This window comes from Chiroxiphia lanceolata, chromosome 1 (genome assembly GCF_009829145.1).
Source record: "Chiroxiphia lanceolata isolate bChiLan1 chromosome 1, bChiLan1.pri, whole genome shotgun sequence".
NCBI classification, from domain to species: Eukaryota; Metazoa; Chordata; class Aves; order Passeriformes; family Pipridae; genus Chiroxiphia; species Chiroxiphia lanceolata.
The window spans coordinates 122,924,238-123,043,999 of NC_045637.1; the positions used below are offsets into that span (position 1 = coordinate 122,924,238).

The window sequence follows — 119,762 nt, forward strand, 5'->3', positions numbered from 1 at the left end:
AATACTGTGTGCAGTTTTGGTCACTGCAATATAAGAAAGGTATTAAGCTGTTAGAGAGCGTCCAAAGGAGGGCAATGACAATGGTGAGGGGCCTTGAGGGGAAGCTGTATGAGGAGCGGCTGAGGGCACTTGGTCTGTTCAGTCTGGAGAAGAGGAGACTGAGGGGAGATCTCATCACAATCTACAACTTCCTTGTGGGTGGAAGAGGAGGGGCAGACACTGATCTCTTCTCTGTGGTGACCAGTGACAGGACCAGAGGGAATGACCTGAAGTTGTGTCAGGGGAGGTTTTAGGTAGGATATTAGAAAAAGGTTCTTCCCCCAGAGGGTGGGTGGGCACTGGAAGAGGCTCCCCAGGGAAGTGGTCACAGCACTGGACAGAGTTCAAGAAGTGTTTGGACAATATTCCCAGGCACATGGTGTGACTCTTGGGAATGGGTGCAGGGCTAAGGGTTGGACCCACCCTTGTGGGTCCTTTTCAACTTGGCATATTCTGTGATTCTGTGAAATAGTATAAGCACAGTCAAGGCAGTGAAAAACATAAGCCTTGGCAGGTTCCAGTCAATAAACTAGTTGTAAGTGCATTGCAGGAGAATCAAGAAGGAATAAGGGATTAAGTTAATACAAACTGAGCAAATATCTGAAAAAAAATTTAAATAAAAATAGGCATTAGTAGTATAAGGATGACACTGAAGAGTTGCGTGAATTCTCCTGACTGAATAAAAAAGGCCAAAATATTGCACAAAAATAAATTAATTTAAATTCATTACTCTGATTAAAAATACCATAGAATCTTGGGGGGAAAATATAAATATTTCAAAATAATGATTTAGATAACAGCATTTATGTTCCAGGATTTATATTCATGGCTTTTCTCTTTAAATACAAAATCATATGTAAAAATGGTGCTTACTGTCAGCCTAGAAGGAGCCAGTACTTCTTAGATCAAACATTCAGATTAAGTACTTTCTTATTTTATCTGAGGATTAAATTTGGCACATTCGAATTTTCCAATAGGCTACAAACTCGGTCAAGTACCTCTGGGGCCACATGTTATAAGACTGGAACATCAACATGATTAATTTTGCAGTGTATGTATCTCACAGGTAGATCCATGCCAGGTGACAAATAGGAAATGCTTTACATATTTCCTTTCCTACAAACTATGTTTCAGGTCCAATCTGTCAGTCCTCCTTCCATGAAAAATTCCCTAAGGGTTCACTGTTTTACCTGCAGATGCATAGCTGGAATTACTAATAGCATCAATAAAAATAAGAATTTTATAAACTTCGTGATTTTCATTTTCATTTGTCTTCCCAAACAGCAATTAATGTTCACATAAAGAAACTCTGCTTTCTCCCCATTGTTAGGTTCCAGAAAGACTTACCCTGGCAGAACTAACCTTAGGCATAGCAATGTTGTTTCCCTTACAGATTTCTGTCATGGTCACACTAAAACAAGGTTTGTTCCAGTAGCCCAGAAAAGAAATGCTTTTCAATGTCCCATGGCAAGCAACTGCTGCATGACACAAAACAGCAGGTGGATTTTAGAGCACACCTTGGCCCATATGAAAAACACTGTATGTGTAAGTAGGTAGTGTTAATTTTAAAACAATGTTGGGTTCAGCAGAGAGGATCAAAAAACCAAATATTCCTAAATTTGAGGCGAATTGGGTTGCCAAGCAATTATCACAACAAGCAATTATCACAAAACCTTCATACTGCCACTAAATCTATTGGTGAAGCAAGACGCAGTCTGCGTTTTTTAAAAACATAGATGACAGTAAAAAAAGAAAAGTAATTTTCAGATATTTTCCAGACCTGTAAACATTGGGGTTTATTCTTATTTCAGTGAGATAACATGGCTTCTTTGACTGTTTGAGTGTTAAATTTGAGTATTAAATTTGATCAATAAAAATCTCACCGGATGTAAAACAAAAATACTCTACAAACTCTGCTACTGTTTCGTTTTGGCATATGGTCATGTTGCTGTGTTCTGATATAACTGCAAACATTAAAAAAAATAAAAACAGTTCTCTCTGGATATTAATTTTGTAAAGATTTGTTGTATTTCCAGATGCAAGCAAAGAGATGGCTATGGTTGTTCAAAATAATCAAAGTGTGAATGAATTTTCTAATTTACCAGGTTAGAAGGATTTGACATTATGCCGTTTTGCACAAGGAATGACACCTGATTTTGAAGGGAAATGCATTTTTTTTAAATACATCACTTAACAACTGATCAAAGGTTCTTAACGTGTCTTTCAAAATACGCCTCCTGTTTGGCTAGAATACAGACATCATCTTATAAGAATGTATTTATGATACTTTCTCATTTTAGCAGTATTTGCAATTATCTATTCTCTCCTGTATTACATGAGGGAAACAACTTTCCCTCACTACACTGGTGGTGGCATTGGTTCACATGAGCAGTCCCAGCTCCTGCAAAAGCAGCATCTGATTTCTCCCAGAAAACTCTCAGTGTTGCCATATGATGAATAAATATGTTTGAAGGTAGAGAAAAGTTACCTACAAGTTCTCCCTGGGGCAAAATAAGGCAGAACATTTCATTTTGTCAGGCTGCAGCTCTCAAGTCCCTCTACACATAAAGATCTCACTTAAGGCTTATGAAGCAACAATGAGATGGCATGAGAGACAGAAATCTCCCAGGATACAGTCATTCACTTCCACATGGATTGTTAATGAATCACAGAATCACAGAACTGCATGGGTTAGAAGGGACTTTTGAAGATCACCTAGTCCTACCCCAAATGAAGGGTCATTCAAAGAAAGTATCTGTAGAAATAGGACAGAAATTCTTTCCAAACCTCCAGAATCAATGTAGTGGTAGTTTCAATTTAATCTCTCATCAAAGCAAAATGAATACAGAAAATTGGTCACACTCATTGTCTCAAGATCTCTATCATCATGTCCACCATTTATATGTCAGGAGGCTTCAAAACCAGAGATTCTGTGCTTATCATTAAGTGATGTATTCAGGTTTCATTTAACAGACTACGAGGTCTTAGTAAAGTATCAGGATTATTATTGCAGCTGTAGAATTGAGCAAAAGCAAAATATTATCACTTGTATTACCGCAGCATGCAGAGACCCCACCCTCAATAGAGTCCCATTGTGCTGCGTAGATCCAATCTTTGCAGGCACAGCCTGAGCCATACATCACACCAACAGTGCCAAAGGGATTTTGAAGCACAGTTAGAAGTAGTGTCCTAAATTCTATGTTCTTGTGAAAACCTCTTTCTACAGAGTGGGAGAAAGCAACATTTTTTTACAGCTCTCCTTACTTGCAGAACAGTTTGAGTGAAGAGCAGACCAGATCATCATCATCATCTCCCACCTGGTGTTTGAGCCCACCACGACACACAATGACAGCAGCAGTTGCAGCACCACAGCTAAGTAGTGCCCAACAAAGGTAGAGACAATACTTCATCCAAGTCTCCCCAGTACCTGGGAAGAAAACCCGGGAAGAATATGGCAGCAGAGAACAGTACAGCTGAGCTGCAGTTTTGATAGCAAATGCCACAATGGTCCCAATGTTTAATCTCACTTGCAGGGTAGAGATCCTTAATTGACTTCAGGAAATTCAAAGGATGCCTGTGACAGGAATTCAGCACAGCCTCCAGCCCAGTGAGCAGATGGGGCTTGGGCTGCCAGTTGTGCTCATTTTTAAGTGGTAAATTTTCATTATTTAGATCTTTATTACTTTAGTTTCTAAGGAACTTAGAAACAAATTTTTCCAGCCAGTTCCTTATTCAACTTTAAGATCAGCTTCTATTTCATGACTGCTGTTTCTATTGAATTGCTGTCCACAGCATTATATTTTGTTTTTTTTCTTGAGCGGTTACCATTAATTTAGATCCCATCATTCACATGGGTAATTCACATCATAGATTTGTCCTGCCTTTATCCAAAATTAATCTTCATCTACCATAAACTTTAAATGTCACTGTGATGCCCAAATCACTCAGTCCTTGTTAGATCTCTAGAATTTCTCATATCCTTTTGTAAATTCTACCTAAATAATATTATACCCTGCTCAAAATAATGATACATCATCACTTACGCTCTCCTAAATTATAAGAATACAAGGCATCAGCTTTAGTACAGACTATTGAAGCCTTGCTCATTCTCACTCGCTGAACAGCTCAGCTGTTTTTGTGTTTAGTCCTATTCTTTCACCATTGAATAGTCCATAGAGCCCACTCCAGTTGAGATCCGATGACCACCCAGGATGCTCTTGTTCAGTGACAGCAGACTCCGGATGAGGCAGAACGCCCCCTGCACACTGGAGCTCTGCAGAGAGATTCCTGCATGCTGTCAATACGTGTCATTTGGGATAGCTGTTAAGCCAGCTGAGTAAAATCTGGTCATCTGTCTGTGAGGAGCAGCACTGAACAATATGAAGTAACCAGATGTGCTATTTGATCGTAAGGAAACCATCCCTTCCTTTCACACTCAGTTCAGAAGTAAACTGTGACTACTCTTCATCTTAAGTTCTGTAAATCTTTGATTTCATTCACAGGAAGCACTGGGATTTAGCTTAGCTTTAGAAACAAAAATTAATAATGGGTGGGTTTTTCCTGATTTTACATTCACAAACACTCATATGACAAGTGATTCCTCTCAGCACTGGACTACGAGGCACTCCAAGCTCTCCTTCATTTTATTGTAGAGCTGCTTTCATTTCAAGAGAGCACTCTATCAATGAGTTGGTTGTAAATTACCAACCTGTAGCCCAAAAAGTTGCTTTACAAACCCCTTGCATTGCCAGCTCTTCTTCTCTCTCTGTTTGAAACAGTATTATTTCCTGTAGAAGCAGAGGAGAAATGGACACTGATAAAGAGTTCTTCGTAGAACAATGTCTTAACAGTTATTGAAAACAATTTGCAATGAATTGTATATACTCAAGCATATTATCAGGTGGGAGACCAACGACAACAGCATTCCTGCCCTTGCTAACAGTACAGAAGCCATTGATGGTTCTAATCCCACAAAACTGTTTTTGTTCCTTTAGGATTTAGTTGTCTTTGTACAAAGAGAGAAATTTCTTCTGTCTTTCATCCCATTCTGTCCACTGAGAGCTGAATTCAAAAGAAAGCATACTGAGACACCCGGTTTTGAATGTTGGAGGTTCCTTTGTTTTCAGCATCAATTAAGGTCAGCCACTCCATTCCGTCATTGACTGGCTCCCATTCCATTTGGCTAATACATTCCACTTAGCATCACACACAACAATCAGACATATTCTTAATACTAGGAAGTTGCAGAAGAACAAAAGGCATGTGTGTGCTATCTAAGATTTCCATGGAGTGAATTACACTGGATGAATTATTCGGAATTATTCGGAAAAAGAAATTGTTTACTATTCTCTCACAACAGATGCTCCAGACAAAGAAAAGAAGCTGGTGCAGCCTCTGACTGAGCCATAGCTTTTCACAGCTGAACGTGGTTGTGCAAATTAGCTGGTAAACTTTATGGAAGAACCCAGAAAGAAGCAATTAGAATTACAGTGATGGTTTGAGAATCTGTAGTTTGTAATCAACCAAAATTGTGCAGTTTTCCATATTCTTTGCTGATAATGCAAATGCAACCTTTGAAGGAAACTGCTCTGTATGTAGCACATCCTGAAAGCAAGAAAAAACACTTTAGTCCAAGCAAATATCTTCAAGGACAGTAGGCTGTATATGTCTTGGCCAAGTCATATATGGGCATTGCACAGATTGTGAACAAACTCTACAAATATGTGTTTTGGTCACTGGCACAAGCTGCGGGGCAGAAGAAGGTCCTGAGAGCAAAACAATGACCATGAGAAAACATGGAATGATTTGAGACCAGGGACTAAAGAACCCTACAAAAAGACTACCATCTGAAGTTGAGTAGTTAGAAGACTAGTGTCAGAATGGATTGTCTAGGAAAAATGTAAAATTTTAGGCAATGTGATCATTTCAGGCAGTGGATCATATTTGCCAGCTCACAGTTATGTAGAGGGGGTCCTGTACCCTACCAAAGTGTCATGGAGTAAGGGAATGTGTGAATACCTTATAGATCTCTTACAGATTCTTCTGTTCTATTTTCTTGTGTTGCACCAGACAAGGGCAAGAGAAATCATTACTGAGCTTGTCTCATTTCATACCTACTGAAAAACTAAAGTTTTACGTGAATTTTGGCTTTGTGCAACATTTTTGTTTAAATGCAAGATGGAAAAAATTAGCATGTTCTTACACCGCGTCTTGGAATACAATTACATTTAACTGTAATTTTCAGTACTTTTTAATAATTAGGGTATACTTCCTTTTATATGCATGGAAGATCAGTTCTTAATGTTACACTGACGTTAAGCAGGTAAGTGGCTTCCCATCAGAGGAAGCATTCCCACCCTTCATCCTCTTATCCTCGGGCACATTTTTCTGGCACAGTTTCTTGTGAAAGTCAGCAGATTACAAGACTTAATCCAAGGCAAAGTGAATGAACAAATAGATGGTTGATGGTGATATGGTTAGTGGAACCAATCCTTTGTATCATCTCAGCATGACATGTAACTACACATAATGTGACACTGCACCTCAATATTAGCTGGTACTACTGCAGGATTACTCACTTGAAAAGCTGATCAAGGCTGCTGAAGTTCAGAATCTGCCCAATAAAATATGCTGCAGAATTTGGAGACTGGAAGTTCATGCAAATACAATATAAGTTGTGCGGCAAACAGGTTAGGATTTCCAAACAACTCCAGTAGAAAAAAGTATACGGAGATCTTGGACTCTCAGACCAGTCTCCACTGTATCATTTTAGGCATGTAAAAAGTTTTGACCTCTGCCAGCTCCAGGGTCCATTCTGAAGCAATTAACATTTCACTTCTACTACTTATCTCACAGGGATGAGGATAGATTGAATTAGTGTTGTCACTTCCTTTGAAACCTATTGCTCAGCACAATGCATAATTACTCTACAAGTAATTATTATACAAAAGTAGTCTATTTTTCCATAGTAAATAGCTTTCTAGGTTATTAAATTAATCAGCAGAGCTTTTCAAGACTCCACCTTACAGCATGTAGAGGTTCACTTTGCTTTATTATAAATCAGTGTAATCCAAATTCCTGTTCTCCTTACACCAGGGACAGATCATACTAAAATATTGACGTGTCCTCCCAAGATTTAGAGTTTGTTTGCTTTTTTTGCTTTTTACATGATTGTTCTAAACTGCAATGTCTTGGTTTGTTTTAGGTCCTATTTATTAATTTTTATAAGGCTTGTTCAGCTGCCCAGAGTACCAGTTGGAAACTTACAAAGTGAAGTGAGCATTCAGCTACACTATATGGCACTGGGATACAAGGTTCATTGATCCCTGAAGCAAATTAAATACAAATAATTGCTTTCTTATTCACATTCACTGGTGCGAGCTTTTTCTCCTCCATGTCTTGATATGTGCTTTTGGATACAACAGAATTTGCACAGCATTTATATGTGTCATTGCTTTGGCAAAGAAAGAATATTTGCTATTGAAGTACATTGCCAATGCTCTGAAAAACTGGCTAGTGACTAAAACTTTTTCTTATTTTTGAGATACCTTCATTAGTAGTGTTTAAAGAGAAGTCACAATAGGCAGCATATAACCACAATTCCAGCTGTGTGACGTAGATCAGAGAAATATTCATAAATAAAATTTTTCTGTGATCTGGGCCTCCAAAGATTAGAGGCATGTCAGCATAAACAGCAAAGACTAAGCTGGCAAACAGTAAGCACTTTATATTCATATCTAATTTTGCTTCTTATATCCTACTACATATAGTTTAGAGATTCCCTTAGAAACACAGATACTGTGTTTATTGGGATAGGTTTAAGACAATCTCTATGTCTTTCTCTCCCATTCTTGCACTGGCTACAAAAGAAAGCGAAAAATTATAGAATATGTCCAACAATTAAGGTACTTTGGTGGTTCTACGACTTTCAGAGGCAGGCCACTGCTGCTTCCTACCCCAGGACAGGTGTGCTCTCTGGAGAAGTTTTTTGGTTACATCTTTCTTGTTCTTTCAATTAAAACAGATACCTCCTATTAAAACTGCCCCTGCAACGTGGGGCTAATAAGTACTGAAGCTAATAAGCACTTTTACTACAAATCTTTCCCTGTTCACCCACATTTCAGACAAGCTTGCTACTGTTTACAGTGACTGGACATTAAGATATCAAATGTCAGTAAGGGAAATAATCATGTCCTTTCCCATGATCTTTAAGCTCTTTTCATTAACATATCTGTTGTGCTCATTCTGCATCTCTCTTATTCTCTACCCCGCTTCTTCTGTTACAGCCTGCAGAACACAGCATTACAAATCATGCATCTTGGGGAACAATAATTTTGTAATCACCTTACTGCATTCAGAACATTAATTTTCCTGAGAGTTTAATTTAAAAGCTAAACATGACACAACAGGTGTCAAAATTGGATTTAGATGATTAAATCAAATAAACAAAACCTAATTCCCCCACCATATTTTGCTCTTAAAAATCAGTTGGTTTAGGGTGACTCCATCACACTGACAACACAGAGATTTGTCTTCTACATCACTCAATACTTTTCATGAAGAAATAGAAATGGAAATTAAAATTTTGGTTACCTTACATCTGATTTAAGTCAACTAACACAGTTGTGAAAACATTTATTTATGAATAAATATTGCAAAAAATAATGTAAAAATCAATGTTTTCTAAGAATTCTTGGATCTCGATGTCCATTATGTTTGTTAGCTCCAGGATGCAGAGTGTAAAACTTTAAAAATATGCAATTAAACAATGTAAGCATGTCTTTTACCTCAATTACAAAAGATCCAGAGGAAATATCCTAAGAGACGCAGGGAGTCTGCCGAGGGAGTGGATGAAGCTAAACTAGGGTACAGGAAACTTAGACACGAGTTTTGGCCAGGATCAAAGTTTAACCTTTTCCTCTTTTGTTTGAGACCAGTAGTTCCCAAGCAAGGAGGCGAATTCACAACATGGGAGGTACACAAGGAGGAATCAGTGGTGCCAGTGACTCAGAGGAAGGCAGGCTCAAGAGATAGATTGTATCACACAGCTTCTCTGAATCCATCCTCCCCCAGCTGAGAGAGGACCAGCATTGCCACGGGAGGCACACAGGATCCCAGGAGCTCTTTAGGATCCCCTAAAGAGTTCCTGGATGCTCTAAGTGTTGTTAACACCAAGCATGTGTGGGCAGGGAATTGCCCACTCCCCCTTATCAGCACAATGCACACTGGCACATCTCCCAACAAGAATGTGTGATTCCCATCACAGTCATGATTATACTTTCCCCAGGTACTGGGGAGTGATCCTCCCCATGTGCAACCATTGTAAAGTTATGCCAATGCAGTGGTTGCCTCACAGGTAGCCATATCCGATATAGCCATGTTTTCTTATGACCTTCTCTTCTGGTTTTATGCACGTAATTTAATGGAAAAATCTTAAATCCCAGCCATACATTTCCCTACATTTTCCTTACAACCTCCCATCCTGGGCTGGGCCCATCTGAAACAACTTCTGTACTGAAGAGAAGCCTTTCAGCCTTTCTGTACTGAAGAGAAGCCTTTCAGCCTTTCTGTACTGAAGAGAAGCCTTTCCCGCTGCTCCAAGCAATGCAGACAACACTCTTGTTTCTGCTACTGCTCTGAACAGATGCTTTTCCCATATCCAATTATCACCTTGCATGACCAGGAGCCACATAAAACTTCCATATCTTCTGGCAGCATCCTCCAGCCCCCCAACATCATTGTTGGTATTTTGTTCAGATTATACTGCACATAATGAGCTCAGTGAAAGCCATGAGGTGCTGGTTCCTTCTCAGCACTGTTCGTCCCACAGCTGTGGGACACCATTCTCCTCTTCACCGACTTTCTAACTGGTCTCACATAACCCCCAATGACTAAAGGAATAAGAAGAGAGAACCTCTCAATGTCCCATAAGGCAGCTACACTGCTCACATCAACTGTCTGCACATCATGAGAAGAGGAGGAACCACCACCTCCTGCACTCCACAGGGCAACACAGATCATTGATTACGATACCAAGTGCAGACCAATGAGCAGAGTGCAGGAAATCTAAGGACTTAAAAAAAGAGTACTGATGGCCAGGTAGCCAGATTGTCTGTGTCAAGCACTCTTGGCCCAAGTACTGCTCTCCTTACAGTATTCAGGAACCTCTTGCACTGGTTCTTTTCTCTCACATATGGAAAATAAGACAGTCTTAAGCAATAATGGGTGTACTAAGATCTGGTCACATATCATTATATCTTCCCATCACTTAACCACAGCCTCACTGCAAAATGGGCCCTATATAAGCAGAATGCTTATTTGGTTCATCCCTATAAGTGTACAGGGCTATTTCCACAAGAGGTGCCAGCTCACCTGGAGCTCAAGCAAATTCATCAGCAAAGCAATGTGAACTTACTTTACGATAACGAAACTTTCATCCTGGAAGTGAGCAGAGACAGCAGGAGGTACCAGGCCTTCAACACCTGAATCTGTTCTGTTGTGACAGAAACTGCGACAGAAACTATGACAGAAACTGGAAGATATTTTATAATGTGGGATCACAAAAAAATATGTGAACTTCAGAATCAGTTAGTCTAAGCAGGAGGATTTTATCTCTGGTTTTCTCTATGCCTCCCTTTCTCCACCTTCTTTGCTGTAGATCATGTGCAAATTTCTGTGGAAGAGATCCATGAAGAGGAAATTTAGGGGCCAACATAAAGGATAAAAGAGGACACAAAATTATGATGATGCCCTACTAAACCACCCAGAGAGGTCAAAGTGAGAAGAACAACTTTATCCTTTGAGGCTGCTTGTAACCGCAGGAAGCTCCATTAACTCCTGATGGTTCACTGTAAAACATTAGCCCTTGTGCTGAGGGATAGATGCAGAGCTGGCTCCTGCCAGGAGAGAAAACAGCCGTTCTGTGACAACAGCCACAGTGCAATAACCATGGCACTGCCACTGGGTCACAGAGATGCTCACATTAATCAGCAGAATTTACAGTCACCTGGGAGTGCAGCAGTTGCAGAGTCTGGCACAAAAGCCAGAGTTAATATAAAAGAACTGTTACAAGCTGCAAAACACTCTGTCCCTTGCAAGAATTAATCTCTGACTATTCACATATGCTGGATACAGCATCGTTACTTATCCTGGGTTTGGAGCTCAGAACTGCTGGGACTGGCTGCTAAGGTCTTCATAACTAACTCACCAAGACCACTCATTACAAATCCTTTGGTTTAAATCTAAGACATAAAAAAAGACTGTAACAGCAGCTTTTAGGAAAAGCATCACACAGGCTTCAGCCTGTAGCTGTGACAGTTCACAACATACGATTAAACAAATTCTCATTCTGGGAGAACTTAAACTGTCATAAATTGAACCACGACCAAAAATTCACTGAAACAACTTCAGGTCCCTCTATTTTCATAAAGCTTGTCTTCCAATATTTCTGTTTAAAAACTGAACACATAAAAAAATTTTAGAACAAGCTGCACAAACAGGATCATCTAATTTACCTCAATTTGTAATGATATTGAGTAACAACAATTTCACAGATATCTGTGTTACTGAATGTTTGTAAAGCTCTATAGGAGATGCAAGCATACCCAGATAAAGTTCCTTGCAACCAGTTCCTTCAAACACATCATCTGCTGGACCCAGGAGAACACTGGGGCAGCTGTGGTAAAAAAAAACCCTCAAAGTACACAAATACCTGAAGATTGTTCTCATGATCACATTTTAATCACTCCTCTAGTATTTTTCCCTCATAACAAAGCTCTAAAATCATCAAACTGTCTTGTTTGTAGGCCACAAAAGCAAGACACACTGCTTTTTTACTGGTGAATTTTAACTGCAAATTCTATATAGACTAGCGCTGTCTGTCTTCTCAGTAGGTTATTGGTCATGTACCCCTTTTCAAACATTTATTGACAATCTTTTTCTCCATATACAGGCACAACAACTAAAACAGCACTTCAGAAATTAAAAATTGATTTTAGCTCCAAAAATCTGACTGTGCAGGAAAAAAAAAAAAAAAAGAGCAAAAACAAAATCCCTATCTCTAAAGGCTGCTTTAAACATCAAAAGCATTTGAAGCTTTTTTTGCTGGGTTGTTTTCACATTGCTTACGTGTCTTCATATTTCTTGGGATGACGACAGTCACTTTTTGATATACGATTTGTCTCACACTGACTGCTGGGGCTGGCTGCTAAGGTCTGCATAACTAACTCCCTGAAACCTCTCATTACAAAACCTCTGGTTTAAATCTAAGACATCAAAGGAAATGAGTTAGGCAGATGCAAGATAGACACAAGCCGTAGCTTACGAGAAAAATATTTTTAATAGTCTTGTTCGGAATAAAGTTCATTATCTTCTAAACCTCAGATGGCATTGGCACAAAGCATAACAGGGTTACAACAGACTTAGTTCCATGTTTTTAACTGGATTCAGTAAGGGATGGGGGGTAGAGAAAAATTTGAGTTAGTTTTAACTCATGTATTTATACTGCCTGTATATTCCCATTATGATAATATGCAAAATGGATTGGTTGGGCTATAAAGATTGTTTAAATTACATTTTATGACATAGTAATAATGAAAAATGCCCATCAGAAATATGTTTGGTTTAGAATTCAAACAACCTTAGAAGCAGGATTTAATTAGCTATTTTTCATTTTTTATTTAAAAGGAAGCTCGGAGTGATACGTGCACTTATTAGCCAGGGAGTGTGGTTATTAACCACTCTGGCCTTATACAGCTCCAGCCTAGGAGTCTCCAGACCCCAGCTCCATGTGAGTCCCCACCATCCTGCAGCAAAGGCTCCCCACACAGTGAGGTTGTCCCAGCTGCACACAACCAAATCTCCTATGCTTCCATGCTCCCAGTGCCTCCATGCCCTGCTTGACAGACAGTCACTGACTTCATTACTTAACAAAAACCGGGATGACAAAAATTTTCAAACATCCAATAATTTTGAGGGTCCGCATTTTCTGGGTGCCAGTAAAGGGTTTCAGATTGAGCAACCAAAACTGAGTGCACCCAAAATTACTGGATGCTGTTCCAAATGACAGTCTTACATATCTGGATGCAAATACTGCAATACTTTTGAGTCCTCTGACCTGCCCCCATTTCCCAAGCCCTAATCCCACCCCCCCTCCCCCAGGTTTTTACAAAACCTGGTACTTCCAGGTGTTTCTGCCGGCCACTGGGCAGGAACCAGCAGCCACAGGAAGAGGCACTGCCTTGGCTGCTGGGTGCTACCTGCTGCCACAGCTCAGAAGGGACACTGAGATAGAAGCACGCAGGCATTCCCTCCTACCTGTAGCTAAAGAACAGTTTTCCCCTTGCAAAACCTCACCTTTATGAGCAACAAATCTTTACCCATAAATATTAATTTCGACTAATGGTTTATTTCAAGTTAGTTATTACTTTGCCTTAGAACATTTGTTTTCCTTTTCTTTCCAGAGAAAATGCTTCAGGAACGATGATGTCAATTGAGGAATTATGGGTTGTATGTGCTCCAGATGATGACAACAAGACAATTATTCTTTCCTCACAGGCATTTCGTGGAAGATACCTCTCTCTCTGAGGACTGTGTGAAATTTTGTTACTATGAGGAAGATGCCCTAATGACAAAAGGCAATCAACAATACTAATATTACAAGATTAAGGGCACTTTTGTTTCTTTTCATCAAGCCTCCTTCAAGTCCTATTGTTCAAAAAAGCCTGTAAGAAATTCACATCTCTCTCCCACAAGAACTAGTCAACAATTATTCTGCTTCCAAGAGAAATTTATTTTGAGTCAATGTTTTTTAAATCTATCTGTACACCAGGCTTACTCATGCATTAAGGATGATTTTCAGTGTTCAATAGCAACTCCTGAAACAAGGAGCAATTAGAAACATCTGATTTCATGATGCATATTCCTTCCAGCAAACTGAACCACTGTTTCCAAAAGGAAAATGCAAAGGCTCTCTGTCTTTGATGCAGTTATTAAGTGTACAGCAGAAACAGATAAATTTCAAAAGCTGAAACACAACAATAACTTGGCTCACAATGAAAGTTGTCAAATGAGTGAATTTAGTTGTACAATAAATAAACAGAATATTCTGTAGAATAAACAGAAACATTAACTCAGTTCAGCCTAACCAAGGAAAAAAGGGCCCACATTACAAGCAACAGCACCCAGCTAACAGCACAGGTCAGGAAGTCCTAGCTTTGCCCTGAGTTTCTTGCCTAAACTCAGACAAGCTCTGCAATTACTTTGCTCCTGTCCTGAAAACCCATAGTGGGGTCCATCCCACAGACAGAGCTTACAAATTTACCAGATAAGTTCTGGGTAGTGTGAAACGATGTAAAGAGCTGCTGTTATTTAAGACTGAACATAAGAAGTTAATAGTACCTTTTAGAGGCACTAGAAATTAAGATTAAGTGTTTAATATTAAAATATATAAGTGTTACACTGATGCAGGGACTTAGCCATGCTAGAGTGCTGCTGCTGCGAGGCCATCTTCTGCCCCTGACCCCCTCCTGCAACCTGTGGCCTGAGCACAAGAGAAAAGGCAGAAGCGCCCAGGTACGTGGGAGTCCAAACAGTACCCTCTGATATGGATCTAAACATAGGAGATGCCCAGTCTTGATGACAGAAAAGCAATTTGGTTTACCTTTTTCTTTTGCAGACAGCAATCAGAGCACAGCTTACCATAGTTTATCAATGATCAGAAATTATAGGTAATTCATAAATGGCTTCTATACCTAGCAAGAATATAAGTGTTAAATAGCACTTTTCCCCGTGTTCCAGCTGGAAATAGTTAAAAAATAAGCAAAAGAGGTTTCAATGATATCCATTCTTTTCTACATACTGGTTAATGGATTCTGACACTATAATTCCTTAGACATAGTCTGTAACTAATAGTTATAAAAATACAGCTTTTCTCAGTCAAATTACACAGCACAGATGAAAGAGAGTTAATCCACAAGGCCACAGATATTACACTGCACTTTACATTGAAACCATGAAAGATGGCCCAGCTAGAAACAGTGAAAAATCAAACAGCATGGCTTGTTGATCCATTCTTTCTGCTTGCTACAACCAGGAAAAAGATGCACATGGGGCAAAGGAGATAATCTCTGGTAGGGGTCTTAGAAAAGCAGTTCTTACAACTTTACCTTTTGAGCTCTGCCACACAAACAGACGCAGAAATATCATGGCACAAAATATATCTACTATTTCTATTTTCTCCTCTTGGTTTTCTTTTGTGATTTCATTTAATTTCTGCCTTCTTCAGATGCAGACAATTGGCCCTGTGGACACATCAAGGCAGGTAATGTCCATAGTCTGTCTTGCCGTAGCAAGGGCAAGTTTTCTCAAGGGGTGAATGTCAGCATAATTCATCAGCAAGCAAACAAATTACACTAATGGGCAAGGACTAAATACAATGTGTACCTCCTTCTCACCATCACTAAGGGAAGGAGCCAAAGCAAGATAAAATGAAAGCAGGTCGCAGCCTGCAGTGCTAAAATAAATATAATATTTTAAAATACAGAGAGAAAGAGAGGAAAAAAGAGAAAGATACTTCAGAAACTAAATTGGAAATAGTATAATCTTTACAGAGCATCCTGAACTGAGATATGCTCCATCTAAATACAAGAGGGGAGTATTAAGCTTCCTAAAGTTGGTCTGTAAATGCTAAATAGCTCCATCAGCAGGCTGTAATTCTGCCATAGTCACTGCAGTGAGAGTCACAAGGGTAAACATCTTCATTGGCTGGAAAATAAGAGCCTTCTCAAAGCCTCATGTGATGTGGCTACTGAGAGCATTTATGGAGTGGACCCAAGAATCCCAGAGAGCTTTTCCATTCCTGCATCCTGGGAGAGCCCAGTGCTCAACTGTTCTAGACATGTAGCTCCATGTTTTTGCACGTTTAGACTAACAGCATCCAAAATGAACCAAGACTTTCCCTACAGGACAAAGACAGAGTCCTCTATACAGGTGAGCGGTGCTGCAGCTTCCCAGCATCAGCAAGGGGAGAGTCACCCATCACTCCACAGTGAGCACCATCTGCCTTTTCTACCGGGATTTGCTGCTATTTCACCATATTCTTTATGTGCTTTGCCCACTACCTATTGAAAGAGGCAGAAGGGACTGTTCTTCCACCCAAATAAAATCTCACGTTCTACAACTAAAACATGTTAACATCTCCCAGAATTCTTCTTGCTTCTGCTGCTTCATACGCCACTGATTGGCTTACTGCCTGAGCATTCCACAGCACTTTAGCAAATTCACCACTGAGTTAGGGAACCTGAAATATCTCCAGAGAGGACTGGGATGGAAGTATTAAATGATTGGGTTTAAGATGCATTGTAGTATGTAGCAGAAGCCCCAAGTCTACTGAGTTATATCTTCGTGAGGTCACAGCACTGCCACCATGTGACAGCAGCAGAATAATGACATCAACAATGAGGTCATGATCTCCTAGTGATTTTTTCTGTCTCCCATACATAGACGTGGCCCTTTCCCACTAGTCTTCAGCCACTGTACGCCCACTGTATGCCATTGTATGCACAACAACTCACTCTTCTGACAAGTTCCACATAAAGGGACTAAACAGCATTGTTAACCACTGAAAACAATAAATTTGTACGGTAAGTTTTTTCTCACAGTATCACTCTGTTGCTGTCTCACTTAAACTGCAGACTCTTCAGAGCTGAACCAGACAACATTTTCTATCTTATTCAGCACACTGTGGGCACCAGTAGGGATGTTTAAAGGCTGTTGCAGTGTTCAACCAGATAGCAGCCACAGAAATTAAAGGGAGTTGTGCAGCTGAATCCTTTAGTCATTCATTTATGCTTCCCCTTCCTCACAAATCAAAGGACAGGAAAGCAATTTAATCAGAAATAACCACAGAATTAGCAGTACAATTCAGCTCCTTACACTCTGTTCTCATTGCTTTTGATAAGTAAAGTCACCAAACAACCAAACAGCAAAAGAAAAAAAAAAATGAAAAATTAAAAGCTCCACTAGTATTACAGTGCTGCAGATTTTGTGAAGTCCTGTTCTAGCCTGAAATGGAATATTCTTCTATCTCTTCTTCTAGTTCAGTGCAGTCCAGCTAAATAACTGGATTTTCAACTTATTAAGGATCTGACACTAGTTGTATTACTGCAAAGCTCAGAAATTGCAAACTGTACTTAAATATTTGTTTTATACAAATATGCAGTGCAATCACAATTGTGTGGCTGGATCTCCCTTATCCAGCATTCTCTTCTGATCTGATATGTAAATAAGGTTTCTAAAGGACATGGCCAGGAGGGCACTGCAATAACTTAGTAAAAGTGTAATGAAAACAGATAATGGCAACAAAAAGAAAAAAAGGAAGCCAACGATAAAGCATATAGTAATTAACACATGAAGCATTACTGAAATTGCCTTAGGAAACTGACCTTCTCTATGGCCCTCCCATCTCAGAAAAAATGCAATCAGAAGAGAATCCATCCCATAAGAACAAATAAATATTTAGGAGCACAGAAGCCTGTAATGAAGAGTTGGATAAATTAAAATTATTAAAATAATAATTAATGAGTGTATAGACAAAAGATGTGTGAAAACAGCAAGTGTCATAAAATCAGCCCTTTACCCTCACTGAAAACATAAACATAGGCATATACAAATAAACTAATAAAGACCAACGTATTCTATGGGAGTGTCAGAATGTTTCCCATGGGATTATCTTGGGGAAGATGCTGCCAGAAGATACCATAAAGGCTAAATATCTTTAAAAGAATGTGACAGTTTTCACCCTAGGCCTTTCTGCAGACCAGCTTGGAACCAGGAAGGAAGTAGGGAAGTGACGAAGGAAGTATTCCATGCTATTCCTTTACGTAACCTGAGGTATAAATAAAGCCGACCGGAGAGACCTCGCTCTCTTCTCTTCCAGCGAGGTTTGGGAACGGTAGGTCCCTGTCTCGGTCTTGCTTATCTGGAGCTGAGGCCTACAGCGGCTGCTGTTGTCCACCACGTGTGAGGGGAGAGCGCTGAACTGCGTCCAGCCATCCTGCTTTTCTCAAGGGAAGTGGTGAGATTTTTAATAGTTCTTTATTTTGTTAGTTACTGGGTTTCTCAGTTGTGCATACCTGTTTTCTTTCTGTCCCTTTTTGCCCCTTTTTGCCATTTTCCCTTCCTCTCTCCCCTTTCTTGGGAGTTGTACATAATATCCTTACTGTATATAACTGTATATATGTAAAAATACATATATTTTGGTATAATTCAGTTGGTTTTGGTTTCTCTCAGTTTCTATAATTTTTTTCCCTTTCCTTTCTTTGCTGAAAGGGAAGGGAGGGGAAGGGCTTTTGCTGAGCATTGGAGATTTTGGCAGGAAGCCAGCTCAGACCTGCTCAGGATTCCCAAAAGACACCATTTTCACAGAAGAGCAGAAACCTTTAAGTAATATTTGGTATGCTAAAATATAGATGAGAGATTTAAAAAAAAAAATATTTTTGTGAATAAACCAAAGAATAATTCCACTGGATTAGAAGGCAACTTCCCCTCTAGGAAGATTATTCCATAGTGTCTATCAGTGGGACAACCTTTCCCCTTTAGCGCCTGCCAGCGGTCTCAGCCAACGAAAGAGCTGGTCTGAATCCCTCAATTTTTCAGCAAGTCTTACTAACTGCCTCTGACAATTGTACTCCTGGGTATGAAAAAGTAGGAACCTGCATCAGAGATTACACCAACGAGACGGAAACAACAGGCAAAACAATATATACTTTGCAAGAGGCTTGCGAAGAGGCTTGTGCAGTGCTTTGGGCTGTCAATACCAGCCTATCCAGCCACGAGGTCTGGCTCCAGTGCACGTGACATCTCTGGCAAAAATCACTAAGAGCACTGATCACTCCTAAAGCAGCTTTGTGCTGTCCTCTCACTCTCAAATGCTGCTCCACACTCCCTGGGAGTAAGTATCCATTACACCCAACCCTGTAGAGCCCTCTCCTGCAATTATCCTATTACACCTAGCACACTTAAAAACTAATTAATGTTCCTCTGCACTAAGATGCCATAATTAAACTCTTTCTCTTTTCATTTAAGACTGAATTTAAATGAGGGTTTGATGGCACTGCAGTACAGTAACGCTCACAAAGGCAATCCTGACCTGAGACCTTTGTGATGGTTTATGGCCGAGTAATTGCCAAGGGCTTCCTAGAACATCAAAACTTTGACCTTCAACAATTTACATTTATAATCACCCCAGCTTTCCGCAATATTGGCCGAAACACATGCATGGGTGATGATACAGATCTCCTCAAAGAGAAAATAAAAGTCTTCAGGATTATTTTCTCCCAAATTGAGCTTCTCTATCTTTCTCTCACACACACCGAGCAGCGACCCAGCCTTTGTGACTGACAGTGGAGAAGAATGAGATGGCATTTCCTGACCTTTAAGAAGCATTTGCTGATTAGCACTAACTGCACCATTTCACTCATCTTGTTACTTAGTAGTTTAGCTATAAAGTAAAAAAAAAAAAAAAGGTTAACTTCACTGTATTTTGCTCCTTATGAAATACCATAAACACTCTCCTGTTCTCAGTGCTGTGACTATATGACTTGAAAAAAAGGAGGGAAGCCCTAGTTTGCAGTTTGCATTCAGCTCCCACTGGAGAGAGGAGGTCTGGAAATACCTGAATCAGATTAATGTACATACATTAGTGAAGTGGATTTATTAAGCTACACTTAAAGAAATAAAGATCAGAGTTTCATCAGAATGGACAGTGTGCTCAGAACATGGGACTGCAGTTTACGTGCAAGCCCTAAGACATCTCTGACTGACCTAGTATAGGTGCTGATCACACTGTGGCCAGAGCAAAGTGAAGATCCTCCAGTCTTCTTGTCTGGGCAGCCAAGGGAATGGTGCTTAATGGAAGGCATTTTGCCTTCTCTCCCCAGCTCTTCTCTCTCATGTGTATGTCTGGATTCTAAAAGGAATAATTAGGGTTTGTAAGAGTTTGGCTTGATCAGAATATTTATCTTCTTTCTCTTTCTGGTGGCTATTACCACCAGTAATTATAAACGTACACTAGCAAGATAACCCTATTACTAGTTATGATATTAGGGCCATTAATTGCAATTTTTCCATATTTTTACACCTTGATTACTCCACATCATGCAGCTTCTTTAGTATAGACAGAATCCTGTCTTTTACTTATGTCATAAATTTTACATATATATACATCTATACACACACACCACCCTTTTTATTTTTTTTTTACATATGTCACTCATTGATATGTTTTATATATCTACTGTTGTATTTTAATCAAGCAGCATGCCAGGAAAACCAGCTTTGTTGGAGGTTTCAAAGTATGTTGTAGAAAATTAAGAAATAAGGTTCAACTCCCAAGGAGTGGGCTGGAATCCTTGGGAGTAGCATTAACCAGTACTTCTGCTCAGAATCTCTCACAATGAGAGTATCCTCTTGCAGTTAAACACGTGTTGGATACTCATACTAGATTTGCAATAGGAAACCCAAACCAATAACAAATCTGGGGATTGGAGTTACTTTTAAAATCTTTTAAAATCTCTGATGTTCATGCTAATAAGTCTCTATTGCCATTCCTAACAATGCCATTCCTACCCTGTATTCACATTTTCAATGAAAACAAATTGTAATGAAAATTATAACTGAGCAAGGGTGCAGAGTCACACTGTCCTCGAGGAGCTAAAACCTGCTCTGGCTGTAGCCCTGTCAGAACAGACCCATACACTCTGCCCGCCTCCCTAAGCCGACACCCAGGGAGATGCACGTGCGGGACTATGCTAGTCTTCAAAACCAACTGGCCTCCTCCCTGAGGTTGTTGACAAAATACCAACAAATAAGCACCATTTGTGAAGGCCATTTCAGTGATTATTTAGTGGTTCATTAGCTAACAGATTGATCCAATGAGGATTTCTCTTCTATATTTGTAACAAAATCAGATCTATGGATTCTTCCTCGTCTCAGTATGACTGTTTCCTTCCTCTAAAAATATATTAACTATCTTCCTCCACCTTCACACCTTCATCCCAGATCACCAGATCACCAGAAATTGTTCCTAGTCAGATGCACCTAACAATACTCCATTCACAATATTTCCATTTGCTTTTGTGTTAACAAAATGGTTGACATCATCAACATTATTTTCAATCAAATTAACAAAGAAAGAAATCAAGTCTTTTCACTAACTGTTCAGTGGATGACTACTGCATGTATGGTTTAATACCTATGTTCACCTATGCTGTGCAGGTTTGTTGCCTCTTACGTGTACTATTAGTGTTGGACTTGACAGTGTTAGGTTTATGCTTGGACTCGATGGTCTTAAAGGTCTTTTCCAATCAAAATTAGTCTAGGATTCTATTACTGATTAATTAGGTGTGCAAGATTTTGTTACTTCTTACACAAATCAGTAGAAACTTGGAACCTAAATCAATATGGAGTTAAGGGAGAAATTATATTCCTACTTCATGGTCACATGGACTGGAAGGTGAACAAAAAACGAGATTAACAACCTTAAAGACAAGCTAGAGGTACAGTAAGTAGCACAGGTTTCAGATCAGTACCCAGTCCATCGCCTCTGACTTGTGACACCTCTCCTAGTGCAGCACTCTAGAAACACAGCTGATGGGAGGGAATCAGAGGAGCGCTCTACAAACATAATGAGGGAAAACTAACAGAGAAGGCAGCAAGGAACACAGACATATACCCTGTGGAAAGGAAGGGAAATCTAAAGTTTATTCTCACCACTGTGACTTACAAACCATAACCAAGGAACACACCAAGGCAACATATCTTTGTAGTGTCACCAGCCTCCAAGAAGCATGAAAGCCTAGATAACAGGTCTCACCTCACTCCTTGGTCAGCTACCACAACCCACTAGACACCACAGCACCACAGCAAGCTAACATGAAGGTTCTGAGAAGTTACTGAATTTAAAAAGAGAATTAAAGTTCCTGTTTTTCCATTCCTTGATTTCTTATGAAGACAAAGCATTCCAACTTAATTCTGCATTTATTTCAACCATGTATGGGGACTTGTTTTTGTATTTAAACAGCAATGAAGTAATTGTAACCAGTAATATCCTGAGATGAAACTCTTGCATCACACTTCTCTCCTTGATCTCCCAGCTTAGCTCAGCCTGATGGCTTTTCTCCAGCATTAATTTTTTTTCCCTCCTTTTTTCTCATTTCCTTCATGTTCTCTGTGCACCAAACTATAAATTATTATTTTGAAATAGGCTGCATTACTTTTGCAATACAGCTTCATCCAACAACTGTCCTCAAAATCACGAGGAACTCATTAAAAAATGCACTTTTCACCCAGAGCAAACATACTGTAGTCTGCTTCATTTGATGACTCTAAGTTTTCCAAGTGAGATCTGTAAACTGATCATCTGCTCTGCAGAGTTTCAGCAGGAGCAGAAAGCATTTAAATCTCCTGAAATTAGACTTATTTGATTAAATGCCCTATTCATGCTTCAAGTATTTTAAATTTCTCTTTTTTGGAAAAACAAAACACATATGGCTTGGGGGTTTTTTATTTTATTTTTTACAATTTAGCTATATTACTTCTAACTATCTGTTCTACATAAATATTTATATAAGGATCTTTATCTTCTTCCACTCAAAAGAAAAAAAAAAAGTAAAAAGATGACCTGCCCCTTGTACCAAGTCAGTTCTTACTTTCACTGTCAAGGGAACTTGCCTTGTCATACTATTTTTCAGCACATCCCTTTTGTTCCAAATTTTCAAGACCTGAATAAAAATGAGAAGCTATTATGCAGTACAAAATAAAAAGAGATTGCTCTGTAAATTTTCCTAGAAATTACAATGTTTTATGCAAATCAGCGCATTTTAGCCAAAAGATCTGTTCTTCAGCTTCAGCGTATATAATTTGATTCCACATCAGCTTGTGGGCATTTTTCAGATTAATCTCCCATAATCTTTTGGCCACATTATTTTAATGTACAATAAAAATCACAGTAAAGCTTCAGTGCAGTCTAAGCTGTCCCATGAGGTCATGGCTCTCCCTGAAGAGCATAATCCAGATCTAATTTCAGAAGGAGTGAGGTAGGATTTACATTTCTGAACATACACATGACAGATCTGTGTCTACTCAAGTAAAATCCTACAGATTCTTCCAGCAGTGTTTTCTCCCAGTTCTGCTAAAACATCCTTATCACTAAGATACATATGCAATCTGAAGGAAAGTTTAGGGTTTGCGATATTTTATTTGTTTCTTTTTTAAACATATATTATGTATTCAAACCATTGCACAGTTCTAATGCCTCAGTGGGAAGTTTTTTCTATTCTTTTTTGTCTTCTACACCTTTCTGGAACTTCTTAAGGAGAACACTTCCTCTGCTGGATTAAGGACTGATGCAGTTACTGTCTCAAGAGTGCTCCCTGTTTACATGCATTACCGTGAAAGATAACATCCCTTAAGAGAGACAAGACTTCAAGCTATGAATCTGATGCTCTTTAAAGCAGACAGTATCATGCCTCTGATAAACAGCTTGATTTTAACGACTTCTGTGAAGATCAGATTTAAAGAATAACACAGCAAACCATGAGCATATCAACAACAAATACAACAGTGCCAGTAGAACACTTACCTAACACTGCTTTTCTCAGCTGTCACATTTCATAGCATTCATACCATACATATGCTTTCCTCCAGGCTCAGATATATCCCCCACTACTTCCAGCTCCACATCACAGTAGCTTTTGTTTCAGAGGAAAGTACTGGGTGAGGCAGTCAAACTTTTGTCCTTGTTTGATTGTAAAGGTCTGAAACCTTTTAATTTTCCATTTCTTAACTATAAACTGATGAAGTGTTTTTACAAGGCCAAATTGAACTACAGTTCATAGATTATGGTAAATTTGATCTTCATTCTGTCACTGAACTCTCAAAAATTAATTTTCTTATCTCTAAACGACAGAAATATAAATTAAACAGATTGTGGAGCATTTATCTTATGTCAAGATATACTAGCGGTCTGAGCAACACTCTTTCTTCTTTTGGTACTAACACACACAGAGAAATCTGTTGACCTGGTATTTAGAGCATTCTTCCTTTTCTACCCACGAGTTGCAGCATTCCTTGGAGACTCTATTTGTCATTATAATTGAAAAGTGATTTACAATATTCTGGAAAAAAGTGCCTGTGCAAAATCTACAATGTATTGATCCAATAAATATATGTTTATTACACAAAAGTAAAAATTTTACTTATCTGTCTTTATTTAGTTTTAATCAAGACTTTTTCAGGAGGCTTAATGAAGCTTCTGTAAAACTCTTTTGGCACCTTCTCTTTCACAGAAGTTTTACATCACAATACAGTAAAATACAGCTGAAAATGCTGTATTTTATTAGGACTAGAAGTTCAAAGTTATGATTAGGTATAAGCTTCCAGGAGATAGTCTGAGCAGAATGTTAAGCACCTTCATTAACAACTTCCAGTACAACACATAAAGACATACAAAAGTGGATGACAGCACAACTGTGCAGGCACATCACTACTGGAAAGAGAAATTATTGCAAGTAAAAATACAGAACTCCAGGCACTTAGACAAATTACACATGAAATACCCACCCGCTACATTTTTGCATGCATGGACATATCTCCATATAATGCGCTTGAAAAAGTCTTTCCGCTAAAGCTTTCCATTAGGTTTGCTACCAGAGAGCTGCAACATGACTACACTGCAGCCAGCTGCTCACAGAGATGCAATCACTCCAACACTGATGGTTTAACCAATATCTCTAAGGCAGGAAGGTACTTCTTGATAATCTAGACCAACTTCCCACTCAAAGCAGCATCAGCTGCAGCAAGATACTCAGAACTGTGCGTCAGATTTTGAGTATCTTTAAGGACCTCCTCAGCCTCCCTGGAAGAACTGTTCCAGCACTGACCACATTTACAGTAAAAAAGGTTTCTCTTATGTTTCAGTGGAAACTCAGTGGATTTCCTGTATTTCAAATTGCGCCTGTTGTTTCTTGTCCTGTCACAAGACAGGTATTTACACACATTGATGAGATCCCTCCCCCGAATCTTCTGTTCTCCAGGCTGAACTGTCCTAGCTCTCTCAGCCTCACCTCATGTCAAGTGCTCCAATCCTCTCAACATCTTTGTAGCCCTTTGCAGGACTCCCAGCGTCTTCTACAAGCTGCTTGTTCACTCATGTAGATCTCCTACCACCTTTGCTTGATTTCCTGCTTGTCAGAATGGACCACTCTTAAGTTTGGAGGTGATCCTTGAAAAAGCAATCAGCTCTCCTGGACTGTATCACATCGATTACTAGTGCCAGTATTAGTCCAGATACATCTGCTCCCCTGACCAAATCACATAAAACACTGGTAGCAAGGACTGGACTGCTGTAAATGCTCTGCTGGGAAGAGGTATCAAACTAAAGATCCAGCCCACTGGGGCCATCAGCCCATTGTTGGAAAAAAGTCATTAACCTTTAGGAGTCCTGAGCTATTCTGAGAAAACTGATAGTATAGCTGATGTGAAACATTACGCAGATATAACGAAATTCACACAACAGGGTACATTTGAAGCCCAGATAACCTAAAACAAATCATGTATGATGTGAGGCTACCCATTATTGACATAAAAGCCATAATTTCTGAATTGTTTGACATATCCCTGTACCTTAACTGTTCATTTTCACACTCCACACAGCACTAGTTGGACTGATGGCTAGGTTTGCTATAAAGACAGCTACACCATGTCAGGCAAGAAGCCTCTTTATCCCTATATCTTCTCAGCAGCAGCAGAAGAATGTGAGAATATTCTGTACATGTCCTGGTTCTTCCTGAAGATCTTCTTCCCACTTCCTGTAGTCAGTACCCCAGGACCTTCCTGTAACTGTGCTCTTTGAGAAGCAACAATAATCACTTGCCTTCTCAATTCCTTTATTTTTCCATAAACTTTTCTCATTTCTTCCTTAGTCTCTCTATAAACTGAAGTTCTAATCCAGTTAGTGTCCTCTCAAGGAGCAGCTATTCCATGTGCTAGGTCATTCCAGTTTCCCTTTCTGGTGTACTCCTCTAGCTCAGCTACTCTCTTTTTACATAAGGTAATATTCAAGATATGAGCACAGCATGTGCTTATACAGTGGTGAAAAGGTGTTTCCTCTTCAGTACTCACCTTCCCGCTTAATTAATTTCTCACAGCTTATTTCCCTTTCTGACCACTGGAAGGCACTGAGTTCGTGTTTTAAGAAAACTTTTCTGTATAATTCCTAGTAATGAGAGCCCATCATTGTCTAGGTACACTGTGGATTTTTTTTCCTCATGTATATTACTTGGCATTTAGTGATCTGAGTCTCCATCAGGCAAGCAGCACTTCTGAACTTTGCCAATGATCCGGTGATTCTGACTGACTATATTTGTCTGTCCTTCTAAAAATATCCTGTGAGGTGTTCTGAAGTTCTTGTAGCTGTATGCTTGATTGTCACTAGCACCAGGGAACTTACTGTCCATACTCATCAGTCTCCAGATGACAACCACCTCTTTACTGTGGTCTCTGCTAATTGGTGTGGGATGCTCTGGTTCACCATGGAAATCAGTCAATACAGCTGAACCGGAATTACGGGAACTGAGACTTAGCAAAAATCAGTGTGAGATGGCCTGTCCACATAACAATGTGGGACATTTTTCAGCCAGCTCTAAGGACCCAGACTGTGGGCTCACTTGTATCTTTTCACAGACTCTGAGCCACTGGAAGGCTAGAGCTGAATTAAATGGAAGAATATAAATATTACTCCTCTGGTACTGCAGCAGCAATTTATTTCCCAAATTTTTCCATACATCTTATGGAAGAGGATATGTCCAGGGTATATATGTCATCATCACCTTTTTTTTAATATATTCAGTATTTTCTAGAGCTCAGCAGACCTTCATTAATATCATACCAAGCCATCTTGCCTGACAGATTCCCTAAGTACCTGCCCTCTTTAATCAAGGATTTTCAGAAAGAGGTTCTGAGAATAAAAGTTTCACTTCATCATAGGAAACATTTCAAAACCAGAGATACACCTGCACCCTCACAGACATAAATGCACATATACATGCACATAACTACAGTGCTGTATATACATAACTATATAGCAATTGCTAAAAATTTCAGTATTTAAAAATACACTCTTGTCTGCACAGTTTTTTTGAAAGTGCCTTACGAGATGTAATTCTAAATGATCTGAACACGAAGGGAATAACTCCAAGATTTCTTTCATTTTTCTCCTCTTCTTCTCCAATTAATTGATGAAGGTATTTTTTTCATGCTCTCTTCAGCCAAACAAAATTTCATGGACTGCTGTTTATTTGAAAAATCTGCAAGAAAAGACCAGCAAGAAATTTCCCTCTAGAGATATCATAAGAAAAATTATCTTCACATGGGGAATTTCATGTTTTTGTGAGCTCATAAAAAAGTACAATATTTACTACTGTACTTCATAACATTTATTCTTGCGGTAATTCTTTGCCTAAGTTTAAAATACTGGTTTTGACATTTTGCCTCAAGAACGTGTTGCTTAGTCTGCCAAGTGGGAACCAGCATGAGTTCAGGCCTCATTGAGGAGGTGAAATTTTATTGTGCTTCTCCCACCTTTAAAAATTCTGTGTTGTAAAATATGGCATTATTGTATATTCCAAATTCCATATGTACCCAGCAAGCTAAGCTAAGACGATGCAGACCAGGTAGGCTTTTAAGTGCAAACTGCTCCTGGAGCAAAATCTGATAGGTCTGCACAGCTGGAATAGGGTTAAGCCTTGGTTCTAAAATGTTTTGGAGATGTTTTGTCTTACCATATGGGCTTTAAGAACACAAATTCTCTGGAGTTGAAGTAAACTTCCAAGACCAGAACCCTGAAACTTCAGCAAAGAGGCTGAAAGCTAACAGCAAAAGTTGTCATCCACAGTGAAACAAGTTCTGTGGGATTCATTCAGGATCACAGAATCACAGAATATGCTGAGTTGGAGGGGACCCACAAGGATCATCCAGTCCGTCTTCTGGCCCTGCACCGTACCATCCCAAAGAGTTTCACCATGTGCCTGACACTATTGGCCAAATGCTTCTTGAACTCTGTCACATTTGGTGCTGTGACCACTGCCCTGGGGAGCCTGTTCCAGCATCCAGCATCCAACTGCCCTCTGGGGGAAGAACCTCTTTCTAATATCCAATCTAAACCTCCCCTAACACAACTTCAGGCCACTTCCTCAGACTCTGTCACTGCTCACCACAGAGAAGAGATCAGGGTCTGCCCCTCCTCTTCCCCTCACGAGGAAGTTGTAACTGCGATGAGGTCTCCCCTCAGTCTCCTCTTCTCCAGTTTGAACTGACCAAGTGATTTTAGATGCTCCTCATACAGCTTCCCTTCAAGACCCCTCACTGTCTTCGTTGCCCCCCTTTGGATACTCTCCAATAGTTGAATATCTTCTTACATTGCAGTGCCCAAAACTGCACACAATATTCAAGGTGAGGCCTCCCCAGTGCAGAGCAGAGCGGGACAATTCCCTCCCTCGACCGGCTTGCGATGCTTTGCCTGATGCTCCCCAGGACACAGTTGGCCCTTCTGGTTGCCAGGGCACTCCTGACTCATAGTCAACTTGCTGTTGACCAGGATCCTCAGGTCCCTTTCCAAGGCACTGCTTTCCAGCATCTCACTCCCCAGTCTGTACCTACATCTGGGGTTGACCCATCCCAGGTGCAGAATCCAGCACTTTTCCTTGTTGAATTTCATATGGTTGCCCAATCCTCTAATTTGTCTAAGTCTCTCTGAAGGGCCTCCCTGCCTTTGAAGGAGTCAACAGCTCTTCCGAGTTTTGTGTCATCTGCAAACTTGCTCAGTATTCCTTCCCGTCCTGCGTCCAAGTCATTTATGAAGATGTTGAAGAGCACAGGGCCTAAGATGGAGCCCTGTGGAACTCCACTAATGAGAGGTAGTCAGTCTTATGTTATCCCACTCACTATATATCTCCCCATATCCATGAGGATGTGAAATGTATGTTCATAACAGAGTTTATGGTCACTGCTTTGTGGTTTGCATCATTGAGCTGGTTGTCTGCAGCCAGAGCCCTAAAATCTATGCCTTGAATGCTTTTTTCAGACAAATGCCTCTCCTCATATTTACACTATATCACTTACTGTCTTTCATAATATGTTTGTTTACTATTTAGTAAACACTGCTTTGCTGTAAAAACAACTAGAGCCCTCCTAATTGCTTTGTGGCTCGTGTAGTAAAACCAGCTCTTTTTAAGCTTGGGAGATTTCACAATGCGACTACTCAACCTGTATTAACATTGCTGTGAGCCTCTTGTTTTTGCCCAAGGTAAAAAAACTCCCCTTCATTAACATACATTATTCTGTTCCTGAACAGATCCCACTATAAAATACAAAGCTGTGAAAATCTGGAATCTCTAAGACTGCAGACCCCTCATTTTGCATGCATTCACTTGTCCTTCCCAGCATGCCAACTTCTGTGCTAACCCTGTGCTAATCACAGAGAAAACATAGAGTGGAATGCCTTTTGTATTTAACTATTTCCCCAGATGACATACTGCTTAGAAAAGCAGTACCTTTAAGGAATATGTTTCTTCAGAGACCCTTGCAAAAATAATCAGTAATGTTGGGGTTTATCTGTGCAATCAGCCTGTAATCTGCACCAAAATCAGCAATAGTAGGGCTCCTTTTCTCCTAGGAAAATTGTTAGCCTTCTAGTCTAGAGTTAGAACATTTCAGACCTAAAGAATCTGTCTTACAGATCTAGAAACACTTCTCAAGACCCTCAGTTTGGATGCCCGGTGCTCCTACTCTACCAATAGTAACCTCTGATCGAATTAACACTCCAGGCACATATGAACCTCCCACGGCCCATGAACCTCCCTTGGTACCATGGCCAAGGTGCTCTATGGGAGACAAAGTACCACTGGTTACTTCACTTCAAGAGGGGACAGAAGAGTGCTATAACCACCAGGAAATATAGCTTTTAGCAAGCACTGGTTTTGACAGAGCATTTTTAACCCATCCTATGGGGAGACTTGAGCCCTGCTGCCTCACTTTGGTGAGCAACTTTGCTGACCCACCCTAAGCAGCAAATACGTGAGAAAAACCTTCTTAAGTGATAAATCTAGAGCCTATAGCTGGACAGTGATGATGTGGGACATCTGGAAGAGCTGTGCTAAGGAAAACACTGGGAACAGAAAACATCCAAGCCAGCTTACAACACAAGGGCATTCACAGTGCCAGCCCTCCAAAAGTACAGAGTTAATGGGAAGCTGTTATATACTGCCTCTGTCTCTTTTCTGGCAATCTCTCAACTTCTAATTAAGAATGATGCAAGTGTGATTAGAATATTCAGCAAAATCTGAATAGTTTATGGTTTCTACTAAGTTATTTCCCATGAATCCAAAGAGCTCATAAGATCATTCTGAATAATAAAATAAGTTGTTCTTATAGAGACAAGGTATCATTATCTAATATTCATCATGACAGAATATAGTCATCTTACAATTTATGCTGCAGTATCCAAGATATTATCTAACATCCATTATCAATTATGTCTTGAACTGACTATATTACATTTATTTAAAGAAATTCAGACAGGTGAGATGTTCTACAGAGACGCCATTTTCAAACAAGCAAATGGAAAAAAGGCACTGACTGCTATAAATGTAATACACTCCTACTGACGTCTCAAACTCGTTACAGCTCACTAACAAGTATAAAGGCTGATTATTATGATAAAAGAAATAGAGAAATAGCTTCCTTTCCTTCGTAGGAAAGGAAGTGTGACAGCTACTCCTCATTGAGCTGATCCACCTGATTGTTACTCTTGGATTCTGCCCAACATGTTTCCCATTTTCTTTGTTAATGTTACATTCATGAAAGAACCCCTTTTTCTCCCCATTTTGTAATGGCAGGCTTTGAACACAATCTAAGATATAGAGGATGCAATTTGAGAGCTTTATTTGCTATTTCTAGGGAAGAAATTTAACTGATTATTTTTCAAGTCCAGAAAGTTAAAGAAATTATGCAGCACAGTTGATATGCCAGTTCCTCCTCCTCGCTTACCAACAAGATGCCAATGAGATGAAATTTAGCATCATGCAACTTGCCTACTGGGTACCAAACAGGTATTAAAAGATTTAATCCCGATGAAAACTGCACAGAAATACAAAATCCACAAGGTATGTAATCAGCGGTAGAACAGCTAGATTATTCTATTTAATCATCCCCTCGACACAAACTAGCACTACCCAAAACTGCATGCCTTGTTTACCTTATGGGAAAAAAAGCTATTTTGGAATACTAATGGTTCGTATCTGTTTAGATAGACAGGATCCTGATGTAAAAATATGTATTTGGAAAATATTTCTTTTTGTGACTATTCTCATGTTTTGTCCTTTGTTCATCATTAGGATTAGTCTTGCCTGAAATTTTCATAGCCCTTGCTTATTGACAACGTTATAAAGACAAAGTCAAACTTGGCAGAATGAAAAAGAAGATGAGGTTTCCCTGTAGGCTGGGAGGAGCTAATTCCTCTCAGCCCAAATACTCAACTTCAGTATTTGTGCTGGGGCAGGCAAAGCAGGAGCAAGGCTGAGCCCTTCCTCCCTTCTCTCCTTTCTACTCCAAAATGCTTCTACTGCCACTATAAAGGTCAATTTGCCAGTGATGCCAAGATGCCTGAGGAGCAAACAGGGCAGATGTCCCATGCTGAGTGCATTTATTCAGATGAAGTCTTTCTGATTTTGTTTTTTAAATTATTGAACGACAGAGTGAAGCAACTGAAAAAGGGACATCAAGACACTGCTACTGTCAGACTCCATTTAATGTTTGCTTTCCTCAAGGCCAAATATATAGCTTGATGTTACATAATGCTGCTAAAATCAATTAATAATTTGATACAGAAATGATTATTTTTTCATGTAAAGATTAGTTTTCCTTACTTTGATCCCATTTTGATGGTGAGACTTGCAGCAGGTCCTTCTTAATCTCAAGCCACAGCCATAGTAGAAAAAGATTTTGTAGACAGAGAAGATTTTTTCGTAGCATTTTTCTAAACCAGATTATATGGAAGTCAAGGACGTAATATACGGATGACAGTGCATCTCAGAGTAGCCTCAACTGAGCCTTTTAGCTTTCTCCACTGAGTTTAAGAAAAGGAACAGGATACTTGAAAACCAATCATGAAAGCAAGAGTACTTCACAAAAAGAAGTGAAGAAGCACTTCACCACCTTAAATTTATCGCAATTAAGTACGTCCACGTGGTTTCATTGACACCAAATCTGGCAATACATGATTCAGAGGAAACATAGGACTGAATTCTTGAAGCAGGTGTGTGAATCTTCACTAGTCTGCATTTTCCTTCATGGAAAACTAGCACAGCAAAGAAGAGTTTTGAGTAGCTGCCCTTTTCTGTTTTCAAACACAAGTGGCACACACAAACCAGTTTATCCATCCATGTGACACCACCTGGCCAGTGGTGCCCCAACAGTCCTGCTGGTGGCCTGGCAACCTGCGCCAACCCACAAGAGGTCTCCACCAGCTCCAGTCCCATCAGCACCAGGTGCCTCAGGAGGAGACTGGAGCTGTGGAAGGGTTGGGAGGTCAAAGGCCTCTACGGCACCTGTCCTGCTTACAGTCTTCTGGCATGGTTTCCCAGACAGCCCTACTAACTGCTGCCAGTCCCATGTGGAAAGAAGCAATTGCTTCTAAACTTCAAAAATTTCTTCACTCAAGAAATGACTGGATGTGGCACTTGGTGCCATATTTCACAAGGTGTGATCAGTCAAAGATTGGACTTGATGATTTCAGAGGTCTTTTCCAACCTAAATGATTCTATGACTTTACGAAAAGGCTGTTGGCAGTGCCCAAAAACCAGCACTTGGCCCAACACTTTAGGAAGGCCAAGAGAGTGCTGGACTGTCAGTGCCACTACGACCCCAAATGCTCTGAAGGGGTGATATTCCATCACTACTTCCAACAGCCATCACTAAGGGCAGGAAGCTATAAGAATGTTGGATCTGTTTGCCCATGGAATCAGGTTTTGCATATCTCAGTGAACTAAAGAGAAAAAATGCTATAGGCAGCGTAAAAGAAAGGCCTCAGCCCCACAAAGCTTCGCATGGTGTGCCCACAGTGCAATTTAAAGGTCTGAGGTAAAAAGACATTTAAGGAATCCTTTTCCCCATTAATTAAAGCCTTTTCCATACTGTTTGCAATTAAGGGATAATGTATTTAATTACTAATTGCACCAATCAGTCTTGACTTCTAAAAAGCCAAATGAAAGTTTCTTTTCCTGAATTCCACTCATGTAATTGGCAAGCTCAAGCCAGTGTGCAGACTGAAATAGCAGAAGCAGTGGGTTTATCTATTAGAGTCTGTATTCTTCTTCAATTCCAGGCTGCTTTGATGACGATGATCCTGGTTGGATTTCTGGTCCCTTGCTGCACAGTAGTTCCATATAGCAAAAAAATAAAAACAGAACAAACTTTGCAGAGCAAGCATTTCTTTTATGAAAATACCATCCTATCTTAAAAAAAAACCAAACAAACAAACAAAAAAAAAAACCAAACACCAGTAAAGAGAAAAGTAAACATGCTAAAGAGAAGGAAAAAAAATGTTCAATTTCTTAAATATAAGAATAAATGGCCAAATCCTAGGTCTGTAAATTGTTTTGAAAATATGTGATGTGGTTCAAGTTTGGCTATAACACAGGAAACTAGTCACTCTTGAGGAAAGATACCAACAATTTTGCAGTGAGCAATGTGATTCAAGTCTTCTATGTGAGCTGCAAGCCTTACAAAAAAGCTTCACTGTGATTCTGAGCTGCTGGAGCTGCTGTTATTATTAGGCAACAGCATATGTAAGCATCCCTGACACATACAGCTTGTCAACACATTTCAATCTCAGGAGGAGTCTAAATAAAATGTTTGCCTAGCACGTTCAAAAATGATCTCAAGAGGCAAGAAGGAAAGGGCATGGCAAGATTACAGCATACAAATTGCGGAGATCTTGGATTTTGAATCACCCAAAGCAATGAGAATCAGCAGTGGCTTGCTTAATCTTTTATTTCCTTTCCATAATGAGCCTACCTCTATGAATGCAATTTTCTTACCTCTCAGCTTTTATCTGTCACTTTATAAAGCAAACACAGCTTCGAATTTGACAGTTTTCTTGTTATTAGTCCTTGTTTTGAAACCAACTCTCCTGTTGATCTAAAAAGACAGAGACTCTCAGCCCCATCCTGCCCTCATTACAGTCTTGTTTCTCCAGTGCAAAGACTTTCTTTAACTTCTCAGTTTTTTGATGCTTTATCTCCCACCCCACAAATTATTAAACTCTACCATGTTTGCATTTCTCCCGTAACTTTAAAAAGAGAAATCAAAACTAACAATGCTGCAGGACAGTAACACTGCATCCTATAAACTCTCTGGTCTACAGCTGATCAGAATTTTTTCAGACAAAACTTCAACTGTGAAAAATTTTGCAGGACAGCAACAGCCTGTAACAAATTCTACCAGTCACAGCAGTATCACAAACACCCACAGAAAAATTGCTTGCTTCTTCTATCAAACAGCTCTGGGGGAGGACACATTTTGGGAGTTGTCGCTTCTTAAAGCCTGCAGCATATGAACAGCGTTAGCTAGGTTTGTACCATCTTGTTGGAACAGCTATATTTAATAAGAACAGCCCTCTGAATCTGACGGAGGAGACGTCTACCCCACATCCAGGCTCCCACAGCAACAAGCAGCAGATGTGTCTAATACAGAACAAGAACTGGGCAAGTATGCCAGGATACCTCCCCCAGTGCAACTTCCCTGCTTCAAACAGCCTGAAGTCTGGGCACATCCTCAAACAAAAATATGATCTACTGCTTAGCAGGCAAAGGATTTTTCTTCTTTTACTATTTCTATGTTTTGGCACAGATAAACCTTTGGGAATAAAGCCTTCTGTAACAGCGATTTTCACTGTTGGCCAGATGCTGCGAAAGGAAGGACCTCTTTTGGTTCATTTGCAGCCTTCACAGACCAGTTCAAGACTGCTCATTCTTGTAATATAAAATGTCATAATGACAAGCATTACCCTTTCACTACACCACTGCATTGTTCAAATCATATGGTATGCAGCATTTCAGAACATGAGCATTTTTTTCTTTTACTCTTCAATTTCAGTTAATTTTCAAATTCATAATACTAAGCTCAGTTGAAGGATCCTACATTTTCATAAAAATGGTAAAACAAAATGCAGCTTCCAACTTCATCAAATTAAGGAAGACCTTCATTTTAATCAGATCTTTCCTTTCCTTTTTTCTTTTTTTTTCTTTTTTTTTTCTTTCTTTTTTTTCGAGGAAGGAGATGAAGATATTTATAATACTTACTGCGAGAAAAATCTTTTTACTGAAAGAGACTTCTGGATTTATGCCTAGAAGTCAGGCATTCAAGAATGATCTAAATCTAAGTATTTTAGCCCTGGTGACTGGCCACCTAGTTTAAAGTAGCTTGCTTGAGTGTATACACTGCTATAAGAAAGCATAGCAAAGAACACTGGAGACATACCAATACTTACAGATGCAATTGTCTGCCTTTAAATTAGGAAGTTAAGATGAAAGCTGAAACACAAAGTACAAAACCTTATTAAAATTATCACATAATGAGACTAATCAAAGCTTAATCATGACTTGGTTAAATTCACTCATAATCATTATAACTGTGAAGCTTGCCACTAGAGTGGCCCAAGTCTGGGGTTTTCCCCTGACTACGGTAAAACAGTTGAAAAGCACTCCATAGCAAAGCTAATTGAGAGAAAAAAGGTTTCCAGCAGTATAGGAGAGGCGTTCAGAGGGGAATAAATACTGCTTACAGTCTTAATATGTAAGGGGTATTTTGAGTGGTACTATCTGCTCCCTCTCTTTCTCCCACACAATGTAAGTGTTCTCATGATGAGCGGCGCTGCCAAAGTTAACAAGGGAGATCCAAACAAACTTATTCATCACCTGACAAGATCCTCAGTCCAGCACATCTGTCTATCTGCTCCTGGTGCATTTGCACAGTTGAATGAAGATGATCTAAACCCACATTCTTACCAAAAGAGGTAGAGCTGCCCCCAGCCACTTGCTCATATCCTTTGCAAGCGATTGGACTCACACAAACATCTGGCTGTCTGGATTCACAGGCTGAGGCCCATTTGAAAATTAACCCCAAAAATTAAGGTTACTGGCTGACTGAAAACAGATTCAGTTCTCTGCGCAGCTGTCCCTAAACCAGTGCTGGCACAGGGAAAGGAGCAGAACAAGGTAGGTAGATAAAGGGCAGCAGTGGCTGGTTCAGAGGTGTCACAGACTTAGGTGAACTTAACATGTCAGCAAACTGCACCCTGAAATCAACCCTCACATTGTTCATGAGCCCTAGGCTCCCAGGCATGTCAGTTTGTCTACAGTTGTCTATCAAAAGACTATCTGTTGGTCATCAATTCATTAACTAATGATTACTGTCTTCCACTCCAAAATCTCTTGAGGTTCTGCCTGAAAAACAGGGGTTCCTTCTGGTTAGAAGACTATTTTTTTAAAAACCTAAATGTTCAGACAGAAGACAAATAGCAGAAGTTGGAAGAAAACTGTAGTTCGAATCACAGATACCTCAACCACTTGGTTCCACACAGGTTGACCATAGTGAATTCCCACAGAATCTCATAACAGAGACCCAATTACAACACATATAAAATGAAGGTCAGTCCCTGTGGGTCATCTAAACCACAGACTATCTACAAAACTGTTTCCCTCAAACGTCTTTCTCAGTGCTCAGCGCTGGAAGTGTGTTACATGGGATGAAGTTCACCCCAAGGAAGGAAAGGTCCAAGAACTAGACACTATAGAAATATAGGCCCTTTGTAAGTAAGTTCCATGTAAGCATAATTTTGGAGGCCAGGTGACAATAAGTATTGTGTTAGTTCTTATGTGAATGCAATAGATAAAGAATATGCAAACAAAATTTAAGATTATATTTTGGTCACATTTCAGGGCTTTAAGATACCCACATGATGAGGTCCTCAAGATATGCATAGCAGACAATTCAAACAAAAAGGCAGATGAAAAATATACTTTACAATATCAGAAAATAAAAATAATAAGAAAACAATTATCGAAGTTTGAGCTTTTTTTCCCATATGAAAATAGAACAAAGCAAGAGTTGATGAGTGAGTTGTGGAAATGAATGATTCAGGCTTAACATGCCTCAGAGGAGGTAAACTTGAATTTAAAACAGTAAAACAGGGCATGAAGTTGCCAGCTACCCAGTAAAGGAAGGTTTGCCTCTTATTTGATTACTGACATGAAACTCACTAAATCCCAACACTCCTGATGAATCACTAAGAGTGGGTTAAGATAGCCACCACTCTATATTTTTTGTTTCTTCAAAGTTGTGAGTTATGGTCCAATAAGCAAAATTTTTCTTGAGTCATCAAGTAGTCAGCTATCAGCTTTAGATTTATCCTCATTTACTGAAAAGCATTAAATGTCACCATCCCTTAAGCCAAACAATTTAGTTCCTTTTCCTAAAGTAGACAAGAAATCTGACTTGTTCGAACAATGGAAAATGCTGATATTTTACGTGTAGTAAAAAATAAAGAAACCTTGATCCTTCTTGAGTACCTCGTTCTCACAGATTCTAGGAAAGCAGTAAATCACCAAGACATCTGAATATCAGAGTCTATATCTGAAGGGATCCATTTTTCTTGATGATATGATTGTTTACAGTCATTTATTACCACAGCTTATAATCTATACCTGTTTGTCCATGCCATTCACAGAAATACACAGAGCATCTATACAGACTTAGCTCTACAGGGGATTTTTGATAGTTGTCAATATCTTATATGGTAATGGCATTTCTAAGCAACTAAATCCTAGACAAAAGCTATCATTAGGTCCTTGCTGGGAGGGAGAGAAGCTATTAAACATACGTCAAACTAGCTGCCATACAAACCTAAAATACAAGAAAAAATGTATAAATAGATTTATAGAAAATGTCAGTGGAAAGAAAAAAACCCTAAACAACCAAACCCCAATGGTTTGAGGCTAATAGCAACCACAGTTTCCCAAGGTACTTTCATGTGCAGTAACAACAGCCTTTAGAGCTGACAACATCTGCTCTCTGGCCTTCCACAGCTTAAAATGCAAGTAGGTACTTCGGAGTGAATCAAGGCAAAGAGAGCAGAAACAATTTGTAAAAAGGAATAAAACAGGCTGTAGCTGTTAATCACTGTTAATCACTACTACACTTTAGTAGGAAAAGTGAATAACAAGCCCTTTTGATCCTGATTCATTTTTACCAGATTTTACCCGAATGTACCATTTGACACAAGAAGCAAGCAACCAATCTGGGACCTAGTTCTCAAAGGTGAAGATGTAACTTCACCTTCCTGCAAGTTGCATGTCAACGGCAATCAGGTGTCTTCAGCACCTTTCTGGATTGGGGGCTCTATCGCAGTCAGACAGGAAGTACCTCTCTCCCCCGTTTCTTCATTCATCCAATTTACTCTGTGGGTGCTTTGTCAGAACAAAGCCTTGGTAGGAAATGTTCCTCCTCACAGATGATCAGCCCTTTGCAGATATTGCCATTTTTGCATTAGACTACTCTATCACTGTTCAGGGAAAGAAAGGACTCTTTTCAGAAGAGTTACAAGTGAGGAAAATATCCCACTTGGAGATATTCAAAAGCCATCTGAACGTGGTCCTGTGGGCAACTGTCTGCAGGTGGCCCTGCTTAAGTGGAACCAGATGATCTCCAGAGGTCATCTCCCTCCTAACCTCAACCACTTCATGATTCTGTGATGTGTAACCTCCTCTCAGGTACCTGGAGAGGGATCTGCAGTTCTGACTTATAGAAAAAGGCTCCCAGTACAGAATTAACTTTGAAACAGCAGTCAAAGCATTTGAGGGATACATGTAAAGTACACAGCAAGGAAATTCTGCCTTCAGGCCCAGTCTTTCTCAGGGCTTAAATACCTGTATCAGTTTGGGATTCACAATCACAACAGACTGTTTCAAAAGCAGAGCAGGAGCCATTTAAGACGTTGCCTGTGAGCAGCAATAGCCCCCACTCTTTGTGTGGTAATATCACTGCCTGAGCATCCTGGCTGCACTGCAGACAAGACTTCTGTACACCTGGCATCAAAGAGGATTCAAATCCACACACCTAAGCTCCTAAAGCTACTGGAGTTCTGCAGATGTTTACAGGGAGGAAGATTTTTAGCCTTCCAGAAGCCACAATATTGGGCCAAAACTGTGCTTGTTCTCAGGAGTGAAAGAAACCAGCAATGCTTTCGCAGAGATGGCAAGAACCGTTCCCACTTCAGCATCATTAGAGCAAGATGTTGGGAAGAAAATGGATGGCTGGTTCATGCCAGGTCTCTCATTTCCCACAGAAGAATTTCATAACCACCAACCAACTCCATATGCATGGGGACAAGGACACCACTACCCCTCTTTTACCCTTTTGTTTGGGCAACAGTGTCTATGAGCACTATTTCCAGCAGACCTTTTAGATAGCAGCTGCTTCCCTGCAGAGATAGAGACTGACAGATATGATGGAAATTCTACAGCCCCACACTTACCATTTTGGTCCTGAAGGAGGTTTGGAAACATCTGAAAATTTAGGACTCAAGCACCTAATTAAGCTAAATCTTAAATGGCTAAACCTTTTTGTATTTCTCTGGGATATGACTGCAGGTAGGGACACACGAATTAGAAAAGACAAGAATGAGAACAGACTATTACTAAACAAGCAATAGTAATATAGGAGAATATGAATTATGCAATACCTCATAGTTTATTAACTCACTTCCTTTGGCAATCTGAAGTGATAAATCGTAAGGAAAGATACAACAGACAAGACTGTTAGTGCCATTTGGGAGACAAAAGTCTGAATGACTGAACAAGATTTGTTGTGCCTTTGGAGAAACAAATACTTCTGCATGTCACTGTTCAAATTTGGCAACTGAAACAGGTTAACCTACCGAAAAGAGGTATCTAGAATAATGGATGTTAAATAATGGCATATCTGCACAATTTATAAACTCTAGATTAAAAATTCACATAATTGCAAGCAGAATACAATCTCCCCAGTGTATCAAATCTTACGTTTTACACTAATAATGAACAGTATAAATTTAATCATGACTCCATAAGATGTTCTTTCTTTTTCTTAGCAATGGCCATAAAGATACATTGTGCTAATAAAGGTACCAAGATCAATTTTTGAGGACAGCAATACAAAGATTCTTCTCTAAAAGCAACTGTAACATTTACCAAACACACCCACAGATCTTTATTCCCAGTCAGGAAGATTATGACTATATAGTTTGGGCTGCTATGAAGCACCAAAGACAGACAAAACAATTTCTGCTTCAAAACTCATAAATTCCTGTTGAGACACTTCCTCACTTTCCAAGGACTGTCTAGATTTACAGTTTTTACATTGTATTGCTATGCTCTTGTGTGACACAATGGCTAATAACTATGTATCCCTTTCTGTTTAATATGTATCCCATGTGCATAGTGTGTTTGGGTATATGCATATATGGGTTTCAAAAACTGCTATAAATGAAGAAATCTTACTTCAGTGAGAAGAATCGACTGGATGTACACTGCCATTAAGGAATCTCTGGATCCTTATACCTCAAAGGATGCAAAAAAAGATATCTTTCCTAGAAATATAGCTGCGAAATCAGTCTTCCCATCACTATGGCAGGAACTTACGCTGAAACCAGCTATAATATTGTCACAGAGTGGAACAGTTGTAAGCTTATGGCTCTTTCTAAGTAATATCCTTTGGACCACGAGCTGCATTGAAACTCCAGGCTTTCCAGAACTGAAGGGGAGATCAGTCTTAATGAATGAGTGTGGTGGGTTAGCTTTGACTAACAGCCAAATGCCCCCCCCAGCTGCTCATTCTCTCAGTGAGATGTTCACACATCCCCGCTCATTCATGTTCCCACAACTGACTTTATTTAACAGGAGCATAAACAGGAAGAACAGAAATGAGAAAGGTTGTGGTCTGAGACAAGAACAGGGAGATTGCTTGCTGTTACAGACACAACTTGGTGAAAACTAATTTATTGCCTATTGATTAGGGTAGCAAGAAACAAAAAAGACAAATATTGAAACACCTTTCCTCCTCGCTTTCCCACACCCAACCACCTTCCTTCTCCCCTGCCTCTTCTACCAGCACCAGGAGGTATGGGGGTAGATGAGGATGGAGGATTATGGTCAGTACCTAGCAGCTCCTCTCTGACACTCCCTCTTCCTGACATCTTTCCTCTGTTCTGGCATAGGCTTTCCATGAGCTACAGTCCTTGTCAGGAAAGTCTGCTCTGGCATCAGGTCTGTGGTATCTGTGGTATCTGCTCTGGCACCTGGAGTACCTCCTCCTCCAACATTTTTGTTGAACCCAGTTGTTTCTTACTCTATTTTTCCCTCCTCCTCTGCCCATCCAGTACTTTCTACACTTTCTTAAGGGACTCGAGCACAAGTCCTATGAGGAGAGGCTGAAGGAGCTGGGGTTGTTCAGTCTGGAGAAGAGGAGGCTCAGGGGAAACCTCATCACTCTCTACAACCACCTGAAAGGAGGTTGTGGCCAGGTGGGGGTTGGTCTCTTCTCCCAGGCAACCAGCAGTAAGGTAAGAGGGCATGGTCGTAAACTCTGCCAGGGGAGGTTTAGGTTATATATTAGGAAGAAATTTATTACAGAGAGAGTAATCAGGCATTGGAATGGGCTGCCCAGGGAAGTGGTGGATTCTCCATCCCTGGAGGTTTTTAAAAAGAGACTGGATGTGGCACTTAGTGCCATGGCCTAGTAACCACAGTGGTAGTGGATCAAGGGTTGGACCTGATGGTCTCAGAGGTCCTTTCCAACCTGGATGATTCTATGTTTCTTGAGTATGTTTTCCCAGAGGCACCACCAGTTTGGCTGGTGGGTTCAGCTGTGTCCTGCTCTGGGCCCACTGGAGCCAGCAAAATTCTGCTTGTGGCAAACCTTGGCCTCTTCTCACAGAGGTCAGCCCTGCAGTCCCCTGCTGCCAACACCTTGACATGGTCACCCAATACAAGAGGTAGAGGGAGGCAGCACCACACTACCAGTTTCTGCACCAGCTGCCTGGTGTCAACACCTGCTTTTTGGGTATTTTGGTACATACCAGATTGAGCATTGATTTCTGAAACCTGCCATTTGTGAAAAAGAGAATGTCCTTGCTGGTTTCAGAAACCTGCCATGGAAACTGGGAGAAATCTAGAAATCTCTGCAGACAGCAGAAACATAGAAATGAACTGATGAATCTGCAGTGTTAGAAAGGAAAGGAAATGTCTTTTCCAAAATGGCAAACTTATTGGCACTTCAATAGAGAACATGCAAGAATTTAATTTTCATACATTTAAATGGTTGTGCAAATTGTATGTATGATCAATACCTTGAATAAATCCCCTTCCACTCTCTTCTGATACAAGGAGCACTGAGCTCCACTGAGTCTTTTGAAGGCATCAGTGCTTCACTAGGTGAAATTTGGCAAGTGGTACCGCTATATACTAAATAGAAAATGATTATATCTTCTGCATCATAGCACAGAAAAATCTCAAAAATCTGAAGAACAACATTGAGATGGAAGAGACAGCTCTGTATCTTAGAGAATTAGACATGTTTATTACAGAATTTTCTTATTCACATTAAAATACCACACAGGGAGATTAATTTTGCCCTGTTTTTCAGTATTGAGCAATATTTGGAGGCATTTCAGGCAGCATTGTGGAACAAAATAAAAAGAAATAATTATTGGTCTGTGATTAAATCATTAAAATGTTGCAGCTAGAAATCAGCTTATTATTCTGTTGACTTTGAGCCCCTTTGTAGGACTGGAGCTAAAGTCTGGCCACAAAATTCTGCACTTCTGAAGACTGGGAAATTTTCAGAAGTATGAAAATACTCAAGGAAAAATAATCTCTTTGGTTGTCCCTGGGCAAACTAGAGTTTAGATTTGGTAATATTCAAACAAACAAAAAAGGTCCTTTCCATTTTCTAGCTGTAGATAATTTCTCTCAAGAAAACCTAAATCAAGTATGATTGCAGCAGTTTCCCAAAGGCTTTATTCTTTGCTCTGCCCTGTTTTTTATTTCTTCCCCTCAAGTAATGCCCCCAGGTTTTTCTGCTTTGTTCTTATCATGATTTTGTTTCACAGTGGTCTTGCTACAGCAAATTCAAATAGTGCTACTGTTTCTCAGTCAAAACTGGGAAGGACTCTAACTACTTTAAGGTCAAGGAGAACCGAATAATCAATATCAGTAATGTTCTGGGGAGCACATATGTGGCAGATACCTAAATCCGATTATAAAGAATAAAATCTTTCCAGTCCTCTTGAGTGTAACACCATACTGATCAGTGTTCACAGAAACACACATCCTTTTCCAATGCCATACAGCCTGATCACTGGGTGAAACACTGACTTGTATCAGCACTGAATCCTGATACATAATTTCAAGAATAATAGCACAGAAATATAGCATTTGCTTCTAAATACGTTTCCTTTACTACCTGGCTAGAAATAACAGCACTTGTACTTTTTTCTTCTTCATTTTTAAATCATGAGTAGTATAAGCAATAGCCACAGAGCTTTGGGCTCAGCAAGAACAAGATAAACATTGTATACAATTTCAGGATCTTTGCGGCTTTCATTTAATCCTCAATATGTAGGCTTTGTCATCCAAACAACATTTCTGAGATGAGACCTCAGAGAGAAGGAGACGAAGAGCAAGATAAAACTTGCTGAAGGTTTTACCAGCACAAAACCAGAGGTGGGTTATGGTGGGGTTTTCTTCTAAACATCTACAAAGACGGAGGCACTGATTGAATACAACTGCATTTGAAAGGCTGCTCTGAGTGCAGTAATTAGTCCTACAATCACTGCATGCAGGTGTTTAATTACCAACGTCCCTCTAGCAACAGGGTTTTATGGATTGGCGTTTTCCTTTTATGGCCTTTCACTGATGTGTGTTCAGACTTGATGGGGGTGGTATCCTTGAGAAAGCAGATCTTTGACCTTCAGGGTTTATTTCAGTTGCCTGAAACAAGCAGGCGGAAACACAAGTGGTCGCAGGCGGAAACACAAGTGGTCACAGGCGTGGACGTGCCCCAGCCTGAGCATTATGATGGGAGCAAACAGGCTGTGCAAACAAAGGTTGCTCATTAAGGCACGTCCAGGGGAGAGGCAGGGATTCACGTTAACTCCTATCTCCCAGGACACACATCACTTTTAACCAGCCATGCCAAGATCAGAGTTAGAATTTCCCCTCATTCAGGGTCCTATAGATGCAGTTTGGTTGTTATCTCACATTAGATCAAAACCACGAGAAGGACAAACTACACTAAAAAGTTCTTTCCTAGTTTCCATAAAACAAGCATAAATGTATAATCTGTTTTACTGCTTTAAACCATCTCTTAAGTGTCTTTAAAAATCTTGGAGCTCCTTTTTAAACAATCATTCGCAGTCACCTTCACATTTCTTTCCCAGAAGTACAATTCCTATTCCAATGTTACGAACAATAGAATCTTCACGCTAAGACTGGCAACTATGTGGTTAAAGACTGGCACAACCACTTTCACTTCCACAGCAAAAGTAACCAATTGTTTATGAGGTTTGTTACTCTCTCCTCAGGAAGGTAGGCAATTTGAAAGAAACAGAGCAGTACAGTTGGGCCAGAGGACTAAGCAATATTCTTAGAAATTTCTGCAAATGAAATCCAGTATCATTAGCATCTGTGACCGCTCCTTATGTATTCATCTCTTCTTCCTTTCTTTCTATATATGCTGCCAGTGACCACAACTGAACTTCTGAGTTCCTTCCTCAGAGATTCATTTCCAAGAACAGGAGGAGTACACTTCCCTGTAAACATTCACACCAGAAGTTCCAGCACTAAACTTATCACTTCCATCAGAAGTACAATACACGTGTATAAAGACATTTAGCCCTCCTTTAAATGGTGGCAGATCCATCACCTCCTTAATTACTTTTGCTGTCGATCTTGTGCAACACACATACATTCCCAAAACTCTATCATGATGGTGTTATTCCTTGAACGAGCTTCCTCACTGCGAAAGGCTGAATGCTAATCTTCAGACTCAGTGCTCTCCTCCTTCTGTACAGGCGCAGCAAGGTTGAGCACCAGCATGTAAAGAATCATTCAAGATCTATCACAAGTCAAGTTTGCAAGTTGGCATTCCTGCACTCCCATCTGAAGACAACAGATCAGATGGAAAAACCCATTGGATTAGATCTGGCTCTTAGATGCTCCTGTTCAGCTCATATTGCTGCTGTAGGTGCCACTGGTGTGACTATTCCCTCAGGGCAAATACCACAGAGAGCAAGCCCTGGGCACATCAGACACTGATGCTGACAGTCATCTTGCCCTTTCTCACCTTTTAAAGCATTTACAGCAAAGTTATGACCCTCACTCACTGTGTGCACAAGAACATTGGAAACATTTTTATCAAAGGAAGGCTGTCAGTCAAGACTAGCTCTTTATCTAAAGCATGTGACTTAATCAAATGGGAATTAATCCAGAGAAGCCTTACAAACAAAGCAATCAAGGAGGCCAAATCTGACAACTTGGTGTCTCTGTCACTAGTGGGAACTTGGAGGCAGAGCTCTGAACATATGAAGTCCATGACGGATGGACATCCAGCTTACACCCCATTCCCATGCTAGCAACTTCAGGGTGCCCTGGGATGCCAGGGACAGAGGACTCTTCTCCTGGCTGTCATTGTTTGGCCCTTGGAAAACTCGGGGAAATGGTTAATGAAATCTAGGGTGTAGGTATACTCTTGATAGCCATGACATTGTTGCCCAAGAGCAGTTAATTCAAAACCTACTGCCAGAACTACTCTAACCATAAAATAAACAAACCCTACAATTGTGCATATAATGTTGGCTTTACAAAACTGCAACAGAAACACTGAAGTCTGCAGTTCTTATTTTACTCTTAACAAAACAGAGACATCACCAGGTGCTGGAAAAGGCAGAGTGACTACTGCCATGAAACTGAAGCATATGTTATCACAGGTTTGCTCCATCTTCAGTAGTCAAATTTCCGGAGACACACAAGATACAGACAAAATATATTTGTAGAAATGTCAGGATTAATTCTGCAGAACACACAAAAGTAGTGCTGTGTTTACACTCCAGATCAGCCCAGAAGGTGCCCTGTGTCTCCTCTTGTTTCAGCACCAGCCTTCATCCACCCAGGGATGTCCAGGCACAGACTGTGACCAGGGGAGCTGCATTTGCAGAGTGTCCTTACACCACCCCTGTGTCCACACCGGACTGAGAAGAGTGGGGCCGGACACAACTTGCCTGGAAATTGCTTTCTGTTGCAATAAGCTGCACCACACAAAGAGATTTGACGATGGAGCGCAGTGGAAACCTGAGCTGTCAAAGGGCTGAGCCAGGCTCACCCGAACAACCTCTCACCCACGTATGTGGTCACTTCCTTAACATAAGGATTTTACGTGACCTCTGTCTCTCCCGATGAAAGCAACATCTCTATTCACAAAGCAGGACCTTTGTTTTTATTCATCAAGATTTCAGAAACAAAAATACAGGTCTGAGCAATTATCCTCAGAGAACAAGCAACAGCAAAACTGGAATGCATTAGCCATAAATGAGGCAATTAAGTCTAACCTTTGCTAACCTGGCAGGTCAATGGTACAAACAGTATGCCAGGAGTTATTTGGGTCCTATAGATGCCCTTTAAAAAGCCAATTATCTGGAAATGAGTGACTCTGTCAGCTGACAATATAGCAGTCCTTCAGAAAGTGCTGGGGGGGTGGTGGGTGGTCAGTCTGCCTGGGCCCACATGCAGTTTTACAGTATAATTGAGCAGCTCTCACTGTTCAGAGGAAGGCAAAGGTTTCTTTCAGTGGAAGGTCTTTGGAATTAATTACAGTGCCTCTTACTGGGGAACTGCAGGGCACGCTTGCTTGGATGCTATGTCAACATATGAGTAGGTTTCTAGGAAGTACGAAAAAAAGTACAAATGCAAAACAGAAAAGACAGGGGATGCAGCAAGATGTATAAGAGTGCCAAGTCTCAAAAACACCTGGATGAGATGAAACACAACTAACTGAGCTTGTGTTAATAAATAAAGAAAGAAGAAAGCACCAAAATGGCTGTCAGGGTACATATACAAACCATGGTTATGAAGCAGTTAGGACAGGCATGCCCATCCTAGGCACTGAGGAGGAAAGGAGGGCCTAGATTTCATTTGGCTTTGTGAAGAAGAATACACATCTACATGCTATTTCAGAAACAGCAACACATCAGTCGTGGGACTTCTCTGGGTGACATGGCTGGCCTCACAACAGGCATCTCAATTAAGCGATGAGATTCCAGGTCCCAATACAGATTTGGGATCAATTATTTTGCCTCAGCCATGATTTTATTTTCTTTTTAAGTTCATGAAACAAACTAAACCCAGGGAAGTGTTATGAATACTGGTTCAGCTACAGTCTTGACACAAAACGACGCTGCCCATCTAAGACTCAGCAAGAGAGAACCAGGAAAACCTGAAATGAAGGCAATGAATGAGATTTACCTGCCATCTGTCTTCCTATCTGTTACCCTCTCCTCTCTCTGCTGTCTCCCTTACTCCCATCTTGCCCCACTGCGTTAAGCATCCATGCCATTTGTCCTTCACTTTCACTTTCCAGCGTCCTTAAGCAGCAGAAGCTTTAAAAGGGCATTGGAGACCATGTTCATGAGATGCACCCACTAGCAGAAAAACAACAGGACAAAAAAAACTACCTGCAGCTCCTGACAGCAGGAAGTAAAACCCTGAAGAAGAGCCAAAGTCTCTAAGAGAGAGCCTTTTGAAGCTCAGCTTTCAGGAGAAGGCTGGGCAAATGCTCTGGAAGGCTGATCTCTAAGTGTTACACCTGTGAATCAAGATAAGCCCTAAGGCCCACCCAGGGAAGTACTATTTCCGCCCAACTGATAAGGCTGCTCACACTCATAAGCACTACAGTTATTCATGCCATGGCTGGCCATCTTTCTGCACCTTCCCAGCTCCAGAAAGTGAGAAGTTTACAGCCTACAGTCTCCCCCAGGTATTCATCCCTGCTGCTCTGATTATGTCAAGGTAACAAATAAAAATCAGCACTATAAACTAGCAGTATAGATACCACCACAGGACACCAGCTACTTTAATACAATATGCAAACACTGCGGGAACAGCAATGTACCTTCTGCACGTGTGCACAGTCAGGAACTATGCTGTTGCCGCTAGCACCAGCGTGAAGCCAGCATGTGCCATGTGGGCACACATTCAAAGAATATTACTGCTGCTTGTTTGAGACAGGCCCTGATTATCTGCAGGATGGTCAGGGGACTCAAGATGCTCTTGAGGACTCATCTTCCTCATACCACTTCTCGCTGTCTGTGCAGGATGACAGCTGGTTAACACTGGCCCCAGTGACACACAAGACCTATTGTACATGAACAGCCCCTAAAGCAGAAAGAGCATGGTGCTGCCTGGGGTTATGAAATTACACACAAAACCACTGTTGCTACTGTAGGCTCCTGCCTTTGTGTGTACTTGGCTTCACAGAACAACACGAGAGAATATGAAAATCCATAAAACAGCAGCAGAGAGCAGGGAGCAAACAGATAACATGAGACCACAAAACAGTGAAGTACTGCAAAATCATTATATGCTCAATTTTGTCACACAGATTGTATGACTACAGCTTTGGAAAACAAAACGTGACTATCACAGCATCCAAAGAAAGTAAAACAAACAGCAAAACCTCTTAATATGTTTTTATTAGTTTCCCACCCCAAATTCAGATTTACAACTGTAGACTGTTTTCTCCCAGGAGACTGTAGAGGACACACTTCACTCAAACCCCAACAGCTGCTGGTCTGTAACAGCAGTTTCTCTGTGTTCCAGCCTGTTACACAGGTGAGCTGTACAAAAAGCATCTCCTGGGGTGTTGCACATTTAATGAGCTAGGAACTCTTAACAGAAATAAATTTACAAATTTTGTATTTACTAGAGCTCTCAGTATAAGTAACTAAAATGCATAGACCATTAATTAAGCTGCTTTTTTGGTTGATTGTATTAGCAGAACTCTCTGGTGATCTGACTACACATTACTCTTTGCTTAATGGCAGCAACTGTTGGTGTACCTGATCTGACAATCATAGAGCTTTACAGTTCCTTTTCTGAGAAAAAGTACCTCCAGAAAAAGCAATCCTGTGGTCCTTCCAATGAATCATAAGACAAAGAGCACACTGAGCTCTTCTCAGCAACACCCATCTCCTCTGATATTAACTTCCCACTCGGTCCATTTAATGCATGCCCCACTGACACTGGACCCAGCAGCTTGTTTCTTAGAAGTGCTTAAACAAGGTTCTAAAAATTCATCACTGTTCCCTTTTTTTCCATTTCATTAACTACTTAAGTCTGGTTTTTCCCCTCATTTACATTATCATGGCAGCAGTTTTCATACACCTCAAGCCACCTCCTGTTCAATAGTCACGAAGGTGTCAATGTTGCTCCTGGCTCTGTGTTGACTCAGTCCTGCTAAGACAGCACAAGGTTAGGTCTGCTCACACTACAGGTTGGACATGTGCTTCCATCAACTTATAATGGGAAAAGCATTGGTATAGAGGGAAAAAAACTTACAATCTCTACTAAGCACTTCTGAAATCAGTAAGAGCTCTCATTCAGACCTGACCTTCAATCAAGTATATAGGACAACAGCGAAAAATATGCAAAGCCTGAAGATTACTAACAAGCACTGCTTGTAAATCGCAAATGCCTGAGACACTATTTGAAAAACAACAGAAAATGCAGAGGACTGACCTAACCTAAGCATTTGGCATTACTTGCACTGCCAGCTCAGCAGAGCAGACTTTCTTATTTATGGATAGCATGTGAATCAGCTCCTTCTGCCATTTAAACTTTACCCTCTTCAAGAAACTAACAAAAACGTGAAATCAAGAAAGAAAGAAGGCTCGTGGGAAAATAATTTTTTTATTTGTCCTTGGAAAAATGTGTTTGATTCTACCTCAAATTAGTTGCTTCTTCAGCACCTAAGAATAAATCCACCTGAAGTCATGGCAAGGCTTTTACTGACAAGCACCACAAAGATGGTGTTCATAGGTCTGTCTTCACACACATGCCTTCTAGTCTGAGATTGCTCTTCTTCCCTCTATTCTGCATTCAGTTCAGCTTCATTTCACATGGCAAAAGTGGCCACAATAGTTTAGACATCCCAGTAGTGTTGTGGTTGCACATCTAGTGTCCAGACATACTTCTCACTAGATACTATATAGAAATAAGCTTGATATTCCAAAGACTAACTTTTCAGCCTTCATACCATTGCTTCCTGAAATAGATCTCTGCCCACAGCACATGCCTCTGCTGCTATTTTTGTGGTGCTTCATGTGATGTTAAGGATCTGCAGACCTTCAGCATCCTCCCTCTTTCTGCTGATTCTACCCATGCACAACCAGTGCTTGCTGTTCCCTCTTCCAGAGCCTGGAGAAGTCACCCTGCTCAGGGTCATTTCTTCAGCACCATTGTCCATCCAAACCTACCATCTCATGTTTAACCATCTAAATTCCCTCAAAAAAGCCTCTATACTGTTTTTTCTTACAGTCTACCATAAACACTTTTCTTCCATTTTGCTCAGTTCCTTAGATACTGCCTACACAGGAACCTGAACAGTTTTACACTGACCATCCAGTCTTTTTTACTGATTTAACCCATTCTCACTGTTCTGTGCATATTGGTCTGTCACAGCTCATTTCACAGAATCACAGAATATGCCAAGTTAGAAGGGACCCACAAGGATCATCAAGTCCAACTCCTGGCCTTGCACAGGACCTTCCCAAGAGTCACACATCCTATTTCTCTGTTTTTAATCTCTGCTTCCAGACATTATCAATCCAATTTTTTTCTCCTCCTTTTAAAGGTTTAAAATATTCTTTGCTGATTAATTACATGTTGTTCTCAGTTGTTTTGGCCAAAGACACAAATAACAGGTCAGAAACAGCACCCTGTGATATCATAGCCTACCCCTCTTTCCTCATTTGTTAACAGGACTTGGCACCAGTGTCGTTTCAGTGCACCTACTCCATTTCTCACGGTAATTAATGCCCATTCATGAAGTCCTCCTACTGCTTAAACTCCCAGAGGACTGTGTGGGAAGTCAGTGTAAATGAGTCCTTAAATCCAACCGCACAGAACAACTTCCAGAAGATGCATGGAAAATGGTGTGAAATACTCTCATAAGTGAACAGTTTCAACCTCTCCCTGGAAATCTCACAACTTTAGAACAGGTACCGAGCAGTCCTGTCGCCTGGAAGAGTTAAACACACCATGGCAATGGGTAGCAGGAGGTACCTCAAGTACCAGGAGGGAGAAAACTGGTAAAGGGAAATAAAAAATAAAAACCACTTTATCTGAAAGACACTTAATCAAAAGCAAACATTAATAGCAATCCCCAGAAATCAAAATGCTCCTTCAAAGTAATGTCCATGGTGACAATTAAACTGGAGGGGAAAACTTTATACTAACATAAGGTTTTGGAACTGTAACAAACTTCTCTGTTTAGGTCTATGTTAAACACAGTTTGTCTGCATTCATACACAAAAAGTAATCAAGAAATGGAATTACTTCTGTTCAGCTGTTTGGGTTATTCTTGCCTCACAGTGCTGAAACAAACACTGAACTCCCTATTCATTCCTCCCAACAAAACCAAACGATTGCCAGTGTGTTTCCACACTCAAACCTGGAATAAAAATAAGGATTCCACACATTCCTTGTGCAGCCTCTACAAAGAGACTTTTTTTCTTGGAATAAGTTACAGTAATATGGATATTCTAAGTCAGAGACTCAGCAAACAAAAAAAGTAAGAAATTCTTTCTTTCTCTTTTATGTACTGGAAAGGTAGGCCAAAAGGTTTGTTTTGCTTACTATAAGACTTCTTGTTTAGCATTTTTGTTAACAAAATTTAGGGATGTTGAAAATGTTACATCTTTACTCCAAAACAACCCAGAAATACCAGGTAGGAAATAGGGTTCTAAACATTTAGCATTGACAGCTTTTCTTCCGTTTGCTAGGATTTTAAGGTAAATATATTTTATAGACAACCTACAAAAGAGAATTGTAAACAATCTTAAAACAAAGAATCCCCTTACCTCAGTTAATCAAATTTTTTGCTTATAATGAATGATCCTAGTAGTACTCTATTGTTTTATAAAAAATGGGGTATGCAAGATAATTTCAGAATATGAAAGCAAACAAAAGCAAAAATTCTAGATGTCATTTTAACACCTATTAGAAGGGCAACAAAAAGTTTTCCCTTTTGTAAATGATCACATCACTAATTTAGGAGCTGCACCATCATTTCCAAACACATTATCCACCACAGGAAATTTCAATTACATTAGTTATTAAACCTAATTAATTAAAGTTGCATCATTTCTACACAGGTGCACTTGTTTTTGTTCAAGGGAGCCTTACTTGCTCTCGCTCCTTTTTCTAATCAGCCTAAGCAAAATCAATATATGAGAGCTGATACTGCCTGTTGGTAGTTGAAGGAGGAATTCCAATTCATTTAGTTACAGTTAATTTGGAAACACTTTCTCTGCCACCGTAATTGCCTTTTTCTCTTACCTGAGAATCAATCATTTGACTTGATTATGGGAAGGGGTGGGGGGATACATCTTTTCACTCTTCACTCTACAGTATTAAATTACTAATTAATGTTTTCCAGGTAACATTTTAAATGAGGAAAAGGCAAACTTAGATGATAACAACTTGTCAGAGCTTGAGGAAAACCTCCTGTCACACAAAACGGCCGTGGCTGTTTGGGCAACACCAAGAACTCCCACAAGCTGCTCCGCACAAGGCCTAACACAAAAACGTTTGCCGTAGTTTTGACTCATCTTCCCTCTCTTCCCACTCACATCCCACCAGTTTTTCTAAGTTTCTAGTTTTTAATTTAGCTCTTCCATTCAACAGCTCCTTCAGATTTCTCTTGTGTCTCCTACATACACCCCTTGTCCCCTTTATATCCTCTCTTGTCCTTCTCTCTCTTTGGCTCCTGTCTTCTGCCATTTTTTCCCCAAGACCATTCCCAGGTACTTGAAAATGTGACTGCTCAGCAGTGAAGCAGAAAGGGAAAACCCAGGCACCAAGGGAACCTTACTGCCTAGGCCTAACCTGAAATAGACTGACACGGGAGCAATTAGAATGTAATTTTATGTAATAAGATGATTTATTCATTAGTACTAGGCAGGGATAAAAGCTTACAGCTGATGACAGAATCAGGTTTGTTACAGCTGTCAGTTCTACCAGTAAAATGTATTAGTCATTTAATTTCTTTTTTTTTTTACCACCAAAAGCATCCTATAATTACATGTATGTGCCCCTCCTCATAGAAAGAGACTTTGCACAGAGTTCTTTATTTTCATAATGAAAGAGTAACAATTAAAGTGTCATGAGATGATTGGTCTGTCAGTGACTTTGATTGACCCACATAGTACAAAAAAATATAAAAAACCCTAGTAAAATATTGGACTCAAAATACCTATATTTCTTCATAGAAGGAAGAGTAATAAGTATCAGTTACTTGAAGCATACTCTTAGCCAAGAGATCTGTACAAATATTCAGATGGCTTCTTTCAAGGACAGCTGCTTTAACAGGAGTCAGCTCTCATTTCTTTCCCGCTTTCAAAGCAATTTCAGCATAGAAGTCTGATTACCAACATCTAAAGCATTTTTAAACTTGGCCTTCTAACCAATACTGATTAGTCTCAGCAAAAGATTGCCATGAAAACATCTGCACCACTGATGGCACGTGGAAGAGAATAAGAACATCAAGGCTTTGGTTCACCATCTCAAACACCAGCCACAAGGCCTGAGACTCTGTTTTGTCTTTCAGTGATCACAGCAGGGGAGCACACTTCCCCCTTTGGAGTAGCTCCTAGGTAAAATTCACATTGGACAGGAGTACTCAAGGCCTGCCCCTTTCCTTATCTGCTGGAGAACAGGAATGCTTAGTCCTCAGCAAAACCATACCTGAACACTGATTCAGTTCTTAGTGCGACTTAGCTGGCAGTAAAAGGGCAGAAAGGACTCTTGCCTAGTACAAAGTCTCCTGGGTCATTTCACCCTCCCCCTATTTCCCATCTGCCCTTCAAGGATGTGGTGTTCTTCAGAATATGAAATCACACATTAGGCACCAAAAAGGGTGCTCATCACAGAAACGCTAGTGATGCCTCACTTTAGGCAAGATTCTCAATCTGTATGAGCCAGACCCTGTTCCTGCTATCCACCAGCCAGCTGTGGAGAGCAGGAGCACGACCACTGCACTATTATGGGGTGTTTTGTTTGCTTTTATGTGTCAGACCTCAGTAATATTAGCATGCATGACCCTGTTAACATTTCAGACAGAGAGATGAAACCACTAAAAGCCAACTTATGATAGAAAGGAAGGCTACTGGTGTCCTGGTCTTTCTCAGGGCTATCCTTTTTAGAGTAGGGGTTGGCCATCACCACCCCGTTCCCACCCACGGCTTGTCAGCTGCACTTGTGCAAGCTGCCAGCACCTGATGGGACCTTGTGCTTGGTAGGATTTCCCTGGATAACAAAAACACACCCCCAATCACCGTGACACCCACCTAGCTGCTTAATGTGCCTGCAACGCAGCTGCTCACCTCAGCAATACTTTGCTGTTCAAGTGGCAAAAGATTGTTCTTTCCGTTTAACTACACCAGGTATTTTCAGATTCAAACTTTCCTCATCAGTTACCAAGATGATGTACATGTACAAAGTACTTGCAAATCCACTCAACTCTGCAGGTGCACAGCAGTACATTCAAATACCTCATCCAAAATATCTCATGAGGAATCTTCCCTTTACTGGGGCAGGAGGAGAAGCACCTGCTTGCGCCAATCACCAGCAGGTTGAGAGAGGTGATCCTCCCAGTTCCTCAGCACTGCTAGTCCCCTTGAGGACAAAGTCCAGTTCTGGGCTCGAAAGTACAAAAGGGACATGGACATACTGGAGAAAGCACAACAAAGATTCATGAAGATGCAACATGGACTGGAGTATTTGCCACATGAGGAGAGGTAGAGAATTCAGCCTGAAAACCAGAAGGTTCAGGGGTGATCAGATAAATATGTGATGATGAGAGGGTGTAAAGAAAACTGAACCAGACTGTTCACAGTGGTGCCCAATGAAAGCATGCAAAGGGGACAAACTGAAATACAAGGAATTCCATTTAAACATAAGAAAAAGCTTTTTTATTGTCAAGCTGGTCAAATATTGGAACAAACTACCTGGAGATGTTTATAGTCCACATCCTTGGAGATGTTCAACACCCAGTTGAGCATGGTCCTGAGCAGCCTGCTGTAGGTGATCCTGCTTTGTACAGGAGGTAGGACTGGATGGTCTCCCGCTGCCCCTTCCAACCTCAACCACTCTGTGATTCTGAGGTATACTGGTTCTAAGTCATAGAATCAACTGGGTTGGAAAAGACCTCCGAGATCTTCAAGTCTAACTCTTGATCCAACACTGCTATGGTTACTAGACCATGGCACTAAGTCTCTCACCTTAAAAACCTCCAGGGACGGTGAATCCACCACCTCCCTGGGCAACTCATTCCAATGCCTGATTACTCTCTCTGCAAAAAATTTTTTCCTAATATCAGCCTGATATTCAAACAAGCAAGTGGCATCAAAGTCAGGGACAATAAGCACACAAACAGATATGCAGACTAAACTTTTATCTTTTTTTATTTCTTTTCTCTTCGTAGCATCTGTACCTCATGTATTTGTCTATTCACACACTGTGACAGTTGTGAGGTCTGCTGTGGCATGCCCGAAGTTGTTCACATCATTCTAGGGAATATTAAATTCAAATGTCAGCTTTTAGATTAGATACATTTGAGTGTCTTTCTAGTATCCTTGTCAGCAGCAGAGTTAGGAGACAAAGATCTTGGATGCAAACAGGCTTTGCTCTAACACTTACTGACTCCTGGAGAAGAGTAACCAAGTTGAGTCACAGCACAAAAAAGAAGTGGATGTAAGCACATACACACACAAGTTTTCTAATCATCACCCCAGAATTTTGCACTTATTTCACATAGCAGCACTTTGAGGAGGTATGAGGCTGTGAACCCTTCCTCCTTCATGAAAATCAACAACTACAAATACCATTTCCAACAGGCATTTTACACAGTTGTTACAGAAAAAATTGTAAAGGCTTTGCCATCTGGAAAAGTTGAACCAGGAGAAACTGATTTTAATTTTTTCCAGAAAATCACAGTATTTCTTGTGCATATGTAATTTGGGAATTACTACAGAAGCCATATATATGTTAATGCTGTAGCTCAAAAGAAAACACATATGCTTTATCCATACTGTTCCACTCTGGGTCTGCAACACAACATGCATTCCATTCCAGTGCAGAACTCTGGACACCCCCAATACCTTTATCCTCAATCAAATTTACATGTTTATGGGTCAACACGTTGATGTAAAAAGCAGAAGAACAGAACCTAGCTAGGTATTAGACCTCTTTGTCACACAGGATTTGCAAAGCTTTGATTACACAGCAAGGGAAGCACTGAACTGGTCCCAGTTCAAACCTCTAAAAACATCTGATCCAATCCACTTACACTCAATAGAGCATTTAGACATAGACTTAAGTACATTCTTGATGTAAAACCTTTCTGATGAGATGGGAAAACACTGCACATTCAGGAACAGAGAGCTGAGAGGGATTAGTCTATACCTTGAGTTGACCGCCTATGATGGACTTAGACAAGTGGTGCATACTCTAAATAAACTCAGAACAATTTTTAGGGTCATATGAGATGACTGAAAACTCTTCGAAGATAAATGTTGCCCTGATTGTATGGGTGCAGTGAATGAGAAAAATGCTCATTGCCAAGACTGCCTCAACAAATGAACTGTGAGAGAAGGGAGATTTAGGTGTCTATTTATACAATTTAATGCCTGCAAAGAGTGAGGTGGGTTCCTTTACCTTCTCCTGGATCAGGATTCCCCCTCAACATTCGATCTTCAGGTTTCCTGAGAAAGAGGCTAATAGCAAAAATTCAGTATGAGCTAATGGTCTAAAACATTCCCTTCTGGAATGATCGGCACATCACTCCCTTTAAAAAACAAGTCTGCTTGCGTCATTTATGTGTATTATTATTAATATTACTCCTACCAGGGACAGCTGAACAAAAGCAGGAGGTGTATTTCTCAGAAGTTCCCCCTCTTCTGTTGCTTGTTTCTCTGGCTGAAGGCAGCTATGACTAGATCATGGTGACTACCTTTGCAGCAGATATGCCAAACAAGCACAGCAGATGGAAATCAACAGCAGATTATGGCCTGTATAGAAAGAGACCTTGTTTTCATAGTCAGGTACTGTTTGTAAAAAAAGAAGAGGTATAAAAACAGCCTATAAGATTTTGGTAACACCTCTCAAAGGACAAAGTCAGTCCCATTTTGAAGCAGCTATTCGGGGGGCAGCTGTGTCCCATATGAATACTGATATATAAATGCAGTTCCCTGAACAGTCCCTTCATGCCCAGCCCGATGACAACTTACCAGCGGGCAGCGTGGTATCTGGCAAGTTGTAGTGGATTGACCCTGGCCAGACACCCACTAAAGCCACTCTCTTCACTCTCCCTCTGCAGCTGGACAGAGGAGAGGAAAAAAAACAGCTAAGGATTCAGGGAGAGGTCAGTGACTGATTACCTTCACAGGCAAAACAGACTCAAAGGGGGGATAGTACTTAAATTTATTACTAACAGGATAAGAGCCAAAGAACAAGAAACAAAACAGTCTTAAACACACCTTCCCCCCACCCCTCCTTCCTTCCATGTTCTCCCTCCTCCCCCCCAGTGGTGAAGGGGGACTGGAATGGGGGTTGCAGTCAGTTGTTGTTTCTGCCACTGCTCAGGAAGAGGAGTCCTTCCCCTGCTCCTGTGGGGTCCCTCCCATGAGAGACAGTCCTTGATGGACCTCTCCAGCATGAGTCCATCCTCAGGCATCAGTTCTTCCCAAACTGCTGTCCCGTGGGTCACTCCTCCATGGAGTGCAGTCCTTCACGAATGAGCTGTACCGGCGTGGGTCCCCCACAGGGGCCACAAGTCCTACCCGGGATAAACCCGCTCCAGCGTGGGCTTCCCTCTCCAAAGGCCACAGGTCTCCAGCAGGACCCCACTCCATCCTGGGCCTCCCACGGGGTCACAGCCTCCTTCATACATCCACCTGTTCCAGCATGGGCTCCTCCATGGCTGCAGGTGGGTCTCTGCACCCCAATGGTCCCCCATGGGCTGCAGGGACACAGCTGCCCCACCGTGGTCTTTACCATGGGCTGCAGGGCCTCAGCTCTGGCATCTGGAGCACCTCCTCCTCCTCTTTCTGCACTGACCTCGGTGTGTGCATTGTTCCCATGTTCTCACTCTACTCTTCCCTGTCTGGAATTCTTTCTGTGCAACAACTTTCCGTTCTTAAGCATGTTATCACAGAGGCGTTACTATCACTCCTGATTGGCTCAGCCTTGGCCAGTGGCAGGAAGTCTGTCCTGGAGCCGGCTGGCATTGGCTCCACCGGACAGGGGAAGCTTCTAGCAGCTTCTAACAGAAGCCACCCCTGTACCTATCCCCCTGCTACCAAAACCCAGCCACGGAAACCCACTACACAAATCTTCCTCCATGCAAGATAAATAGAGAGTATACTCTAAACAGAATGTTTTCCAATAGGATGAGACATCTGTGGGTGTTTTCAGCCTTGTATCCAAACAAAGCTCAGTATCTTACTAATCATATACTCCTAACATTCTGGCTACAAAAGGCAGTTTCTGCTTGGAGCAATGCATTTCACAGCCAGCTAAGGGCAACAGGTCTTTGCATAAAATAGATTAAAAATTTTTTTACATTATTTAGAGATGTACTGAACAAGACTTTACAATTTATAAAGCCTTTTGTTGATGTCATCCTTGAAAGTAGAACCTATTAATTTGGGTTCTGCAGGTCTCTGCAAATGTCAGATTGCCTTTGGTACAGAGCAACTTGCGTGCAGATCCCAATAAAGGAAAAATGCCAGCCACTTTTTAAGCTTCCTGAGGTTGACACATCTCAATTGCATGCAGTTAACCTAGGTCTCCTTTCCCTACCCTCTGCAAAAGAGCATTTATGACACAGATTTCTTCCTTTTAATTTACCCACTTCAAGGTACTCTTGAGTTCACACATTTTTTCTTGCTGAAATGAACCTAACTAATAGTGATGGCTTAAGGCAAAGCAATACATTAAAAAAGAATACGAAAGACAGAGCCAAGTAGAACAGAAAAATAGTTATCCAGCCCATCTTCCACCCAATATTAGTTACACATACCTGTGTCATTCCTGCCAGACAGCTATCTTATCTCACTACTGGAGATACTTGCTTATCTCAGTACTGGAGGTTTCAAGCCTCCCTAAACTATACATTGCAGAGTTTAATTAAGCTGAATTAGAATGGGGTTTTTTTCCCCTAATATCATAGAATCATAGAATGGTTTGGGTCAGAAAGTATCTTAAAGATCATCTAATTCCAACACCCCCTGCCTTTCACTAGACCAGATTGCTCAGAGCCCCATCCAACCTGGCCTTGAACACTCCCAGGGATGGGACATCTACAACTTCTCTGGGCAACCTGTTCCAGTGCTTCACCGCCCTCAAAGTAAAGAATTTCTTCCAAATATCTAATCTAAACCTACTCTCAGTTTGAAGCCTATCTAACTTTAACTTCCTTTGCTGTAAAACTCAATCCTTTAATGCTCAAAGGGCAGAAGTAGGAATAACAACTCTATATTTCACCTCTGTTCTAGGGTTTTACCTCTTTGAAGAATTAAAAACCATCCACTCTTTACCCAAGTCTTTTTTCTCGCCCACAGATCCAGGTTTGCAGGTATCTGTTCCTCTCTGAACTGTCTCTGATGAGTTTTTATTCTTCCTTTTATGTATGATGTCCAAATCTGGAAAACGTACCTTGGCCAAGAAAAGAGTTTCCCCATTATTTTACTGAAAAAAGAGATCATAGCAAAGAAGTCATCAGAGGTGTTTGAAGTCTCAAAAAAAACCCTGTCTTCTCCAACAAATTTATGCCAAAGCTGCTTGGCACTTAATTTGATAAAGCTAACTTACCCTGTTTCTGAGGCTACTATCATAATCAGTGCATGGTCAAAATACATGATTTTCCATATTCTTTAGAAGTGACCCAATCTTGTACAGCGACTTACACATATGGAAGTGAGTTCTCATACTAAGACTTATAAAAACAATGAAAAAAACTAGAGATATTAAACAGTGGCTGACAATTCATTGATCATTCCAGAATTAACACAGCTTTTCTAATGGCACAGTTGAACCACTTTTCACAGAGCCCCACAGAAAAGAGATGTAGGTGAATTAGATGAAAACTGGGAAGCAGAAGTCCCAGAGGAATCTAGATACAAACACCAGAATGCATACAGGTATGCATGCAAGTACAGGATAGTTTCATCTGTCCTTAACAGTGGATGGACATGTGGCAGGGGAGCCTGAAAGCATCTTATAAAAGCAAGGTTTGAGTCAGTGAAAAGTGACACTCTGTGATTATATCATTACTTTGCCAAGACACTGCCTTGAGCCAATACCCCAGCACTTTAGGCTTGTATGACATCACCTCAGCAGGACATTTACCTAAGCCTATTTGTATATCAATGTCTATAAGCATCTGGCAGGATGGTGTCAAGAGGATGAAGTCAGGCTCTTCTCAGTGGTGTTTAGCAATAGGACAAGAGGCAAAAGGCAGAAACTGATGTACAGGAAGTTCCACCTAAACATGAGGAAGAGCTTCTTTACTGTTTGGGTGACCAAGCACTGGAACAGATTGCCCAGAGAGGTTGTGGAGTCTCGTTCCCTGGACATGTTCAAGAACCACCTGGATGCAATCTAGTGCAATGTGCTCTGGGATGACCCTGCTTGAGCAGGGAGGTTGAACCAGACGACCCACTGTGGTTCCTTTCAACCTCACCCATTCTGTGATTCTGTGAATTGAGGATACTGATTTTATAACAAATGACCATGGGTTCAAAGATGCTGGTCATATATTTATATGCTCATTTTCTCCTCACCATACTGATTCCTAAAAAAGCCATAAACATTACTAGAGCACATTCATTCTCCTGAATTAATACAAGTTCCGATTTAATAATGTATCTCTACCTACCTAACTATATAAAGACTGATCATTTCTATAGGGCTTTTCAAACTTCAAAATAATGTTAAGTAGGTGGTAGGTATTATGGCTGGTATGGCACATAGAAAGAGGGGACATTCCAAAACAAATCACACCACTTGAAGATTTTAAATTGAAAGTGAACCCACAGAGAGTAATGGAAAGAGTAAATTTTCTCTAATTAAATTAGAGGCATCAACCATTCAAGGGCCTGACAGTACTTCTGTAGTAGCCCTGACTTAACATTAAACAAATGCTGATTGCTTCCAGCTTAAGTCAGCCCAGGATTGCTCTGTAAGTGTCTGTGCACTGATCCGTGGTGGTAGGTCACCTTCAGTAAATGAACAAATACATTTCAAAACAATTTGAACAAGTGTAAATTTTAGGTTGAGATAGTGGTCATTTGATAATCTGAATGCCTTAATCAGCTACTGCTCCACGGAAGCACAGGAGGTTGTTTTGCAGATTTAAGAGGTCAGAGGGACAAATTTACTACGTATACGTAGGAACAATCAAACCTCCATTTTCTCCTACAACCAGGGTGAGACAAGAAGATTCTGACACCTTACTGTTGAGCTATTTATCTGATTGCACCCTAAAAAAAGAAATGAATAGGCTTATGAATCATAAAACGATACTAACTGCAGCGAATGATGGAATTCATGACTCAGGCTACTAAGATTACCACGTTTCAAATTATACTACTTACATTTCTTTTATTTAGTGCTTTGCAATATAATTTGTAGTTACCATCAATTAAAAAACAGTCATAAATGGAACTTCTAAAAGATAAAAAATTAATCATGATTTTGAGCCAAAAAGCAAATAAAAACGTCAGAAGTTTAATTTTACAAATGCCCGGAGGCATAGTAGTAAGATATTAACACTACATGCTAGTCTGTCAGCATGCTCTGACTAGAAAGTTTTCAATACACTGAGTATTCAGTAAACCAAGTTCAGCATTTTGGCTTGTCTAACAGCACTAATGGGTTGTTTCCTGACGCTGCGTTCTTACAGAGGACTAAAATGGTAGCTCTGGTACAGAGTTAGGACCAAGAGGAATACTGCCACCCATGCTTTAAAATAGTATAGACAGCACAGACACTAGCAAGTACTCTTCAGATGTACTGCTTAGAGCAAGTTTCGGTGCATATTACTTAAGCTTCTTATCAGAATTTGTCTTTTTTTTTTTTTTAGAGAGACTTTCACTGAAACAGAAATACCCAGGAAGGAAAAAGAGGTGTTCAAAACCAAAGTCGCTGGTATCCAATGGACTCCCTGAGTTCCCCTCACCCTTTCTATCTGCAGCAGTAGAAATAGGCTATAAAGAAGAGTGAGGGTTTTGATTCTATATTTAAAGATAGCTCTTCCCTAGTAAAACACTGGGACAATCTGCAGCACACATGCAGACAAGGCCGGAAGCCTATGAAGTTGGAGAGGAACAGACCACTTCGTGACAAATCACTATAACATTATGTCATGGTTTGAGATACCCCAAAATCCAGTTCCCTAGCTCCATTCCCCCTCCCACATCTCAACCCAATGTGAGATGGGTTTTTCCAGACAAAACACAACCAGACTCAGAATGGGGGAAAGGGAATATATTACAATGACTGTACAAATAAATACTATAACACATTATAGACACGATCACAACTATCTCTACCATGACATATAGTATTTACAATGGATCAGATCTCTTCTCCCCTCCAAATAAAAGTCCAGGAGGAAAAGAAGGGCAGATCCCTTCTTCAGAGCAACAATGTCTCTAAGGCAGCAGTCATCTGTCCTTTTCTCATGCAGCAGCTGATGGCTGGATCTCTGCCAGCACTCACAAGTGAGGCCTCCAAGCTCCTCTCGGCCCCTTGACGCAGGCAAAGGGGTCTTCCATGGGCTGCATCACCCCAGACAAAGGTCGCTTCATCACGTCATATCACGAAGACGCAGGGGGTCTTGGTGACGGTCTGGTATCTCCAGGAGATTCAAGCTCCTTGCAGGGCCTCTGTGCCCTGTCTCAGGCTGCGAGCTTCTTTGTAGCTTGCAGCAAGGGAGGGCCCCCAAGGCCAACCTCCCACACCATCCTGGCTGAGCTCTCAGGACAACCAAGCTTCTTAGCTCCTTTACTCCATCTAGGACTTCTAATCAGTAAGAGTCCACCCCCTCCATCTTGGAGGGATCTCAAAGAAAGTTTAAGGGAGTTTAGCAGTTCTTACCCCCAAACTCTCTCCCTGTAGAACTTAGTTCTGTTCTCTGCTGCTGTTCTTTCTCTCCCAGCTTGCAGAAGTTCTGTCTGCTTTGCTGCATGGTTGTTTTGCTGCTCTCTTATCTTTTCGCTCCGTGCCGCCGCTCCGGTCAGTGCTGGTCTGCCGCTGCTTTCAGTATCTCTTCTGCGGCTCAGAGTGGGGAAGGATCTCCTAGCTTATAGCTACAGATACATAGTCCAGCTTAACACTGTTCCACATCCCTGTAGCCCCCAACCGGGGCTGGGGGGGGCCCAGAGGCCCCGAGGGGCTCAGAGCCCCTTCCTCGTGTCTCTACAACATGGCTACTTCTTCTAACCACCAAAAACTACAACTCTTCTCTTCCGGTCTGGTTGTGATATGTTTATATTTTTGCAGGAGCGCCTATTGGGCAGAATTTCAAAACTTCCAGGGGTTTCCACCCCTTGGGGGCTACCACTTTCTTAGCCTCTGGGGGGAAAACAAGATCCAAACCACTACACATACCCAAACGATCTGACTCACAGTTTATGCACATTAGCAGTCAAGTTACTTGCAATGGCACTATGAAAGAAATAACAGTCTCCAACAGAACACCAGCACCAAACCATTCCCACCCTCTACAATAGTGACATTATGTTTGTAGAGACAACATAAGGAATTAAGTACTGAAATACAAAGGCTGTCAAGTCACAGCGACTGAACCATAAGGCCCCGATAGCAAAAGAGGTCCCAAAAGCAAAACAGCTTTGCAGATCACTGTAATACAACAAAGTAAAGCTCTAGTTAACAAAATATTTCAAAAGAGAATTAGGAAAAAGCCATTAAGGTAAACATACTGTTGTCCAACCACAACAACTTTGAGATATTTTTTTTCTTTCATGAGATGCATTGGAAACTGTGGCCTTAACTGCTCTTGCAAGTCACAACCAGCTATCAAAGAGAGGTCGGCATTGCTTTTGTGAAATCACCATTTTGACAGTTATCTTAAGTTAGAAGGAAGAGAAGTTGCTTATGGAACAGAGCTGCATTTCCCAACAGCAGTTTTCAACTTTAACCAAAGTTCTATGAGGGAAAAAAAAAGTTTTTCAAATAACTTCCAATTCCAGCAGTCTTCACCTCCTGATATGGAGGTCAGTGGGCTTTTCCTTTGGAGTATTCACCCAGCTTTCATCACAGTAGTTGGACCAAAGCATCTTCAGTCTATTAGCTCCAAAGGAATTCTCCTAGTTTCTCTCCTGAGGGACACTAAATTGATTCTGTAAACTGAAATACTTGTACACAAAGAAATCCTCTGAGTTGTGCTGGCCATACACATTCACATTGCATGTGACTTTTTTGCTGCACAAGGCTTCTTGTGTGTTTGTTCAGTATTTCAGCCGGTAGGGCTTGCACAGCTTGCAATTTACCACAGTTACACAAAACTGCATAAAAATTTGAAGTGTACTAATTACCACTTAAAAATCCTTCTACAAAATTTCAAGACTGTCTACTGGGTACATAACTCTTTTTCTCCTTCTAGAATTGTTCCTGTGTCTACTCTACTGTTGCCTTGGCAGGGCAAGACTGGGGGAGCAGACAATAACTTAATCCACCACAGCATACACTAGCAACACTATTAAGAACTTGCATTTCACAGATTTTCAGGTTCTGGTAACACCACAAGAGACTGCCTTTGAGAACGACAGAAAAACTTTATTACCAGAGTGAAAGAAGAAAAGTGCTCAAGAATTTAGTTAGAAAGACAAGCTGCAGCAATGCACAGAGTTCTTGGTAAGTGCTGGAGTTCCCTCAGCCCTGGAACTAAGTACATGTAACCGTGTACTAATCATGAAGCTGCAACGTGCACTTTTACAGCACAGGTCTCCTAGGCCACATCTGGAAGACAACAAAACCAAAGACAGACCTGGCATGGGCAAAATCTGCTGTTGAGTCATCTAAAGGAATGTAATCTTGCATCTTAAAGCCCCAAATGTGCACCATTTTCTTTCACTTCAAACCAGGACTCTTTCTCCAGAGCTGTCAAATATGCCAGTTCCCAGTATATTGATGCCAGGTGGTACCTCTCTTGGCTTTGCCAAAACACCAGGTCATAGAGTTGGAAAAGGAGATCATAAAGAAGTCAGAGGGCTGCTATTAAACTTGCAATACCATATTCAGAATATCAGAAATTTCTAGTCCACACTGGGCTGGTCAAGATGAGACAGAACAGATCCAATCTGCTTGAGTATGCTACCAATTGTTAAGGTTGCAAGGAAGTTGAATAGCTAGAAGTTCACAGTGAAGAAAGGTGTGTCAGGGAGTTTTGGTAAGGTTTCCCATCTCTGCTGTGCAGCAAGTGGAAGGGAGTCTCACCCACAGGCCTGAGACAGCTAAATGGCTACTAGTAACACAGCAGGTAAAAAATGCAAATCATCACATCTTCACACAGCAGGTCACATCTTGTTTCTCCCCATATATTAATAACACACCTTGCAGTTTTAACACAGAGATGCCAGTCAGAAAGGATTCTAAAACATATTTTAGAAAAATCCAATTCAAATGGTTTTAATGTAGGCTTCCACGCAGTGTGATCTTTATGTATTGCAGTCCCTGAATCTAAAGCTGCCAAAACCCAAATCCAGCATCTGAACCCATGAGCTCTACCACATGTCATAACAGCAGCTTTAGGACAATTTGACAATTGTTTTTGGTCTATCTAGCTGTAGTGTGCCAGCTGGGAAAAACACTTTCCAAGACAACTACTGCAGGAGCTATGGCATGGTGCATTATCTTAGTGCCTGACAGCACGCACCCAGAAATCTGAGGAAAGTTGTCATGAGGGTTTTAAATTATGTGAATGAAGATTTGGCTCTCAAACATCCACTGTGGTCAAGAAAGTCATCAACTTGCAAGCTACTCAACTCCTGATTTGAAATCAGTTTCCTTACAAACTGAGGAAATTAAGTGACTGCAAATGAAATCAGTCTTTGTTCATTTAGGGGAACTTCTTGATGCAATTACCTATGAAGGAATATAATTCAATCTGCAGGCTACACAAACTTGTAGGAAAAATATCGGTAAAATACTAGTGAGTGCTGATAAGTAGGACCCTGTACTAGCAGAGAGCTGCTTTGAAGTACAAAAGACCACACCCACCCCAACCCTTCTCAAAACTACACAGGCACTGGTGTTAAATACTAAAGGAGTGAGCAGCAAACAACTTGGAAAGATGTAGTAATATTATCATGGATGTTAGTGTAAACATGAAGATTAAGAGGCGATGAACAGCAGGAGTCTCCAGAACTGATCGGAGATAAAGCATTCAGAACCAGAGTAGTTCCCCCAGCTGCACCCGAACCATGGAGACAAGAAATGTTGATGTTCTCCCAACCTGCTTAAAGATCTCCTCTTCCCAAAGAAAACCAGCCTTATACCAGGTCTGCAGGCTAGTTTAGGTAGAGGCAGAGGAAGTGGTTACAGGTGTCTGAAGACTCTGTTACCAGATCTACAGCCTAGAAGACAACGGTAGTAGCCAACTTGGGTATGACATTGTGAGCAAAAACCAAGGCTGATATGAAGTCACAACTGGTGAACACCAAGATGAGTGCACAGAGAACACAAATCTGAACAGTCCTCATGAAAGAAAGTTGTCAGCACCTGGAGCTGGACCTGCTGGTTTACCATTAAAGGCATGAGTAAGTAAGAAGATATGAGTGTCTGGGGCCCATGACAGCAACTGAATGCCTTGCTTCCCACCTGACAGGCCCCCACCATCCTGGTCTCTGCAAGGACACTGCTCAAAGCTGCAGAATGCTGATACCAAGGAAGACTGAGGCAAGTTTCCTTTGGGCTTCTTAGAAGAAGCAGCAAGTGAGAAAAAAGGCAGGAAGGTTCCTACAGGATGATTTCAACCTCCCCTCTCTATCCTCCAAATATCCACCTTCTAGCCATAAGAGATGCAGTTGAAAGAGGTGTGTCTTGAACTACACAGCAGGCAGTTCATTACCATAGATTAGTATTCAGCTTTGGCAACATGACCCTCAACCAACCTATTTTCTTAAGGCCTCCGGCAAGTAAGAAATGAAAAGAAAGCCAGAGCTACAAAATTACCATAGAAAATGTCAAAGTAGAAACAAACAGAACTAGTGACACTAAAACTGTAATCAGCATTTAATTTAAATGGGAAAGGCTCATAAGTAACAAAAGGTTTCTATTACTTACAGCTGGTGAAGACATTTTGAAGGGTCTGCAATTTTTTTTTTTAATCAAGCATACACAGAGACTTCTGGTTTCAGAAAACCAAGAAGGTTAACAATTTGGGGATTTATGTACACTCTAGGATGCATGGGCTCTGAAGCAGGAAAACTGAGCAAAAATTTATTCTAACGTATGTTACACAGCATGATACAAACCTTCAGGTTAGTCTTCTAACCTCTCTTCAGTGTTTAATATTAATTAAAATTAAAGTTAACATTTTATTAATGGTGAAAGACTGCAATCAGTATTTGGAAAGCATTCCACAAAACTTTTAAACTGCTCGTATTCACTGACAAGGTATTATTCCTGTGTGATTTCTGTAATGAAAATATTAACTAAAAATTCTATATAAAAATACTTTTAACAAAGGTTTTATTATCACTGGTTATACACACATTACAAAACTCAAAAAAAATTATATTTAATGAAAAGAGGATGAAACATCTTACGTGCTATTCCAAATAAGAAATCTAATTTGTTAAGGATAGAAAACCAAGTCTAATATCAGAGGTCAGTCTGCCAAGGTAGTGTCTTCTATCCACCGTGGACCGTATTATTGTACCTGAGGACTCTCCAATTCCCCTGGTGCTGCTGCTTGCCTATTACATACTGCATTTTTACATTCTTCATCTGACAACAAGCAGCTTCAGTAATTCCTCTGCAAAATAGTAGTCTGCCAACAGTGCTGTCCAAGAGCAACACCCAGAGGCTAAATATACTGCTACAGCAACACTGTGCATTCTGACCATTTTCTTTCTGAGGAGCATTGAAAACCTTCATAAAGATAAACAACAATTTCCCGTAAAGAGCTGACAAAACTCTTTCAATAGTAACAACAACAACAAAGTGTTGGAGGTAAACAAACTTTTTCATGAAAATCACACCTTTATAGCTACTGCAAACAACATTTAAGAACAGATGATATATACACACAGTGATGTTGAGCAAATAAGCAGTAGTTTTTGTTAATGTGTGTGTATAGTATTTTGGCTGGCAGCAGCACTGCAAAGGAGCAACTAGAAGGATGACTGCTCTCCACAAAGCCAATTCCATTTTTCAAAAGCAGAAAGACAGAAAAGAGGAAGGGTGCTCACCATTTCTTTCACCAGTTCTCAAAGCAGTACATTGGTTTTTTTTCCTTAAATCCTGAAGGCAGTTGCTGTGGGAACAACTTGTCTATGCAATAACAACAAAACTCCAGCAAAAAAACCCTAGAGTATCTTTAAGAGGAATATATTATCTGGAATCAGAGCATGAAGAGGGATAACTGGATAGAAAAACAACTCACTAAAGCTTCATCTTAAAGATCTCTGGCATCTAACAAGACTAATCTCTTTAAATTTAAAGCCTACATAGAGAAAAAGAAAAAGGCCGACAAACTAAGAATACAATGAGTAATATCACACTTATCTCCCCAAACACTTAATTAGAATAAAATATACTTAAAAGAAAACACAGTGAAGACTGTATAATCACAAAACATGATTGCACCTACCTAACCTTTTATATTTTGAGATTTCAGATCAGGTCAAGGATTTCAAAACCAAACAAAACTAGAAGTCTCAATCAAACACCTGATGGAAAAGTTTCTCATCTATTAAGCAGAGTTTGCTCCGTTCTCCTCAGTTGATCACTTTCTTTTTTCCTCTTGTCTTTTCTCAGAATCATGTTTTTTATGTGGCTCATACTCTTTACCTGGTTGCAGTGAAACTGGAATTGCATCTACTACAAGGAAGCAATCATTCCTCAGCACCTACTCAGGCATCAGTCTGTTAGAGTAGAACAAATTCAAGAGAAGAGGTTTAACTTTATCATCCTACAGAGGGAGAAGGATTTCATAAGTAAGCAAAACAAACTCGATTACAAATTAAAACCAAGCATTTGATGAACACATCTTCTAAGTGCTTAGGGCTCAAAGCCTTCACAAGATGTTGTGCCATAGCATTCCCAATAGGCAGCAGCACTGACAGTCATAATGCTCATTAGCAACAAAATACAGTCAAATGTTCAGCACTAGGTCTGTCAACCTGGTGCCAGTAGATTTCACAGAAAGCATAAGGTTTTGAAATTTTTGAAATATAAATTCACTGAACCACTATAAATTACAGAAATACTCAAACTGGTCTTTCTACCGAGAAGGAACAAAACAGGTGCCATTCACCTTCTATAACTTCATCTTTTAATTTTTGTCATGTTGTTTCATCACTCTACAGGAGCACAGGGGGAAAAGAAAACCAAAGTAACAGGCTCTAAATTAACAGCAGCTATTCTGTTATTAACCCATCACTTACACTTAGGCTCTCTGGATTTATCAGAAGAGATTATGTGCCTAAATACTTAGCACATTAACAGCACTAGACTCAATAGACAAAACAAATCCACAGCTGCTACACATATGCTTAAGCATTAGCTGTTGAGCAAGAAAGAGAACACAAGTTCTCTTGGATTTGGATTTGGACAAGGGGACTACAAGAAAGACAATCTCAAATTCTGGTCTACAGATCTAGGTTACTAAACCTCAACTGGAACAGAATCTTTCCATAGGAAGGCTTGCTTGTTCACAGTCTCCAAGCCAGCAACTCTTCTGACCGGGGTCAATATTAACAGCAAAGCACAAGATACCTGTACACCTCTCACCTATCCCTCTTTCACCCAGACAGAAGAATCACTGAGAAGCAAAGGAATGTACACAAGTAGTCAAAAACTTGAGGACAGAAACAAGTAATTTCCAATTCTTTCACTAATTATCAGAGTGACTCTGGAGAATTAGTCACTCCCCAAATAATCTGAAATCTGGGTTAAAAGATGGGATCTGAAAACTGTTGATCTTGCAGGCATAAAGGGTTGTTCAATATTTGTAAAACATTTTAAATACTCAAAGGAAAATCTCTAGTTAAGGGGATGTGCAATGAAATACCAGTGCATCATGACTACATACTTCCTCTGTAAAATAAAGTGAGGGAAATCTGAGCACTTGAAGAGCTTGAAAAGCTTTGTACTTGTGTATTTGCATTTCAAGATACTGTCAAATGTCTATCAACAATAAATATCACCTTCTCACACTTAGGAAACTGAAAATTGATTCCACAAGGAGTACTGCTGTAGGACAACATTTCATCTTCTTTACTCCATTTCATTTTGTTTGATCTTACTTACTTTTTTTTTTTCAAATACACAAAACTGAATGCTGAAACACTCTGAACATTGAAGGTTGACATAGCTAAATGAGTGGCTGCAAGATCTTTCCACTAAACATTACCTTTCCTCAACAGTTACCTAACATTAATATCCCTGTTTTAAAGCTTTATGTTATCTTCCTGTGGCAGTTTTGCATTTGTTGAAAACAACAAAAATTTTACTAGTTGCAAATGTGCAATTCCTCTGGGCACGAGATTGAGATGGAAGGGAAATTATGGTCTGTCAGGAGCCTGCAGATGGGCATGGAGATTAATTCCGAATAAGCTGATTATAGATAAAGCACTTTAAAGCAAAATAGATTTTCCCCAAGAACTGGGACAAGGATTAACAGCCAGAGGTCTAAAAGATTCCCCAAGAAACAGCTGAAAGATATTTATTAGTACTACATTTCTTAGTAAAACCCTCATCTATATTTCTGAGCACTGCAGGCAACACAGATTGCTTACTGGTGGATTTTAGTGGTGAGGCACATGCATGTACACGCATGCAGGATGAATCCTTAAAAACAAAGTAAAAATCCAATGCTGCTTCTTTTCATCAGGAGGAAAAAAAAATCAGAGAAATTTGCTCTTATTAAAAGCTGTAATATTAATTCATCCCTCCTAAGAACAATACCAACTAAATTAATTAATTGTTCTTGAAACAAAAGCAGCTGTTTGCACTTCAGAAGGTACCTGTTACAGAAGAACACAGAAATATAATGCCCTGAAACCGGCCATTTAAACTTTGATTTGTATCCTTCAGACTTTATTTGTAAAGCATTGTCACAGTAGAAATTTTATGGAAACCAGAAGTGAGCCAACAAGTTTTAATGTCCCAAGAAATCTTTCCTAATTCCTTGGACAATTAAGTTTCCCTTATACATGAAAGAAAGTTAGGGAGTTTTAGTATCTAAGGATTATTATGCTTAATCCTGAACGCTGCACTGGGCAAATGGCTCTGTACAAATTTTGTGAAATACATTTAAAACCCCCTAGCTGGCCCTAATGTTCAATCATGAAGTACTGAATCTTCTTTCCTATAGTATTGTGTGTTTCATGAGATTCACTTTATTTTTAATTTAAAAAAAAATCAGGCAACTGTAATGAGCTATAAGATGCACATTTACAGGATCACCTTTCTGCTCGAACGCTGCATGTTTTATTATTCTATTTTCCATGGTAGTGTCCCACTGGAAATAATTTTGCAGAAGGATTTGGTAGACAGTCCTGTGCATCATCAGTAATGTTTTCATCACTGAAGAACATTGTCGAAGTGAAGTTGTTAAAAGACATACTGTAGAGGAGTCATCTAATAAAGCAAGATTATTTACAGTACTATGTTATACAGTGATACACAAACTACCCTGCCAGGACACTGAAGCTGTGTTAGTCTGGTACTGTTATCATGACAGTTTCTTAACCTAAACACAGTAAACAGGATACACTAAGCTCATAATGAACACAACTCCAGTAATTTAACTCCATCTTAAACAATCACTTCTGTAAAGCTGGCAAATCATTAATACACAAGTATAACTAAGAAAGAGGAATTCATTATTTGGTCTTAATTCCTGGCCAGAAGACTGAAAGATTATGGGAATGACAGTTACACAAGAAAATAACCCAAGGAAATACAAGCACTCAAGTAAAGAATGCACAGAGATGAGGTATAAATTGGGTGCTCATCCAAGAGAAGATAAGTTAGTGAAGATCAACTTCAGATGTTGGAGACCCAAGTTGTGAAGCATGAAGGTGCACAGATCTTATTCTCAAATAGTCACTGGACACTGGAACAGATAAGTTTCAAAGAAAGGGTCTGAAAATAGAGTTCAAGGGAAAAACAGCTGCTGGCATAAGGTAGAGAGAGAATAACAGTATCGAGACTAGAAAGAATGAAACCACAAATTGTATCATGCAGGGTTTACTTATATCTGTGCATTGTTTCAGAGGTATAGGAAAACTTGTTTCACAAAAAAGAAACCCAATCCAAAGAGTAAAGGGCACAGTACAGTTTTTTAACTGCATTTAAGTGATTAAAATGGAATTTGGTGGTTTATTAATGCTCAAGCACTGTGCTGTCATTATGTAGTAAGACAGATGAAAAAGTCAACTTCCTGATTTCAGAAAAGATAGATTTCTAATTCAAACACTTCCTTGAGGCTGAATCTCAATTACTTATTCCCCAAGTCTGTAACTTGGTGTGTCATTCAATTAATGGTAAAGAAGTTGCTCCTTCTGAGGTCTGAGTTTATATTAAGAAAACTTTGGGGCTTTCTACCTTCTCAGTCATCATTTTATTTGTGCATTCTATCTAGAATTATGTAAATAGTCAATTAAGAACATTTTTCAAGCCAGCACTTAAAATGAAATATTGACTTTAAAATTTGATCAACCACTCTAAACAAGAGCACTCTTATCTTCCTCATCTGACAATTGACATACCATGGCAACCACATCTACCTCAGGTGTTCCATCTCTTATATGCCAAACTCCTGGTTTTGCAATGCAAAGCTGTAATACACGGGTGGGTTTTTTCCCTTTAGCTAGGAAAGAAAACATCAATCAAGAAGATTCAACAGGTTTCAAATGAAAATGGATTAATACAATAAAATGGCAAGGAAAGACTGTTTTCTAATTTTAAGTAGGGTAAAACATGCAAGCTGCTCAAGTTTCTCTTACACAGAACAGAGGAAAAAATAGTATCAGAAGAAAGTTTTAGAAGATCAAAAGAAATAGACATTTAAAAATATGACGCAAAAGTACATGCCCAAGTTATGTGTTAATTACATAATCCTCTTTAAGAATGTTGAGGGGTAGGTGTATTCTAGCAGACAAATGTGAACTCTGTACCATAAACTAAGTATAATGCCCAGTCTTCACTATTACCCGGAAGCATGTAAGAGTACAGCACTTTCCAGACAGTGCCTGCAGGTTAAGCTGAAAATTCCTCTACTCTGAACAATTACATAGAGAGCAAAAGGAAGCATGTGTTTTGTCAGTGCTGGGCTCTCGGGACACAGATCAGCAGAGAACTCAGAAAAAATCACTGTCTCCATTTTGAAGGTCTGCGCTGCTTAATGAGGGAGAACACAATTTTGGATGCCTAACTTGAAACTGGCAACTGCGGAATGTAATATTAAGACTTGAGCTAGAATTTTCCATCAAATGATTCAATGCAAGACCAAGCCTGAGCTGAAGATTAGTTACATGTGGGGCAATCTCAAATTCAGCTGGCAAATTTGGATGAGGGTTCAGAATGCCAATCTTGCTGCATCCCAGACAGTCTCTTCAAGCAGAATCAGTATTTGTTTCAGTCTTGTTTCTTTGGGGGTTTTCTGTTTGGTTTGGTGTTTTTTTTTTTTTTTTTTACTTTTATTTTTTACCCTCACTTCTACTTACAAAACCCTTTAGAATAGACTATCTGAATAATGGTAGTAGAAGTGTTTCTAACTAAATCCTACAATATTAGTAATTATAAACATCTATGACATCAAGCTGCACTTCAGCTCATCTATTTCATCACTTATTCATCTGAGTAGAAAAATTACTTAATTTTAAGCAACAGCTTCCTAAATTGGGAATAAAGCATAATGAAGAGTTACTTTTATATGAATCAGCTTCATCCTCTCAACCCAGGCAATTGCCAGTGGCTACCTATCAACTTGCACTGTTAGGAAGTGTTTTTAAAATGCTACAGCACAGAAAGCATTACTGAAGCCATCCCTGTGCAGATGAAAGAACTGCCAGTATTTCCCAGGAAGAGCCTGATATACCTGGAGCTCCAGCTGATACTCAGTGAACCAGTTCCAATACATTAACTGCTCATGCAAAATTGCTGCATGGGAGCATAAGCACTTGTTGGGTAGCTTGTGGCTTTTCAAGTTTGGGAGCTTTGAACTTTTCCCATTTAGAACACATGGCACTGCCAGCCTAAGCTGGGGAGGCAGCAATACAGTGCCAGAAAAAGACATGGAGGAGATGCTGTCCAACATACCACCTAACGAAGGAAAGTAGGCTGCTTTCTCCTCCCTGGCATACCACACACTAAGAAACTATTAAAGCCCATAAGGTGGCAGAGAATACAAATTGCAAAACCTCTCAGGTAAGAAAAAACTTTACAAATATACAAAGACATTCAGCACTATTTTCAAGAACTTTATTTCTGCCAGCTTTCCTATTTTATCTTCTCTGACTTTCTGCTCTTTACCTGGAAGTAATTGCTTCCCCATGTCTGCTTTCCATCGTATGGTAGAATTGTCTACTGTCAAAATAAGAGCTATACCCCAAGTTTCTATCCTCTTCCATGACAGCAGCCAGCACCAGCTATAGACAGACTGGAGAAGACTAGTTTGCAGATTGCCAAGAGTCCTCGGTAACACATCAGTCACCAGTTACCAGCTCCATTTGTGATCATGCAGAAAGTACAAGCCCTGAGCAGTACTGACACCTTTGCGAGAAAGGCACACACTGGACCTAGGCTGGGAACATAGGTGAAACTTTCCTGTTCTATCATGCAAGGTGCTTATTTCAGCACAGCCCATACCTGCAGGAAGGACTAAAGAGAAGGACAGTCTTCCTCCGCTCTTGTAATTTTCACAATTACACCATCTGTACTGAGTATGACCTTTCAGAAAATTCAGCTGTCAAAAATTTGTAAGGTTCCCTGTCTATAACAGTTGGAACTCAATTTTATGTTAAGTGGAAGAGGAAGTTTTCTGATGTCATTTCAAATTCATTGTAATCATTAGGATTAGGAATAGCAAAATTTGTGTATAATTCTGACTCTATCATACCAAGCGACAGTAATCTACTATAACAGGATTTAAAACCAGCTTCTGTATCACAATTCAGAAACTGAACATATTCTCAAACACGTATTTTACTCAGTCTCCTTCCTGGAAACCCAAGTGAATCCCCTAAAACCTAATCACTGAGAAAGGTGTTCCCTTCATTTATGTGACAGTAGTCCTTTGCCTACTTGTTTCTTAAATCAAAAGGCTGGTTTTTTTCCTTTTGATTAGCTAATCACCAATAAACATAATAGCAACATCATTCATCTATGAGCAACATCAAGTTCTATAATTCATTCACTTTTTTCTCTCATACACAGGCACATTTTTCATGTCGCCTCATTATTCAAGAATCTTTTTCCCAATAGGTTTCATCACTGTATCTTGTTTTAAATCCCTCTTGGGAGCTTACTGCCCCTTTACAGTGCTTGGGGCACACGTGGAAGTTCTTTTTTCCCTTAAGCATCGTCAGAATAATTAATGCATGATCAAACAAACAGCAGTGAAGCTGAAGTGAATATTACCAGTGAAGCTGAAGTAATATTTACATTCTTTAAACTTCTCTGAGGGGTAGTGGGGAACCCTGAAAACTGGGACACTGACTTCTGTCACCAAAGAGGAGGCACACACATTATCAACCAAGTTGGATGTTAAAGTTATACACAACCAGCACAGCAGAAAGAGATGGACAGAACTTATCATGCTGTGAACAACACCCGTCACCGGAAGGAATAAGTTAAAAGCATAGTGCTGGGGACTGAAACAGAAAAATGACTACATACTGACTTTTTTTTTTCTTTTTTGGTTGCTTGGTTGGTTGGGGTTTTTTGGTTTTTATGCCATTCAAGCTTGGCCTCAGGGCTGTAAAGCTTCCACATTTAAAGGCAAAACTGAATTCAGAAAACTGACATAGTTACCACTTACTTGGAATAGACTAAATTAATGTTTCTAAACCAATCTGAAAAACAACAGACAAAAATACCAACACTATAATATTTTCATACTTCCTCAAAGTTGTTCTTTTCAATCAGCTTCCATCGCCTTTGGGCCTTTAAGCTTTTCACAATTTTCTTAACTGATAATAAGTTGTTAATATTGGGTCTTCTATTCAGTCATTCCTCTGCCTGCTTTTTTGAACTAGGAAGAATAGAAAAAAATCAGGAAGTATTAAAGCTTTCTATTTTGATATGCTTTAGTCCAATGCATTAGACAAACTGCCTGGAGCCTATTCGAATTCAGCTTTTCAGGGTCTTTCCCCACAGCAGAGGAGGTTTACTGTGTTTCATTTTCATTACACTAATAATTTTCTGAAAAACCAACATTCTACTTAGAGCTCAATCCCCTTAAGGTACATACTACTGATTTGTCATGAATCCAGAGATTCCAGCTTCCACTGCTTTATTTTTTAAGTAAGTATCTTTGTATTTAACTGAAATGAAGTGTTGGCTAAGGTAATGTACCACTGAAAATCTGAAACTTTAACCCAACCTACCTCTCATCACCAATATACCCCTAGAATTTTCTCATAAAAAGATAGAGACATTTATCAAAAAGAAATTATGTGAGAAAAGTTTACCTGTATAGATCAGTGTCATAGAAATAGATAATGCATAAACACACCTCAGCACTGGCCAAGTATCTGTTTCGTATAACAGTGATCACATTTTGCTCATGATGAACTTTACACATAACTTTATTGCAAGTACTTATAATTATTCCCTTCTCTGCTTCATCATGCTCCTGGACTGAACTACATAGAGGGAGATTAAATATTAAGAGTCATTCTTCATTTATACACAACAATATTTAAGATGTAAAACCTTTACTGAGAAGTTCCATTGTTAATGAAAAAAGTAATTTATCAGATTTTTCACTCTTTTCTTATGGAGGTTCTAAAAGGGTAGTTAGCAAGTCATCCAAGAGTTTCAGTAGAATAAAACTGATTGGCACTTCTATGCAGAAGTGCCAATCTCACATTCCACATGCTACAAAAGAATTCTTTTTAAGGATACCACAGTTAAATAGATATGGAACATTAGAACATGCAACCAATGAGAGTCACTGGTTCTATCACCAAGAGCAGTCACAAGAAGACTAAACTACTGGTTTATTGTTAGTATGATGCTACATCAAAGGACAGATCAACTTTTGCTGACATGACCATTCTTGGGCACAACAGGGACTCTCATTGCAGACACAATGAAAATACCTCAGCATCAGCAAAAGAGAATGGAGGAAATGCTTATCAGAAAATATAAATAACTGAGAAAAAGGCTAACACCACTGTAGACAATTATTATCAGTAAGGCAAGAACACTTGCCCCATGTAAAATGAAAGTGATGAAAAACTGTTCATCTCTTAACACTGGAAAAAGTAAGTTTATCCATACACATTCCCCCTGAAAGGAAATCCCATTATTTTAATCAGAATTTTCACCTGTATTTTCAACACAAGCACCAAAACTTGGTAAGGCTCAAAGAAAGCTTCTCTGCATATAGAGAGGGAAGAACCAGTTTTCCCAATATTTCTTATTTAAGCCAGTTGTACATACAGCTAAGTTCTTGTAATGTGAAGCTGTCCTTTCTGCCTGTTGCCTGGAAAATACATTCTTTTGTCTCTGGAAAGCAACCCAAGTGGCTTTCTATCACATTTCCACAAAATCAAAAAAAAAATGCTGCCTTGTAGCAAATATCTTGTCTGATACATTAAGAAAAGTTTTAAACTGAAATCAAAAGTGTAAAATATACAAAAGTCATGACTCTAAAATCCACTTACAATCACACTGAATGTTGTTTTTAGCAAAGTTTTGTTGCTCATATCTAGAGAAGAAGAAATATTACACTGGCAAGCAGAATTAAAAAAGAAATATGGTCCTATATTTAACATGCAAGATACCAGTCATAACAGAAACCTGCAAACCCCACCTTGTTCATTTACCTATCAAGCTTGTATATTCCACTAAATACTTGAAAATATTTTATTGTCTTAACCTTAATGGAGCTAAAAAAAACTTTTAACAGTGCAAGTTCAAACAATGTTTCTTCCAAAAGCCTGGAGTTGTATACTGGAAAGGAGTCATACAGGCTCTGAAAATTTCCTTGTCTGCCATTGACCATTTCCTATTATATATACTCTCACAGTATATATATACAGATGCTACAGTAGATTATTTTGGATTCAGAAAGAGAGGAAAAGGAGTATCTTTTTAAAATAAAGAGAAGGCAAACACTTCAAAGAAACATTTCCTTTACATGATTGCTCAGTATTTCTTTTTTAAAGGAGGTAGAAAAATTGCAACAGAAAAATTGCATATCCAAAGTCAAAGTGATTAAGAAGGATAAACGAAAATTTCTTTCTTTGTCTACCTACCAGTGCTTTACCAACCCATGCCAAAAGTCTGTACATTTCCTCTACCTCTGAAGCATTTGCAGAAAAGTTCAGATTTGAAATAGGTAAACCAAAGTTCATCACTATACCGACAAACTTGAGCCACTTTCATGCATGCAGAACAGCACTCTGAATTGCAATCATAGAAACCCACCTGCCAGTTTGTTTGCCCCCTCTAATAACTGACATGATTATAAACATCTATAAGTAACCATATTCATTAACATTGTACTTCACATGACATGCACCAAGTCTACACTGCTGCTGAACAGAATTTATCATCTGGTCAAGGAACACTGATACTCATAACAGCATCTGGGTACAATGAAATGTAAGAGCAGAAAACTTATACACTAGGAGAGGGCACAACCCTTGTGCATTACATACAATATACATGAGCAGGAAGGCTATGTTGACACAAACTGAGAATATTTGCATGCAAGTGTGACAGGGAGATACGGAAGCTGGGCCTGCAGGAATGGGGAGAGAGGAGCTGACAGTCTTTCCAGGAAGACTAGGAGTCCTAAACTGAGCAAAAACATAGATATTAAGCACAGAGGCAGGAAAGTCACAGTTACCTTCCTACTTCGCATTTTCTTTATAAGCAGAACTCAGTGGATGGTGATCCACTTGCACCACCCATGTCCTTTTATGAGAAATAACCCACACCCAACTGCAATGCTCCAAACCTCCTACAACTCAGAGTAGGAGACACAGAGAATCAGAATGGTATTGCATAATGGTAGACAATTTATTTGCACAAATTCTCCACACTCAACATTTCAAAGAGGAACAAAAATCTATTGTATATTTCTCTGCAGCCTGTACTTACATCACATCCAGTCAGATTGGCTGTTTCTTTGCACCCAATCTTTCATCACCACCTTCAGCGGCATTTATGAACTAGAACCTTTTAAAATCCAAAGTCTTTCTATCCAAAGGTCTCTTGAAAGGACTAACTAAAGCGTTTCAGTCACACAGTGAACAGATAGAAAAGCACACCCAAAGTTATACTTCCATAAAAGTACTGACATCTGTGCTTTCTTCTAAAAGGACATCTTTTGTATAAACTCCAGCTCACCGCACCAAGAGTGAAGGTAAAGTAACACTCTATTCCTCAACGCATTACCTTTCCCTCTGTATTGAAGTACTGTCATTTAGAGCCACTGTTCACATGCACAATCTCCCTGCCATAAGTAGTTGGCCCTACTAATGCCTACTTCTCACTACCTTGGTGTCATACTACAGTGTCATACTTCATCATGTTCACCAACAAGAAAGATTGACTGTTTGCGTTACCTTAAAGATGTCATCGAACCAGTCAGCAAGAATTTACATAGTTGTGTCCATATTATTTCTGACACAATTTAGTTTCTTTGTTTTAACACACTTCCACTCAAAGAACTGTTGAAATACCTCCTGGGTCATATGCTTCAGATTCTTGATCATAAATCATCCCCAGAGAAGTTGTCAGCTCCCGTGTTTCAAGTAAATCCAGCAAAAACAGTTTTGCAAACAAGGTGAATTCTGTGACCATGTATTACCTACAAAAATCAAGATATTTAACATAAAAAACATTAGCACTAACTGCTGGTATAAAATTATTTTTACTACGAAGGTCTCTTTCTATGTCCAGTGAAGTATATTTTACATTCCACTTTCCTTTGAGATCAAGTGCCAGTATGTCTACCAGAAAATGCAACGCAGAAAAGGATCTCAGAGATCATCAAGTTTGGTTTTTGTTCCTTGAAAACATGGAAGAAAAAGGCACCACAAAAAGCTTAACAGCTCATAAGAAGTCGTTTGTATTCTAGTTATTTTTTCCCTGGGGACTTTAAAGTCATACTCATCAGGATAAAGAACAAAATGGGGTTCAACTTATAATGCTCCTTATAGAGCTGCTCAACTTCAGAAAACAAAGTGAATTTGTACTAAGAAATAAGGTGAGCAGCCGAGGAATTCTTCTGAATGTAAAGTCACTTGTCAGGAGCCTTTCAGACCCTTGAGCAACCAAACAGAACACCAAATAAAATGACTGACACTACCACCAGAAGCTGGAAAGGGGCAGCAATGGCCTCCCCTTGCTGAGGGCTGCAGATACTGTGAAGGTCAGGAATTGACTTTAACCAATTTTGTAGGACTACACACGATGATCCAGCAACCAGACCTAGCACTACAGACACACCACAGCAAAAGTTCAGATTGGGGCCAAAAGAATAAGAATTTCCTCACATTATAATTAACTAAATACAGTGACCAAAAAAGGAACCAAAACAAAACAAAAAAAACCCCAATCCTCCACTGAACAGTATTTAATAAAAATTACAAAACCACTTTCATAACAATAGCTACTACAATGAACAACATTCATTCAGTATAATAGACTGTTTCAACAGCAATTTCCTACTGAGCCAAGTGACATGAGCTTTGTACAAATCTGCTTGTCTACAAGCAAATACCAGGAAAAGGTTTGTGCTAAATTTATGGAGGCTATTGAAATCATTCAAGTGCACAACAGAATTCTCTCACATTTTTCTGAGTAGATGGGATTCAGTACACCAGGATACACATAAACAGAAAAATGGCACAGCAAGGTAAAGGCCAGGTTCAAATGGAACAGTTTGAAGGAGGGAGGAAAAAAATCAACCAATTTAACAGCAAACAAAAGTAGGCAATAGAGCAGAGAAAACTGCTCAGTAACAGTTTTATATCCAATATCACACTCTGTTTACAAAAATAATAGCACTAGTCACACCAGGACAGTATCTGCACATATTCCATCAGGCTGTCTTCAAGGAAAGAATCCTGTAAGTTAGGTCCTATTTCATCCCATTTGTTTTTCATACTATAAACACATTTCTCTAAAACACTAGCAACTTCATCAGCATAGGGATACAGAAGCAGTTTCCAGAAGGACAACAAACTACCATATGAAGATGGCTCAGTGGCCTATGTGCACTTGTCCCAGCCACTATCTCTAAGCATGGTAATACAAAGGGAGCAGAACAAGCTACTACACACTATCCATGAGGCAAAGGAAACTTGCTAACAGATAGATAACAACTGCTCACACCCTAGTTTGCTTTAGGGTAATTTATGTGTATACTCCCACTCTCGGCTTTCCTCTCAAGCAACACAGTATTGTCACTTGGAAAGCATGGAGCTTATCAACTGGTTATTTCAGCCCTAGCCAGGTGAACCCAACTGTGGCTGAAGCTGTTTGAACTGGCCAACAACAACTCTCATCAGAAGGTATAGAACACAAGTCAGAAGAGATGTCTGACGAAGAAGAGAGTTTGCAATACACAGGCTCAGTGAAAGGCGCATTAGCTCCCAAAATTCTTCTCTGAGAGATTTGGAAAAATATTTGTTTCTCTAGGACAGCACAGCATGACCACTTCAGCTCTATAAAATTGCAAACAAGGTTCTCACTAATATTTGGTAAACACTTATTTCACTTTCCCTATATGGGAAAGCTATTTTGGTCTTCCAGCTCCAAACACAAGAGAGGACCATCGGCACAGTTAAGCTAAAGCTCAATATTTAATTAACACACTTAGCAGCATTTCAGTACCCCTTCAAATATTTTCAAAACACTCTTAAAATTTCACTTCTGTGCAATTATGTAGAAGATGCTTGATGCCTACCACCTAGTGGATTCACACAGTATAGCCTTTAAACACTCACACAAATATCCCAAAACCAACACATAACAGAAAAAAAAATACAAACAACACACTACAACTTTCCTCTATCTGAAGGAGCAGGACTCTCACAATGCCTCTAGTGATAAAAAACCATGAAATGCTACTTATGCGGTATCTTTTTACAATTAGATACCAATCTGCATATCAGACTATAAAAAAAAAGAGTATGAAACATTTTATTAATAACATTGAAAAATAATTCCATTGGAAATTGAGTAATTCCATGAAAATTTGAATGCCTCAATTTATTAATGCTGCTCCAGTCTTATACAAACTTATGTGCAGACTGCAATCTTGGAGATTATTCATAAGAATTCAATCTCATATATATGTGAATGAATAAATCTCTGGAATTTGTACAGACAAGCTACCCAAATACCAACAACCTTTTTCTCCTCTCCACACACATTTGCACAGTCAAAATTAAGGCAAGTAATATTTCTGATATTAAAAAGAAGAAAATAAATTATTTCTAATAGCAAAGTCCAGTAACACTTCTATTGGCAAAGTCCTCTTCAAAAGTCCTTACTGCCTCTACAGGGCCTACTTCCCTATCTGCATCCTTACTTTCTGGTTTTGGGTTGTCTGAGAGGGAAAGAGACTCTTGGTAGGAAAGCACATAATCAAATCACACAACACACGACCACAATTTACAGGATAACTGCATTGACTTTTTAATTGTAGGTTCTCTCATTAACAGTGTCTTCTACCAAAAATTCTGTGCTTAGTGAAGTCTTGTTAATCACCCAACACAGTACCATGAAGGAAAAGCTGTTCCCTAAATCCAGGATCTAGATAATAGATAATAGATCCATCTAGAAACAAAACATCTAGGAGACCAAGATCACAAGTAAATTAAGTATTACAGGAGCCAGATGTACAACTTACCTTGGAAGTGTTACCTAAAACTTCATCTGCTGCTGTCAGTCTCCAACTATAAAATGTTTAACATTGAAGAAACGCCCTCCACAGATTCTCAGAGTTTCAGAATCTATACTGATCAAAGCAACCTCCTTACCTGTAACGCTCTTGAGGGCCCAGACAGGGTACTTGATCCACTTCCAAAATTAATTCTTTCACTACTGAATACAAGTTCTGCTGCACCTCATCTTGCTTGATAATCAATTCATCTATTTTATCCTATGCAGAAAGAAAAGCAAGGCAGCAACTCTCACCCAAAGAATGTAGAAAGTGATACAAAAAAAGCATTAATCCTTGCGAAGTATGAGTAACACAATACACGCCTGACTAGGAATGAGTGCAAGAGCTAATTTTTTTAACCTCCACTCCTATGGCATGAGTACTTTGCACAAATACAGCAGCCTTCACAGTGTAAAGATATGACTACATGATCAGAAAACTAAAGAAACAGTTTCTGCATGACTGTTGATAACAGTGGGAATCTTAACTGCCACTGAAAATTTAAAATGTCCTGGTTGTCCTGTAGTTTTTGATTGTATTACAGAAATTAGAATTTGTATTATCCATTATTCATACATCCAAAATTACATTCACAAATTCAGACTGCAAAAGTTTTCTTACTGGAAAAGAATGCTCTGGAATAAAAAATCCTTGTCTTCTAGTAGGAAAAGCAAGTGAACTGTGAACTTCCTACTGATTATCTGCAGAAAAATTATTAAACTAAACATAATTTTCTAGAAACAAAACAAAACAAAGCTTCCCTTGAATGACTGGCAGGATTAGTTCTACTAATAGGAGAGGAACCCCATATTCATAACAGACAAGGTACCTATCAGACTTACCAAAACCAAACCTTTTGAAATGGATGAAAGAAGTTAAAAATCCATACTTGGAAGCATGCTTGCAGTGTTATTTTCAGGGTGATTTAACTCAACATGCTCACAGATATATGAAAACACATATGAACATGGAAGATCAAGCTGCAGCTTTATGGACCTACTGTAAAGACTTGTTACTTCCTTCTACATCCATCTCCAAAAATAAAAAAAAAGGAAAATTATTGAAGTAGCTATAACATGGTGTCCTGATATGTGTTCCCTTCCCTATCACACACACCCATGCCGCTTCAAAACCTTGGAAAGTCTGGTGTGGAGGGCAATTATTAGTGAGGAAACAGAAAACAACAGAAGAGTTAACCATAGCACTAATACCATGGAGCCAAAGAACAGTCAAATGAACACCTCCTGCTAACAAGAAATAAATAATATAAATGTATCTGTAATATCAATATGTAAACGCAAACACAGGTTCAAATGTGGTCTTCAATTTAGTTTAGTGAAATCTTAGAAATGGACTTAATCAGCAATTTTTAAGTATCCATCATAGACTAGAAATCTTTTACCAGTAACAGACAAGGGCAGAATGAGATCCAGTGGTTGGAAATTGAAAGATGGACAAGCTCCAACTGAAAATAAAACCCCAAGTTGTAGCACACACTGCTTTATAAATAGATTAGCAATTGAACAGTTGCTGTAATTCAGCCACACATTAATAGCCTGGATAATAAAAATCAGTAGATTAAGTTGTACTACAGAAGGTGAACAGAATGTATTGCTTTAGCACTTAAAAACATGAAACACCAACAATAGAAAAGATTTTAATAGGCCCTCCTGCACTTTTGGCCGTCACTGGCGACTTCCTGCTGTTTTTCCTGCATAAGGCAAGAGCTAGTTGGTAAACCAATTCTGTAACGTGCTGCATAAAAAATAATAAGGACCCCTCATCATAAAGAACGCTTCCCAATACTTCTACAGAATGTTACTTCAAAAACTAGAGCAAGAGACACTTAATGTAGCAGAAGATTCAACCAGGCAACCAAACTCCAGCTAATACCAGTTAAAGCACTAGAGAAAATTTAACAGTCTACACATGACTAAATGACTATCAAGGAGCTCAACAGATGGCTCAGGAGCCACAGGACAAATCTCCTTCCAACCTGTGTACATGGGACACTTCATGGTTCAGCTAATGCCCATTAGATAACGTCACAGAACATTAAGTACACAAGCAGTATTTTAATAGTCTGCTTTACAAAGATGCAAGCTCTTCACAGTAGTAAACATTACAATTAAATTCCTTTAAAACAGACTAAATGCTTCTCAAATCACAAAATTTAGTTCATTAAAAGAAACCCACAACAACAAAACCCACAACGCAAACAACTGCACAAACAACATCACACAACCAACCACTAGACTTGGTAATATCACTTCCAATCTGGCTCACCATCTTGTTTCTGATAACTATAGCGATGCTAATGAAAGTCCACAACAGCAGTTTTTTATTCCCTTTAGTGCAAGTTACTACTTTGCAGTATATGGAATAGCTAAAGATAGGTCTGGCATCAACATCCATCCTTAAATTGTTCAAATTATCCCAGCAACCCCCACTTTTTTTTTTTAATGGGCAACTGAATAGTTCCCTTTTTTTAAACATTCACATGATTATTTTTTCTTCTTTCCCACCAAGAAAAAAAAAAGCTGAATATGTACACTACAGTCTCCAATAAGTTTCAAAACTGAAATCATAAATAAGCGACACATCCATATAACACTAACTACAGTGTCTGAGAAGTCAGCATGTATGTTACACCCTATCACTATGAGTACCTACTTACACTGCAGTCAGGGGAACTTCTAATTACCCCTGTTTTTTCATCTGTAAAGCTGCCATCCTTTCAGTAATACTTCTGTAGGAGAGCTGGTAAAGTGATCATCACCACTACATTCCTCTTTGGACACAGAATTTACATAAAATTCTATTATTAGTTTTGAATGTATTCTAAGCATTTCCCTAAATACCTTATAAAAAAACCCGTTCCAGTCCCCATCTTCATTTTTGGGACAATATCTAGGAGAGACACAGTTAAACCACCATAAACCAACTAAGAAAACACAGACAATGAAAACTGAAATAATGCCACTTACTCTGCACTCAAACTTTTATTGGGTGTACTCACACCTGAGATAGTTGTTTGGGATGCATTACATTTCCTCAAGCCAAGATAAGATGTTCACTTCCAAGAGCTTAAAAATAATGAGCCTTGTGACAGTGAGAGAGGGCACCAGCGCTTCAGGGAGGTTAAAGGAAGAGCACATTGCTTAGGCAACAGAACAGCAAGATATAACTTAGTAAAGCCAATTTTGACAGCTAGGTTGACAGATTGAGCAGAATTAAACACTCTGCTTTAGTTTAATAGCCAACTATTTCATCCATCTGTTCAGGTTCACTGGACTTCCTGTTTGGGTCCACTGGACTTACTGTACACTGGATTTAATGTACTTCATTTTAACTGAGCAGGAAATGAAGTCAGTGACATCATCACACTTGGTTGCACTATCAAAAATGTCTGCTAGCCAACCTGCAGTCAGTATAATTTAAACAGGTATGACAGGCAGACTAACAAGCACATAATTTACAGTGTGCATCTTGGACATTTCTTGTATTTGAAAATACAGTAGCCAAGATTCCGTGGCATGGTACAGCACAGAAAAGAGATTCTTAAAAATCAAAATTACTCTCAGCAAAATAAAAAGTTAAGTCACTACACTGCGCATTGTAGGGACAGGCAGGGCAGGAGAGGTGGAGGGGCGGCACGGTATGTAATAGGGTTTAGAATGTATGGAGCTCACAGTTGGCACTGGCACAGTTGAGAGCCTCTGGGTAAGAATCAAGGGGCAAAGAAATAACATGGATGTCATCGTGGAAGTCTGCTATAGACCTCCCAGCCAGGATGGTGGTGCTGATGAATTATTCTTTGAGGAACTAAGGGAAACTTTCAGGTCAAGTGCCCTTGTCGTTGTGGGGGACTTCAATTTGCTAGAAATTAACTGAGAGCATCACACAGCTGGTACAACCCAGGCTAGAAGATTCCTAAAAACCTGCATGACAACTTTATGGAACAGGTTATAAGGCAGCCAGCTTGGAAGACGCTTTCCTGATCTGCTGCTCTTGTCAACAGAGGGACTCTCATGAGAGAAGTGGAGATTGGTGCCCATTTTGGCCACAGCAACACAAAGACATCAACTTCTAAATCTCTGTTGACAGGAGGAAAAGTGCCAGCAAAACCCTCAACACTGGACATGAAGAGAGCAGACTTCAGGTGCTCAGGGAATTACTAAGTAAGGTCCCCTGGGAAAATGTTTTTGCAGGTGCCAGTGCCCATCAGTGCTGGTCACTTTTCAAACGTGAACTCTAGGGCATGCAATTACCCAATGTCAGAAATCAAGCAGCCAAGACAGAAGGCTGGCTTGGTGACAGGGGTCTTCTCTTGGAAATAAGGCAAAAAGGACGATGTATGCCCAGTGGAAGCACGTCAGTGACATGGAAGAGTTCAGAGATGCTGCTTGCCGCTGTAGGGAGAAAATTTGTGTGGCCAAAGCTCAGCTGGAGTTGAAGCTGCCAGAAATGTGGGGGACAATAAAAAAAGTTTTTTCAAATACATTAATGGCAAAAGTTGTCTTTTGTCTTTCCTCTAATGAGAAAAGACAACGCAGAAAGAATCATGTCTTGACGATACCATCTAAAGGGTCTTTCCACTGTGCCTTTTGCAACCAGACTTGTCTATCTCACATTGGCCTCTTTAGCCACCAGTGTGCTTGTAGCAAATGTGGGTGGAGCCCTTCCTAAATCTTTGTTCGCAAAGCCCAGCCATGAATGGCAATAGGCAGTATAGAAATATCATCAGCCCATTACAGGATGGTCACCTCACAAACAAGGACAGACAAAGGCAGAGGTGTTTAACACATTCTTTGCCTGTCTTCAACACAGATGATGGACCAAGAGTGTCTCAGTGGAGAGACTGAGAGGACCATGACTGTGAGAATTATCAACTCCCAGTCAAACCTGAGATTTTGTGGGATCTGCTGCTCCAGCTGGATCCCTACAAGTCTATGAGGCCTGATGGGATTCATCCAAGAATCCTCAAAGAGCTGGCTGATGTCATTGCAAAACCTCTCTTGATGATTTTTGAGCGGTCTTGGGAATCTGGAGAGGTCCCAGATGACAAGAAGTTGGCAAATGTCCAAATTTTCAAGGACAAGAAGGAGGACGTCAGAAACTACAGGCCTGTCAGTCTCAATTCAAGCTATGGAGAAGATTATTCTGGGAGCTATTGAAAAACACCTGAAAGACAACAGAGTCATCGGTCACAGCCAGCACAGCTTCATGAGAGAAAAGTCCTGCTTATCAAATCTGATTTCCTTTTATGACAAGGTTACCCACCTAGTTGATCGGGGAAGCCAGTTGATGCAATCTTTTTGGATTTTGGTAAAGCTTTTGATACAGCTTCTCACAGGATCCTTCTGGACAAAATGTCCAGCACACAGCTGGATAAACACATAATGGGCTGGGTGAACAACTGGCTCGAGCACAGAAGGTAATAGTGAATGGGGTCTGGCAACAGGACCAGCAGCCTGTCACTAGTGGGGTTCCACAGGGCTCCATCTTGGGGCCTGTGCTCTTTAACATTTTCATGAACGACTTGGAAGCAGGACTGGAAGGAATACTGAGTAAGTTTGCAGATAGCACAAAACTGGGGGGAGCTGTTGGCTCCCTCAAATGCAGGGAGGCCCTGCAGAGAGACCTTGACAAATTAGAGGACTGGGCAATCTCCACTCAGGTGAAGTTCAGCAAGGGAAAGTGCCGGATTCTGCACCTGGGATGGGTCAACCCCAGATGTGCAGACAGACTGGGAAATTAGATGCTGGAAAGCAGTGCTATGGAAAGGGACCTGAGAGTCCTGGTCAACAGCAAGTTGACTATGAGTCAGCAGTGCCCTGGCAGCCATGAGGGGCCAGCTGTGTCCTGGGGGGCATCAGGCAAAGCATTGCCAGCCGGTCAAGGAAAGGGATTGTCCCGCTCTGCTCTGCACTGGAGTGGCCTCATCTTGAATATTGTAGCAGGTTTTTTCACTGCAATATAAGAAAGATATTCAGCTCTTAAAGAGTGTCCAAAGGAGGGCAATGAAGATGGTGAAGTGCCTTGAAGGGGAGCCGTATGAGGAACAGCTGAGGGCACTTGGTCTGTTCAGCCTGGCAAAGAGGACACCCAGGGGAGACCCCATTGCAGTCTACAACTTCTTTGTGAGGGGAAGAGGAGAGACAGGCACTGATCTCTTTTCTGTGGTGAGCAGTGACAGGATCTGAGGGAGTTTAGGTTGGATATTAGAAAAAGGTTCTTCATCCAGAGGGTGGTTGGGCACTGGAACAGGCTCCCCAGGGAAGTGGTCACAGCACCAAACGTGACAGAGTTTAAGAAGCATTTGGCTGATACTGTCAGGCACATGGTGTGACTCTTGGGGATGGTCCTGTGCAGGGCTGAGGGTTGGAATCGATGATCCTTGTGGGTGCCTTCCAACTCAGCATATTCTGTGATTCTGCAATTTGTGTGGCACTGCAAGACTAGCATGATGCCAATAAAACTCTTGTTCTATATCCTTTGCTTGCCAAAGACTTCAAAATACTTAAAACAAACTCCACAAGACCCTTAAGATGTCCTGCTTCCAGCTGCTACCTAATTATCTTGAAAACTACATTAATTCTTCAGGGAGCTCTACACTTCCAAACACATTCCCACTTGCATACCCCTTGCAGCACTTGGGCACTCTGGGGGATACCTGACATCCTGCAGAACTCCTGTCTTCTTTAATTTTCCTGATTTAAAATATTTGTAACACTGCTATGACAACTTCCCCACTTCAGATAGCAGGATTTTTTTTTTACAACAGCATGTTCTTGGAAAGTTATGATTTCATGCCACCATTCCTTTGCACCTTATCTTAGGCAATCAGGAATAATGTCAGAATGGGTGGGGCAGCCTGGAGGGGTGTGGAGGGGGTTGGTTTCTGAACAAAAACAGTTTTTAAGCCACACATGAGGCCACATAGATCACACAAGAGGGCTACACAAATACTTGTGGAGCTACCAGAAGCAGCAAAGTGCTGTAAGCTCCTTTCAGCAGTATTTTGAGTATTTTGGCAGTGTAGCACACTACAACTCATCATGCAGACATGACTTCATTGTTAGTCATTTCACAATTGAAATGGGTGACAATGTCCAGATCATCTAACATATTCCAAGAAATTAGTCCATCGCTCAAATAGTCTTCAAGAATGAAACACTTTTTCATTATGTTTGTCATGGAAGAATGCTGCTTGCTGGGGTTGGCAATGCAAAACCAAAACAAAACCACAAGCCCAAAATACACACACAGTGTCACCAGAATGGCACCAAAGAAACCATCTCCTCTATTAAATAAATACCTTTGAGACTATTTAGTCACACCACAGAATCTGCATCCATCCTAACTTTGGTCCACATTAACAGTTTTCTTTTCCTCAGTCTCCAGCTCAACTGAGTCAAAGCAAAACTGTCCAGTGAGGTGAAAACGATTTCTAAGATGGCTTTGCTTTACTTATGGGCTGTTGTTCAATCAGACTTATGAACTCCACTGAGCTCAATCATCCTGTAAGGTAAACATATGTAGGTATTCCTCCCAAGAATGACAAGACAGTGAAAGGATTTAAAAAATAAAGGTTTATTTCAGATGCGAGGATCACTTTTTCAAGATCCTGCGCACATCAGACCCCAGGGGCAAAAGGCAAAGCCCCTCCTCCTCCAAGGCTTTTTCTATCTTCTCTCTCTTTCCCCCCACTCTCTCTCTGGCCCAAGGAAGCCTTGTACGTGTCTACAAACATGTTATCTCTCTGCATACCAAGAACAAGGCTGAGAACTTCTCTTGTTATGCGAGGGGAGGAGGGGAGCATTTGAAACTGCATTTGAGAAAGAGGCACCACCTTAGGCAGAAAGCCGTCCTAGTGAAACGAGTTCTAACTTCCCATTACAAATTCTTCCGGAAATGTATCTATTCCTACAGTCCCATGTAATCTCCAGAAAACTACAACTGTTACTATCTCACGTGGAATCATTACACGAGGAATTTGTACGATGAAGGCTTGTGCAAGTGAATCCCTAAGCAGCCCTGCCTCCTGGGTAACTCACAACCTAGCTATTCTTCTGCACGCTACTCCCCTATACAGGAAGCAACATTAAAATTTCATCTGCTTATTAACACTTATCTCAATGTGGTCAAGTTTAAACATTTGACTTGGGTTTTAGTAAACAAAGGAATTTCTTTTCACCAACAGGAATCAAATGTATGCCATGCTCTAGATGTTTTCCATGCACAAGCAACAAAAACAGAGCTTACTTGGGTTCTCCTCATGGCTCAATGTTTTCTATTCCACTTCACAAGCTGTTAAATTCAGTATAACACAACAAAGCTTCTTAAGCAAACACGTTTAAAATGTTTTAAGTTGTACCTGAAAATAGCCACAACACATTTTCCTAGATGCACAACTACCATCCCTTCCCTGCCTTACCACAAATCCTGCCACAGACCGAGGACACTTCCCGTTCCCAAAAGCAGCACATACCCATCCTTGGCAACACAGCCAAGCCCGCACACCCACGCAGGCTCCTTCAGATCTGCGGCTCCAGAGAAGTTGCACTAGATGGCAGCTTTCCCCTGTACAAGTTCATCTTCCTTTAGCACCGCATTTCCACACCGCTCTCCCTGTGCTCTCCATAGGAGGGAAGCACACACTGCACTCAGGCAACGCAGTTGCAGAGCCGAAGTGCTTTCTATTACAGCACAGAACCCTTTAAGCTACCATGTTCTGATTTTCTTATATTTCTTTGTAAAATCAAGGGTGTCAAAAAGTGTGGGTTTAACACACACACACACAAAAAAAAAAAACCTGCCACAAATACATCAGTTGTGGCAAAGGTAGCAAAGCCTTCAGTGTTGTCTAGCAAAGCAGAAATGTTTCCGTGCTGTGCTCATGCTGTCCAGCTACACTTACAAAACTAAAATACTCTGTCAATACCTGTCAAATTATAGCTTCTGAGAAAAAAATTTCAACCTACCACATTTCTGCATAATTGAATCCTCTTTTAAGCCAAGTCATATTCTGTCCAAATCCTCTGCAGCTTTTCCAAGGAACACAGAACAGTGAGAGAAACATCTGTAACCACTTTTATGGCTTGTGAGAGCTGCTTCCCAAAATGACTATTCTTTTTTATGTGCCTAAGCTATAAGGAAGAAACAACATTTTATGAGAAGTTTTTTTTCAAAACTCAGGAAGTTTAAAAATTAACACTATTCAGACCTCTTGATTTTGAGATAGCACCTGCCATGTTAATAACTTAATTTCTTTCAAAAAGTAACAGCAGCAATTTTTCTCATTCAGCTGTTAATTTATTTTTTTTTTAAGTGAGGAAGGATCAAGAATACATTCATGATACCTCAGTATTGACAAGACTGTACATGGAAATTCCCTCCTGCTCCTAATTTTCCTTTTGTTCTATTTCCTCCCTTGGTATTTTTTTTCTAACTTGTCTTCCACAAACACATGTAGCAATTTACACATTCCTTCTTAAGGAGATGATGGTCACTTCTATTTCAAGTCTTCTTCCCACTGCACTTTTGTCTCTTTAAAAGTAGAAGGGTAATTTGGGCTACCCAAAGACGTACACCTCTCCCAGCAATAGAGATACCCAAGGAACTCTGACTACCCAGTTACTTCTAACAATTTACTAATTAGCGTCTTCCTTGAAGATGGAATCGAAAACTCTTCTTGCTACAGTGATGGTAAAAGGACAGAAGTGAACCAAAGTTATCTGATAAACACTGAGAAAAAGATCATGCAAATTGCAGTGTTAGCTCCTAAAACACCCAGGTTTCAGCCATGCCTTTGGGAAATACTCCTCTCTTCATAGAACACTGCATTTTTCTTAGAAAATTAAGAAAACAAAACTTTTCGGAAACAAAAAAGCATGCATGGCTTCAAGGGATAAGCAAGGCAATGACTAATATTATTTTAGAAAAAAAAATACCAAACTTTTTTCAGTGCCTTCACCCCAACAGCCAAACTTCTTGTTTTCATTCCAATGTAAGTGCGTTGTTCAAAGCTTTCAGTTTTCTTAGATGATTCCTTCTCTATGAATTATTTATTATTTTTGGAGCAGTGTTTCAACAATGTCAGGGAAAGAGAGATCAAAAGTCACAACAGTCAGCCAAGGCTGACTAACATGCAGACCACAATTTAGACTTTTGAAAACTAGAGATAAACACACACAGAGCTGGCCCTCCTCAAAACACTAATAAAATACCTAGAAAAACATATGAACCAATGAAAATAATTTTATTATTAGCTTTGTAGGGCTTAATAGTTAATTTTTTTCCTCTCATTTCAGTAGTAGATTTCTTCAGTTACTCCACATTTACTAGCAAGTCTTCAGACAACATGGAATTTTTTTCTTCCCCTGTTGAAAAATTCCTACCCATTAATTCAGGGAAATCAAGTCCAGGGTCCCATTAAACTCCTCACTCCCATCACAGCCACACCTCTAAATAGTGCAGCAGACCTCTCATTTTACCTACAACCGGCCTGACCTTCCTATGAGGAGTATCCTTAAGAAAAAATAAGGAATACTCTTGACCCAAAAAAAAGCTCAAGCACCACATCAGGCTATATTCCTCCAGGGGCAACCTAAATATGAAAACTCCTGCTCTGATTCCACAGAGATGTTTTTATAAACTCCACTTCAGGTAATGAAACACAGACTGTAAATGTTTTTAGCCTTTCAGACTCATTTACATGATATTAAAAAAAAAAAAAAAAACAAAACAACAAACAGAAATGCCAACAAATGAACAAAACAAAAACATATAGAGATATAAATAGGTTTGTATTGGCAGATATGCATCCAAAGTCTTATGATGGCAGGGTGTTTTTTGAAGTACCCCTCAAAGCCACCACCACACAACACCCTTCTCAAATAAATCGTTGCCTACCATAGTGTTTTTAGCAGGGAGGAAATATTTTCTTACTTAAAAGAATATCCATAATCTTTTCTTTTAAAATAGTTTACTTGCAATCAACACAAAACAGAAATTAAAATTTGTAGAAAACAGTGTATTTTTTAAAAATCATCAGACTATATGTAAGAAATGCTTCTAAGATTTTCTTGCATTTAAATGTTTTTTCTTAGCTGCAGTCATGTATTCTGTTGCTTATTAATTTAGTTTGAATAGAAACAAATATATCTTCAGTGGATGCAGAATCTGTGCAATGACAAGTTAGTTTATGTAGAAAATAGATGTTCTAGGAAAAGTTAACCAAGTAGCAAAGCTAGTTATGACCAGTTTTAGTCTGCAAGGAAAAGAAACAGCTGTGTGCAAATTTGGGTTTTGGGGATGTCAAAAGGATTTACAAAATGGCAGATTTTCCATTTATATTTGTAGGGATAAGAGTTTGCACAACATTTTTCAAATTCACACATACATAACATCTTTTCACACAATCTCTTTATACTTCTGCTGTTTATCACACTTAAAACCATTCACAGTCTTTCTAAGCCTATCAGTAACTATTACTAAGTACTATGCTTCCCTTATAATGCTAGGAATCTCCCCTGGAAAGAAACATAAGCGTCCTTTCTATTAAGCAGCAGTTAAGGAAAGACTCATTTTTATGCAGTTCTAAAATTCCACAGCTGCTATGATTCTGTGATGCTTACAGATTTTCAGTGCCACACACAGAAAACTGTTTTGCCCTCTAAGTGAGGAAAAAACAAAAAAAAAGAAAGGCAAAGATCACACCCTTACTCACAAAGCACGTTTTTAATCACCAAGTGGTTAACCTGAACACCTTCATACAAACCAGAAGTTGCATCGAGTATGGTGGCAAGTCAGCACATACACCAAGGGGAGCTCAGGTCCAACTTGGACTGAAAAACCTGTGCTAACACATATTAACGGCATCTCCCTGCACCAGGGCAAGACAAGTCTTCAGTCAAACAGTTTAATCCTTCTCTATTCCAAAGAACAGTTCAGAGCTGAACTGCAGAATGATGAAACCACAAGACAGAATTACTGCCAGAAACACTCGCGGTGAGAAGTATCCACTTTGCACTGCTGTATACTGAAGTTCACATTTCGGCTCTTGAACCTTCAGTTCTAATTTCTTCTGCTTCTGCAAGAGATTTATATTCTTCCTTCTGAGAACTTTTTTCTCTTCAGACAGCTTCTGATCTGATCTTATTTGTCCCAAGCTGGTGTCTGGCAGTCAGGTAGAAGCTAGAATATTTTCCTTTTAAAAATTAATTAAGAGGAATTAATTTTTAAAAAATCATATAATTTGCAGACAACCCTTTGTATGTTTTCCCCATCACTAACTGAAAAGTCTTTTCCATCCAAAAACCATATTATAACACACTTACATCTTACAATGCGCACTTACACTACAAACCCACAAAAGTCAAAGTCCATCGTAACTCAAATCTCCTAGCTAATAAATAAGCCAAAGCACTTTAGAGTTAATGTTGGGATCTATACCCTAAAAGTTGTTTTTGTAACAAAGAGGAGTGATGTAAAGCCATCTGTCTCTGAGTACTGTGACAATATTGTACACTACCAAAGCTCCGCTAGATCCCACATCAACTCCATCCTCACCTGCACGGCTTTGATTACATCCCAGCTTGTTTCCTTCTCAGGCATACCACCCCAAAAATGCCTGTGACGTGCAAAATATACAGAAAGGGAATAGAGAATCTCCTGGCTGCCTTCTGCTCAGGCCAGTCAGGACAACTTTATACACAAAAGTGCCTCAACACTGTGTGCCAAAAAGAAAAAAGCCTTCTTCCTTATTTAGAATCAGATTCACAGCACACCTGTAGCTCAAAAAACAGGGCAGATCAGGGTATCAATATAATTCAGGATGAGGCACTTTACTATAAAGTTGGAATATTTTGAAGAACACCTCATTTCATATTACTATATATGTTAACAGCATAGACCTGCCTAAATGATCTAACTGTAAAACAGACTTTGATACTGTGCTGGTATGTGGGAGGGCATGCCCTCAGATGATTCTTTAAAATGCTCAAGAAGCTCAAATTATGGAACACTGGCAAATTCTAAATAAGTTTTTTGATAGAACCTTATATTTCTAACACCATCTCAACTTTCTGAATGCCAAGTAACATTTTTCCCACCCACAAACATTTTCCTCAGCAGCCCGTTGCCATGGCAATCCTAGCAACTGCAGGACAAGTCTCTTTAAAAAGATTTCTGACAACAACTGTATCTGCCAACTTACCACCACCTCTTGTCAATGTAATTACAAGTTGCAGACAAATCGTTATCCCCTAAAGCTTACTTCAAACTGTGATTGCTGGCTTTATTTCTTATAAGCACACATTCTTACATTCCCACACAAATAAATCACCGTAATATGTCTGTCCTGCTAGGTAAGTGTACTTTTACAATTCATATTTTTGTCCAGTGAGTTCTAAATAGAGATAAATAGGAGGGGATAGCTGCAAAAAAGCTCAAGAACAAGCCTATGGAAATTACACAAATGCTAAAACAAGCAGCACTGCATTGGCTATCACTGCAAAATCTGCTTAGAGGCCCAATATCCTGCAACCTTTACTTTCAGCTAAGCTTTCTAGTATCTTCTCCTCTGCTTACAAGCTGCTACCCCTTCCTTCTTTTCAAAATCTTGCATCAAGATACATAGGAACTGTCTCTCAAAATCAAACAAGGAAGAGCAAGCTCTCCAAGCAGCAAGACTACTAATGCATAGTTTTCTATGGATTAATGTCCTAATTCCAACCACGACAGCATGCACACATACTCACATGTATTTCCTTTCCATCAAGTACTAGTACTACCTGATGCTGGAAAGAGAATTTAAATTTGTATTTTAGGCACCCACTTCCATCTTCTGACATACCACCATCCCGGCAACTGGGCTAATCAGATCACTCACACCAGGTGCCCTGTGACATTCCACTGGCTTGCTTTGGGCCAAATGTATGGTTTCCAGTAAAATTCTGATTCCCTGAGCTGGCAGCTACTCAGTCAGAGCATCCTCTTGGGGTGCTGTACAGTGCTTGATCAGACCTGTTTACCCACTGTAGAACTGAAACTTTTACCTTCCAATGTTAGTTTTGTGTGACAGCTACTTTTCTTTTCCTCATCCTTAGTGCTTCCTGGAGATGTGTATTTTTAGTAAACTCTGTCTTGACCACCTCTTCTCCAATATCTATTTTTTTGTATTCTGCCTGGGCAACAATGGTACCATCTTTATGCTTGGCTTTGTGATGTATTTTTATTTCTTTTTCAAAAGCTAGGCTGCTCAAAAACTTCTTCCCCTCTAAAATAAAGATATGATGAAGTTGCTTACTGGACACTCAGAAAACTTTAAGCTGAAATCCACCATCTCTCTTCTGAGAAAAAGATCACATCTTTAAAACCAAAACCCAAATAGCTACACAGGTAAATCTTATGTTCAACACATTTGTTCTGAAACAATGCTACTAAGTGTATAACTACAACTGTGCCTGACCTAATCACTGTCAACATCAGACTGGACTTCAACACCAATAGCTCTCCCTCAATGTTCAGCCTTGAAGAATTCAGTATCATAACTGACAGAAATCCAAAGTCCCATCGACTCTCAATAGAAGTTGGCAAGTGGGTTATCCAAGTCTTTTAGAAATCTACTTTACTCCAACTATTCATGCAGAAATTGTGAAATGCCAGAATTGGCAGACACCAGTTTCACCAGTTTTACAGTTTTGAAAGACTGGGGAATGTATTCAAGATCTTTGCAAGACATCTGCAAGAAAGTTATTTTTTATTGACAGAGTTTTCTTCTTATTTCCCCACCACTTCTGAAAACAAGCTGGTTTTGTTAAAAATTAAGAATGGAAGTTGTAGAGTCAGGAAAGCTACACAGAACAAGCAAATAAAGCTTTAGCTCAAGCAGTAAGAACTATTATTTAAAAAAAAAAGGAAAAAAAAGAAAAACATAAAACCTCAGGGAATTGACAACAGAGATTTTTATCTGTCTTTGAAATCACATTTAGTAATGTCAATAGGACCATGGGGATAAGCCCACAAGGGCTCTTGGGATCTCTTCTGTATGATAGACGAGGCAAGCTGGACAGATGCTTCCTGCTTCCTCCTCCTCCCGCAACATCTGCTCCCAAGCCACTGGCTAGTGAAGCACAGGCAGTGCCAGTGACAATCCTTGAAGTGGCATGCTATGACTGTCAAAAGTGTCCCAGAAAATGAGACCACCACTGGTAAAACTTACCAGTCCTGTTGCCATCACTTCCTGAGACTTTTATGTTCAGTGCTGGCCAGGAACAACAGCGTTCCTACTCCCACCTGCTATTCTTTCTCTTGATCAAAAGTTTGCATAGTACCCAGGTGTTCAAGCAGCTCATGGATATAAGTGAATTTATCACAGGTTCCGTGACCAAGGGAGGTATGTTTTTCCTCCGAAGGGAAAGAAACAGAGGTACTTTGTTTCCGTAGTGCCAGAAAGAACTTGGGTCAGACAGAAATAGACTTGAGGCTCTGAAGATGGCAAAAGCGCACTCTAAAAATCACCTCCCCAGCACAATCTGAACCATTTTTGACAAAACCATTTAATTTCTAGAGTAGGTTCACAGCAACAGATCAGACGGTCCTTCCCAGCATGCCCTGCCTTCACAGTTAAACAGAGGATTCCTCCCAGGAACACTGTGTGGGTATTTGGCAGCATCTGCTTCAGGTCAAGTAATCCAAATTATATAAAATCTGTTACACGTGTTTAAGTTCTGATCAGCTGGTCTGTGCAGTGCCCAGAGTCTGTACTTCTTACCAACACTGCAAACATTGCAAGTTTGGTGGAATTTTAACTGTGTTTGGTCTATTCAGAATTTAAGATTTTTCACAGTCAACGTACAACACCTGACACTGCATAATAAGATAAAATATAAATCAGCAGAGGTTATTCAAACCTCCTACAGAAATGTGCACTGACAACTACTAGAATATAAGCACGCTGAAGAGATAAGAATCTTCTATACTAAGCCCAGATACACTTCAGAAGAAGGAACTGAGAAATCTCTTGCGCTGGTACATGTCTAAAAACTTTAAGTAACAAAACAGATCTCTGCTGACAATTATTTTCTCTAAAGGCTACAATTAAGAAGCAGTATAGAAGACTTTTTGTGGCCAGATATGTAATCTAATGTTTCCATGCCAAACAGCCTGTCTAGAAATGATAATTTTAAATAGGAACTATTAGCCCTCTGTATCAGTCTCCTAATGCTGATTAGCAACTCTTTCAGGTCATTACCATCAGAGCCAAAAGCTCCTTTTGGATGTTTGTCATAGAACTGCTACTAAATATGTCCTGATTATCTTCTCAAGAGTACTTTATCCAGCACATTCAACATTACAGATTTTTAAAAGATCTTTCACACTTCTTGAGATAGAGCAACGAACCACTTCTCTGAAAAAAGCATTGCTCTCTTGTGAAAGAAAAACCCATGAAGTATACTGAACAAAGAAACACAATTCAGCATTCTGCATATTACCTTTATACTACTTTATTATGTAGTATTTCATGAGTGTTAAAAAAAAGAACAGTGTTTCCATAATTTTACTGAAGTGTGAAGTCCAGCCAGACTTGCTCACACAAAATAAGTGTTTTCTTTAGGAGAGCCAACAGTTCTTAAAGAGAACTTAGAGAATAGAGCCCACAGCATAATCAAAGATAAAGAAAATAACTTAAACAGTGGTTGCATAAAATTAAAGCTTTTATATCCAGGTGAAAAAAAACCCAAATACAAAAACTACTCACCTTACTAAAATCAGGTTTGCCAAAAACTGCATTAGTACAAGGACAAGCTTCAGTCAGCGCAAAACATATTTTCAAGAGGTCATTACATCTACTGGCATTCAAAGTGTGGAGAGAGCATAAAAAGTTATTAACTTTCAATTTTTATAGATACTCGATGGCTTATAACAGCCAGAAATTAAATCAAAATAGTTGCACAGCTGTTGAGACAAGTAATGCCCCACCCTAATCTTTCAGTCTTCATGATTTTAGGTGCACTTGCAAGCTTGCTCTCAATTTCTTCCAAGAATTAATGAAACAGATCTGGGCAGGTAATGTACCTCAGAGAAATAGTTTGCAATGAACAATTTTAACAGTTTAATTACCAGCTAGCTGTCTGCAGATCTTACTTACCAATCCTCACAAATGTTAGTATGGATGTGGTATCTGTTTTCTTTCACTACTTAATAAAAGGAGACAACAGCTGTGCCATACCCTTTGTTCTCTTTCCATGCAAGACTTGTGTTTTGGTTTGGCTGAGAGAAGAAGAGTTTTTCCACTTACAACTTAGTATCTGAACCACTGTAAAACTAGGTCAATTCCAGTAACATGGCTTTCAGTAGACACCATTCTAGTCATAACTCCAAGGAAAGGATCCAGAGCTCAGAGCTGGAAAGAAAACACTTGTGCAACCAAACATTTAGTCAACCTTAGAAGCACACTCCTAACTTCTGTACCTTACAATGTTAAATAAAACACTGCAACTGAGTTGCAGAATGCCAGGGGGAGAATTAAGTATGACTATTACATATAAAAATCCCTTTATTATAAAAAGCTATTCCATAAACAGAATGAGTAAAATTTGGTCCCCCTTCCCAAATTCCTATTGGGAACATGACAAAGAGCATTACCTCCACCAACTGGCTGAAAGCTACAGGGATGTTGACCACACAGTGATTAGCCTGCAGACCAAACAGGAAAGGCAAGATGTGGTACTCCTTCTGAATTTTCCCCTCTCCCTACCACATGCCCCACATCAAAGAAAAACATTAATTGTTTGGGATTTTTTACTTTTTCTCAGTCTCCCCATCCAACATTCTCCTGCCCATCTACACAAAAATTGACACTTTTAGGGTAGGAGATCCACCCCCAACAGGACTCCAACAGCCTTGTACAGTATTCCTCAGTCAATAGCAAATATTTTAGCTATTGATTTTTTTTGACCTACCAAGTATTCAAGAAAACGTAGCTACAAACTTATTTGTCCAACATATTCTCATTTATCATGCGTTCACTGGATGAAAATTCTTTTTGACATTTCAGAAAAGAATAACTGTTTAAAACTTCCCTTTAAAAGGGAATAATAATACTTGCAATTCTGAAATTGCTCACTTATACAGAAACTTGCTGAGGGGGAGGAGATAAGATTAAACATTTCAGTTAAAATCAAATAGTTTTCTGAATTAACCTGTGCCCAAAATGTTACAGCTGCTTCAACATGGCAGCCCACAACATGGAAGCATTCAAGGCCAGGTTGGATGGAGCTTTGAACAACATGGTCTAGTGGAAAGTGTCCTTGCCCATGACAGGGGTTTGGAACTAGATAATCTTTAAGAGCCCTTCCAACACAAACTATTCAGTAATTCTGTGATATTGAGGAAAAGAAAAAAAATAAATTTTCCTCAAGCATAGGATTATGTACTTGTTTGTTTCAAAAAACACCCCACTTTACCTTTGTCATACTCTGTGTCTCTATCTGTGACAAAGGATTCTGAAATCTGTTGATGAGTCTGATTCATCAGCTGTGAAGTTAAACATTCTGATGGTGCAGTGAAGATGTGGCAGAGCTGATAAAGTGCCTGATAAAGGAACAAACAAGTGATACTACTGAGAACTTACCTAAAGCCGCTGAGCTGATGCAGCTGGCCTGGAGACATCTGACTGACAGTCAATCAGTCACTGACTGACAGTCAAGCCCAGTCCCACTTTCTAATAGCAGGGTCTTCTAACATGTCCATTTTTGGAGCGCATGTAAAGATTCCTCACTTGAGTGAGGCTGAGCAAATATTTGCTCACAGTTATTGGTATGGGTGAATAACACCAATCTCTACTTAATAATTGTCTTTGCTAGTTTTAATATAACTGCTTCAGTATTGCTTCAAAATAGTGCACTGTACTATCCTAGTAGTTATAGCTTCTATACTGTGTAGTAAATAATTCCGATTATGATATTTTAGTCTAATCCTTATCGTAATAAATATTTCTTTAATATAAATATATCTGGTTTGCCATCCTTAATTCTGCAGGATAAAGTTGTGCAAAAGTTCAATTACATCTGTATGATTGTTTAGACATTAAATGTTGACCAAGTCTGGGGCTAAGATTGGATCCAGCCCCAACTAGACTCCTCTCTGAACAGGAGTTCAGAAAGCAAGGGGTCCTTGCTGCACCTCCTGACCCAGTGGGAAGGTTTCTCTAATAAACTTTGTTTGAAGCTCCCATTCTGCCCATAACACAGCATTATGTAGGTAACATGTTATGGTTGAGCCTCGGACTTTCCCTAGGGAGCTAAATGAAGGAACCTGTGAGATTAGTGCCCTGCTGTGCCAGACAGCATGGATACAGTGAATGTAAAACCAGTGTGAAGCAAGGAATGATTCACTCCACCAAAAGAAAAATGCTAAAGACTCCAAAGCAAGAGCAGGCTTCTAGGCAAACGTATTATATTTAGTTACCCAAAAAACACCCAACAACAAGTACACCTGTGCAAGGTCTTCTAGACTGGAAAACATTTGTTGTTGTTTTCAATTATTTTTGTGCTAAGAAAAAATGCTATCACTACCTACACAGTTGTCTCTTTTTTCTTAGGCCACATGGCTACAAACCACTTCTAGAGAGGCTCCAGGGACATACAGCCACAAGACCACCAACTGTTTAATATGCACAACATGCTGCAAAGACACTGACAGCTTGACAAAGTAAATCTGCACGGGTGCCATTACTGGTTGTGAATTCACACATCACATTCCCCTTCGTCCCGAACCTGAGACAGACAGACATGGTTTATATTTAGCATCAGAAACACCCAGGATGGGAAGGAGACCCTTGCCCTCCACTTAGGATCACTTACTCTTTGCCCAAGACCTATATGATTAGGCTTTAACAGTTTAGAGCACTCTTGTGTATGACAACAAAGCCTTTCCCTCACGCCTGATTCCTTGGATCAGGGTCAGAAAGAGTTAATGTGTCTACCTGAACGACTGATAAACGCCCACCAATAAATCATACACATGAATGGTTCTTATCTGTTCTATGATATTTTGTTCAAAGTTCATGGCTGCTCTCAGGAAAACAAACCATCAACAAATACCAGTTAAAATGAGCTCTTTATTTAATGACAACTGTTAATGGCAAACACACTAGCATTTGGTCTCTGCTTTTATATTATTTTTAAAAAAATTCTTTTGTAATAGATGTATAAGGAGATTTTTCAATAGAATTGGAGGTTGCAATTTTATGCTACAAATTTATTTTTTTTAGGATAAATTCAAATTTCACTTAAGACAAGACATCCGAGTTCCTTTTTTGACAGCCAGCAATATTGGGATGCATTGTACCAGGTTTTTTATGTACAGATATAAATAAAATTTCAGAAAAAAAGTATTATGTGAATACCAAGAAGCAAAAGTATGCCTTCTAGTAAGGAAACTGAGTTTCTTTTCCTTGGACATCATCAACATGAGCGAAAAGTGGTCAGAACACCTAAGCAATATTTAAATGCAGTTGATATTTTTATGATCCAACCTGTTTTCCAACTAAAAAGTAATACCATAAAATAAATGTAATAATGTTTTCATATCATTTAAGTGGAAACATTAAATAAATTTAAGCACAGAATAAAAAATTTTTAAAATTACTTTAACAAAACCAGTTCATGATGATCAAAGTAGAGCTTAGTAGAGCTGAATTTGGCAGAGTTAACATTTAAAACTGACAAATATTTTCAACTTGTAATGTCAAAAAAGCAGAATACATTTTTTCCCAAGAGTTATGTTATCAGTATAAAAAGGAACACAAAATACAAGTTTATTGTAACTATTAAAACCTCTGCCTTTAACAATATTTCTCTGTGAGAAAGCTCATCCCTGAAACACACACATACATTTCCAGAACTGCATTCCCTAGTGGGTAAAGTCACAGGGATATATCCAAAACTAGAATAAAATTCTGCTATTAAGCTTGTGATAATCTCTCTAAAAACTGAAATATTTTTTTCTGTATTTTTAGTTACCTTTTTTTTTTTACCAATGTTATTTATATTTGGGGTTTTTTCTTGTGATTCCATTGTGAAATCTCCATTTACTTCCAAGACCAAGCAGAGGATATGTAGAACAGATTACTTGCCAGGGCCAGAAGAGGGAGCTCAAATTAGTATTTTCACTTATTAGGATAAAGCAGCGTGTACCTGTGTAGAATTTAACAGTAAAGATACTTTTATAACATTAATTAGCCGCTTTGATGTATTATGCATTTAAACTAAAGTAACAGATTAGCATCTGCAGTAATGGCTGTATAGGTCAGAATTAAGGCAAATGGCTCTCTTAAATCTTTGAATTTCAGCAACTGAGCCTTCCACTCCCATCTCATTCAGGTTCCAGCTGTCTCCATCACTCACTGTATGACCCACATGCACTTCTAAGAACTCTCTTTCCCTGCCATAGCTGATATCTGAACAAAAAAGCAAGTTGCCCTGCACTAAATGCCTTCAAACTCACCTCTTTTCCTTTGCCAATCAGGCATATAGAGGCTTTCTCTCCAATGGGAAACAAAGCTTTGTAAACTTCTCTCAATTCTTGCTGTAAAGTCTCAGTACACACATAACTATCTGTAAAGTCTCCAGTCCAAGAGACATCTTCAAGTATTTTTAATTTTAATATTTAACTTATTCTCCTTTTCAAAGGAGAATAAGTTAACTCAGGCTCTGCTTTTACGTCCTAAGCTGCACCCTCTGCCAGTTATTCCGTACCAAGTTCTTGCTGTGCTGCTTCACAGAATTAAACCACCACACAAAGTCACCAAATTTTATATTTTCCTGTCCGCTACATTTAATACAACATATACTGCCACAGCTGTGCATATGGACAAAGAATACAAAAGCACATCTCCTTAGTCTGTGTTGGATTAGACATGATGAATCTGCTGGATAAATAAGTTTGTATCAAACACAATTATTTATTTACATGTAATAAATAACAAATCCATTTCCACTTAATGTTTTCAGAAGTTTAGTGTAATAGTTGTTATGGACAGTAACAGACAAGCAAAACTGGGAGAATGGTACCACCACAGAAATCTGGGATAAAGTATACAAGCAAGATCCCTTCAAGTAGCTCATAAGTGTGGAAATGGATTTACAAGAGTACAGAATGCCACATGTAAAAAATACTTATATGATGGCAAGAACAGAGCCTAGAGAAGTGTGACAGAATAACGGTATGTTTGAATTTTATGTAAAGGAGATGAAGCCAACAGAAAGGAAAAAAAAATTAAAGGAAATATTAAAATATCAATATTAACAGAACAAATCTCACCAAGTAAAAATCCATGAACAAGATGAGTTCAAAGGACTCTACAAATAAAGAAAATGTGTCACAGAAGTCTAAGAGTAAGACATATTTTTTTTGCCCTCTGACAGCCTAATATTTAAATATATGGTTATTCTCTCAGACCTTAAATAACAGTTCTGCAACTCTCTAAATATGATTTTCCATTCTCAAATAAATATCTATGTAACAGTTCTGGAGATTAGAAACACATTGATTAAAGAATCAATTTTATTATAACAAGGTAATTAAAAATTAATTTTGGCAAAATAGCAAAACAGCAGAATAAATAAATTAATAAACAGAAGTATGCAGGTAGGTACAGAGAAAAATAATCAATGCAATCTGAGCAGTGTGCCAAATAATAAATATTTATTTGTTTATTTATTAATCTCATGGCTTCTTTGATGGCACTGGACTTTTCCCTCTCCGTTTAGCAGCTTTCTCCATTTTCAACTGTAACAAGAAAAGACATCAACAATGGTTGAAGCACTAATTTGCAAGTCAGCTAACAAGGCAATATTAAATTGCTACATCCAGCTACAAATTTACCAGAGTACTACATGCAATGAAGAGAGCTACAGAGCATTATTAACCCAACCTAGCATTGCTCATGTTTGCACCATAGGACAAAGGAGCACTTTCATAGCTCTACTGCTCCTCCCCTATTCAAACCAGGGCTGCCTTATTTCTGATAATGGCAATCTAGGTACTTATGTATTCATCAAGGCCACTGTGCCTCATGAGTTTCTCTCTGTGTAAGGTAAAGCAGCTTTATTACAGATGTCTAACAGATACAGTTAGATGAACCAGCATGCACAGTCACCAAGGAATGGTGCTGAGATAGATGCTAAACCTCTGTCTCAGTGTCTCCTTGCTGACCCACAAGGTTCCTCTCATGAGATTCCTCTCATGAGATTTTTTCTACACAGTAGGCTCTTACAGCATGGTATGATTTACCAACACATATACATTTAACTATGCCATTTTGTAGTAAGACTATTAATCCAAACCAATATATTTGTTGTTCTCACGTATTGTTACATTAGTGAATGAAATTATATTTAGAGTAATTACATAAAAAGAATGCATGGGCTTTTGCATCTAATACTAGATATCACACTGCTAACAAAAACACAAGAAAAAAAGTTAACATGCTTTTTCCCTCTCATAAAATAATCTCCAAAGGAAGTCAAGCCTCATTCCTCATTTGGATGTCCCTACAAATGAACTCACTGCTAAGCAATCCTGTTGTTGGTCTACACAGGAGCTGATTTTAAAACATTTTTCCTTATTTGGAGGCTTGGAGGTAGCAGAAATTCCTACTACCTTCTGCAAAGAAAATAAAATCTTGGGGGGGGGGGGGAAGAAATGGAGGAATTTGGATTTGATAGTAACGTGTTTTCTATTAACATCGGATCATATTTTGTGATGATTTCCAAAATAAGGAAAGCTATTTAACATTTCACAAAGCTAGAACAGCTTTCTCTTTAACAAACACCTTGTTGCAAGCACCAAGCATAACAGCAGTTTCGATTTTAAAAGTTAATTATGCAACACTGCCTTACAAAAGAATTCATGAACAGTCAAGACACACTTCAGCTGAGATGGTGGAGCTAAGGCACTTATGTGGGAAAAGAATTGGTATTTAAGCATGTAAGTAACCTATACCACAGGGCATTTAAATTTAAGATAGTCAGTGGGGTGGAGGAGACACCTCTAAGGGAGTGATACAGATCATCTAAGAAAGACAGACCAGATTTAGCCCAACTTATTCAGACATTCATTAAAAAAACCCCACTATGAATTTTATAAATGAGGTAGCAAACACACGGTCCTAAATGTCACAGAGGACTTGCTGTGAGTCTGCTTTGTCATTTCTTTTTGTCACACAGTAAAATATTTCAGTTTTCTGTAATGGCAGGTTACTTAATTAAAATCTGTCCAGTTAAGGTAAATGGCATCCCACATGACTGACTTCTGAAATCCTATAATAGCTCTTAACTGTATTTAAAACATGTTAAGAAGCTAGTGCTTTCTCAGGAACAAGAGAAGTAACTATATAATACATTTATATGCTACTTAAATCACGTATGTAGCATTTTAGACGTCCTCTTGTGAAAGTGTATTTAAATTAGTGAAGGAATGCAGTAACTTGCCCGTTCTTGATAACGTTTTTCAAAGTAAGCCATGTCATCTTCTTCTGAAGGTTTTCCATGAGAAATTTGCCCTGTGGCACTTGAACTACCTGAAAAACAAACAAACAAACAAAAAAATCCCCCAAAACTCCTTTTTCATTAAGGATACATGTTATTCTATTAGTTATGTTTTACATTTGGCAAAATACACGTATAATGAGAACTCACCTTTACAGGCAAGTACAAAACACAGCAGTTGGGATCAAAGAGAAACCTTTTTAATCTAGGCTAGCAGCTATTATAAATTGTCTTGGAGAAGTTCAACAGTGAGAGTAAAAGCTAAATTTTTATACTAAACAAGGGACATAAAATAGGCATAACTGATCTATAATTCCATCTAGAAAAGACTTTCTGGCAGAAGGCAGTTTCACAGGATTATGCTGAATATATACAACCAGTTCAGATATAATGAGCTTCTCGTAGGAATTAAAAATTTTAAAAACTGACCCAATGAATAGGTGACACCGTTAATGGGGAAGATAACAAATGCTAGGAGAAAATCACTTAAGGTGAAAACCACGTCATGAGCAGAAATAACAAGCATTAAGAAAAGAGTTATTCTAAACATTTCAAGTACGTGAATGCTTTTCACATAACAAGGCTTCAATATTCAATGTTTAACTTTTAGCCCTAATCATCCTTCAATTCATTAATAAAATCATTTAATTTTATATTAAATTCTTTTTGTATAACGGTATTATCCTACTTATACATCACCTGCTCTCTGTGAGATGGTTTGAGCAGAACTAGAAGGCCCCTGAAATGCTTTTAGAAATGGATGATCCATGCTGGTAATGGGGGCTTCTAAAAGTTCAGCAGAAGGAGCACCTGTTAGAAAATAAGTCGAATGAAAACAATAATTAACTTCATGAGATAGATTCCTAATATACATGATGGGGTCAAAACAAGGCTACAAATTCATATCTACAAGTCTCAGTGCAGTCCCCATAAACTTGAGTTAACAAAAGCATTACAAGGATGGCTTCGAAAGAAATGGAAAGCTTTGTTTCTTCAGTTACTATGGCAATACCATAGTTTCTAAACTTCTGACAAATCCAGGAAACCAGATCAGAATTTTAAAAAGAAATAATGAATATATGGCAATTATAGATAAAACAGTATTTCAGGACAAAATGTATCCATTGTTAAATGACACAAAATCACAGAATAGCAGAAGTGTCAAGGCCAACTAACATATCTGTTCTATGAATTATCTCTGGTTTTTAAGCTGAACAGCTATTAACCTTTGAGTTTGAAAACAAAAATGCTGTAAATATATAACCAAGAAACTCCTGGGCACTATTAGGCTAAAGGATTAACATAAATATAATGTGGAAGTATTAAGAGAAAAAGAGAAGTTACAGTTCCTTCTAAAAGATATGCTGCCTTTCAATCAGAAGCAACTGGGCTGAACACCAGAACTGTTGATAAAGAGTTATTTTATCAATTCACTACAGGAAGTTGGACAACACGGTCACAGTGATCTCTTCACACCAAAGGACTGCTGGAAAAAAAAATCTATCTGCATTCCTACTCCCATTGATCCAGTTTGCCTTCAAACTTTGAAAATCTATTTTGATTTAGTACTTTTCAAAGCTACTTAGGTGGAGAACTAAAACTTCATCTCAGGTCAGCTGCACTTACCTATTCCACTGTCATCAAGTCTCATGTAGCCTTCTGCTAGTGAACTAAAACCAGTCAGTCCTCCCATAGCAGCATAAGGAACATCCTGCCCCACAGGCTTTCCTTGGGCCAAGCGCTCCTCTTTGGTTTCCACAACTGTTTCATGAGCATATGTTGGCTGACCACATGCACAAGTAAAGCAACTATGAAAGCCTGAACACTTGGAACCTAATTAAAAAAAAATTAGTGAGATGATAATGGAATTTATACCTCATTGCAGACAAAATGGTTTTCCTGAACTGATCTCGTAAAAGAGTTCCTCCACTACAAAAGCATCCAGCTATATAAAAAAATCATATAAACATAAAGGATCACTGTGGAGATTAGATCACAAAGCCCATCCAGTCACAAGGTCTCATTCAGTCAAGTTTCAAGTACCTCTGAGGATGGTGATTCCACCTCTCTCAGCAGCTTGGACCAATCCTGGATCAGACATTTCTTTTCTGATATGTAACTATGCAACATATTTCCTATGCTGCAACTTGTGTCCATTGCCATTAACAACACTCCTCTCTCTATCCACTGACAAAAAATAAAGGGTAAGAAATTCTGACACTGACAACTTGCCAGCGTTTTGGCAATATTGCCTCCAGAGTTGTACAGCACATGGCAGTGTTGCATGGCCAAAAAGCTTCATATCCTAATTTATTATATAAATCACAATTTAAATGTCTTTTAAAATTAGCAAAATTATCTCAGTAGTAAACAGAGACTGTGGCAACAGCAAAATGGGTTCTACACAAGAGTACCATTAGACTAACTTTCATGGGGGTTTTTAACCTCACATAGTCATAGGATGTAACTGAAATAGTTATACACATGTCATGTGACATTCAGAAACAGAGTGGAATGAAGTGACCTATCTGCCCTAAAGTCGGGGATAAAACTGTCATCAAAGCCCTGCTGGAGCAATGATGTGACCAAGAAATTGAGGAACTGATTTTGCAAATGTTTCATTATACAAATTACTCTGCTTTAAACTCACAGTTCATTTTGCAGAGCACCAAGAAAGATTTTTTTAAGTCTTGCATAATATGCTCAAGGATCATATTCTTGGGAATGTTAAAAGGCTTTTTCATATAATTTTGGGCACTCCCTAGTAACAAAGCTCTGTATTCTGTGTTTGGACACAGAATGCAGTGTATATGATATATAAAGTCAACAGCAGTATTTTCAATTATAATTTATCTATCACATTAGATTAATCAACACTGAACTAAACTAATACCATTACATTAAAACAACACAAGTCCAAAACAGAAGCAAGTCTTGGCACTTCTCTGTGAAATCTGTGAATCCCTTAGAAGTGTCCAGTATTTTTGAGAAACACTGAAAAAAGTGCATAATATATATTATTATTGAAAACACTGTGTTCTACACATTCAGTCTGAATTGTCCAATTGCACATTTAAGATTTTTGCATTACTTAGAGCAAATCTCGAAAGGCTGTCATACAAATATTTTATGGTTAATTCTATGAGATATGATTCCCAAACAGTAAAAGCTGTTTACAGTTTTTCCTGTACAAAATAGCGACATTTTATGAAAGACATTTAATAACAGAACTCTAGCAAAAAAACTTCAGCTTACATAATTTGAGATTTCAAACTAAAACATCTCTATGCATTATTTATTTTATGTGGTCAATAACTACTGCTGTTTCATTACCTAAACCTGAAACAACTGAAGCAAAAAACTTCCTCTTAATCCTTTCTCAAAGCTCTTCCTTGAAACTCCATTCCCCTTTACCTTTCTGGACTCACAATCTGTATGCTCAGGAACTGCTTTGTTAGAGTGCTAACAACAGTATTATTTGAGAACAGAGCACTACTTCCTATGGAATTGAGAAAAGATACATTAACATTACATTCAACTAGGCAACAGAGGAAAGGAGATCAACCCTTCTCTCTCACAAACTACCAAGTTCAGGTAGAAAAGTCACGTGCATGCAGCTGGAAGTGACCAACTGCAAATGCGATGCTTTCATACTGCCTAACTTCAGGCATCTGTCTCCATAAGCACCTAACTAAACCATTCAGAAACTTACGCTCCTTCACAGGACTTGGGGAAGCCAAGGATCTTGTTCTAAACCCTCCTGCAAAAGGTGATGTCTTCCTTCCCACTTCTCATCCTCCTTCAAGGATCAAAATACACATCAGTGACAAGTGCAGCATATATCTAATACCCAGGGACACATACAGATCCCTAACTTGTTGTTTCTGTTGAGTTTCCTAGCAAGGAATGATGCAAGCCCATCCATAACTTACAAGAGTTACATGGAAATCCAGGTGCTGCACTGTGCTGGTCAGCAAAGTGTTTGCATCTACAGCGGATGGGCTGGGTGCCATTCAGAGGGACATAGTGGTAGGACTGGCATGGACAACATCTCACTCTACAAGGCACACAGATAGGACGCTCTTTGGGAAGCACTTCATAGTCTGTTTTGTGTTGTTTATACCTAAAAGAGGTAAAAATAATAACTTTCATAACTTTGATAGTATTTATCAGAAAAGTAACTGAGAGCCTTATAATTTACTTCAAATATTTGGGGTTTAAGTATCCTTCATTATATTACTGTTAATTGTTAATTTTTAATTAAATGCATAGTATCAGCTGCTTTTACAACTATTTATCACATAAATATCACAGATCTTTATGTTTTGTTTTGATACCACTATCAGAATCAATATGATGTACAATAACTCATGCCTTAAAGCTGAATTTATTGAAGACTGCAAAACCATTTTGGTTTCAAAAAAGTGTATTGAGATTTAGATTTAAGAACAGTTCTTACTGTCTAAAACCTTATTTGCTCAACCCTCAGGCCTTAAATTAAGTTGCTTATGTGGTACTGTAATGTATCTGGAAATACTTTACATTTTCCTGATTTTTAAAAAAACAGTGGTATGAAAAAAGAAAAGCTGCCTACCGGTGAGTACAAAAGCACAGTGTCTCTGGTCCCACAAGCTTACAGTCCATGCCAGTTGGTGATCTCCAGCTCACATACAACCTGTTCTGTAATCGAATTGGTAGTACTTTTCTTTTGTACTCTTCGTATTCCTCCGGAGTAAAGAGCTTTCCTCCATCATCATCACCTACAATTCTGTAAGCATGTTATAAAAAGAACCATAAGGATATGAAGACAATAAAAGTAGATTTCTCCAGATATTTTTTCAAATAATACATAACTACTTTTGCTGTAAATGCAAAAAGAAAATCTTGTATTTCATAATACTGTTCTAGTGATATACATTTAACAGAACTATAGCTGATCTTTAGAGAAATTTTGTGAATAATGCTCTTTTGAAAAAATTGCTCTGACAGACTGAAAAACAGTCTTGTAAGACAAAAGGAAAAAATAAAGGAAACTACACAGCACTGCTTTTCACATGGCAGAAAATGCAATGAGTATCAAGGGTTGTGTAACCAGCTAGCTCTGTGTCAGACTTCTTGAATGATCTCTAGCAAGTCACTTCACCCATCTACACCTAACTGTACTGCAGGCTTGTTTGTATCAAGTGATCTAATCTTAGTCTAGTTTGAGAGTAACTGCAAGCAGGAAAACAAACCGCCATCAAAGTAACAAACAACACATCCAAGTTGTCTTCCAACTTGCAAGAAGGCTATGATAGTTTCTGCAGCTAAAGTTGATGGGAGCTGTATCCCACAACTCAGACAGGCCCACTTGCTTAAGCTATCACTATATTCAAATTCAAGGTCACTGAATATTTGGAACTCCTGAGCTGCATCCATATTCTGCATTTATAGAAACAATTGATGACAATAAGTAAAACCTGTAAAATACAATTAAGACTTAATTGCAACACTTACCTATGCTGAAAGTTAGTTTATTAATGTCTGTAAATATTTCAGTTATTATTTGTTGGGTGCCCTAAAACACACTGAATGAGTCATTCTGTGTCAAATATTCCGTGGATTTGTGCATTGCCAGTACTGTACAGCACCAGAATAACGTGCCAACACATCGCTGTCATTTGCACATCAACCCAGCCAACGCCCACTGAATCACTGTACACCTTATGTAAGAAATACCACTGTGCCTTCCTCTCATGTTTTATTTAACTTTTCCTAAGCTAAATTCAGATCACATTTCAGCACAATGACTGTGTTCATGTTTATTTTTGCTCAGCCTTTCGAGAGGAGTGCCGACGAGATTAGCAAAGACACACAAAGTAGTATGAGGCGTTTATAGAATGCAAAACTAGAACTCATGGTGCACGGAAGTCCGTGTTTTCTGAAAGAGCAGTACAGCTGTCAGATTATCACAGAATGGCTTGGGTTGGAGGGGACATTAAAGATCACCTAGTTCCAACCTCCCTGCTAGCCCATATGGCCTCTCACAGCACATCACACAGACACGCTGCCGGGCGGGCCTGGATGCGATGAACGACGCGTTCCTTTGCCGCACAGCGTTTACGCCGTGCCCGCACCAGGGCACACCAGCCGCGGCACCTCCGGCTGCGACAGTGAACGGCGGGCGGTGGATGTGACTCAACGCAGCCGCCACAAACCCCGGAGCAGCGGCTTCGGGAGGGCGGTGGGCGAGCGCGAGCATCTCCTCAGGAGGAATCCCGGGCCGCGCGCCGGACACGGGGGATGCGGCACCGCTGCCGCCGGCACCCGCCCCAGCGACCCCCACCGCGCCGGCCCTGGCCCCTCACCGCCGGTACTCCGCGTACTCTTCCAGGGCCTCCGCCTCCACCTGCAGCCGCTCCATGACCGGCCCAGCCGCCGTCAGGGCGCCGGGAGCGCCGGGCGCCGCCCGCGCACGGAGCGCGACAGGCGGGAGGCAGGCGGGAGGGCAGGCGGGAGGCAGGCGGGAGGCAGGCGGGAGGCAGGCGGGAGGGCAGGCGGGAGGCAGGCGGAGGGGGGGGGCAGGCGTGTCGCCCGCAGCACGCACCGCACCGGTTGCTGAGAAACGTGCGTGGAACTACGGGGTGTGTGCCGTGTACACGGGCACGGCGAGCCCCGCGCCAGGGTGTTTTCCCGAACGCGACTCGTTTCCCGGTGCGCAGCGCAAATTCACACACCGTATTTCTGTGTTTTATTCTAGTTTGCGCAAAGGAGGGAGCTAGGCGGTAACCCACAAAAGGCTCACTGGTCATCAAGACTTTACACTCTTGATACATTTTAACAACGGCATCAGGATTCATTGGTTACAAGTTACATAACTTTTCTATTAATACTCAAACCCCTATTTGCTACTTATAGCTCTCGATTCTCATGAGAATTAGTCTGCAGGTGCAGTTCTCTCCATTTGAGTCTGGGGTCCATTTTGAGTAGGTGGTCACAATCGCCCACTGCCAGAATTACCTTTCCCCGAGTTACTGCTCAGTTCTGCTGACTTCACTCTTGGTGGCTCTTGTCCAGATGGCCCATTTATCTTGGAATTGTCTTCTCTTTTCCTTAAAACAAAAGATTAGCCAAACATACAACATTCACAATGCAATTGCTTAATCATAACTGTCTAGCTACAGCTACTGACTAACAACAAAAAAAAAATTGCGAAGTTTGATTCGAATCTTGAGTGGCTCAAATCTTGAGGGGCTTGATATCAAGGACAAGGACATACATGGTGCATGCACCCCCCAGGAATGGCAGTCATCCCCCATTCCTCTCAGAATGGACACCCTCCCTGAGTGGCAGTGCCGGGGCACAGGCACATGCACATCCAGAGATGTGTGTGTGCAGATCCACACACCTGAGGTGCCTCAGAAAGGCATCCACAATCACGAGTGCCATGAGCCACGCAGCCCCTTGTGTCCACCCAAGCCCTCACGGCACCTGCCCTGCACTCACATTGTCCTCAGCTGCTGCTGCTATTTAGACCACCCCATTCCTGGTGGGTAGGTGACGGGTATTTTTGGTTGGTCACTGATTTCCCATCACTCTTCCATTATAAAATAAAATATATGCTCCATTACAAAATGTGTGTTTTGTTCATAGTTCAAGACAACAGGAGGCTAACTGTGGGAAACACTGCTAACCAAAGATGGTTCTTAAGATTGGCAAACTGCTATTCCCCATTCCTCTCCATGTGCCACAAGCAATGCCACTACATTGAAGCAAGTCCTCTGATGTGTTTGAGGGCTGTAGTGAATACACCAGACTGCTATTTCAGGTACTGCACTATCCGTGTAAATTACTGCTTCCCCTTGATACAAACACCCTGGCCACAAAGTGACCAAATATGTGAGGAAAAGATGTATGTTTTCTTTATCTGAGCTTTAGGAAATTGGTATTTAAATTGTGCTCTGCCTGCTAGCATGAGCTGCAAACCGTCAGACTGTCAAACTGAAACCCACAAAGAGAGGCTTTTTCCATACCATACAATGACACTTGCCTGGCAATAAAAAAGTACAGCAATTCAGGGAAATCTCTAGATTGTTTTAAACTGGGCAAGCCACAAGCAATGAAGCAGAAGGTGAAGAGGATTGTCACAAGAACGACGGCAGTGTTTTGCCAAAACATCCCCCAGAGAGAGATGAAACAACAGGGACACTACCAGGTTTCCAGCAGTATCTAAATAAGGTGACAGGGCATATGGTCTGGGCATTTGTCCTGTGGCTATGCCACATGTATAAGAAATTTCAGCAGAGGAGACAGCACTACAACACAACACACACGTTCTGTCACACTGAGATCTGAACATGAACAGGTCACTCAAAGGCAGAAATTACATGGGAGCAAGTCCTCACTGCAGTCAATACATCTTCAAGTAAGTTAGTGGAGGAAAATAAAATCCCACCAAAAAAAAAAGCATTATTTCTCCAGGGAAAATTCCTCCTCTGACCACCGCTTTGATAAAGAAAGATATAGGGGAAAGGGGACCTTGAAAGCAGGACAAGAAGCTCTGCAGACAGGGGGTTTGAACATAACAAGAAACACACTGCTGCACAGGAGCTGCACAAAATTGAAGATCTTTGATACCTTATCTGTATGCACATTTCACTGGTGCCAGATTCCAGCACTGCTAATAAAGGGGGGAAGGGGTGGAAAGAGCTCTGGCAAGCCTGGTTCACACAGAATGAGCAGAGCTCCTATGTCATGGGTTGATGTTCCTCATCTGTGCAAGATCTTTGTTAAAAACAGTCCTCTGAAATACAGTTTGGGTTTGGAGAGCAGAGCCAGGTTTCTGAATAAGGCAGCTTTCGGTGAGGGCTACAAATATTAGTCTATATTGCACTTTAGCATCAGATTACCTGTGAACAGTCAGTGAGAACTTATCAAGAAAATCAAGGAAATCAAGTCATTTTTTGGTGAGGCATCTGTCCTATGAACCACCTCCCCTCACAAAAATTGAGGATTTATTTCTGGATTTGATCATAGCAAGTGTTTTCTGCAATACAGACAGTGCTCAGCTTATTAGCATTCAGGTCTTATTAGCTAGTAAGACCCCACTCCAGATCTGCTTGGATCCAAATCTGGATCTGTAAACTTACTTGGGAACAGATATGAAAGGTGAAAGACTTTGAGAAATGGAGTTCTTAGCTAATAAAGGTATTTGAAATACACACTTTTACTGTCATAGCATGAGTATTGGAGTACTTTTTGGACTCAGAAAACCCTCTCCCGTCTGTCATCTCTTCTAAGAGATTGTTAATAGACATCCAAAATAAAATTCATTAAAGACTGAGTCAAACCAGATTTTTCATGTAAACTACCAAATAATTTTGAGTAGCAAGGAAGGAAAAAAAAGGCTTTCTGCTCCCATGAATAAGCCATGACACAAGGTAAGTAAAAGGAACAGGAATCCAGATGGCATGTTTTACCTCCTATGGTTGTGATATAGCATACGGATGCTGCTGGCCCAAGATCTTTAAACACATCAAAGTGGGTTGAACATATGGACACTTACTTATAGTATAGTTCTGTGAGACCTAAGGTACTGCCTACACATCAAAGGCAACAGCTTAATGCTGCATGGGGTGTTGACAGTCTCTCTCAACACCCTCTGTTAACAATAAAATGTGTGACCCTTTAAATTTTTTGAAACCCTTACAAGTTTGACAAGTGCTTAAAATTATTCTCAGTGAAATACCTATGCAAATTGAAGACAGCCACTTTATTAATACAAGAATAAATAATTTAGGAAAAAAACCTCTTTTAATATTTTGGACCTCAAGTCATCACTTTGAAGTAGTAGTCAGTCATTCTATTTCTATGGATCTGGTCAATCAACTATTCTGGAAACGAGAATTAAAGTAGCCAAAAGAATAATATAAACAATTTCAATTAAATTGTTCCCTCCATCCATATTTGTAACCAATATTCTGATATACTTCAAGGCAAATACAAGCAGTACTCACTTCTATAAACTTCTGACCATGACCATACATTATGCTACAATAAAGTAGTTTTTTTATTATTAATCCTAATTTACAGTGTTTAAAAATTACAGTATGTTTTTCTTCAGTTTACTATCAGGAAAACAGAACATGATTAGACATGTAGACAGAATAAGCTGATGAATGTCACAGAGAATATGTAAGCTCATGTGCAAGTAAGGGTCAATTAATGAAAGGTTTTTGCTGGAGGTACTGACAAACATAGGTGGGAAATCTGTAGTAATTAAGATCACTTAGAGATAAGGTAATTCAGCAGCATGTGATGCCACTGATGTTTAAGAGAGGTGATTCCATGAACATATGTAACATGAAATTTTTTTAACTTAGGCTTGATTTTAATAACCTAAATGATAGTTTCAAACAGATTCAAATGCCTACGTGCATCATTCCTGACAAACTGAGATTAGTGAAGTACCAATTCAGTAAACGTCTTTTCCACGTGAAAAACATTAAAAAAGTCTAATTCACTTTTTGAGCTACTATAAAGGGAAGTCTCCCATTTCACTCTTGCCTTTGAAGGTGGCATACTATCAGATATGTTAAATTGAACCCCACAGGTAGCAGACTGCTTTGTTTTGTAAAGTGCAAACTAATGAAAGGGCATTAGGTAAGGGAGGGTCATATTTGGATTAATTGTTAAAGATATCAATTGACACTCTACATCACCTTTGAAAATACTACATCAATTAAGTAAGAATGTTCTAGACATTTAACTTATTCGATGAGTTGGAGTCTTTTGAGGAGCTAAAAGGGTTTCAAGAAAACATAATAAACTGCAATGTTAAATTTTATGAAATCATTTTTCTAAATAAACTTCTTGTTCCCAAATTTACTCTGCTTCTGCATTCCCATGAACAAAGGCCACAATGGCAGCAAATACCCCTCGAACATGTACATGCACAGGAGGTGCTTGGTCTCTTAAGCAACTTGCATACATCACAAACATGATGCAGCTTGGAAACCTCTGCATTAGCAAATATATTTAATTCAAATTTAGATCTATCTAGCCAGCTTCTTTAAATGATCATGTTCATGAAAAACAAATATTTAGCAGTTACTTGGAACAACAGACCAAACTGTGCAACATATGACACATATTACTGGGTACCAAGGAGACTGATGTTTCACCACACTAAATACAAGAATCTCTATACCCTTGTGTATTTTTCCTTTAATTTTAAAATTATTGCATTAAAAACAGATCAGCAAACTTCTGTGATCCTAACAGTGCATAGGTAGTTTGTTAAGAGCCATCTCAGTGTGTTTCAGAGGAGCATCTGTTCATCTGTCCATCCATTCATCCCAAAGGTTCTTTAAT

The 119,762-nt window shown here is 39.7% G+C and overlaps 2 protein-coding genes across 2 annotated transcripts; both read right to left on the reverse strand.

The window, feature by feature from the left end:
• Positions 1 to 69,459: 69,459 nt before the first annotated feature.
• STK31 (serine/threonine kinase 31) lies at positions 69,460 to 103,590 on the reverse strand. The gene is given in 23 exon segments (XM_032688313.1): positions 69,460 to 69,678; positions 73,484 to 73,521; positions 73,524 to 73,584; positions 76,836 to 76,968; positions 77,450 to 77,581; positions 79,374 to 79,420; positions 80,519 to 80,642; positions 80,644 to 80,700; positions 80,971 to 80,999; positions 83,977 to 84,066; positions 92,835 to 92,999; positions 93,809 to 93,906; positions 95,878 to 96,030; positions 97,911 to 97,985; positions 97,988 to 98,131; positions 99,077 to 99,118; positions 99,572 to 99,641; positions 99,643 to 99,723; positions 100,616 to 100,706; positions 101,962 to 101,969; positions 102,060 to 102,106; positions 102,318 to 102,450; positions 103,477 to 103,590. Coding segments are annotated over 23 exon segments (2,151 nt in total).
• Positions 103,591 to 104,917: 1,327 nt separating this feature from the next.
• Positions 104,918 to 114,872, reverse strand: FAM221A (family with sequence similarity 221 member A). Its single transcript, XM_032713477.1, has 7 exons — positions 114,758 to 114,872; positions 113,005 to 113,178; positions 112,343 to 112,533; positions 110,037 to 110,243; positions 109,110 to 109,220; positions 108,354 to 108,442; positions 104,918 to 106,650 (listed from the first exon to the last, which is right to left on the reverse strand). Exons 1-7 carry the CDS (start codon positions 114,811 to 114,813, stop codon positions 106,588 to 106,590), a joined length of 891 nt encoding a protein of 296 aa, XP_032569368.1. The 5' UTR covers positions 114,814 to 114,872; the 3' UTR covers positions 104,918 to 106,587.
• Positions 114,873 to 119,762: the final 4,890 nt, after the last annotated feature.

Coding starts and splice junctions, on each gene's coding strand:
- FAM221A (XM_032713477.1), bottom strand. CDS start 114,813: ATGGAGCGGCTGCAGGTGGAGGCGGAGGCCCTGGAAGAGTACGCGGAG. Junction 113,179..114,757: donor GAGTACGCGGAGTACCGGCG/GTGAGGGGCCAG, acceptor ACATGCTTACAG/AATTGTAGGTGATGATGATG. Junction 109,221..110,036: donor ACTTGATGACAGTGGAATAG/GTAAGTGCAGCT, acceptor ATTTTCTAACAG/GTGCTCCTTCTGCTGAACTT.